The sequence below is a fragment of the Esox lucius genome, chromosome 24, assembly GCF_011004845.1.
Source record: "Esox lucius isolate fEsoLuc1 chromosome 24, fEsoLuc1.pri, whole genome shotgun sequence".
In the NCBI taxonomy this organism is placed as follows: Eukaryota; Metazoa; Chordata; class Actinopteri; order Esociformes; family Esocidae; genus Esox; species Esox lucius.
Window position 1 is genome coordinate 21,967,711 of NC_047592.1, and position 115,325 is coordinate 22,083,035.

Here is a 115,325-nt window from a genome sequence, read left to right on the forward strand (position 1 = left end):
AGAACCCTGGCATAGACTTTCCCGGGGAGGCTGAGAAGTGTGATCCCCCTATAGTTGGAACACACCCTCCGGTCCCCCTTCTTAAAAAGAGGGACCACCACCCCGGTCTGCCATCCCAGAGGCACTGTCCCCCACCGCCACGCGATGTTGCACAGGCGTGTCAACCAAGACAGCCCCACAACATCCAGAGACTTGAGGTACTCAGGGCGGATCTCATCCACCCCCGGTGCCTTGCCACCGAGGAGTTTCTTGACCACCTCAGTGACTTCAGCCCGGGTGATGGACGAGTCCACCTCTGATACCTCATCCTCTGCTTCCTCAATGGAAGAAGTGACAGCGGGATTGAGGAGATCCTCGAAGTACTCCTTCCACCGCCCGACGACATCCTCAGTTGAGGTCAACAGCTGCCCACCTCTACTGTAAACAGCGTTGGTAGGGCACTGTTTCCCTCTCCTGAGGCGCCGGATGGTTTGCCAGAATCTCTTCGAGGCCAGCCGATAGTCCTTCTCCATGGCCTCACCGAACTCCTCCCAGGCCCGAGTTTTTGCCTCCACAACCACCCGGGCTGCAGCCCGCTTGGCCTGTCGGTACCCGTCAGCTGCGTCAGGAGTCCCACAAGCCAACCAGGCCTGATAGGATTCCTTCTTCAGCTTGACGGCATCCCTTACTTCCGGTGTCCACCACCGGGTTCGGGGATTGCCGCCTCGACCGGCACCGGAGACCTTACGGCCACAGCTCCGAGCGGCCGCTTCGACAATGGCGGTGGAGAACATGGTCCACTCGGACTCAATATCTCCTGCCTCCCTCGGGATCCAGTCGAAGCTCTGCCGGAGGTGGGAGTTGAAGATCTCTCTGACAGGAGACTCGGCCAGACGTTCCCAGCAGACCCTTACAGTACGCTTGGGCCTGCCGAGTCTGTCCAGCTTCTTCCCCCGCCATCGGATCCAACTCACCACCAGGTGGTGATCAGTTGACAGCTCCGCCCCTCTCTTCACCCGAGTGTCCAAGACATACGACCGCAGGTCAGATGAGACGACAACAAAGTCGATCATCGACCTGCGGCCTAGGGTGTCCTGGTGCCACGTGCACTGATGGACACCCTTATGCTTGAACATGGTGTTCGTTATGGACAAACTGTGACTAGCACAGAAGTCCAATAACTGAACACCGCTCGGGTTCAGATCAGGGGGGCCGTTCCTCCCAATCACGCCCCTCCAGGTGTCACTGTCGTTGCCCACGTGGGCGTTGAAGTCCCCCAGTAGAACAACAGAGTCCCCAGTCGGAGCACTTTCCAGCATCCCTCCCAGAGACTCCAAGAAGGTCGGGTACTCTGCACTGCCGTTCGGCCCGTAGGCACAAACAACAGTGAGAGACCTATCCCCGACCCGTAGGCGCAGAGAAACGACCCTCTCATTCACCGGGGTAAACTCCAACACATGGCGGCAGAGCTGGGGAGCTATAAGCAAACCCACACCAGCCCGCCGCCTCTCACCATGGGCAACTCCAGAGTGGTGAAGAGTCCATCCTCTCTCAAGGAGTGTGGTTCCAGAGCCCAAGCCGTGCGTAGAGGTGATCCCGACTACCTCTAATCGGAACCTCTCAACCTCACGCACTAACTCAGGCTCCTTCCCCGCCAGCGAGGTGACATTCCACGTCCCTAGAGCTAGTTTCCGTGTCCAGAGATCGGGTTGTCTAGGCCCCTGCCTTCGACTGCCGCCCGATCCTCTTCGCACCGGCCCCTTATGGTCCCTCCTGTGGGTGGTGAGCCCACGGGAGGGCGGCCCCACGTCGCCCGTTCGGGCTGAGCCCGGCAGGGCCCCATGGGGGAAGGCCCGGCCAACAGGCGCTCGCATACTATATTATATATTATGAATAAATGTATTCAGGTGCCTAAAAATGGATACATTAAAGCACGCAAATGTGCATAGAAAGTGACCAGAACATGGTGTTCATGTGATCAATAGACCACTGTTGCTGGTTGAGGTTCTTTATGATCTCGGGGTGAAAACTGTTTACCAGACAGTAGTAGTGTAAACAGACCATAGCCTGGGAGGTTGTAGTATTTTATGATGTTCTGTGCTTTCCAAAGGCATCATGTATGCTAGATGCCTTGCACGGAAGGGAGATTGGCAGCCAATGATGCAGTCCGCTGTCTTCACCACCCCTTTGCCGCTTCCTGAAGTCCACGGTCATCTCCTTAGTTTTGCATGACATCTAGTATGTAGTGTAGCTATTTGTTAACTTTTGTAGTGCCTTGCACAGGGAAATACCAGTCTTTAAAAGACAAATGTAATATACTTAATGCTCTGTTTTTCCCAGATTTTACCCCTAATATGTGATGCCAGAAAACCTTTTTAGTCATCCACAGTAAGATCATCATTGTTGGACAACATACATCTGAAGGTATAGTAGCCAGGTTTTGTCACTTAAATCACTGTTCTCACTAATCCCCTCAGACTCAAACTCTTCTCAGATCTTTGTCTATTTGTTTGCATCTACTGCGTTATATCAAACCTGAATAACAAGTTAAGCCATCATACAGTTTATACTCTGTACATGCTAGCCAGGCTGTGACTTTGGTTAGTCTTAATATCTGATAAGGGTGACTGGAAGATGATTCTCTTGCAGATACAGAGAATTTGGATGGCATGAGAATGTTTATGCTTTTGGTTAGTGTATCAGGTTGATGGACATGTTCTGTATGTTCCAGTTATCAGACGCCAATCAATGAATGTAGCCATCTCAACTGGGTTACTGAGGCCTTCACTGTCTGGATGACGCACATAGGAAGACTTCAATATACGGTAGCTCTGGGTACAGGAATGACTGGAACTGGAGCTGTGATCCAGGATGAGCCCCTAATTGTAAATGGCCTCAGGCCTAAAGGTTACATACAAGGTGTAGTTATCCTTTACATGTAACTGCAAATGTATCACAAATCCCTGAATAATTGAAACAACGACTGTGTCCATCTTATGTTCACTGAATATCCATTTCCATCTTGTTTGATCGCTTGACATTCTGTAAGACCCGCATACCTACAAATATTTACAACAATAATTTGCTCTCCGCAGGCATAGCGTCATAATTTACTCCTGCATGAAATCATGTAAGCAAGTAAAGCGTCTCTGGAATGGTGGCGCCCATGAACTAGATTCACTCCAAGACAGTAGTTCATTTCAACTTGTAAAGTATAGTTTCTTAAGATATATTACTAATGCATTTCGGATACAATCTGTTACAGAACCTGTGCATGTTAACAGAATAGAAAAAAATATCTTTCCTCCACACTCGATGAACTACATTTCAACTTCATCATTTACACATTTGGTCAAACATGATTCATACCATATAATCTGTAAAACACAGTGGAGGCAGTGTGATGGCATGGGCATGTATGGCTTCCATTGGCACTGGGTCACTAGTGTTTACTGATGATGTGACAGAAGACAGAAGCAGCCAGATGAATCCTGAAGTGTATAGGGATATACACTGATCGGCCATAACATTATAACCACCTGCCTAATACTGTGTAGGTCTCCCTTTTGCTGCCAAAACAGCCCTTACCTGCCGACTCATGGACTCCAATAGAACTCTGAAGGTGTGCTGTGGTATCTGGCACCAAGACGTTAGCAGCAGATCGTTTAAGTCCTGTAAGTTCAGAAGTGGGGCCTCCATGGATCTGACTTGTTTGTCCAGCACATCCCACAGATGCTCGATTGGATTGAGATCTGGGGAATTGAGGCCACGTCAACACCTTGAACTCGTTGTTGTGTTCCTCAAACCATTCCTGAACCAATTTTGTTTTGTGGCAAGGCTCATTATCTTGCTGAAAGAAGCCAGTGCCATCAGGGAATATCGTTGCCATGAAAGGGTGCACGTGGTCTGCAACAATGCTCAGGTAGGTGGTACATATCAAGGTAACATCCACGTTAGTGGCAGGACCCAAGGTGTCCCAGTAGAATATTTCCCAAAGCATCACACTGCCTCCACCGGCTTACCTCCATCCCAAAGTGCATCCTGGTGCCATATGTTATGCAGGTAAGTGATGCACTAACACCCGGACATCCACGTCCAGGAAACGTAATTCCTCAGACCAGGCCACCTTCTTCCATTGCTCCGTGGTCCAGTGCTGATGCTCATGTGGCCATTGTAGATGCTTTTGGCAGTGGATAAGGCAACGCAGCCCCATACGCAACAAACTGCGATGAACTGTGTGTTCTGACACCTTTCTATCAGTACCAGTATTACCTTTTTCAGCAAGCTACAGTAGCTCAACTGTTGGATCTGAACACATGGGCAAGCCTTCGCTCCCATGTGCATCAATGAGCCTTGGGCCGCTTTTGCTAGGTACTGACCACTGCAGACCGGGAAGACCCCACAAGGGCTGCAGTTTTGGAGATAATCTGACCCAGTTGTCTAGCCATCACAATTTGGCCCAGGTCAAATTCGCTCAGGTCCTTATGCTTGCCCATTTTTCCTCTTTCTAACACATACAGTTTGAGGACTGTCGTGTCTTTCCTTCATTAACAAGCAGTAATGACCACTGACGACTTGCTTGCAAAAAAAAAAAACAGTTTACTGAAGTTTAAGAACAGGATTACACTTAGATACAGTGCACACACATGGAATCACTCTAATATAATTTCTCTCCTCTTTTTTATCTGAGCGCTCTCGCCCAGTAAGCATTATGGGTAGACTTTTCTCAAAGGTGTACAACCCCTTAAAATGTCAAACTGTTTCTGTTATTATTAAAGATAATTAAACATTTCTTATTCTAAATAATTCACAACATCCTCCCCCCATGAACAACTGTTCATCAACTCAAATCTCTAATGCATAAAGCAATTGAATGGGTCTCTTTAACACAGTCCCTGAGGATGTACGAACAGTACAGGATCTAAACTTGCCATCTCAGCCTGGAAACAACTCTTCAATTTTTCCTAATTTCCAAGTTAGTCTCGGCATGTTAGCATCTCCTATGAGAACAATATCACCCATCTTCAACTCAGTAGGTTTCTGTGTGTTGCAGGAATGTGCAGATTTAAGGTCCAGTAGATAGTCCTTCCTCCAGTGATTCCACGGGTTGGTCATGAGTCGGTTTCTGTATTTCCACCTTTTTGTCATATTATCTTTACTCACTGTGGGATGATCATTGTCTGGTGGAAATGGTTTTGGAGGCAGTGAAGTGAGTCGTTCACCCACCAAGAAGTGTGCTGGTGTTAGTGGCTGCGGCTCGTCGAGCTCATTGTGGACAAAGGCGATGGGTCTGGAATTCAGTGTGGCCTCTGCTTCTGCAAGGAGTGTACACATTTCTTCAAAGGTGAGTGATGCCTTTCCTAGCACCTTCCTTAGGCTCGCTTTCACAGACCTTACAAGCCTCTCCCAAAATCCGCCCCACCAGGCTGCTCGTTCTACAATGAAACGCCAAGTGATTCCCTTCCCTGAGAAGTATTACAGAATTTGTGGATCTTTGATGGCTTTCCACAGCTCACTAAGGTCTTGGTTTGCTCTCTTAAAAGTTTTGGCATTGTCAGAATAAATGACCTTGCACAGCAATCTTCTGAAAACAAATCGCTTGAGTGCTAACAAGAAACTTTCAGTTGACTGACTTGAAACTAGCTCTAAATGCACTGCTCTGGTGACAGCACATGTGAACAGAGCAACATAAGCCTTGCATAGTGCACGATCATTCCTCACATACAGTGGACCTGCAAAGTCTATGCCAGTCACTTCAAATGGGGGGGGTCTCTGATATTCTGTCGCGTGGTAATGGAGCGGTGTCCTGCTGTGCGGGCTTTGCTTTAAATCTTTTGCACACAATACATTTTGACAGAATAGTTTTCACAGTTTGCCTGGCTCGTAAAATCCAGTATCTGCTTCTAATTTGTACCAGTGTGTCTCTCAGACCAGAATGCATGATGAATTCATGATTGTGCTGAACCAGCAGCTCACAATATCTGTCTTTGTTGGCCAGAATCCATGGATGTTTCTCTCTGTAACTAAAGTCTGACTGCTGCAGTCTGCCTCCAACACAGAGCAATTCATCTCCGTCAAGGAAAGGTGTTAGGTCTCTGATTTTTGAATCTGCGTTCAGGGTCTTACCAATTTTGAGCAAATTGATTTCATGACGAAAGATGCTATCTTGTGTCACCTTTATCCAGTACTTCTCAGCCTCAAACATTTCATCAGCAGTCAACTCGCCTCTCATCTTGGAGCTTGTACTTGCATTGTGCACAAAACGCTTGATCCAAGCGGTGACTCGCAGCACTCGCTTCAGCTTACTGTACTTCAGTAAATCCAGCACAGGTTCCATTGCCCTTTCATCACTGTCGCTACAGAGCTGCACTATGATTTGCTGACCTTGCTTTAGCTCACCGGTCATATCTTCATCACTTTGATCTTCATCGCTCTCTTGCACTAGATTCGGAGCAGTCAGAAATGAAGGTCCTTTCCACCACAGTTCACTGTCTTTTAGGTTAGCTGCAGTCTGACCTGGATTTCTGACACTCGATTTGACACAAAGTGTTTCCATTTGTGAGCTGGACTGTGAATCCACTGCAGCACAATCATCGAATCCGTCCACATATGAACTTGATGTAGCTCTATATTCAGAGGCTTTAACAGACTGTTTCCTAGTCTTGCTCCAATCACTGCTCCCATCAGCTCAAGATGGGGCAGTGAGATCTTCTTCAGGGGGGCTACCCTGGACTTTGAAGCAACAAGGCATGTGCTCTTTGCTCCATCATCAGCTACTCGCAGCAGGTAAGCGACAGTACTATATGCATTCTCGCTTGCATCACAAAACACATGGAGTTGATGTGCGTCGTGTGCACTGATTGTATTCCATTCCAACGAGGAAGGCGTATGTGGTTGATCTGTGAAAGTTCTGAACACCATCCTCTCCATTCTTGTAAGATCTGAGGGCAGCTCCTCATCCCAGCCGAGGCCTCGTATCCACATCTCTTGGAAAAGGCATTTCACTCGCACAGTGAATGGGGTAAGAAAGCCTATTGGGTCGAATATGCGAGCAGAGAGCTTTAGAACACTTCTTTTAGTATTCTCTCTTTTAGCTACAGCATCCAGCAAAGCAGTCAGGTCAAAGACAAATTAATCTGTTTTAGTTCTCCATACCAAGCCTAGAACCTTCAGCACTGATCCAGGTGTTTCTGTCTCCTCTGCAGGTTCACTCATTGTTGTCTTCCATTTCTCCTTTAATGCAGCACAGTTGGTTGTCCACTAGCAAAGGTCCATGCCAGCTGCAGACATAATCTCCCTTGCACCAGTAGTTATGGAGAAGGCATTTTCGACATCACTTGCACTTGAGATAAAGTTGTCAATATAAAGTGATTCTTTTATTATCTTTACTACCTCAGGAAGTTGGTCTTTGTATTTCTCCAGATGGTTTCTCACTGTAGCTGCCAGGAGGAATGGGCTGGGGGACACTCCAAACCCCACTCTCGTCATCCGCAGCACACGCAGCTCCTCTCCAGTGTCTTCATGTGGTGGTACAGTGAGCAAGAGGAACCGCACTGCATCTCTGTCCTTTTCAGCAAGGGAAATCTGCAAGAAAGCCTTCTTGATGTCTGCGGTAAATGCAATCTCATTCAGTCTGAATTTTATTAGTATACTGCAGAGATGGGGACAAGTCACACATGGTCAAGTCCAAGCAAGTCTCAAGTCTTAACCATCAAGTCTCGAGTCAAGTCAAGTCAAGGGTTCACCCTAAGCAAGTCAAGTCGAGTCCTTATAAGTTTCAAGTCAAGTCACAGTACTAAAGAGATGAACACACACACACACACTGTCCTCTGTTTCTGACGTGCGCTTGGTGCGAAGCTCGATTTCAAAATCCAATAATTTTCTCCTCCGCGGTACAATTTTTTGGGGGTATCTTGAATCAGCCTGAAGGGGTTGTATTCGTTATAACAACCGCCTCGCTATACCTTATCCCGCTTATTACATGCCTACCTTCCAAATAAATCAATAATTTGACACAAAATATTGATTTCAAAAGGAATTTATTGATTTAAAAACGATTGTATTGCTTCCTCTAAAGAAAATAGTCTGTTCCGTCTCTGGTTAGAATCCTGCTGCGTCCATAGCAATGCGCTGTTTTTAATGGCAACGGTCTGATATCAAGAAATAACACGCATTCTGCACTGGAATTCAGCCAATACATTTAATAAGGTCTAATAATAACAACCTTATAAACTAATTATTGTGACTGAAAAACTGCCTAATATGTAATTACGCTGTTATTATTCTTGTCTGTATGAGTAAAAAAAAAAAAAACTCTTCGAAATGTTTAGGTGCTAGTAATCACATCGGCGCCTCCATGTTAGCCTTTCATGCAGTAAAGTTAACTGTTATGGTGTAAGCACAATGGTTTTTAGTTTCCACACGCAGTCCACAAACACTTGAAAATGCGCACATTAAATACAGACATTATGGCCTACGTGTAATATACATGCCTGCTCAATTTAAGATGCCCATCAACATTAAAATTCAGGCTATGCCACTGTTATAGTCAAATTCTCTTACATTTATTTACCAGATGTATTCTGTAATGATAATGGTCACATTTCTAACAAGAAAAAAAATTTAATATATGCAACCAAGGCCAAATTATGACAAACAAAAGATTAATTTATTACTTAATCGTTATAGATCTTAGTGAAACTGAGATTACTTTCTTACCTTTCCTTGTGGTTCTTAAAATGACGAATGAAATTTTACGTTGTTGCATATTTTGCATCTGGCAAATCTTTTTTTATTCACATGGTCCAGTTCAAAATCCTTGTATCCAAACGATACTATTTGTGGAGCTCGACTAACGTTACTGTCTGCCATGTTTGGCGCGGTTTGAATTGTGCAGCGTTAAAGGCACATACGCTGATTAGTGCTGCTGATGTCACAACATATAAAATAATTGTATTGCTGTTTGTTTATTATAAGTTCAAGTCATTGTCGAGTCTTCCCCTTCAAGTCAAGTCAAGTCTCAAGTAACTTGTTCTCAAGTCAAAGTCAAGTCAAGTCATGTTCATACTTTAATCAAGCAAGTCACAAGTCCTGAAAATTGTGACTCGAGTCAGACTCAAGTCAAGTCATGTGACTCGAGTCTCCCACCTCTGGTATACTGAGCAGATCTGGATTCAGGTTAGGACCAGTAAGTAGACAGTCATTTAGTGATGGAAAGCCAATGTCATGGGATGAAGCATCAAACACTACTCTGAGCTTTGTTGTTACCTTGCCTTCCCGAAGAACAGCATGATGAGGCATGTAATACCTTACAGCGTTTGGAGGTGATCCATCCTCCATCATGTCTTCAACGATGCCTTGCTCAAGGTAATCACCACCACTTCATTGTATCTGTGAAACAGCACTACAACTGACTGCAACTTTCTTTTCAGCCCTTCAAATCTGTGTTCTCACTGATGAAGCTTCTCTGACTGCCCCCATCTAGTAAGCAGCGATAGCTTTTACGTCCACCAGGTCCTTCTGCCCATGCTCTTACAGTCTGAAGAAGCACAGTGTTCTGTTTATTGGGCTGTATCTTAACAGAATGTGAAGCAAATGAAGAAACCACAACATCTTTGTAGTCACCGTCTGATGTGTTTGTTTCTTCTTTCTCACACACAGCACTATGATGTCTGCCTCCACACACATTACAGCACACCTTGGCCTTACAGAATCTTGCAATGTGCTTTGGCCCAAGACAGACAAAACATGGGTCTGGAATTCAGTGTGGCCTCTGCTTCTGCAAGGAGTGTACACATTTCTTCAAAGGTGAGTGATGCCTTTCCTAGCACCTTCCTTAGGCTCGCTTTCACAGACCTTACAAGCCTCTCCCAAAATCCGCCCCACCAGGCTGCTCGTTCTACAATGAAACGCCAAGTGATTCCCTTCCCTGAGAAGTATTACAGAATTTGTGGATCTTTGATGGCTTTCCACAGCTCACTAAGGTCTTGGTTTGCTCTCTTAAAAGTTTTGGCATTGTCAGAATAAATGACCTTGCACAGCAATCTTCTGAAAACAAATCGCTTGAGTGCTAACAAGAAACTTTCAGTTGACTGACTTGAAACTAGCTCTAAATGCACTGCTCTGGTGACAGCACATGTGAACAGAGCAACATAAGCCTTGCATAGTGCACGATCATTCCTCACATACAGTGGACCTGCAAAGTCTATGCCAGTCACTTCAAATGGGGGGGGTCTCTGATATTCTGTCGCGTGGTAATGGAGCGGTGTCCTGCTGTGCGGGCTTTGCTTTAAATCTTTTGCACACAATACATTTTGACAGAATAGTTTTCACAGTTTGCCTGGCTCGTAAAATCCAGTATCTGCTTCTAATTTGTACCAGTGTGTCTCTCAGACCAGAATGCATGATGAATTCATGATTGTGCTGAACCAGCAGCTCACAATATCTGTCTTTGTTGGCCAGAATCCATGGATGTTTCTCTCTGTAACTAAAGTCTGACTGCTGCAGTCTGCCTCCAACACAGAGCAATTCATCTCCGTCAAGGAAAGGTGTTAGGTCTCTGATTTTTGAATCTGCGTTCAGGGTCTTACCAATTTTGAGCAAATTGATTTCATGACGAAAGATGCTATCTTGTGTCACCTTTATCCAGTACTTCTCAGCCTCAAACATTTCATCAGCAGTCAACTCGCCTCTCATCTTGGAGCTTGTACTTGCATTGTGCACAAAACGCTTGATCCAAGCGGTGACTCGCAGCACTCGCTTCAGCTTACTGTACTTCAGTAAATCCAGCACAGGTTCCATTGCCCTTTCATCACTGTCGCTACAGAGCTGCACTATGATTTGCTGACCTTGCTTTAGCTCACCGGTCATATCTTCATCACTTTGATCTTCATCGCTCTCTTGCACTAGATTCGGAGCAGTCAGAAATGAAGGTCCTTTCCACCACAGTTCACTGTCTTTTAGGTTAGCTGCAGTCTGACCTGGATTTCTGACACTCGATTTGACACAAAGTGTTTCCATTTGTGAGCTGGACTGTGAATCCACTGCAGCACAATCATCGAATCCGTCCACATATGAACTTGATGTAGCTCTATATTCAGAGGCTTTAACAGACTGTTTCCTAGTCTTGCTCCAATCACTGCTCCCATCAGCTCAAGATGGGGCAGTGAGATCTTCTTCAGGGGGGCTACCCTGGACTTTGAAGCAACAAGGCATGTGCTCTTTGCTCCATCATCAGCTACTCGCAGCAGGTAAGCGACAGTACTATATGCATTCTCGCTTGCATCACAAAACACATGGAGTTGATGTGCGTCGTGTGCACTGATTGTATTCCATTCCAACGAGGAAGGCGTATGTGGTTGATCTGTGAAAGTTCTGAACACCATCCTCTCCATTCTTGTAAGATCTGAGGGCAGCTCCTCATCCCAGCCGAGGCCTCGTATCCACATCTCTTGGAAAAGGCATTTCACTCGCACAGTGAATGGGGTAAGAAAGCCTATTGGGTCGAATATGCGAGCAGAGAGCTTTAGAACACTTCTTTTAGTATTCTCTCTTTTAGCTACAGCATCCAGCAAAGCAGTCAGGTCAAAGACAAATTAATCTGTTTTAGTTCTCCATACCAAGCCTAGAACCTTCAGCACTGATCCAGGTGTTTCTGTCTCCTCTGCAGGTTCACTCATTGTTGTCTTCCATTTCTCCTTTAATGCAGCACAGTTGGTTGTCCACTAGCAAAGGTCCATGCCAGCTGCAGACATAATCTCCCTTGCACCAGTAGTTATGGAGAAGGCATTTTCGACATCACTTGCACTTGAGATAAAGTTGTCAATATAAAGTGATTCTTTTATTATCTTTACTACCTCAGGAAGTTGGTCTTTGTATTTCTCCAGATGGTTTCTCACTGTAGCTGCCAGGAGGAATGGGCTGGGGGACACTCCAAACCCCACTCTCGTCATCCGCAGCACACGCAGCTCCTCTCCAGTGTCTTCATGTGGTGGTACAGTGAGCAAGAGGAACCGCACTGCATCTCTGTCCTTTTCAGCAAGGGAAATCTGCAAGAAAGCCTTCTTGATGTCTGCGGTAAATGCAATCTCATTCAGTCTGAATTTTATTAGTATACTGCAGAGATGGGGACAAGTCACACATGGTCAAGTCCAAGCAAGTCTCAAGTCTTAACCATCAAGTCTCGAGTCAAGTCAAGTCAAGGGTTCACCCTAAGCAAGTCAAGTCGAGTCCTTATAAGTTTCAAGTCAAGTCACAGTACTAAAGAGATGAACACACACACACACACTGTCCTCTGTTTCTGACGTGCGCTTGGTGCGAAGCTCGATTTCAAAATCCAATAATTTTCTCCTCCGCGGTACAATTTTTTGGGGGTATCTTGAATCAGCCTGAAGGGGTTGTATTCGTTATAACAACCGCCTCGCTATACCTTATCCCGCTTATTACATGCCTACCTTCCAAATAAATCAATAATTTGACACAAAATATTGATTTCAAAAGGAATTTATTGATTTAAAAACGATTGTATTGCTTCCTCTAAAGAAAATAGTCTGTTCCGTCTCTGGTTAGAATCCTGCTGCGTCCATAGCAATGCGCTGTTTTTAATGGCAACGGTCTGATATCAAGAAATAACACGCATTCTGCACTGGAATTCAGCCAATACATTTAATAAGGTCTAATAATAACAACCTTATAAACTAATTATTGTGACTGAAAAACTGCCTAATATGTAATTACGCTGTTATTATTCTTGTCTGTATGAGTAAAAAAAAAAAAAACTCTTCGAAATGTTTAGGTGCTAGTAATCACATCGGCGCCTCCATGTTAGCCTTTCATGCAGTAAAGTTAACTGTTATGGTGTAAGCACAATGGTTTTTAGTTTCCACACGCAGTCCACAAACACTTGAAAATGCGCACATTAAATACAGACATTATGGCCTACGTGTAATATACATGCCTGCTCAATTTAAGATGCCCATCAACATTAAAATTCAGGCTATGCCACTGTTATAGTCAAATTCTCTTACATTTATTTACCAGATGTATTCTGTAATGATAATGGTCACATTTCTAACAAGAAAAAAAATTTAATATATGCAACCAAGGCCAAATTATGACAAACAAAAGATTAATTTATTACTTAATCGTTATAGATCTTAGTGAAACTGAGATTACTTTCTTACCTTTCCTTGTGGTTCTTAAAATGACGAATGAAATTTTACGTTGTTGCATATTTTGCATCTGGCAAATCTTTTTTTATTCACATGGTCCAGTTCAAAATCCTTGTATCCAAACGATACTATTTGTGGAGCTCGACTAACGTTACTGTCTGCCATGTTTGGCGCGGTTTGAATTGTGCAGCGTTAAAGGCACATACGCTGATTAGTGCTGCTGATGTCACAACATATAAAATAATTGTATTGCTGTTTGTTTATTATAAGTTCAAGTCATTGTCGAGTCTTCCCCTTCAAGTCAAGTCAAGTCTCAAGTAACTTGTTCTCAAGTCAAAGTCAAGTCAAGTCATGTTCATACTTTAATCAAGCAAGTCACAAGTCCTGAAAATTGTGACTCGAGTCAGACTCAAGTCAAGTCATGTGACTCGAGTCTCCCACCTCTGGTATACTGAGCAGATCTGGATTCAGGTTAGGACCAGTAAGTAGACAGTCATTTAGTGATGGAAAGCCAATGTCATGGGATGAAGCATCAAACACTACTCTGAGCTTTGTTGTTACCTTGCCTTCCCGAAGAACAGCATGATGAGGCATGTAATACCTTACAGCGTTTGGAGGTGATCCATCCTCCATCATGTCTTCAACGATGCCTTGCTCAAGGTAATCACCACCACTTCATTGTATCTGTGAAACAGCACTACAACTGACTGCAACTTTCTTTTCAGCCCTTCAAATCTGTGTTCTCACTGATGAAGCTTCTCTGACTGCCCCCATCTAGTAAGCAGCGATAGCTTTTACGTCCACCAGGTCCTTCTGCCCATGCTCTTACAGTCTGAAGAAGCACAGTGTTCTGTTTATTGGGCTGTATCTTAACAGAATGTGAAGCAAATGAAGAAACCACAACATCTTTGTAGTCACCGTCTGATGTGTTTGTTTCTTCTTTCTCACACACAGCACTATGATGTCTGCCTCCACACACATTACAGCACACCTTGGCCTTACAGAATCTTGCAATGTGCTTTGGCCCAAGACAGACAAAACATCGTCCTAGTTTCATCAATTTTACTTTTCGTGCAGCAATATCAGTTGTACTGGACACAGTTCTGTTTTGTGTGCTGCACTGTCACAGAAAAGACAGTTCTGTATTCTTTGACTGGTGGTTTGCAGTACTGCAGCTGACGGCATGTAATGCTTTTTCTGCTTCATTTCAATTGATGCGTTTGGCCTTTTAAATGGTTTGTTATAGACCTGGCTGTCTTTGGAATTACCTGGCTTAATCAGCTGAATGGCTCTTTCTATGCTCAGGATCTCTTTCTGTAGAAATTCCATAACTTCCAAGACCTTCCATTCATCACTGGTTCCTCTTTAGCGACTATACTGAAGAGCAATGTCATCTGGAATCATCTGTAGCAGAACAGGGCATAGCAGGCTGCCATATGCCTCTGATGCAACACCCAGCGATTCTAAGCTACGGATCTGTACTTCACATTCATCTTAAAGTTGTCTCAGAGCACTGACATCATGTGATTTCTTTACTGGACAGAGATTTAGCAGCTTAGTCATATGCGCATTAATGAGCAGATCCTTTCTTCCGAACCGTTTCTGAAGCAGATCGATCATGTGATTGTAATTGCCGTCTGTCAACATCAGTCCCGCTATTGCCTTCGAAGCAGCGCAGGTTACATATGTCTTCAAGTAATTAAACTTCTCTGTTTTGCTCAGCGTGTCATTTTTGTGAATAGCGGTTTCAAACTGATTCCAAAAGTCATGCCACAAGCTAATTTCACAGCTGAACTTGCTGATAATTAACTTGGGTAACTTAACTGTTTGTCCGTGCTGTAATGGAACTGCGTCACGCGGCCTGTTGTTGGGGCCTTCCCGGATTCTCTGCATCACACGCTGCACGCGAGCCTTCGCGGTGACGACTCGCCCTGCATGCTCCTCTGCATCAACAACTTCATTTCCCAAATCATCAATGTCTGTACACTTCTCTATTTCGTGATCCAACTCCAGCAGCGTTTCCTCTTTTGCAGATAACAGGGCTAACAGTTCACATAATCTGTCAACGATCGGATCATCTTTGCCAACCTCTGTTTCTACCTCGTGCAAAAGTCTCGTTGTGGAACCGCATACAGCTCTCCGTTTTTTGAGTAGTCTTTCAAGTTGCTCCGCCATTTCGGATGATGTCTGCAAGTTATCCCGGGTTTCGGCACCAAAATGATTGTTGTGTCTTTTCTTCATTAACAAGCAGTAATGACCACTGACGACTTGCTTGCAAAAAAAAAGGAACTGTTTACTGAAGTTTAAGAACAGGATTACACTTAGATACAGCGCACCCACATGGAATCACTCTAATATAATTTCTCTCCTCTTTTTTATCTGAGCGCTCTTGCCCAGTAAGCATTATGGGTAGACTTTTCTTAAAGCTGAACAACCCCTTAAAATGTCAAACTATTTCTGTTATTATTAAAGATAATTAAACATTTCTTATTCTAAATAATTCACAACAAGGACAGAATGTTCACTTGCTGACTAATATATCCCACCAACTGGCAGGTGCCAAGATAACAAGATTAATAGTGTTATTCACTTCACCTGTCAGTGGTCATTATGTTATGGCTGATTGATGTATTGTCTGCTCAGATTCAATAATATTCAGCGAAGTTGATTGGACGGCGCTTTACATTTAGAGATAGACTGAAGACAATTGCAGTAAAGGCTTGGCAAAGCATCACAAAGGAGGAAACCCTGCATTTGGTGATGTCCATGGATTCCAGACTTTAAGCAGTCATTGCTTTCGTTTTCCCTCTTGAAGATTTCAGTTTGTTTTTCAATTGAATTGTTCTTATTATAGTTCACATTAGGAGTGGAAAAATGTCTGACATGACTTATCTTTGTCTCATTCTTTTACATCACAAACACTTGGTATTTTAACAGGGGTCTGTAGACTTTCTATATCCACAAAGTTTTGTTGCATTAACAGATCACTATTCTATTCATCTGGATTGTGGATTAATTCCTACCATATTATATGGTCCCAAGCCCACATTTGAAAAACCTCTGTATACCATGTACTGCTCCTAAGGAAAATAGTGGTCAGCTCTCTCAGTTGTTGGAAACGTTATCCTGCGCACTGGAAGTGATGCATTTGACATCAAACAAAGAGTAGAGGCTAGACAAAATAAGGACATGGCTACTCTTAGTTCAGAATGTAACGGTACATAAGAAAATATGGTTTGGATCAAAAGAAAGCAAATCTGATAAAAGAGAGGCAGATAGACGCCATTCGGAGTAACATTGTTGCAGCTGCCTATCCATGATGGATGGAACTCATGGAGCAAAATGCATTAAACTTAGACGCTGATGTGGCAATTCTTCTGTTAAATAAGTGAGTTAGCTAAAACGCTAGCTACCTAGCTAACCTCACACTGTTGTAAGTAATTACCCTATTGGTGTTAATTGGTATTAATACTAACTATACAGACAGAGCAGACATGGGTATAGTTACTGACGGTTCATCTATCCAGTAGACATTGTTCACAGGTTTTGCTACCAGCTTCTATAAATGTCAGCATGCCAGCATGGACAATAGCTGCCAAGAATAACCTCATACTTTTGTTAGTAATTGGCTATAACTAATTACCAGGCAAAACGATTGGCCAGTTTGGCTAACTATAAAAATTACTTTGGATAAAAGAGGCAAGCTCCCCTCTTTACATGCTGTTTGCTTTGTTCACTAGCCCAGCTAGTAGTACTGAAATCGGAAAACATTACCAGGGCGAGTTTAGACAACTAGCTGGCTTTTCTCACTATTCCTGTATGCTACATCAGATACATTTAGTTTAATACATTTTTGTATATAATTAAAATTATCGTATGTCAACTCACCTGGTCGATTCAGATTTTTTTTAGATGAACTGATTAAAGTGCACAGATAACGTCTTTAAGAGTGATGTCACACACGTCACACCAGCGACAGCCGAGATTTCTGGAAAAATGAGTCGGAAATCTTTCCTGTTATGAAAGTTACGTCCTTAAGCTTTAAGAACAGACCTTAGCTGTTGTTAGTCACAATCTCAACCCAGAAAAGGAACGAGGCAAGCCTAGTTCAGCAGCTCTCACGTGTGAGGCTGTGTGTTTAACCACTACGCCACAGAGCTACAAGTGTGAATGTGTCTGTATAGCATCTCAATATTAGATCATTTTGTCATTAACATTACGCCAAATTTGAATATTTGGCAAGACGCCATTAGGCATTGTGTTAAACTGACTAATGTTTTTAAGTTTACCTCAACCACAAATAGCATCTATGAACTGTATGGCTTTTGCCACTGGACGTTTTAACAGCTTATTAGCCAGTAATAGGCTTACTAGTATCTACTAACTTACAAATTGGAATGGTCATAAGAATTTAGCAACTCCTAGCGAGACTGAAGATGAACTTTACATTGCCAAAGTAATTTCATTTCATTGCACATCACTGTTTGTTTTTCTTTCATTTGTGAATTACATTGACACAATAATTATCAATATAGGTGACGATAGCTGACTTCTTCATCAAGTGAAAGATGAAACCCCTTCTGCCCAAGGGGGTGATCTAGCCTATAATAACCCAAAAACCATGCACGGATGTGTACTTTAAAAATCCACCAGAAGAATTTGCAATATAACCGTGAACAGTTTTATTTTAAGCTTACTATAACATATCTCCTGAAGGTTGTTGCCAGCAAAGTTTTTGTCTATCCTGACCCAAAAAACATTCGAAAATGCACCAGAATTAGTCGCAATATAGCCGCAAACAGTTTTATTTTAGGCTAACTTTAAAGTCAGTCAGTAATGTAATGTCACTCAGTAATAGATTTTCACTGTTCTTGGCCAGCTCTGCTTACGTGGTCCTGCAAAATCATACAAAACATGCAAATCTTGTAATGATGTAATACATCTGCCAACATTGTTTGTAATAATACAATATACAGATACAATTGAATATACAAACAGTAAAAACACAATGCTCAGCAGTAGAGCTGTCTGGGGATAAAACGTAGATCTCTACAACCTGATTATTGCATGAATTTGAGATCTGAAAAGTCAATGAGAGAATGATTCATTAAATCTCTATGTCTTGTTTCTTCATATTTTAAAATCACTTGTCCCAGTAAGAGTTGTCAATCTTCGGAATTAATTAAATGAGCACCGAGTTCAGCTTCTCCTGGAACTCGATGATGATGTTCTTGATGGCTTTTCGGTCTGTAGACTGATTGACCATGTTGGTTATGTTGGATATTCTGGCTGTGGCTCCACCAGCGACAGCCACCCCAACACCGACCCCAGTGACGATCAGGGAGGCGCCCAGAGTGAAGGGAGCTAGGATGAGTCCCACTATGGAGGTGATTCCTCCATAGAGAAATGGAAATTCAAGTCCAACTCAATGCTGGATTTCATGTGACAGGTTTTATTTGCAGAGACAATCATACTTTTTCTCAGTGCAGCTCTATATCCATTAGTTCTTGGTCAGAGAAGGTTTACTACATTTAAAACATCCAGATGTGGGACAACTGGATAATTCTGTCAGTTGCTTCTGGAAACATTTATGTTAGCCATCAGCTGTGTAATTTGTGGCCATTTCACAGCTTCAGTTGCCGGTGTCATATGCTATGTTCAACAAGATTAAAACTGCAATGTATCATGGGTAAATAATATTAATGTTAGAAATAACAGTGATTAATTATTTAGGATGCAAGGACTGTGTGGATCAGTTTGTCAGATCATGTGGTAGCGTTATACAACGGTCAGTCGACTTTTGTGGTGAAAGATTAGAAAACAAGAATTACTTGCTCCGCACACAAAAAAGTATATTTGTTTATTTATGTTGTACACATTAGCGCTGGTTGTTGTGATGTTAAAGGATACTTCACGGTTTACTGAGGTAATGTTATGCCTCTGGCTAGCTAGCCTTTACGTTACTTAACAGTCAATATCGTAGTCTGTTTGTTGTTGTCATGTGAACGCTCCCAACTAAAACTTCTGAAATGAAACTGATTACAGAATCTATAAAAATAGTAGATGTAATTTCAAGGATTAAAACATGACAATTTTACTTTTTATGTGGAAGAAAACATCAGTTATAATAAGTAATTATTCAAAATATGATGTAAAAAAGTTTATAAAGTATGTTTTTATAGGATGCATGTTTTTTCTTATCAGCAATTCAAGCAGTTCATTTGTTAGCTCCAAATCCTCTTATTTCACCCAATGGCCTTTGTACCCTGGCATGTGACCTTTGTGCCCTAAACATTTTTGTAAAACCGAAAGCCAAATGGCCTTGCCCCTAAAATGACAAAATTCCAAGCCTCGTTGGAGGACAAGGAGGACATAATTCCATGAAAGGGAGTGTCTAAATGCACATTTCACAAGAAAGCTGGAGTACTGGCAGGCAGCCAGTGAGTTCTGCCTATAACTCTTCAGATACTTGGCTATTTCAAGCAGACGTGAACAGGTGACTTTTACTGCCGTTTACAGAGTAAGGGAAATACTAAACATCTGTTTGCATGAATGTGATTTACCTTGCCTTTGTTTCAATATTGATCCACAATTGCTCAGGTGAGAAAAACAAGTGTATAATCTAACGAGGGTTGTCCATGTGTGAAAATAAGGCTCATACAAGTAGAGATCCAGTTTCCTGGGAGTTAGACAAAATAAAGGTAAGCTAATTGCTGCATTTCACAAACAATGTTTAAACTGCAGTATTAAGTTGTCTGCATTTAAAAACATTGCATTTTCAAAGAGGCAAAATATTTCTAGTTGGATTGTTATTTAAATTGTTATTCATGTGTTGGCATGAAAAATAAACACCTCTTTTTGATCATTGGAAGTAATATAGCCAACTTTATGTGCAAATATTTGACAGTTGAAATATGACATGAGTTTAAATGTTAACATATTCCAGTGAAAAACAACAATGGGAAAAACCCAGAGTGTCCTTGAGAAGAAAGGATACACTATCCAGAAGGAGATAGAGAATGGTGTCATTGCTACTAACAAAGATGGTGACCCGTTTGTTATTAAAGAAATCAAACTTGAGGTGAGTGGGCACGTATATTATTACATCATTTTACATACTTTATTTGAAGTGTATTGTGATTACTTTAAATTAAGTAACATTTAATTTGGTGTTACAAATCAATTGATTTGGGGGTTTGATTTGATTCAAATAATTAATTGTGATTAATCTTCTGTAGCTAAATAACGATTAGCTAAAATTAATCGTAATTGTATAACGTGCTCAACTTTTGCCCCTAATACACACTAATTCACCCCCAATGCCTTATTTTAAAGATATACTGTGTTTTCTTGCAAACTACGGACAGTGCTTGACTTTAGTTTAATATAGGCTACATAAAATGTCAGTCCATGACTTACCACAATAATTCCTCCCATCTAAATGTAGCCCATGTAAAACTAAATAGAAGGTTGCTGGTCTGTGATCACATACAGTTGTGCTCATAAGTTTGCATACCCTGGCAGAAATAGTGAAATTTTGGCATAGTGATCATATGATGCCATTTATTATCACATACAGTGAGGGAAAAAAATATTTGATCCCCTACTGATTTTGTACGTTTGCCCACTGACAAAGAAATTATCAGTCTATAATTTGAATGGTTATTTGAACAGTGAGAGACAGAATAACAAAAAATCCAGAAAAACTTTTATAAATTGATTTGCATTTTAATAAGTGAAATAAGTATTTCATCCCCTCTCAATCAGCAAGATTTCTGGCTCCCAGGTGTCCTTTATACAGGTAACGATCTGAGATTAGGAGCACACTCTTAAAGGGAGTGTTTGTTACCTGTATGAAAGACACCTGTCCACAGAAGCAATCAATCCATCAGATTCCAAACTCTCCCCCATGGTCAAGACCAAAGAGCTGTCCAAGGATGTCAGGGACTAGATTGTATACCTTCACAAGGCTGGAATGGGCTACAAGACCATCGCCAAGCAGCTTGGTGAGAAGGTGACAACAGTTGGTGCGATTATTCGCAAATGGAAGAAACACAAAGCAACTTTGTGTTGGGGAATTTTGGGGATCTCTTGATACCAAGCCAAGGTCAGGTAGACCAAGAAAGATTTCAGCCAAAACTGCCAGAAAAATTGCTTGGGATACAGTGGGGCAAAAAAGTATTTAGTAAGCCACCAATTGTGCAAGTTCTTCCACTTAAAAAGATGAGAGAGGCCTGTAATTTTCATCATAGGTACACTTCAACTATGAGAGCCAAAATCCAGAAAATCTAAATGTAGGATTTTTAATGAATGTATTGGTAAATTATGTAAAAATAAGAATTTGGTCAATAACAAAAGTTCATCTCAATACCTTGTTATATACCCTTTGTTGGCAATGACAGAGGTCAAATGTTTTCTGTAAGTCTTCACAAGGTTTTCACACACTGTTGCTGGTATTTTGGCCCATTTCTCCATGCAGATCTCCTCTAGAGCAGTAAAGTTTTGGGGCTATCGCTGGGCAACATGGAGTTTCCACTCCCTCCAAAGATTTTCTATGGGGTTGAGATCTGTTCACTGGCTAGGCCACTCCAGAACATTGAAATGCTTCTTACGAACCCACTCCTTCGTTGCCAGGGCGGTGTGTTTCGGGTCATTGTCATGCTGGAAGACCCAGCCACAACCCATCTTCAATGCTCTTACTGCGGGAAGGAGGTTGCAGTCGTCCTGTCCCCTTTGCAGAAAAGCAGCCCCAAAGAATGATGTTTCCACCTCCATGGTTCACGGTTGGGATGGTGTTCTTGGGGTTGTACACTTCCTTCTTCTTCCTCCAAACACGGCGAGTGGAGTTTAGACCAAAAAGCTCTATTTTTGTCTCATCAGACCGCATGACCTTCTCCCATTCCTCCACTGGATCATACTTCAGACGTGCCTGGACATGCGCTGGCTTGAGCAGGGGGACCTTGCGTGCGCTGCAGGATTTTAATCCATGACGGTGTAGTGTGTTTCTAATGGTTTTCTTTGAGATTGTGGTCCCAGCTCTCTTCAGGTCATTGACAAGGACCTGCTGTGTAGTTCTGGACTGATCCCTCACCATCCTCATGATCATTGATGCCCCACGAGGTGAGATCTTGCAAGGAGCCCCAGACCGAGGGAGATTGACATCTTGAACTTCTTCCATTTTCTAATAATTGCGCCAACAGTTGTTGCTTTCTCACCAAGCTGCTTGCCTATTGTCCTGTAGCCCATCCCAGCCTTGTGCAGAGGTTGGAGTCTGATTGAGTGTGTGGACAGGTGTCTTTTATACAGGTAACGAGTTCAAACAGGTGCAGGTAATACATGTAATAAGTGGAGAACAGGAGGGCTTCTTAAAGAAAAACTAACAGGTCTGTGATAGACGGAATTCTTACTGGTTGATCAAATACTTACACTCACCTAAAGGATTATTACGAACACCTGTTCAATTTCTCATTAATGCAATTATCTAATCAACCAATCGCATGGCAATTGCTTCAATGCATTTAGGAGTGTGGTCCTGGTCAAGACAATCCCCTGAACTCCAAACTGAATGTAAGAATGGGAAAGAAAGGTGATTTAAGCAATTTTGAGCGTGGCATGGTTGTTGGTGCCAGACGGGCCGGTCTGAGTATTTCACAATCTGCTCAGTTACTGGGATTTTCATGCACAACCATTTCCAGGGTTTACAAAGAATAGTGTGAATAAAGGTCCTATCTCCGACTCATTTTTCCTGTTGCAGTCCTGTGGGGGCGAAAATGCCTTGTTGATGCTAGAGGTCAGAGGAGAATGGGCCGACTGATTCAAGCTGATAGAAGAGAAACTTTGACTGAAATAACCACTTGTTACAACTGAGGTATGCAGCAAAGCATTTGTGAAGCCACAACACGCATAATCTTGAGGCGGATGGGCGACAACAGCAGAAGACCCCACCGAGTACCACTCATCTCACCAAAATTGGACAGTTGATGACTGGAAGAATGTTGCCTGGTCTGATGAGTCTCGATTTCTGTTGAGACATTCAGATGGTAGAGTCAGAATTTGGCATAAACAGAATGAGAACATGGATCCATCATGCCTTGTTACCACTGTGCAGGCTGGTAGTGGTGGTGCAATGGTGTGGGGGATGTTTTCTTGACACACCTTAGGCCCCTTAGTGCCAATTGGGCATCGTTTAAATGCCACGGCATACCTGAGCATTGTTTCTGACCATGTCCATCCCTTTATGACCACCATGTACCCATCCTCTGATGGCTACTTCCAGCAGGATAATGCACCATGTCACAAAGCTCGAATCATTTCTATTTGGTTTCTTGAACATGACAATGAGTTCACTGTACTGAAATGGCCCCCACAGCCACCAGATCTCAACCCAATAGAGCATCTTTAGGATGTGGTGGAACGGGAGCTTCGTGCCCTGGATGTGCATCCCACAAATCTCCATCAACTGCAAGATGCTATCCTATCAATATGGGCCAACATTTCTAAAGAATGCTTTCAGCACCTTGTTGAGTCAATGCCAAATAGAATTAAGGCAGTTCTGAAGGCAAAAGGGGGTCAAACACAGTATTATAATGGTGTTCCTAATAATCCTTTAGGTGAATGTATGTCATGCAATAAAATGCTAATTAATTATTTAAAAATCATACAGTGTGATTTTCTACATGCTTTGTATGTAGGAAAACCTGCAAAATCGGCACTGTATCAATTTCTTGTTCTCCCCACTGAATTAAAACAATGTACAGTTTTGAATTAAAATAGCAATTTATATTTTGCCAAAAAACATTAATTTAGTGTTTTGATTGATCGAGCTAGCTGTGAACAGTCAACCATTGCTGTGTTAGATCAGATTAATTGAATTATCAGAGTAAAAAATGCATTAACATGACCAGATAAAAGAGAGGGGTCATGTTAAGTGGCATAGTTTGGGTTTAAATCATGCTTTCAGGTTCATTAAATGCTTCATCTTAATTTTTTACTCTACTTCTACCTGATTAGGAACTTTCTAAAGTGTGACCTCTAGGACTTGGTGTGCCTGCTCCATGTAAATAACATGTTCCTCTGCCATACTTTAGGTTATACTTATATATAAACTATATAGTGATTTAAAATGAAGTGACCTTTTGATTTGACACCTTTTGATTTGTAAGCTTATCATCAATTACATACTTAAGGTGTGCATTCAAAAGGTAATTGGTATCAAATATAACACCCCCTTGATTTAAAGGGAGAAAGAAATATGTAAAATATAATATCTGTAAAGTCTAGTATTTATGTATGTAATATTGTGTTGTTTTTTTTTTGCTTCAACAGACCACTGATGCTGAAAAGATATTCTCTGAGATAGGACCTTTATTGGAAATAAATCACCCTCATATTGCAAGTTATAAGAACTCTTTTCAAGGTAACTAATATAGATAATTTTTCAGTTTTGAGAATTATGTTGGATTGTTTTCCATAGATAAAAAATATATATAGTCTGCATTTAAAAACATAATTTTCATAAAAGATATGTATTTTTACAGATGGTAATAGTTACTATGTAGTTATGGACCATTGTGAGGGTGGAGATCTGTCACAGAAGATAAGAGACAGGATGGAGACTGGGACCCCTTTCTCAGAAGAACAGGTGTTTCAAATTAATAGCATATTAGTTGTGTTCCTGGCTGACTGTTTTACTGATGTAATTTGCATAACAGGTTGCATGTCAAGTCATCAACTGTGCAGTCTGGTATTACATTGGTATATCACTGCTGATATGTTCATCTGACCTGGCGTTTTTTAAATTTAACAAGTTCTTCTGCAGCTAGTCAGCCTGGAACCCAGCCATTTTCATTTATAACACTGCATCCAAATTGTTACTCCATGTTAAACCAAAGTTATCAACTGTATTTCATCCCAGATCATGGACTGGCTTGTTGAGATCTGTATGGCCATTAAGTGTGTCCATGACAAGGGCCTTCTTCACAGAGACCTGAGACCACAGGTAAACTCTGCCCTCTCAAAAATAAAAAATATATATTTCAGTATGTCTTCATGATATATAAATTTGGGAACAATACGATTGGGAACAACCTAGGTTTTCCATGTATTTGATCTGCTCCAGAAATAGCACCTGATTCAAATGTTCAACCAATCATTGTGCTTTTGATTATATGAATCAGAGCCCTGTGCTACCATAGAGGTTTGAGAAGTTAGCAGATTAACTTCATCCATTCAACTGAAGATAATTTGATATGTCAAAAGTGGCTTACAAAGTTTGGGAAAAATTACAAAATCCAATTACAAAAAACTCTAAAACCTTAATTAAAATGTTGAGTCATAAGTATTTCTATATGTATATATATATATATATATATATATATATATATATATATATATGCAAAGTATTTTATTTTGAGTAAAAATATAATTATCTTGAGATATCTGAACACAATAATGGCAAGTAGACTACCTCAGCAACATTCTCAGAAACAGAAAGTATAAAAGATTTGATATGTACTTGTCATGTCTGTGACCAGAGGCGGTTTTGATTGTACATGCGGAAAATGTTGATGTACATGCTAGCAGCCTACACGTCTACATTGTCATAATGCACAATCTGAATAATAGATGAATAGATCACTGGCGATTTCTTTATTCTTATAATTTTTGGTCAATTTGAGATCCAATGCTGTTTATAAAACATCAGGGGCTATAGCCCCGGATGCCCAGGCCTAACGACGCCACTGTCTGTGACCTATGATTGCTTTGGTTTATTGTATTGACTTTTTATTGGACACTAAATGACTGAAAGCGCAAATGTAGATGGTGTGGCTGGCTAGCGTGAGATTCAGTGCATGTTTGTTCATAAAAACGTTTCTTATTCCTATGATGTACAGGGCATTCTCTACCATTCTGGATTTACAGGCAAAAATCAGCTGTCTATTTTTTCTTCTTTTAATCCACTTATAGAAGGCAATCATGTAATGCATATAATGCACCATTTTGCTGCAATCTGTTCCTGTACCTGTCTCAGTCTAAAAATGTTGAGCTACCAAAGTTTTCCCAACAAATGTTACATATATATTCGCTCTGCGGCATCAGTGACTGTTTAGTCTTTGCTATTAATGCCCTTGTTTTTGAAAGAAAAGCTAATTTTGTGTTCGTTAAAATAATATAAAATTTACCCGAAATACAGTGTAGACATTTAAATGTTTTAAATGACTATTGTAGCTGGAAATGGCTTTCAAAGGATTATCTACATTGGATCGGAACACAGGAGTGATGGTTGCTGATAATGGGCCTCTGTACGCCTGTGTAGATATTCCATTGAAAACCAGCTACAATAATCATTGAAAACATTAACAATGTCTACACTGTGTATCTGAACAATTTGATGTTATTTTAATTGACAATAAAAACAAATTCTAAGTGACCCCAACCTTTTGAACATTAGTGTATACAGTGGATATAAAAAGTCTACACACCCCTGTTGAAATGCCAGGTTCTTAGGATGTAAAAGACTGAGACAAAGATATAACATGTCAAAACCTTTTCCCACCTTTATTGTGACCTATAACATGAACAATTCAATTGAAAAACAAGGGGGGGGATAAAAAACTCAATAACCTGGTTGCATAAGTGTGCACACCCGTAAACTAATACTTTGTTGAAGCACCTTTTGATTTTATTACAGCACTCAGTCTTTTTGGGTAGGAGTCTATTAGCATGGCACATCTTGATGTGGCAATATTTGTCCACTCTTCTTTGCAAAAGTGCTCCAGATCTGTCAGATTGCGAGGACATCTCCTGTGCACAGCCCTTTTCAGATCACCCCACAGATGTTCAATTGGATTCTGGTCTTGGCTCTGGCTGAGCCATTCCAAAACATTCTTCTTCTGGTGAAGCCATGCTTTTGTGGATTTGGTGTGTGCTTTGGGTTGGTGAACTTCCTCTTCATCTTCATCTTTCTAACAGCCTGAAGGTTTTGTTCCTGGTATTTGGAACTGTTCATAAGTCCCTCCACCCTGACTAAGGCCCCGGTTCCAGCCGAAGAAAAATAGCCCCAAAGCATGATGCTGCCACCACCATGCTTCACTGTGGGTATGGTGTTCTTTGGGTGATGTGCAGTGTTGTTTTTGCGCCAAACAAACCTTTTGGAATTATTTTGCGCCAAAATGTTCAACCTCTGTTTCATCAGACCATAACACATGTTCCTATGTGCTTTTGGGGGATTTGGTGTTTGTTTTTGCAAACTTCATCCAGGCTTGGATGTTTTTTTTGTAAGAAAAGGCATCTGTCTTGCCACCCTATCCCATAGCCCATTCATATGAAGAATACAGGAGATTGTTGTCACATGTAGCAGTTTTTTTCTTTTCATACATTTTGGAGGGACGTCCAGTTCTTGGTAATGTCTCTGTTGTGCCATATTTTATCCACTTGATGATCAGTCTTCACTGTGTTCCATGGTATATCTAATGCCTTGGAAATTATTTTGTACCCTTCTCCTGACTGATATCTTTCAACAGTGAGATCCCTCCGATGCTTTGGAAGCTCTCTGCGGACCATAGCTTTTGCTCTATGATGCAACTAAGATAATGTCAGGAAAATCCTACTATAACAGAGTCACTTTAAATGATGGCAGGTGTGTCGTGACTTCTATTTAACATGAGTTTGAATGTGATTAGTTAATTCTGAACACAGCCACAACCCCAGTTATAAGAGGGTGTGCACTTATGGAACCAGGTTATTGTAGGGTTTTTCATTTACATTTTTCCACCTTGAAAATTTCATTTTGTTTTTCAATTGAATTGTTCACATTATAGGTCACATAATAAGTGGAAAAGTTCTGACATGATTTATCTTAGTCTCATTCTTTAACATCACAAAAAAGGGTGAGTTGACTTCATATCCACTTTATATGTTTCTATTGCATTTTTGGGGATAATTATGTAGGTCTTAATCTACACATAAAATCACTAAATTATCCATCGTCTGCCCATCTTTGTAATGAACACAGAGACCGGAGTGGTGTGGGTCCAATTGCAGAAGTGCAACTGTAGATTTATTTTTGTACAAGGGAGTAGGCAAGAGCAAGAAGGGTAAAGACGGGTAGGTAGTTTCGATAACCAGGAGATCAGTCCTCGAAGGCAAAGGTACAGGCAGGATTGACAGAGAGGAGAAAACCAGAAGCAGGCAGGCAGGTCAGGAAGCCGGTTGATCAGTCCGCGAAGGCAACAGTACAGGCAGGGATAGACGGTAAGAGAATCCAGGGGCAGGCAGGTAGGTCGGAATTCCGGGTGATCAGTCCGCGAGGGCAACAACACAGGCAGGGTTAAGCGGGAGGAGAATCCATGGGGCAGGTAGACAGGTCAGGATGCAGGTTTCTGGAATAATGAGATAGGACGGGAACAGGATGGAAGAGAACAACAGGCTGGGAGTCAAAAAGGCAAATACCGCGAGCTGTACAAAGGCTTGGCAGGTCCACTACGAACAATACCTCACACTGGAGTGGAGGCAGAGCACAGGCTAAATAGAGGGATAAACAGTGCACAGGTGTTCAGTATTCCGTTGATTGGGATCTAGATTGCTGGGTGCGTTCATGCGTGTCGGGAAGTGAAAGTGTAACGGTGGCAGGTGAGGAGCGTGGCGGGGAGGAGCTAGATCCGGAACGACGTGAGAACCTCACAATCTTAAGACAATTCCATATGTTAACTCAGCACAAGTCCATCTCAGATTATTTTATTGGACCTTGAGCTTGATTCAGAACCGTGGATTACCATCCAGACACAGAATGGATGCATTGTCATCTCAATAGGAGACTCACTGTGACTGTGGTTTTCCAGCTCTTTGTATGCTATGCCAGAGCAGCTCAGGGCAGGTCACTGTTTTAGGAGCACCTATCTCACTGGGTTATGGAGGTCTATCAACAGAGAGCAAGTGTTGCCTGTGTAATCCTGCTCACTCAACTGGGGACAACAATTAAATGATTCACAAGTTGCTGCTCTGGAAACCTGGAAGGGAAAACAGCCAAGAGTTCCCTAAAGCTTCAAAAAGCCAAGCAAACCCTTTCAGTTTTTCAATTATATGAGAAACTTTGAATTCTCCATATTCACTGCAATCCTATTTTCCTTTTTTAGTCAGATTTGTTATTTCTTGTTTTAAATTGGTAGATTTGCCACAACATGTTTTGTGCATTTGGGTTCTTGATCCTAATGTGATTCTGGAGAGATTTTCCATTGTAATATGGTGTTAAATTATTAGATTAGAATCAACTTTATTGTGACTGAACAAGTACAAGTACAGTACAACAAAATGCAGTGCAAATACAATAAGGCAGAACATTTTCATTTATTAAGTATATGTATATTACAAATGGAATATATCGATGTGCAATGAAGGCAAATGCAGTACAAATGAGAATAATAAATGTGCAATAGAGGAGGGCAGAAAATTTACAAGAATTATTATAGTGTATGTTTCAAGTGGGATAAACAGTTGTGCAGGTTCAAATGGCAATTCTAAATGGCATTCTAAATCTGCGGATGAGGCGAAGTCAAGGGGTAAGGTAGCTTGTGCCACTGCAATTTCTGTCTCTCACACACCTGTTAGTTTTTCTTTAAGAAGCCCTCTTGTTCTCCACTCATTATTTGTATTAACTGCCCCTGTTTGAACTCGTTACCTGTATAAAAGACACCTGTCCACACACTCAATCAAACAGACTCCAACCTCTCCACAATGGCCAAGACCAGAGAGCTGTGTAATGACATCAGGGACTGTTGTCATTAAAACTGCGCAATTATTAGAAAATGGAAGAAGTTCAAGATAACTGTCAATCTACCTTGGTCTGGGGCTCCATGCAAGATCTCACCTCGGGGGGCATCAATGATCATGAGGAAGGTGAGGGATCAGCCCAGAACTACACGGCAGGACCTGGTCAATGACCTGAAGAGAGCTGGGACCACAGTCTCAAAGAAAACCATTAGTAACACACTACGCCGTCATGGATTAAAATCCTGCAACACAAGCAAGGACACCCTCCTCAAGCCAGCGCATTTCCAGGCCCGTCTGAAGTTTGCCAATTACCATCTGGATGATCCAGAGGAAAATTGGGAGAAGGTCATGTGGTCTGATGAGACAAAAATGTAGCTTTTTGGTCTAAACTCCACTCGCCGTGTTTGGAAGAAGAAAAAGGATGAGTACAACCCCAAGAACACCATCCCAACCGTGAAGCATGGAGGTGGAAACATCATTCTTTGGGGCTGCTTTTCTGCAAAGGGGACAGGACGACTGCACCGTATTGAGGGGAGGATGGATGGGGCCATGTATCGCAAGATCTTGGCCAACAACCTCCTTCCCTCAGTAAGAGCATTGAAGATGGGTCGTGGCTGGGTCTTCCAGCATGACAACGACCTAAAACACACAGCCAGGGCAACTAAGGAGTGGCTCCGTAAGAAGCATCTTAAGGTCCTGGAGTGGCCTAGCCAGACCTGAACCCAATAGAAAATCTTTGGAGGGAGCTGAAAGTCCGTATTACCCAGCGACAGCCACGAAACCTGAAGGATCTGGAGAAAATGTATTTCATTTATTTGTACAACTGGTCAAAATAACCCAAAAAATATGCATTGTTTTCAGACCTTGAATAATGCAAAGAAAACAAATTCATATATTTTTTCAACAATAAAATACTAATGTTTTAACTTAGGGAGAGTTCAGAAATATTTGGTGGAATAACACAGATTTTTTATCACAGCTTTCATGCGTCTTGGCATGCTCTCCACCAGTCTGTCACATTGCTGTTGAGTGACTTTATGCCATTCCTGGCACAAAAATTAAATTAGCTCGGCTTTGATGGCTTGTGACCATCCATCTTCCTCTTGATCAAATTCCAGAGTTTTTCAATGAGGTTCAGAACTGGAGATTGGGCTGGCCATGACAGGGTCTTGATCTGGTGGACCTCCATCCACACTTTGATTGACCTGGCTTTGTGGCATTGCGCATTGTCCTGCTGGAAAAAACAATTCTCAGAGTTGGGGAACATTGTCAGAGCAGAAGGAAGCAGGTGTCCTTCCAGGATAGCCTTGTACTTGGCTTGATTCATGCGTCTTTCACAAAGATAAATCTGCCCAATTCAAGCCTTGCTGAAGAGTCCCAAGATCATCACCAATCCTCCACCAAATTTCACAGTGTGTGGAGACACCGTGGCTTGTAGGCCTCTCCAGGTCTCCATCTAACCATTAAACGACCAGGTGTTGGGCAAAGCTGAAAAATTTACTCGTCAGAGATGACCGTACTCCATTCCTCTACGGTCCAATGCTTATGGTCATTTGCAAACTTCAGCCTGGCTCTTCTTTGCTTCTCATTGATTAAGGGCTTTTTCTAGCTTTTCTTGCACGACTTCAGCCCTGCCCCTAGGAGCCTGTTTTGAACCGTCCTCGACATGCACTTTACCTCAGCTGCTGTTTGCCATTCTTTTTGTAGGTCACTTGATGTCGTCCTACGGTTTTTGAGTGACATTCGAATGAGTTGATGGTCATCTCTGTCAGTGGACAATCGTTTTCGCCCTCTGCCAGTCTGTAGCTTTTTTGTCCCAAATGTCTGTATACTTGACCTTGTTCTTCTAAATTTTTAGGATGGAAGCAATCTGACGCTCACTGTATCCCTCTGCCAGTAAAACCAGAATTGAACCCTTCTTTTCCTCACTCAAAGCTTTTCTTAACTCTTTTGTCATGCTGAATAGTTGTTTTTTTCTATTAAAATTACCTTTGAGGTACTACTTGCACTGTTTTTGCCATCCAGCTGGTCCTATTGTAAGAGGATAGTGACGACCACAGCAGAGTTTTTTATACTTTTCCTCCCATACATTTAAGAAAACTTTGGAGTGGAATGGTCTCTTAATTTTGTCCAGAGCTGTATATACAGGGTTTTGTAGATATTCAGTAATTATAATTAATCCAATAACCCTTGATCTTCCAGAATCTGGTTTTATATCTGAACAGAACCCAAAATCTACGGATGTGTTAGCCTATTCTGTTATTTGTTTTATATTCATGTTTTTTATTGCTTCAAAACATTGTTGGAAAAAAAACGTCAATTATTGGAAAAGGTAAATGATTGTATATATCAGTAGTTTTTCGCCCGTACACTAAATCTGCAGTAGTTTAGTTTAATGTTTTGCTACACAACCACCAACACTGTCAAAAAGTTGCAGAAACCCCAGGCACGCAAAAGCATGTTCGCAATCGTGGACACCCGAACACAAGTTTTAACTGCGCGAACGAAACAGGCAAAAACTAGGGCTGTAAGCAATGGATTATCAAATCGCTAATTATAGAAATAAACTGTGATTATACACCAGCACTCTTAGCTTGAAGTCAAAGTTGTCAGCAGCCAGAGACACCCGAGACACCATTTCTCTTCAAATATTGTGATTCCATATAATGTTTTATCTTGAGGGCAGTGCCATGTTACAGCTGTCTTAACAAATAGTTGGCTGATCTTCTGAACAATTCCTGTCTGAGAAAGATACAGCACCAGGTAGATCAAACGTCTGTCATTGTTCTGAGAATGATGCGTCAATACTAGGTAACTAAATCACATTTTATATGGGTCGGCTAATATTATCCTGTATATACAGTTTTTACCTGCCAACCAACCAAAATTGGAGATAGTTTAACTGGTGCTTCATTGGTCACTAATCTGGTTATGCGCACCTACCTTTGCACGCATGATGATCACACACACAACGCAACGTGTCATAATTATTTTGCGCAACTATTATTTTTCAGTTGAAGTAATCCAAGAAGTAATCATACATTTTATCTAAAGTATCGGTAATCTGATTACAATATTTTAATTGGTAACGTTACGGATTACAGTTACTGTTTTTTGTAATCCGTTACTCCATAACTCCTTTCCCGCATGTGTGTGTGTATATACATATACTGTATACATATACTGTACAACCTCATTGTCAGTCAATCCTTGTTGAGTACTATTTTGTAAGTAAATTTCTTTGTTCCCATAGTTCTCTGCTCACTGGCGGAAGTTCAGACCGTTACAAGCCTATTAAAGTTAATGTCAGGCAGACAAGCGATATCTACCATTGTATTGTAAACAAATTGGATAGATCAAGCTAAGGGGTGTGGATTACAGGATAGCGTGGAAGCTGCCACCACCTTTATTTTAGCCGGTCTGATCCGGTAGTCTGAGGTCCAAAACACATCATGTGATTTAGCAAACAGGACAATGAACTGTATTATTTCATGTGATATAGTGTCAAGTTCCATTTAGTTTTGAGTGAACAATCCACAATTATTTTCTCAACAGAATATCTTCCTCACTCAATTTGGGACAATTTGTTTGGGAAATTTTGGAAGACTCACTGAAATGTATGGTAACATTTTGATAATAATTTCTTGTAATATTTCCATTACAGCTGAGTTTTACCCTGTTTGATAATTAACTGCTGTGTTTCTGCCCTAGCAGTGGTAAAGGATCTTCAAAGAATGCAGCATATTTAGGTCCAGAAACTCTAAATAGTGAAATATATAACACCAAAAGGTAATTTCTAAATGTAAACCAACAAAACTTGATCAATTGCAAACTGGAACCCTGTGATAATAATCACTATTTGGCCAAAAGTATGTGGACACCCGACCATCACACCTATATGACGTTGTTGGACATCCCATTCAAAAACCATGATTATTAATATGCAGTTGTCTCCCCCATTTGCAACTATAACAGCCACCACTTTATTTTCGAGTCTCTCTGTGGGAATTTGTGCCCATTCAGCCAAAAGATCTTTTGTGAGGTCAGGCACTGATGTTGGACGATAAGGCCTGGCATGCAATCGCCATTCCAATTCATCCCATAGATGTTCAGTGGGGTTGAGTTCAAGGCTCTGGCAGGCCACTCAGGTTGCTCCATACCAACCTCATCAAACCTTGTCTTTATTGAGCCGCTTTAAGCACAGGGGCACCATCATGCTTGAACAGGAAAGGGCCTTCCCCAAACTGTTGCCACAAAGTTAGAAGCACCTAATTGCCTAAAATGTATTTCGTATCCTGTAGCACATTTCCACATCTCCCGTTGCGATTTGTTTTACACCACTCCAGACGATGCTTAGCATTGCACATGTTGATGTAAGGCATACAGCTGCTCGGCCGTGGAAACCCATTTTGTGAAGCTCCACATACTTTCGGCCATATAGTGTATAAATGGCTGTAAAGTAAAGAAAATGAATGCTTGGCCATGTTCAAGAGAATCACAATGCCAAGTGATTAATCTACATAGCCATTGTATCATAAATACCTGCTCATTGTTGTTTTATTAATGATATTAGTTATCCATGATACATTGTGGTTTTGTTTCAATCGAACACGGCACAAGACACTGGCAACTGAAGCAGTGAAATGGCTGCAAATTGCCCAGTGAGAGGAAGGCACAACTGTTATTTAACATAAATGGGTCTGGAAGTTAGTGACAAAAATCATCCAGCCGTCCTGCATTTGGATGTTTTAAATGTAGTTAAACTTCTCTGTGACCAAGAACTAATGGCCAAAAAGTATGATGGTTCCCTTGAATAAAATGTAATGTACAATGTCTGTATTATATTGTGTATTTTAGCGGTGACAGAACATTTGTTTTGTTCCACAAAATGTTTCATTCCACATATGTTTATTATAAGTAGAGAGAGAACTTGAACTTCCATCTTCTCACACCTTTGGTACAATGTTGGCATTCAAAGCAATTATAGAGAATTTAGTATAATCCATTGCTATTGAGGAAAAGGTCGAACACAATATTGAAATATTGAAATATTTGTGTATTTGATGCTCTTTGCAGTGATATATGGTCCCTGGGGTGTGTGCTGTATGAGCTGTGCATGCTTCAGTCTGCAGTAAGTTCTACTTCCATCTCAATGTTGGCCACTTGGTAATGCAAAATGCTGTGTAATAGTAACAGTTCTTTCCCAACAGTTCACTGCAGAGAACAGAAAGAAGAAAATATTAGGGGGTCCTTACCCATCTCTCCCAGAGAGTTTCTCACCTGAGCTCCGTGATCTGCTATGTGACATCTTCCAAAAGGACCCATCCATTAGGCCTTCAGCTGGAGAAATCCTGGCAAAACCCTTCATTATTAGTTTCCTCACAAAAAAGGTTTGCAATAGAAGACAATATTGCGTTATGTATCTGTTTCTTTGATTGTTCTTGTGTCCATTCATAATTCATAGAATTAAACTATCAGTCTGAATTCATTTGTTTGTAGAGTGAGAAAACTGTGAAGGGACTCCAGAAAAATTTGGACAAGCTGAGAGATTTGGCAGACGGCTTGGAGCGTGTGCACCAGGGCACCACCATAGGCAGTCTGACAGGAGGTGTTATTGGGGCCGCTGGAGGAATCACCTCCATAGTGGGACTCATCCTAGCTCCCTTCACTCTGGGCGCCTCCCTGATCGTCACTGGGGTCGGTGTTGGGGTGGCTGTCGCTGGTGGAGCCACAGCCGGAGTATCCAACATAACCAACATGGTCAATCAGTCTACAGACCGAAAAGCCATCAAGAACATCATCAAGGAGTTCCAGGAGAAGATGAACTCTGTGGTGGTTTCTCTAACAGACATCGCTGAGGGTTTAGAGATGCTAAGTGGGAGTGGCTCCTTTGACGCAGAAAGTGACAACTTCCTGCCAAGGGCTGGAGCACGAGTTGGGAGGGGCCTCGGCGCCATTCCAGAACTTGTCCGATTGGTCCAAGTGGCCAGCATCGGGAGGGTTGCAGCCCAAGCTGCCAGGGTAGTGCGTGTGGCAGAAGTCGCAACAGGAGTATTCAGTGCTTTTTTTGCCTTGGATGCCAAAGAGATCCACAACATCCGACAGGCAAAGGCAATCGAGCAGTCTGTTAATACCAGTCGTTTAGAAGTGATGGACACTGACTCGACCACAGGGCTGAACCCTGAAGGTGAAGAACCTGTTCCTGAACCCAAGCCTGAGGTCAAATCAGAGACCATGAAGTTCATCCAGACGATCAAACAGACAGCTGATCAGCTACAGGAGAGCCTGAACGAACTGAGTGACGTCATTTCATTTATTCCAAAGATAGACGACTAGAGACAATTGAGACTGTACTTGGTCAAAGTAATTTTAAAATATGTAGAAACAAGACAGATTTAATAACTCAGTTATGGGTGATGTGATTTTTCTTTAGCTCTCAAATTCATCCACAAATCCGCTATGATTATCAGGTTGTAGAGATCTATGTTTTTTTTCCTAGAATGCTCTACTACTGAACTACTAGTTTTTAATATTTGTATTTTCGAATGTAATTGTATATCTTTTTTTACATTCCAAACAATACATATACATGTCTACTATATTATGCATTTAGTTACATTCCAGTTTGCTCAGAGTTTCACACCTCTCCAGGTGAGCTCATGAGTGTGGGGCTGATGGCCACAGCTTGTGTTCAGGATCTTTAGAGAAGCAACTGTTCTGTAGGGCCCCTGATTAACATCACCAAGGGTCTCTTGGAGACTTGGATGGGCCTGACGCGCCTCTTCGTCGAATACACTTCCACTCTTCCTCAACAGACATTTCTCATTGCACTACATTGGCGAAAATGTGTTTAGTACTTTAAAGTACTTTAAATGTTTTTTCAAGTGCTATGACAAAACTGGTTCTCATGAGGACTGCCACAGGAAAGGAAGACACAGAACTACCTCTGCTGCCGTGGATAAATTAATTAGAGTTACCAGCCTAAAAAATCGGCAGTTAACTACAGACCAAATAAATGCTAAATAACAGACTCATCTCAATGTCAACTGTTCAGAGGTGACTGCATTAATCAGGCCATTATGATCAAATTGCTGCAAAGAAACTGCTACTGAACGACACCAAAAAGAACACACTTGCTTGGGCCAGGAAACTTGACAAATAAATATTAGACTGGTAGAAATCTGTCCTTTGGTCTAATAAGTCCAAATTTGTTTGTGTGAGACAAAGTAGGTGAAATGATCTCGGCATGTATAGTTCCCACAATGAAGCATGGAGGAGGAGCTGCGATGGTGTGTGTGTGTGCTTTGCTTGTGATACTGTCAGTGATTATTTAGATTTCAAGGTGCACTCAACCAGCATGACTACAACAGCATTCTGAATCAAAATCAATATGCGATATATCAATATGTTGGCGCCTAGTGAGGCTATCATTCAACAGGACAATGATGCAAAGCACATTTAAAAGCTGTATAAGGACTATTTTGCCGAAAAGGAGAGTGACGGAGTGCTGCTTCAGATGACCTTGTCTCCTCAACCCAATTAAGGTTCGGGATGAGTTGGACCACAGAGGTCATGGATGTTGAAATGACTTGTGTGAATAAAATCATTCATGATTTTATGCTAAAGTAACTCATGTAATAGTCCCCTTCTGGTCCTTAAGACACTGGAAGAATTATTTTGAAATATGTCTCAGTTTTTTTCTAGTTTATTGTCCCTTATGGAGAAACTATGGAAAATGTATTAAACTAATTAACATTTATTTCAGGACTATGATTAGTCCTTCAGAGTTATTTTGTTTACTTAATGCACTATGAATGACAATATCTAAGTCTTCCAGGGTCAGTGACATTCCCCTCTCTGTATCCAGGCACACTGTAATGAATGGAATGTCAGCTGAGAAGGGCCAGATTTTGTTCTGTATGTGTGGGAGACTAGGCCTTGGGCCTAGCTGAAACCACTAGGGGGAACATCATAATAGCAGCATGGGGCTCCTGTTCCTTGTCTTGTAAAGGTGAACAGGACTCTATTTCTTACTGGGAGAGCTGAATTAGTAGAACCACCAATAGTAACATGCCCCAGCTGTTGTGTGTGAGTTTTCACCAAGTTGTCTGAGTAGCCAACATTCTATGATTATCTATGTCTCCTGGATCTGTCTTTATGCAACCACACCTTCTATGATTATCTATATATCCTGGATCTATGTCTGTATGCAACCTCACATTCCCTAGGTTACACCATGGTGGTAACCATTCCTTGCATTCAGCAAAAACTAGTTGTGTCATCTGTACAGTTGGGAAGGTTTGAAGGAAGTTTGAAAGAATCTTCCTTGTTGTGATGGGAAGTACTTACTAGACTGAGTAGTAAGTGACACGTGTAAAGTCCTAATATAAGCCACTCTTTAGTGCAAAGTCCTTGTTATTTGGATAGCAGGTAGACGCATGTTTAGTAATAATTTAAATCTTGTATCCTGTGGAGGGTGCTTCGGGAATATGGGGTCCTGGGTCCTTTGCTAAGGGCGGTCAGGTCCCTGTACGACCGAAGCAGGAGCTTGGTCCGCATTGCCGGCAGTAAGTCAGACTTGTTCCCTGTGCATGTTGGACTCCGGCAGAATGGACAGAATCTCTAGGCGCAGCCAGGGGCTGGAGGGTGTCAGGTTTGGGGACCACACGATTTCGTCTCTGCTCTTTGCGGATGATGTTGTCGTGTTGGCCCCTTCAAGCCAGGACCTTCAGCATGCACTTGGACGGTTTGCAGCCGAGTGTGAAGCGGTGGGGATGAAAATCAGTACCTCCAAATCCGAGGCCATGGTCCTCAGTCGGAAAAGGGTGGCTTGCCCACTTCAGGTTGGTGGAGAGTGCCTGCCTCAAGTGGATGAGTTTAAGTATCTAGGGGTCCTGTTCACGAGTGAGGGAAGGATGGAACGGGAGATTGACAGACGGATCGGTGCAGCTTCTGCAGAAATGCGGTCGATGTATCGGTCTGTCGTGGTGAAGAAAGAGCTGAGCCGTAAGGTGAAGCTCTCGATTTACCGGTCAATCTACGTTCCTACTCTCACCTATGGTCATGAGCTTTGGGTCATGACCAAAAGGACAAGATCCCGGATACAGGCGGCCGAAATGAGCTTTCTCCGCAGGGTGGCTGGGCGATCCCTTAGAGATAGGGTGAGAAGCTCGGTCACCCGGGAGGAGCTCAGAGTAGAGCCGCTGCTCCTCCACATCGAGAGGGGTCAGCTGAGGTGGCTTGGGCATCTATTTCGGATGCCTCCGGAACGCCTTCCTGGGAACGCGTTCCCGTCCCACCGGGAGGAGACCCCGGGGAAGACCTAGGACACGCTGGAGGGACTATGTCTCCCGGCTGGCCTGGGAACGCCTCGGTGTCCCCCCTGAAGAGCTGGAGGAAGTGTCTGGGGAGAGGGAAGTCTGGGCATCTCTGCTTAGACTGCTGCCCCCGCGACCCGGCCCCGGATAAGCGGAAGATGATGGATGGATGGATGTAAGGGGAAAATGACGTCTTTAAGTTAAAAACAACATGGTAAATACAGGGACTGCAGCCCTCCCGTTGTAATTTAGAAAATGGCGGAACTATTGGCTGATGACAGTAAAAAGAGTTTGAATATAGATGACTGTCGCCAAGAGATAATTCAAAAATATGCCATTGTTCCAGAATATGGGAAGATATTCAAAAATGTAATGATAAATTCCTCAAAGATGGTCTTGAAAGACCTTTTGAAGGAGAAAGAATGTGTTCGGGCGTCGTTATTTTTCAACTTGAAAAATAACGTTTTCCAGCTAAACAAGATGGATTCAGAGGAAGTTGTATATGGACAGATGGAGAGTGTGGTACAAACCAAGAGAAGGGACAAAGGAAAGTTAAGATGGCAGAGAGAGGACAGCAGTCGCATGAAGAAGAAGAACCGAAGGAAAAAGACATTCTGTATGGAATCCAGGAATCAAAGACGAAGGATTTCCTGGCGATACCTTGAACAGACGTGAGCTTATATTTTGATTAAGAGTTCTCAAATGTTTAGTTCCTAAAATATATCATACATAAACATTGAGTGGGGCTGGTACTTATCAGGGAAACCTGATAACTTCCCTTTATAATGACCATGCATTTTTTATTGAATATTACATGTAATTTGAAAGCATGGTGGTAAATTGCATGTTTTAATAGTCATTCAAGAAACAGCAGGTTTTGTTTTGTCATGTGTGATATCAATAGGGCCCATAGGCCTTTAGAAAGGGTTTCCACCAAGTAGGAATGTGTGTGTGTTCTCTCAATATCTCTGCCTCATCACAGGACGACAGGTGAGAGGGAAACAATACACAGAGGGTAATAATTTTTTTAACTTGAGTAAAACACATGGCTTTCCATGTGCACTGAATTTGATTCTAATATATGTTATAATTTGGTTTTAGACAAAAGATTGAAATTACAGTCTCATGTGAAATTATGACAAAAAGGGTGAAAACAAAAGCGAGTTTATCCCCTACAATGAAATGTAATATTTACCTTTGAATGCTGAATTGGCTTTGGTTAATTAGGAACATTTTCAGTTTCTCTTACAACTAATTTGACATTTGTGTTTTATAGAACAAGTTAGATACTAAGAAGGTGACTGTTTAAAATAGTCTCACCCTTGGTTCAGAGAGCAGTATAGGGGGGAAGATTTCTAGAGCCAACCCCCTCCCCCCCCCCCCACACACACACATTGCCCTGGGGTAGCAAGAGTAAAATAGGCTTACTTGGGTGGTCATGTCTGTTTTTAGTTTAGTCATAATTTTCACCAATGTTTTGGAATGTCCACCAGAATGTTAAGTTATTGTGTAGATATAACAAGCATATTTTTACAAACTGCACACAATACTGGAAATGGGTAAGACAATTAATCTGAATATCTTAAAGGATATTGGCTAAGTTGAAAGAATAACATATGTTGCTACTGACAGTCTGAGGACCATGTACAGATTTTTAATATGTGGAAACCTAAATTTCATATACATTTTAAATAATCCATTTGGTCTTTATTTATGGCTAGCCATGAGTGGGTGGAGCCAAGGGCTCCAGGAAGGGGGGCAGACCCCTAGGATGACCCCAAACAACCTCTTCCATTAACTCAGTGTAGCGTATTACTAGGGGTTAAAATTGAGTGTTCAGACTGGTCTCAACTGTAGTAATTTCCTCAACATAAGCATATTCAGTTTTGGGATGATCAAACATTAAGTGAGGGCTAAATATATTTTCCACTCAATAGCTTTAATATAGGAATTTATGAACTACAATTTATGAACAAAAGTCATCCTCCATTGTTGATGATAGAGTCAATTTGATGTCAATAGAACCACAGACGTGGTCAAAATATACGTTGTGATTTAGTGTTTGGCTGACCGCCACAATTTGGAATAAAATTAATCAAAGTTGGAGAATTTTACTTAAATGTAGAAGGTTAATTATGACATTGTTTGTCACAAGGTAGTTTGGTCGTTGCCTTTAAAAATGCTAAATTTGGGTGCTGTAGATATGCTAATACAATTGCCCTGGTGGTTGCAGTAGGTACACCACTGGAACTTGGGCTCCCCTAGTGGGCAAATCAATTTAGTTAGGCATGTGCCAAGAAACTTCAGGATATTATAAATGTATGATAGCCAATTAAAGAATTTGAGAGCTGTTTAGCTCTGTAAGACAAATGTGTCAGTGGGTTATATGGTTTATAATTCCTTTGCACAAGACTGTGTTGCACATTGATGTCTTTGATTGTGTTAAGTGAACGTTTGTGTTTTTAACATTTCCACTTTGTTGTTTTTGATGAATATACAGTATGCAACTCTATATCGAATGGATTATAGATCCATCCCTACTACCAATTCTCTATTTTTCATGTCCGTCCTGAAATGATGGTCAGTGCGGGTTCAGGATGGCGACCTCCTGTGGCCTTATTCACCGTGATTCTGCTTTCACTCATGGTGTCACTTTCCATTGACTTAATGTAGTGAAGGCAGGGGGGATGTAGGATATGATAACTGATTATGATTGGAAAGAGTTGAGATTAGGGCTCAAAGCAAATCAAATAGGTATTTATTAGGAGTTACAAAATTGTGTGTTATAACTGTTTGCATAGTTATAACAGAGCATTGGCATCTGTTATGTTTTCATCTTCCATTCTTAGGATTTGTTTTAATTTGTTTATTTGTAAGGTCTAACATTTTAATGGTGGAATATATTAGATCTTATTTTTGATTTGTTTAAGCAAAGTCAAGTCTGTTCAGACAACGGAATCTCATTCCACTGCCAGGTGCTATCCAGCATAAATCTAGCACATTGAATGAAACATCAACTAAGCTAGTTCTGGATGGAAAAGGAAATTTGACAGACTTTTATGGAATCTTGTCTGAATTGGGTGTAAGCTTCACTCTGATGGAACTTCTGAGATCCACAAGTTTTCAGAACTGATCTATTGTCTTCATTGTTGGGAGTCGATGGAACAATACCCAGTGGATGAAAGTCAGATGGACTGTTGAACCAAACTAATCGTTGTTTTGCAGTTATACTTTCAACAGATCAGGACATCACAACCCCTTTTTCTGATGAAACATCACGTCACTGACTGGACACAGACAACTGAGTGTGTGAGTACCAGCAACATGTTCAAGAAGGATTTCTACAACTACACTGGTTGAATCTGTTCCAAATTTTCCTGACCACTAACATGGCAGAACGATGCCAGGGTCAGATCACTTGGCTTCACATTCCATTTCCAGATGAATCATCGACAGCAAGATGAGGAGAATCCACCTGATTCCTGAATGACTCCTCATACTACAGGTCAGAGTACCACGGGCCAGTTGACTGGAAAGGTCACATGGTCCCAACACAGTGGAAGACACTGTTGTGGTGTTAATGTTGAATTAGTGAAGTTTGGGAAACTCACTACTCTACTCCACTACACACCTACACTGACTTGTTAGAACAACCAGGCAATTTGGCGGGTCCACATCACACTGACTGCAATAGCTGCAATTGGAACTTTACATCACTGATGCAAGACAGAGAAGACTGAAGACTAGAAATACAGGACATTTGATGGGAATCTAGCTTCATTCTTAACAATAAATAGTTTTCCTAAATTGACAGATATTTTGATATCTTATGTATGTATGTTCATTCCTCACAAAGCAGGTGGAGGACTACATATGATCACTATTCAAACATGTTGTGTTACGTTCAGGATATGTTGGGTTGTTGGTATGATGTTGATGCATGACTCATGATATGGACAAGGGGGGACTTTGATTGTTTAAAGGGCTTATAGGGAATTAAATATGCATTTCATTAATGTCATGTTAGGTCAGTTTCTGTTGGTTAGACTGATAGTAGCCTGGGACTTGATGTGTTTGGTAAAGATCGATCACCATGGTCACTACGATTGCAATGCCATACAGTGCTATGTGTCAGGGCAAGCTGTGTCCATTGCATCTTATTTTTATTTATTTTAAGGAATAATAAAGCCTCATATGCCAGATAATACTTTTTATTATTTTTCTTTATTGTTTTTTTTAACAGAAGTGTTTGGACCTTTTCAGTTCATTAGGAATTGGACTGCACTTTTATTTTTGCTATTTTTATCAACATGTAATGAATATATGTTACATGTGTGAAGGGTGGACTGATAAATATTGGTCATGAAAAGTAGCTGAATTACACAATGTATGAGAGTATTAATGATCTCTGTACGAAGGACACTAGGTAGGAAATGTGATGCCCCATTTCTGATGGTTTCCACACATCCTGTCCATACCTCCTGATAGGAGTTTTCCATCTGACTGTCATAGACTCTATGAATAGACCCATGGACCGTAGGTTGGCACATACCATTGTGAGGAAACCTGTCTTTACCTGATGATATGCATGTATTTTTGTTCTATTCTTTTGTTAGAAGAAGTGGTTCATTATCTTGATATGAGGTACCGTATCACAAGCAGTTGGTATCTACTACTGAGGGGCCTCACACAACCTGATAAGCTGTGGAGCCAAGAAACCTAAGAGGGGACACTATTAGGCCATGTAAGGTTAGGATGTAGAATACACGTATGTGATTGGAAGACAGCCAGATAATTGGAGGGGATGTGCTGGGGCATAAAATACTGTGTTCACTTTGTAATCATTGGAGAGAGATAGAAATGAGAAATGGAAGGTCAACATCATAGACTCATGCTGAATAAAGATGGCTCTCCCCTGACTTCCAGTTGCATTTATTTTGTTTATGGATCAAACTTGGACAGAATCTAACACTAGATTATAAAGGGGTCTATTCTGCAGGACTAGTCTTGGTATCTTCATGTTAGTAAACCAACCCCCACCTTTGTTTGGGGATATAAACCAGAGCAGGGTTTGGGGAAGCTCTCTTGCATTTCCTGAACTCTGCATGCTTCTCTGCTCCTGCAAACACCTCATATCTCCTTTAATTGATACTAGTGCTGTAATTGTAATAATCTCTTTATATATTAAATGTATTTATTACATTCATTCATTGACTATTTGGAATTAATCTAAAACGGGTCAAAATCCAGTTTCTTCAGTAGTCATAGTAAAGAAACAGAAAGAAGAATGTTTTAATAATCACGTCACTGAGTATTGCCTAAGTTGTCAATGTTCTCTGTGTTAGGAATAAATGTGAGGGCATTACATATTTCTTCCAGGCTGTTCTGTAGTTGATCAGCTGTCTGTCTGATCACCTGGATGAACGTCATGGTCTCTGACTTGAGCTCAGTCTTTGGTTGTGTATTACCAGGTTGTTCGTTTGCCTTTGCCTGGTGGATGTTGTGGATCTCTTTGGCATCCATGGCGATGAAGAACACATCAACTGCTACAAGAAAACCTGAGAATATTCCTGTTGCCACTTCTGCCACATGCACGGCCCTGGCAGTTTGGGCTGCGAACTTGCCAATGTTGGCCACTTTGGCCAATCTGACAAGCTCTGGAATTCCCACTAGGCCGTCCCCAACTCTTGCTGCAGACAGTTTCTCAATATTGAAATGGTCACTTCCTGTGTCAACGGAGCATCTAAGGGTCTCCAAACAATCACTGATGTCTTTTAAAGATGTCCCCACGCAGTTCAGCTTCTCCTGGAACTCCTTGGTGATGCTCTTGATGGCTTTTTGGTCTGTAGGCCGATCGACCATGTTGGTTATGTTGGATACTCCGGCTGTGGCTGCACCAGCGATAGCCACCCCAACACCGACCCCAGTGACGATCAGGGAGGCGCCCGGAGTGAAGGGAGCTAGGATGAGTCCCACTATGGAGGTGATTCCTCCAGCGGCCCCAATAACACCTCCTGTCAGACTGCCTATGGTGGTGCCCTGGTGCACACGCTCCAAGCCGTCTGCCAACGCTCTCAGCTTGACCAAATTTGTCTGGAGTTCCTTCACAGTTTTCTCAATCTGTAAAGAAATGAAAAGAAATGCATTCAGACTGATGCATTCAACTGAATGGAAGAATTAAGAAGTGAGTTAATGAACAGAAAAGAAAAACAAACAAATGGATGATACAACTTTATCATAAAATATTGTATTCCAAACCTTTTTTGTTTGTAAAATAATAATCAAGGGTTTGGCCAGGATTGCACCCACAGATGGCCTATTGTTTTGGTCTTGCTGGAGGAGTTCACACAAGCGATCCCGAAGCTCAAGAGGGAATGTGTCTGGGAGAGTTGGGTATGGACCCCCTAATATTTTGGGGAGGCGATTGATCGTCTTCTCTGCAGTGAACTGGAAAATAATGTTACTCTTACACGGCATTTTGCATTACTAAGTGGCAAATATTGGAAGTGGAAATATATGGATGTAAAACGTACGGCAGACTGAAGCATGCACAACTCATACAGCACACATCCCAAGGACCACATATCACTGGAAAGAGGATGAAATACATCACTAGCTTTTGCTAGCCTATAAATACAATCAAAGCAAAAAATCAAAGAAAAATTGGCACCATTCATAAAATTAAGTAAGGTAAATGCAAAAACAAAACAATATTGTGGCCTCAAATATAGTGTTATACTTTCATCACAATAATTACTCTAACACCAAATACTTCAGTGTGATTTCTTTCTGTAAAACATTGGTTTAAAAAGTATCCACACCCCAAAATAATATTACAAAATTAAAGGGGCATCTCTGTTATGAAATTCAATGCTCTAGGAATGTTATTGAAGCCTTTCACCTGTTCCTGTTCCCATGGGGTATATAAATTAGGTTGCACACAAATAAAATAAATCTGTCATCCGTCACCAGGCTTAAAACCAAAGTGATGCAACAGATGGTTCTTGACCTCCACATATCAGGTAAAGGATGTATACAACTCATAAACCAGAGGTGTCAAACCGGTTCCACGGAGGGCCGAGTGTCTGCAGGTTTTTGCTCTCTCCTTGTACTTGATTGGTTAATTAGGTCACTGATTGGTTAGTTTCTACCCTCACCTGGTTGTGTAGGTATGAACTAGGAACCAATTTATAGGAAAAACCAAAGACCTGCAGACACTCGGCCCTTTGTGGAACCGGTTTGACACCTGTGTCATAAACAGTTGGAAATTCCACATTGCACATTCAGGGCTATAATTGAAAAGCTTCTGGAAAGTCTGGAACACCCATGCACTGTGAGGAAGATAGAGGTAAAGAAAAATCCAGGTACAACAGTTTCAGAACTGCACAGTTTGGTGGAATGTGTCATGTGAATTCAACGCACTCTCCCCTCACTTCATCACAGCCGTGCCAGTGAATCCAACGCCCTCTCCCCCTCACTTCATCACAGCCGTGCCAGTGAATCCAACGCCCTCTCCCCTTCACTTCATCACAGCCGTGCCAGTGAATCCAACGCCCTCTCCCCCTCACTTCATCACAGCCGTGCCAGTGAATCCAACGCCCTCTCCCCCTCACTTCATCACAGCCGTGCCAGTGAATCCAACGCCCTCTCCCCTTCACTTCATCACAGGCACCTGTTTTTGTTGATTATTGCCTGCACTGGCTTCCCTGATCACAGACACTATTTTAGTTCCTGCTCTCCCTATTGTGTTGTTGGTCTTTGTTGTGGTTTTCACCATATGTAACTTTGTTTTTTTGGTTCCTGTTCTGTTTCTTAATTTTAGTTTCATCATGTTTTAGTTTCGCTATTAAATGTCCTCCGTTCTCCCTGTTTTTGTGTCCTGTCTCCATCCTGCCTCGTCACAGAGTGTCCATTTCAATAAGGGTTGCGTGAAAGAAGTCCTTACTGAGCCCCAAACACAAATTGCAGTGCCTGAAGTATTATTGAAACAAAAATTTGATTTCTGTTTTGAGGTCAGGAAGGAAAGGCACCTGATACATACAGGGTATCATTATTTGAACAAGAATAAAAAAATTAAATAAAATAAAAGTGAAATATATAGAAAAATCCTCAGAACTTGATATGGCATAGTGTTTCTTAGAGATTGGCGACACCACACATTAAACCCCAGCTGAACTAATGATAATTGAAAGTTTGTACTTAAATTGCTAAATTAGGTGTTTCTTAGAGATCAGTGTCTGAAAGTATCGACACAGGCGCTGAGGCATCGGAGAACTGTGGAAACCTGCACTATATAACTAGCACATTCAAACAGGTATTTACTAAACAGGGTCAATATTCTCTTTTGTCACATAGCTAACTCTTACAATCCCTCAGTTATCTCAGAAATGCATCTCTTGCAACAAACTGACACAATTCAATCAAAGTTGTTACTAGCGCCACTTTGTTTTTAAGACCTGAGATATACAACGCTCAACCGACACAGGTTTTGTTCAATATCATGTGACATTATTTCAAAACCTGGCGTCCAGTGACCAGAAGTGTTTCAGAACATTGTCCCGATGCAGTGAGTGTCGAAAAGATCGGAACAGCCCATTACAACTTTCCAATATTTTTATTTATTTTTTACAATGCATCCATTATTTTGTTTTGGATTATAAAGGCAGAGTTATATGATGCTCTAAATGAAAGGAATCATTTAAAAACAATAAATAGTGGCATTTTAGTTGGAAAAAGTTTCAGAATGTTCAGTAAATTCTGCATCACTATCTGCTAAACCACCACTGAAAAACACATGACAACATCTGTACTGAAAGTTCAAATAAGGTGTCCAGCAGAGGTCACAACAAGTACTAAAAGATTTACTACCAACTAAGCTATGTTGCTAAGTGAAACCACTTATTCAAAGTTGTTGGTAATTGGGCTGTCGCGATTACTACATAACTGCCGGATCATAATTCTTTGAGCAATATCACAATAATTTTTTCTTCTTGCACAATATTTTGATTCCAAAATCATATGTTTCCAATCTGAATAAGCCTACCACGTGAATTATGACTGTTTCCATAGGATGTCTAGACCACACGTGCAGTAGCGTGTTTGACATGCTCTGCAGAAAGTTATCAAGTTACTGAAACTGGTTTGCTTCTTAATTTCAATATGTTTAAACCTAGTCTAGAATGGTTTTGCAATGCACCGTAATGTAGCCTAATTTCGCAACATTATTAAGAGACAAACACATTTCATTCGCTAATTCGTCGTATCAACTCTGATCGACAAAAGAAAAACAATCCAGCCAGTGTAAAATATTTTGGCTAATATTGTAAGTCGAATTTTGTCATTTGAAACCATATTTCCTAATGCCCATTGAAATGTATGGGAATAATTATGTTGTCCCATTGCATAAACACTGAAATACACAATGGTGTGAACATGTTTTATGCCACCTATATGCATTTGTAAGGCTATGATTCGCTTCACGATTTTCAACTGTGGTTTGGTCGCTAACTTGACTGTACAAATGTGTGCAAACACATCCACACCATTTTTTTAAGTCCCCCTTGGTCAAATGTCCTTCTTCCGGAGTGTCATTGGCAATGGATTTATGCGCACGATGTGCCATTTACCGATCTTATCTACTGATCTTTGTGTCAGCAACACCCTCCCATTCAAAACATGCATGGGTCAAAATGACCACTGAAGGCACTTCTAGTAGATGTCAATGTCTCAGCGCTTCTAGTGTTAATCACCCTATCTGGACCCAGATTTTTACAATATGGTGCCAGGAAGCATAGATTGGAATGTGTCGCTAGTTGATAAGATGGCTTATTCTGTAGGCATAGTCTTGTTATCTTTAGGTTAGCTATCCAACCCAAACAAATAATGTTTTGGGATATAAACCAGACTGAGGTTTGTCTCTCTTGCTTTTTCTTCACATCTGCTTGCATCTCTGCTCTTGCAAACATCTTAAATCTCCGGAGAACCTCTATCTTGGATACTTGTACTGTAATTGTAATACCCTCTATACATATTACTTTGTTACTTTAATTTGTTGACTATTTGGAATTAACCTAAAATGAGACGCACAGTGAAAACTGCATATACATTAACAAAAACTTTAACTAAGACAGGTGTAATTACTATCACTTATTATCTGAAAACAACAATAGCTTCATTGTATGTTTGTACAAAGTGTTTAAAGCAAAAAAGTTGAAAGGCAAAAAGAAGTGGCTTTGTGTATTGTCATGTGCCAGAGTCCAAAATTTACCCCCACAAAGCATTTTCCTGCTCCAATAAAAATTGCTCCATGCTCACATAAAAAAAAGTCTGTCCACACTTGCCTGCATTTAAAAATAATATTTTAACATTCGTAATTCAACAAAACCCTATCTTTTCTGTGATTAGGCTGCCATTTCTTTTTGAGGTAAGTTATCTTATAAAAAAACATTTCAACATCATGTCATATGATACGGCAAATTCTTTTAGAATAAAAAGGAATCAAAATACTGATCTGAGCAAGCCCAGAGCTCATGGCTATGTGGTATCATAGAGAAACTGGAGCAGGACAGATGGCTACCAATACAAAAATACAAAATGTTTTAAATACGTTCTGCCATGCTGTGCCTGCTTTAGACATTAAATGCTCTGCTATAATACACTTTTACCAATTTATTATTATCAAAAGGAGTACCATACTTTTCATTGACTCTTCTGAAATATCCCAAACAAAGTGTTTCAAATTTGCTGAAGAACATATTCTAGGGCAAAAAGAAAGATATTGTATGTAGAATTAATTCTGCACGTGGAACCTAACGTAAATTGCAACAACAATACTTTATATTCAACTTTCCCCAATCCACTGAGGAATTGGTCTTATAATGGACATTAGGTCAATATTTGGTTTCTCTATGTTCAAATTTGATTAAGTAAAGTACATTTTACTTGTAAGTTTCACTTTCCTAATTTCAATTTTCCTAAAATTATATATTTTTATATATTTTAAAAGATATTTCATGATGGTTCCATACTCTAACTATTTAGTGTTAGTTATCTCACCTGAACAGGAAAGTGAAATAGGTAGAATTTTGCAATCACATTACTTGAGCCTTGTTCTTTCTTTGAGGTGAGCATACTCCCTCTTTTTGGATCCTGTTTATTTGATGACCTGTCACTTGCAAGTGACATTGATGCAAAATGTCGCTGGCTAGCTGTGATAGAGAATATAATATAAAATTGGTAGAAAATCCCTGAGAAGAGGGTTTAAAGCCTTTGTGTACCAGTGGTCTTATCATGTCGTTATCATGGACATGCTTCAGGGCCATACAGATCTGAATAAGCCAGTCTATGATCTGGGAAGAAAAATAGTTCATGAAAGGTTTAGCACAGAACAAAATAGTTTGGATAAAATGTCATTAACCAAAAAAGTCTGACTGCATTGCAGAAACCCTGCCAAATTTCACAGTGCCTGGATAGATGAACATATTAGCTAAGATACTGTATGATACAATCCATCGACAGACTGCACAATTTATTTTAGAAATTAATCGCTGTGATTAATCATAATCAATTTTAATAAAGCCCCAAGCTTGGTATCATGAAAATGTGAATGCATATTCACCAAATTAAATCAATCAATTACGTACATTATATTACATCTTGTAAACTGTAAACTGTCTCACCTGCATGGGAGTAGTAATTCCCATCAAATATATGCAGCAACATTATAAACAACAAAGTGTTTAAGTTCAAGTTGAATATTAAAACCATCAAGGTTATCAGAAACATCAGCTTAGAACTTAAGGCAATATGCCAAAATAAAGGCAATTTTTAATGCACCAACAATATCAAAAACAAAATGTCAAATTCCTTTACATTAAGCCAGCAACTGAGGCAGACCAGTGTGTTTACATTATCAGGAGATAAAGTAGCTCTCATTTTCTGGACAATGTGGCCTGAGAGTGAGAACAACTCTCACTAGGCACTGTGTTTGCAGGTGTAGACAGGTACTTGCGTACAATGCGTGCCATCAGGACATGCTCCATCACTTGATGACCTCCACTGCAGTGGACACTGGTCCATGTCGACTTTGGGCTCTGATTTGTAGTGGTCCAGACATTTGTCTATGGACTCTTCATCATCTGAATCAGATTAACCAGACAAGAAAGATTAAATTCTGTTCTTTACTGGCTCTTTTCCTGTTGTGTCTGTAGACGGTGTTGTGCCAGCTTTTCCTCCTTTACCAGGTTGCTTATTGAGGTACACACCACATTCCTTTCATCCTTGTGAAGACACTTTACAGTGGGTCCTTAAACCTGGGATCCAGTGCAGTAGCGATCTTCAGCCATGTGAGGTTTGTGCTTTCCTTCCGTTTTGCTAGGTCTGTGGTAAACACTTTCTTGAACTGTAACACTTGTCGTGGTGTAGTGTTGGAGGAACCAGGCGCAGGCAGAGATCACGTTCGTTGGTTTATTAAAACAACAAACAACAAACCGAACACGAACGGAAAACAATAACTACTCTACTGAATGAAAATAAAAGTGCGCAACAATGCGACTTAACAACTAACATACAAACAGTAGCACAAACAACACTCACCAGCATACAGACAGCAACAATGACAGCGACAGCAACAATGATCCACAATGTGGGGAGCAGAGGGGAAACATATATACACATACAAATGATACAAATTGGGACCTGGTGTGGAGGATTGAAAACATGTGACAGTCCGGGATGTGTTCGTGAGATATGGGAACTTGTGATAATATGGCACGGTGGCGCTGCTGCTCACCGCACCATGACATGAACCTCACCACATAGATCATACACACACACACACACACACACACACACATACACACACAAAGAGAGATCACAAACACTAGAGTGAGAAAAATTTACTAACCTGCAAGGTTCAAGTAGTTCCACAAGCCTTTGCAGTTTATCAAGGTCCCGTGCCGTCAAGATGACAATTATGCTGGATCCACTTGACAATCTCTAGGGTAGAATTCCATCTGGTCAAGATGTCAAGTACAAGTGGTCCTTTCTTCTGTCCAAGTGCAACTTGCTGTTCTCCTAATTCTTGAGCATTTGATGGACTGCAATTAATAAAGTGCCCAAACATTTTGTAACATTTGGCCAGAATACTGTCAAAGCCAGAGTCGTGAAGAGAATCTGTGACTGTCCTTTGCCCACTTCCGTTCCAAGTGTTGTTAACTTATGCTCTACATTCTAGTCTTTAGCAGTGTCCAAAAAATGTCAGTGCATGCCTTCACAAAGTGGTGCTCTGTGGTTTGACTCGCAGTAAATGCAAATGGACACAATCTCCACTCTTCATTTATGGAGTGTGCTCTGACGTCCAACTACTTATCATTGTTCACAGATGTCCAGTGATCTCCTGAGAGCGACATCCTTTGCATTGTCCAGCATGTCCATCCTCTGTGCCCTCTCGCTGTCATTCAAACTGTGTATTCTCGACACAGTCGTTTTTCTAGAGGGTAGATTGTAAGACATGTCTACCGATGCAATCTGAATGATTTCTCTAAGTCTCTTGTCTTCTACCGTGTCAGTTTCTAGCTATTCATTTGGCTAAAACATTTTTTAACATTTTATATACAGGTTTGATCAATGACCCGCCACGATAAGGCCTACTGTACTGCAGTAATGTGGAGTGGCAAGACCCTCTTGTGGCCTCGCTAGTTTCGTCAATTATACCTGATTGTTTGGCTGTTATATGGTATACTAAAGAAAATTTGCTTCTATTGTATTTTAATTCGGCTTTGTACATTTTACACACCATTTTGTTTTGTCCAAAGCACCTTCAGGAAACTTTTGTAAACTTTCCTCCTAAAACTCATGCGTTGACCTTCTCCATCATGCCTGGATGACTCTGCTCCACACACTCACAATAGCCACCGCAACAGGAAGTGGTTAAAACAGAGGCTATAGTGTTAGCTATATTGACGCACAGAAGATGTGTCAATTGCATGTTTTTTTATTGGTGAAACATTCTAATTAATCACAAAGATTCATGCGTTAACTCCCCCAGCCCTAGTAAGAGATCTGTGCTGTGTTGCAGACCGGTCTAGCCTTTGGTTGTTCCCAGCAAAAAGTGCATCAATGCTTTATATTCAGCTTCTTGATATGCTGCCAGGCAACAAATGGTGAACATTCTGAAAGGGGTTGGTGACTTTCTATATCCAAGTGTAAGTGTAAGCGTTTCAACAATGTTTTATTTATTGATTCTACACCAATCGGCCATAACATTATGACCACCTGCCTTATATTGTGTTGGTCCTCCTTTTGCCACCAAAACAGCCCTGACCCATCGAGGCATGGACTCCACTAAAACTCTGAAGGTGTGCTGTGGTATCTCGCACCAAGACGTTAGCAGCAGATCTTTTAAGTCCTGTAAGTTGCGAGGTGGGACCTCCATGGATTGGACCTGTTTGTCCTGCACATCCCGCAGATGCTCGATTGGATTGAGATCTGGGGAATTTGGAGGCCAAGTAAACATCTTGAACTCATTGTCGTGTTCCTCAAACCATTCCTAAACCATTTTTGCTTTGTGGCAGGGCACATTATACTGCTGAAAGAGTGCCAATGCCATTAGGGAATACCATTGCCATGAAAAGGTGTACATGGTCTGTAAAAATGCTAGTGCCATGTGTTCTCCAGGTAAGCGATTTAAGCTACAGTAGTTCGTCTGTTGGATCGAACTACACAGGCCAGCCTTCACTCCCCATGTGGATCAATGAGCCTTGGCCACCCATGACCCTGTCACCGGTTCACAGCTTTTCCTTCCTTGGACCACTTACACCCCACAAGGGCTGCAGTTTTGGAGATACTCTGACAGTCGTCTAGCCATTACAATTTGGTCCTTGTCAAGGTTGCTCAGATCCTTACACTCACCCATTTTTCCTGCTTCTAACATTTCAACTTTGAGGACAGAATGTTCACTTGCCGCCTAATATATCCCACCCACTGACTGTTGCCATGATAACGAGATTATCAGTGGTCATAATGTTATGGCTGATCGGTGTAAATCAGTTACATTTAAAAAAATCAAAACTAGAACACCACTTGTCACTCACCTTACGTATCTCTTTAATAAAATAATTGTCACAGTCTTTGTCGGTACCAAGGACACCATTTTCCATCTCCTTCACAATGGTGTATCCATTCTTCGCAAGAACACTTTGAGACTTTCCCATCTTTGGATTTCACTGGAAGATGGAGAAATCCTTCTAATTAACCCGTCATTACATCCAAGCAAAAAATAAAATGTAAAAAGTGTTCTAAATTAAATATAAATACAAAATAGAACTAATTGATTGCATACATATTCAGTCATGAGTGTATACATGAGTGGATGTCCCAAGATCCAGGCTTAAAATTTGTGGGGATCGAGCCTTTGTGGTGGGTGCTCCAATCCTCTGGAATAGCTTAACTCTGCTCATTAGAGCTGCGCAGACTATTAATTTTTAAATCGTTGTGAAAGACACACCTTTTCACTCTGGCTTTTAATCCTAGCTGACTTTGGCATTAGATGTCTCTTATTGTGCTGCTGTTCTGTTTCTTTTAGTTTCTTTTTATTTGTTAGTAACTTTCTCCTTGCTAATTTATGTATTTGATATTATCTTATTCAGCAGTTTGGTCAGCCATGGATGTTATAAATGTGCTATATAAATAAAGTTTACATTGCCATTGACATTTGGATAAGTCTCTACCAGCGTTGTACACTTGGACACAGAATTTTTGCCCATTCTTCTTTAAGTAATTGCTAAATCTCAATTAAGTTGAATAGGGACCTTTTGGTGAAGAGGAATTTTTTCTATTTATTTTTAACCACTCCAGTGGCTCTATGTTTGGAATAATTTTGCTGGTTTCTTGAGGACTTCAGCATGTTTTCTTCCAGGATTTCTTTGCAATTTGCTGCATCCATTTTGCCCTTTATCTTTAGCTGCCAACACCATGCATCACAGTAAGGGATGGTGTTCTCAGGATGATGTGCAATGTTAGGCCAAACATGCCACTTAGCATTGATGACAGAAAGCTTTATTTTGGTCTCATCAGACATAGTCTTCTTCCATTTGGTCTCAGAGTCTCCCTAGCTGAGATTTGATATGATTTTTACGTCTTTTAAGTCTGTCACTGTGGGTACAACAAACCTTTTCTCATAACTTTACCCAGGTTGGCATAACAATGTATTCATTTTAAATAACCATTGATTGTTCACTTTAGTTATTTTTTTAATCATGAATTAAAAAAAATCATTCATTAGAACATTTTCAGTTTATAGTTAAATTACAGCTGGTCTGATCAGCAAGTGTCAGTGTGTCAATAGGTGCTGGGGAAAATAAACAGAGCTTCTACACCATTGCTGTATACAGTTGAATTTCAAAGTTTACATACAGATTAGTTGATGTCATTAAAACTCATTTTTCAACCACTCCACAGATTTCATGTTAACCAATTATAGTTTTGGCAAGTCAGTTAGGACATCTACTTTGTGCATGACACAAGTAATTTTTCCAGCAACTGTTTACAGACAGATAATTTCACTTATAACTAACTATATCATAATTCCAGTGGGTCAGAAGTTTACATACACTAAGTTGACTGTGCCTTTAAACACCTTGGAAAATTACAGAAAATGATGTAATGGCTGAACAGTCCCAGAGCAAGATGCTGGAGGAAACAGATACACAAGTATCGACATAACCTGAAAGGCTGCTCAGCAGGGAAGAAGCCACTGCTTTAATACCACCACAAAAAGCCAGACTATTGTTTGCAACTACACATGGGGACAATTTTTTTTGAGAAATGTCCTCTGGTCTGATAAAACAAAGATTTAGCTGTTTGGCCATAATGATCATTGTTATGTTTGGAGGAAAAAGGGGGAGGCTTGCAAGCCAAAGAACACCATCCCAACTGTGAAGCACGGGGGTGTCAGCATCATGTTGTGGGGGTGCTTTTCTGCAGGAGGGACTGATGCACTTCACAAAATAGAGGGCATCACAAGGAAGGAAAATGATTTGGATATATGGACGCAACATCTCAAGACATCAGTCAAGAAGTTAAAGCTTGGTCGCAAATGAATCTTCCAAAAAGACAATGACCCAAAATGCATACTTCTAAAGTTTTGACAAAATGGCCTAAGGAAAACAAAGTCAATGTATTAGAGTGGCCATCACAAAACCCTGTGGGCAGAACTGAAAGTGTGTGCTGGCAAGGAGGCCTACAAACCTGACTGCGTTACACCAGTCCTGTCAGGAAGAATAGGCCAAAATTCACCCACCTTATTGTGGGACGCTTGTGGAAGGCTACTCGAAACGTTTGACCCAAGTTAAACAATTTAAAAGCATTGCTACCAAATACAAATTAAATGTATGAAAACTTCTGACCCACTGGGAATGTGATGTAAGAAATAAAAGCTGAAATAAATTATTCTTTCTACAATTATTCTGACATTTTACATTCTTAAAATAAAGTGGTATTTCTGAAGCACACCGCACTTATTTCGCCTGCATAAATAAAATGCAGCAAACCCGTAGCCCAACTCACCGAAAATAGAAATCAAAAAGCGATTTCAGTATCTAATCAGGGGCTGCGGTGGAAACTGCATATCAGATTGCTTCTGTTTTACACGTAGTCTATCTGCTACATTCCTATTTACATTTTCTGGGGGGTGTCGGGAGTAATGTGTTATTATGAAAGTTGAAATCTGATTATTAAAGGGGGAAGTGAAAGACACAGCTTCAAATGTGTGTTATTTGTCCAGCATGTGTGACCTAGCCCAACTCTCAGTTTTTCTAACACTTGTATGTATCAACTTTGATGGCAATTAAAAAGCATAGCGGTGGCGAATTTTGTCTTTTTTCAGACCTTTTCAAACGGCTCTAAGACATAACTTGTCAGGGTTTGTGCTTACTATTGAGCAATGGAATGGTGCTGACAGCCATGCACAACCAAGACACACACACTTTGGGCCTCCACCTGAGGCAGGCATCTGTAGTTAATCTTTCAAGTTAATGTTCTAAATAATATTTTCCTATAAAATGTTTCCAAGTGCCTGAGATGTTCTCCATTTTAACTTTCTCGCGAGTCCGTCTATCAATTTGCATTGATTTGTTATCTCTTTATGCTCACTTTCAACACCTATAGTACTGTCTTTCCCACACCAAACCACCCTGGACAAGTTAATGGGAAGACAAGGAGGAGGAAATGATTGTATAGAGGAATAATTCTACACAGTTCCCCTAGTACCAGCAGATTACCACAGGTGATATGTTGATATTGAATGTTATCACATTTTACTGAATAGCTATATATTAAAAAGATGCACGTTTGAGTATTTAGTGTAGTGAAATGTTTTTTCGTGAGAAGATAAATCATGGCTTACCAGGGTTGACTTCACTTCAGCCAGACGAGCATTCGTTTTAAAGATGTGACCCATCAAGTGAAAAGGAATGGCTGTCCCACATTAGTCAAATCCTCTCCTTTTAAAGAACTAAACCTTGGTGTGACGTCCAAAAGAAACTCTCACTACATACTTACACTCGTTTGACTAGTTTTGAGAACATTATGGCAAGGTTCCATAGCTGACAATCAATGTTAAACAGTTACAACAAAGTGTTGTTTGTCTGACACTTTGGGGGGGGGGGTATCTATCTAAATCTAGGATCAATCCTTTTTGTACTGTTTTTTTTTTTACATTTGTTTGATGTGTCTTGAAGAATATTGTGGAATTTGAGAATAACAATTACAATGTGAATGTATGTTTCATTGTAAGTGAATGTGCCTAGATAATGAGAACAACAGAAACCTCTCTGTTTAGATTATCTCTCTGTAGGTTGCGCTCTACTAACCCCAGGAATGTTTACGATGGCCATTTGGCATAGGGGTTACTGTCTTGGAAACCTGATCTTCGCTAGACACACCCTTCAATGTATATATCAGGTTGTAACCAACATTACAGTGAGAAGAGTTTGAGTGAGATGAGATTGAGGTTGTGTAAGGAAGACCAGGTCCATAACCTCTTGAACAATACTTTCTAATGCTGCAAAAAATAATATAATTTCTCTCTCCCTTGACAAACGGGTATGCGATAATTATTACAACCACTATACGAAACGGCCCATTTCTAATAATATCCAAGTATTGGAACAGTGACATACAGTGGATATAAAAAGTCTGCACAGGATAAATCATGTCAGACCTTTTTCCACTTTTAATGTGACCTATAATGTGCAGCATTTGACACTGTAGATCATAGAACACTTATAGATAGGCTGGGAAATTGGGTAGGACTCACCGGAACAGTCCTTGATTGGTTCAGATTGTATCTCGATGGCCGGAGTGACTTTGTCACCATTGGTAATCATGAATCTGACATGCGGAGTTCAATCTCTATTTGCATCCTCTGGGCCAAATTCTACAGAAGAACAACTTTAACTACCACAGCTATGCCGATGATACTCAAATATACCGTATGACTACAGCTCAATTGACTATGTGTCACTATATAGAGCACATAAATACCTGGATGAACCAAAATTGTCTTCAGTTAAACCAAGATATAACTGAGATTATTGTGTTTGGCAACAAAAACAAGAGAACAAGTATTAGTATTCTCTGGCCCTTAAAACCAGGGATCAAGTGCGTAATCTTGGTGTTCTGATGGACTCAGACCTCACATTTAACAGTCATATCAAAGCGGTCAGCAAAATAGCATTCTATCATCTAAACAATATAGCCAGAATCAAAGGCTTGGTGTCCCAAAAAGACCAAGAGAAGCTCACCCATGCTTTTATCTCTAGTAGGGTTGACTACTGTAATGGTCTCTTAACTGGACTCCCCAAAAAGTCTGTAAAACAGCTGCAGCTCATTCAGAATGCTGCTGCTAGAATGTTAACCAGGACCAAGAGGACAGAGCACATCACTCCAGTTCTTAAATCTTTGCATTGGCTTCCAGTCAGTTACAAAATAGATTTCAAAGTGCTGCTTTTAGTTCATAAATCTCTGAATAGTTTAGGACCCGAATACATTTCTGATATGTTTGAAGAATATAAACAGAGCAGGGCTCTTAGATCCTTGAACACATGTCAGCTAGTAGAGCCCAGAGTCCAAACTAAACATGGTGAAGCTGCGTTTAGCACTTATGCTGTACACAACTGGAATAAACTACCAGTAGATCTTAGGCGTGCCCCAAATGTATACATTTTTAAATCCAGGTTAATAACACTTCTCTTTTTCACGTGCCTATGACTGAGCTCTTAAACTTAACCACACTGTTTAGCCTTATAGCTTCCTATGTTTTTATCCTGTTTTTATCTTTATATGTTTTCCTATTGTATTTTTTCTTATTATGGTGTTATTATTTGTTTTGATGTTTTCATTTGAGTATTTTTTTTTGTGTTATTGTATTTTTTACCTTGTTACACAGGTCTTTTGACAGTTCTTTTCTGCTCCCGATGGCTCAGTGTCTGGCCTGCTCAGTGCATCCACGTGAGAGCTAACAATCTCATTGACTATTTATACACAAACACTAATTGCAATTTCACATTCACCTTTAATTGCCATTTTCACCTGTGTTTGTCATCTTGTGTGTCTGTAACAAAGCCAAACATTCAAGGTAAACTTTTGATCAGGGCCATTTGGGCGATTCTGTTATCATTATGATTTAAAAAGGAGCCAAACAACTATGTGATAATAAATGGCTTCATATGATCACTATCCTTAAATTAAAGACAGGTTTTTTTGCATGATCAGTCATATTTTCAAAATCAATGCCAGAATTTCACAATTTCTGCCAGGGTATGCAAATGTATGAGCACAACTGTATCAGGGCTATCAGCATTCAAGATTCAAACTACCCTGTTTATAAATATATTTTCTAAATTTGTACACTTATACATGTAGTCACACAAACACTATCCCTGGACAACCCTGACCGTAAAACCCCAGGATCCACAGCCCCGAAAATAGAACAGGATGTAAATCAGTGGTTTACAAAACCCAAGCTTGTGTAGAAGCCTGCAGAAATAAGTTTTCTCTCATCATCTAGATCTTCTGTTGGCCATGCACAAACCCGCAGAGCAGAGTTCTTCGTTATTAGTTATTTTCAGTTCATTGTCTTCCCAGTGCACACTGTACCAGTCTGTGTATGTACGCATGTACATACAGCTCTGCTAAAAGAGTCTGCAAACCCTACTGGGATAGTCATTATTTTTATATAAAATATCTAAATAAACTGAGTAAATCTTTATATAAACCCCAATTTATAAGACATGTTATTGTTAAAGCATGCACAGTGAACTGGGATGCAGCAAGGGAGATGTTGTGTTTTGAGTAAAACAGTATTTCCAATTGACTGACTATGGCTTCTCAAGTCCCCTGATAGTACAGATTTCAGATACATCTGAAAATGAATACTATGCCATAGCAGTTATTCCTTGAATGTAACCGCATTAGGACAATCCTACAAGAGAATAGAATACAACTTTATTGTCCATCCCGGATGGAACTTTTGTCTTTGGCACCAACACACATTGACACCACAAGTACATACCATACATTCCCACACATTAAAACTATCAGTCCCTCAGAAAACCAAAACAGAGAGTTTTAGAACACCCCCATTTTCCCACTTTTTATAGAAATTGAAGTCTAAGTGTAGGGAATAAACTGAACTGGTATTTCTATGCTTTAATTTCAGAGTACATTAAGACATTAAACTGTGTGAATTTCAATAAAAACTGGAAAATATGAGGTGTATATACATACCATATACTGTGTTTAGTTAAAGCCAGAAAAAGACAGATTGAATATTCATTTCAGGCTGTAAGACAACAATAGGTGAATATTTTGAAAGGGGGTGGTGACTTTATATACCCACTGTATTTGTTGAACTTTGCAAAGTTTTTCACTTGAACAATCCAGTTCGGCAACAAGTCATTCAACACATTTTGAAATTATTATCCATTTGATAATCAGAACCAAGTAGCAATGTAAACAAAGTAAGCGTGATCAGCATGGAAATCTTCACCCATCTACCCATTGACTGAATGGACAGGCTGTTGTTTTGGATTCATAAAGAATGGGTTTGTCACGTCCTGGCACGGCAGTAAGATCCAATACCCTCTAACCCCTATAATGTCTACCCTGGCAGTCTTGATGCGCATAAAGATTGGAATAAATCAATCAAAGACAGAGCCAAAACATTACAGTGGACGTGCCAAAATCAACTGTTTGGCACATTAAAAAGACAGAACCTGTTGGCACAGCAACGGCAAATTACCTGGTACATAGTATTATAAATACCGTAATGCTTTTACATAATATGATGCTATTACATCATATGACTGACAAGTAGCCTAGTGAATCATAGGTTGCTTGATTGAATTCCTAAAGAGTTTTGCTTTAAGAAGATTTAATTATGGTTAATCAGCTTCATCTTATACATTTTTTTTTATTCACAAATGTTTGGTACTCCCAAAGAATCTCATGAATAAAATCTTTAAGTTGTCCTCCAAGACACACTGTTTCACTGGGGAATAAATTTGAGGCAACACATAGGCTATCCTCCCTCAGTCATCTATCAACATGGGAAATAAAACAGAGAAAACACAAATAAAATAAGACAACAGGTTGTCTACCTTTACCACATACCTGGGAATGGCTATAAAAAGATAGCTACAACCTTGAAAATACTGATCTCCACAATGAGGACAATCATTAGGAAATGGAAAACAGTTGGAGCTGTGACGAACCTGCCTGAAAGAGGACAAGTAGCAAAAAAGATCTCTAAATATGGGGATTTGTTATATCTAGGGGTCACCAAGTTTCCAAAACTCCAGTTAGACATCACCTTCATGCCAACATGTTATTTGGAAGGGTTGCTGGAAGAAAGTCTATCCTGTTTCAAACCACAAACCTAGGTTTTGTGTATTGTCATGTAAATAACAACATACTGTAAACCTGCACTGAATTATGGTGGTGGCTCTGTGATATTGTGGGGATGAACCATGTTAAAGAACCATGTTAGGATACATGGCAACATCAAGTGCCAGAATATATTAGGTGAAAACCTCTCCCCTCTGAAGGCTAAAACTGGGTTGTCAGTGGATCTTCCAGCAAAACAACAATTCACAACACACCTCTAAATCTACAAGAAAATGGTTTAGTGATCAGAGTCATTATTTTGCAATGACCCTCACAGTTCCCTAAACTAAATCCTGTTTAAAACCTATTGGGTGAGCTGATGAGGAGAGTACCTAAGCAACAAACAAGGACTGAAGGATCTAGAGGTTCTGTATCACTTGCTGTGTTTTCCCATTATAGGTGACTACTCAGAGCTGTTATCTTGGCAAATGGAGGAACTATATGACTGTGTTTTCAAAAGGAGGCAGAAGTATCTCCAGTAGTTTGAATGAAGAATTGATCTTCTTGGGAAAATATTGTCTGAGATGGCAGCTGTGACAAAAAACCTTAAGAATTTACAAATGGTTATTTATACACAAGAGGGTTCTAGTAAAAGCCATCTGGTAAAAGACATCTATCATATAGTGTGGGCATGGTAAAAAATGTGTTTTGTGCACATCTCTGCTGCGGTCTTAGGTGAAACACAATAGCAACATTCTTTCCACCTATCTTTCATCTAGTCAAAGTGCTTTATTTGTCAAGTGCACCGAATAACAGGCGTCATTCTGAACAATGAAATTCTTGTGACACGCAACATCTATGTACTAATTAAGAAAAATATAAAGCAAAAAGAACAACAGATTGAAAATACAAAATATACATAACAATAGTAACTAGAAGCAATTTCAAATAATGTAGAAATGGGAAAATGGGCAGAATTAATAGAAATCTTAAATATTGTAAATAAAAGTCTTGAGGTGCCTATAAATGGATACATTAATTTACATAGAAAGTGACCAGAACATATGGTGTTCATGTGATCAATAGATCACTGTTGCTGGTTGAGGAGCCTTATGATCTTGGGGTAAAAACTGTTTGTGAGTTTGGAAGTGCGTGTCCTGATGCTCCAGGAATTTCTGCCAGACGGTAGTAGTGTGAATAGACAAGAGCCTGGGTGGCTATAGTCTTTTAAGATGTTCCGTGCTTTCCAAAGGCGTTGTGTATGCTAGATGCCTTGCATGGAAGGAAGCTGGCAGCCAATGATGTGCTCCGCTGACTTCACCACCCACTGGAGGGACTTGGGGTCAGCAGCGGAGCAGCTGCCGTACCAGGCAGTAATGCAGCCTGAGTGGATACATTCAATGGTGCACCTGTAGAAGTTGGTGTGAGGGCTAGCAGACATGCCAAACTTCTTGAGTCTCCTCAAGAAGTATAGGTGCTTTTGGGCTGTTTCTGCATGGACTGCTTGCCTGGACCAGGTGAGGTCATCTTTGATGAACACATCGAGGTACTTGAAGACTCTCTCTATTTCAGCTCCATCGTTGTGTATGGGGGCATGATCCCGCCTCTGCTGTTTCCTGAAGTCCACGATGATCTCCTTAGTTTTGCATGACATCTAGTAGGTAGTGTAGCTATTTGTTAACTTTTGCAATGCCTTACACAGGGAAATTCCCATCTTTAAAAGCCATATGTAAATATCCTTAACTCGTGCAACCAACAAAGTCATAGTTTATTTCATTTGTAAAGACATGCGCCCGCTCATTGTGGTTGAAAACAAAGATGCCATCTCAGGGAACATTATCCACAATGTCAGAAAAGATTACGGCAACTTTTACCTTCAGTAAATGTCCGGAAAAATTACCTCAGGTAATACTAATCCCCTCCAAGTAATCTCTCTTTGCACTGAGCACATCTCACACCTCTTTTGGGGGGACTGTCCTTAAGTTTTCTGAAGTAATCATCCGGCATATTTTACCTCGGCTGCTTTCTGCACTTCCCAGAGTTCATCTTTAGATTTAGGCCTTATTTTATTTTTTTCTGTCTAGGTGACCCCATACTGCCTCTATAAATTCATGGAAAGCGAGAGTTTCTGGGGCTCAAACTGTTTGAGGTTGTATATGGTATGTTTACTCGCTGTTTAACATATTAATGTGTAAACAAAGGTTATTTTGTATGCAAATAATTGTCCATACCTGGATAGAGAATACCTTTAATTATGACAATATGGACCAGATATATTGCCAATTCAGTGATAAGTAACTGTTAATTAGTGGTGTAGCAATCACACAACTCATGGTTTATAATAAATAATAAAGTTAAGTCATTATTAAATAAAGTGAGGTACTACAAATAAAATGAGTAAAAATACATTAGTTACAAGCATAGGTAAATACAATACATGTAACAAAGGTTACAAATTTAAATTAACTGTAGTTTTCAGGTACAGGTACAGAACCAGTCCCTTGTTTGTTTGTTTAATAAACCTTTTGCAGCAAAGATTTTGTGTTTGACAGAATATTATATCCGATACCATTATTGTATTACCTGAAAAATTACATGGTGGAGATTTCTGCTTTGTTGCAAGGGCTCAAATGAGGAATTTAATCTCACTCTAATGCTCTTTATCTATTTTACAGGAAGCTTGAAAAAAAAAAAGCCCTTACAAACCAGATTACTAGAAGAGATGCTGAAAAGGCAGTGTCAAAGTGGCTAATTGGTGCCAGGGACAGGGGAGGAAACCGTACAGCGAGGGCACGTGGTGGAGAGCATGATGGGTAAAAGTCATTATCATTAAAACTGCAAAGTGTTTAGCCTACTTATATTTGTGTAAAACACAACATTGTGCTTTTGTCAAACTATAAACTCTTGTCAAACTGTAGGCTAACCTATAACTGTCACCCAACCAAAATCACACACACACACAGTTCAGTGGTTCTGGAGATTTATCTGAATGAGGAAAATTATTCTGAAATTAATGTTTCATGTAAAAACACACACACAGTTCAGTGGTTCTGGAGATTTATCTGAATGACTCATAAACAAAGTGTGAAAATAAAACAAAGTGGTTCTGAATTTTATTTTTTAGGAAAAAAAATCTAAGCAGACCTCTTCTCACTTGCACCTCCAGACCCAAAGTATAGAATAGCTCTAGGTGTTCTTATAAGATATTTACTGTCAGATGTGTGTCTGCTATATGTTCTGACTGCATAAATGCATCATAGTTATTTATTTATATTAACATAAAATGTGGACAGTCTGATTCAGCCATGGCAAACTAAGTATTGTGGTCACTACCAAAACATTACTGTCACTACCAAAAATGTGCAGTCACTACCGTAACATGGGATGTTTTGTCAAAAATAAAGTATATTGAATTATCATCTAAGATGTTATGATAGTGTTTGGTTCAATGCATATTCAAACTAATGAATCATTAACTTTGAAATTAGTATAATAAACGTTATGCCTTCTACAAATAAAGATTGAGTTCAAAATACAACAATTCTCAAAAATTACACTCAAAATATTATAAAAATGATAATCTTTATTGATTTAACCTTTCTAAAATATGAATTTATAAGGTAGATGTAAACAAAATTGTAATAGGTCATTATAAGCCTTCTTAATAAATTATTTAATATTGTGTTTCTGTAGTGACTAATTTGGGGAAAAAATATTCCAGCATTTTCTGAAAATACAATATGAGAATCAACTGCACAATTACTAGAAAAGCATACCTTGGATATTATACAATTTGCGTACATGAAAAATTTGTGGGGAAAAACAAAAATATGTCAAGATTTTTCCAACTCTGACTTTGCACCAATTCTGTAGAATGGCCCATATGGACTCAGCAGTCTTACCTCGATCCATTGACCGTTTGCAGCTTCCCCCCACCACCTATTCTCCACACTTCTAGTCCTAACCACTTACATGCAGGGGGAGTACTCTGGATTTGGGCTGAATTCAGAGCTCCCTCTGAAAAGCATGCCAAATATGCATTAAACCTTAACCCCTCTAATTGTATGTAAGTGTGAACTCGTGAAAAGTGGTAAAAGTTGGTCAAAATGTATATTTTATGCCTCCAATTTGTGTTCTGGGACCGGTTTGAAAACCCCTTATCTACAGAAACTTGATTTGGTGCACCAAAAGACTAACCTGACACATCTGTTTGAACTGTGAAAAGGAATTGCAAAAGTTTTCTCTTTTCAAAGGGCCGTTGGGAGAGCGACAACAGAGGACTGAGATTCTGCACTTTTGTTTTTGTATGTGAAATATAGTTTTCTGACAGAGGACTGAAAAACTGCACTTTTGTTTTGTTTGTGAAATAGAAAGTTTGTCAAAAGCTTTCACTTTTGATACTTGTCTGTTAATACACATATTAATAAATATTCTGTTAATAAAGTAAAGCTTGAAGTAATGGTTTCTGTTCATTGTTTACATATGTTTGTATTTAGGGGTTTACTGTAAAATAAGGTAAAAAAGACAAATATGGTAGCCCATATATACACCTGTTGTGGCCCATAAGAGCCCTAGATAAGACATATCTGGGTCCCATCATCAACCCATGTGGGCAGACTCCTGTAGTCCCTAAATGGGGACTACTTAGGCTACCCATATGGGCCCGATATGGAGCCCATCAAGAGCCCATCATCAAACCAACTGGGCTAACACATGTGGGGCCTCCATGGAAACTGCGGACAAAATTAGCTGGGTCCCAGTTGGGTTGCCCAGGTGGGCCCCGGATATCAGCCCATTTGCAGCCCGTTTGGGCCCCACATTTGTGTGTTGGCTGGGATGTGGCTTCTACCTCTAACACCTTGACATTGAAGTTTTGTAGGAGACAGTCATGAGATTTTTGTTTTAAATAATACATTACATAGCACTTTTCAAAGACCAAAAGACAGTTTACAATACATACAACTACAGAGAGCAATGAGACAAATTGTAACACAAAAAGTGGGGTTGGGTCAAACAACATACGGCTGGGGAAAGCTTGTTTGGACAGAGGAGACTTGAGGTGGTGGATGAAGAGGACAACAGATTGGGAGTCCTGGATGAATTGTGGAAGCGCATTCCACAATCTTGGAGCAGCCTGTGAAAAAGCCCCGTCTCCAAAGCTCCGCAGCTTGGATCGAGGAATGAGGCCCGCATTGGCAGAGCGGAATGACTTGGAGGAATGGTATTGGGGAATAACTTCAGAGAGATAGGGTGACAAATAAAAGACTGGACAGTGCCGGAGAAGCCATGGGTCCATTCAGAACTGGATGAAACTGCTTTCAAAAATTTTGCCCCACACATGGAAAGCCATTCAAAGTGATGTTAAGTTAAATGTCAAGAAATTTGAAATCTTAAACTGGGCCACATTCTAGACCCTGAAACTAACCATCAAGGACACTTAAGTTAAATAACTTATGACAGTAGAGTTCAGCTATTTTATTGACAACCATAACAATCAATAGGTAAACATGACAGCAACAATTGATTTCAATCACTTTGTGAGCAGACAGAAGCAAAGTGCTTTTCACAGACTTCATTGTTCCAGCGATGTTTATCTTCAAAGAAAATAGTAGACATTACCCCGAATCACAGACAAGTATTCAATGAACTCCCAAGTGAGATTTGACAAATGGATCAGTGAATGACTGTACCTCCAAAATTCATCTGAATACACAACTCTCCACCAATAGAGTTGTTAGGCATTCCTTCTGCCCACTGTTGGTAATTAAATCCAGAGCCATCAGTCCAGGACCAGCTCTTGTACTGTAGAGAAGCAGTGAGGTCTCAGCAGCAATGCAAAGACATGACATTTGTATTCAGAAAGTACACAGGTTACTACAAAATGCAGATGCATTAGTAAGGCTAAAGACTGTTGGTCTTCAGATACAAAAGTTATCAATAATCATCATTATGTATCATTTGCAGACAAACTACATTAGTATAATTTTATTGTAATATTGACCTGGGGACTGAGATAATTATAATAATGTCAAAGAGATTTGACATCACAAGCATCCTGACTCATTTCCAGATATACCAAAACAGCTTACTAAACTGGGAGCAAGACTGTCCCTGTGGAGTGTTTCTAACTGTAGTCAATGATAAAACGTGTTTTGTTACACCAGTATGACAAGGTACCTGACTCATCTCTGGCTGGCCACCATCAGTTCCTCCAATCCAGGTCAAAGGTAAATCAAAAGTCAACGCTTTCAGAAATATAGACTCCAGCCAGCTGTGTACTGAGGCCAGGTGTCCACCAAGAGACTGACAGTGGAACTGAAGAGGCAAAGACGGACAATGTCATTTAATAACCAGTGATGTGCGGTCGTGTTTATCCACCCCAGTCTAGAGTTAGGGGGCTACCTCCGCATCCGCCCAAGATCTTGGAGTCTCATCGAAAATGACAATGGGAACCAAACTGGCACCATTCCCCAGGGCACCCGTGTGGCCCTGTAAGACAACCATAAGAAAAACATCTAAATTAGGGGTTGTAAAATAACTGGGTACATTCAAATACAAGTTTACAAGAGCCATGACTAACCAACAAATTGCATTAATCTGCTGAATGTTTCCCCAAACCAGTTAAATCACACACTATGCAGAAATATGAGGGCCACTCTTACGCCAATGTGGATCTCCCAGAGAAAAGGCAGCACTGACCAGCAAGAAAATAATCAACCCTGCCATGGTGAGGGAGTCCTGAAAGAACAAGACAAATACCAGTTCTTGTCAGAATTAAGTCAATATTACACTAACACCAGCTACCATCTTATCCGAAGAAGATCACTGTAATCATCACTTTAACCAGGACACTAAATCCACCAAACAGGGACTAGTGTCATGTGGCATAAAGACCGTGTAATCAGACCTGTTGACCTCTCACCTTCTGAAATGGTCAGTTATCTCACTTAAGCCCTCTACAAACTTCTTCACTGAGTCTCCCTGTGATGTGAGTTCTGTGTCACTGCTCTCCTTTTTAAGGACCTTTCACAGGTGAGATGAATGTTTTTGATTGCTAGGCAGGCTTTTCACCATGTGTTCCTATTGTAACCTGATTGTGCAAATTGGGCTGAACGCCGCTAGCAATACTCAGCCCTCATTCAGGGGGGTTGCGGTTGGTGGGTGTCCCTTTGGTTGGTGCCTGGCAATGTGGTTGGATTGATTTCCTGCCTGTTGGGCCCTGTCCGGGGCCTCCCCCGGGTAGGCCCACAGTGTCACCGGACCCCCCCGTCTCAGTTCCAAGGTGTTACGCTGCTATATTATTGTGCTGGGGGATATGAGGGATGTACTACTAACTTTTCTCAGTTTCCTCCAGTTTTAAATTTTAGAAGGAGATGAGGTCCTGGTCCACACCAGCAGATTACCTGGTTTGGGGGGGCCCGTTGCTGTCCCTGTCCTTGTCCACCTGGTCATACTTCTGACCTTGTCTAAAATCAAATAGACTCTGGATTTTGCCCAGAGAAATGTATTTACTATTCCAATTGGACTCTTAATATCTTACCCGGCACTGCCAGAAGAGGACCGGTCACCCCTCTGAGCCTGGGTCCTCTCTAGGTTTCTTCCTAAAATTCAACCTTCTTAGGGAGTTTTTCGTAGCCACTGAAATTCAACACTACTGTTGTTTGCTCCTTGGGGTTTAAGGCCAGGTGTCTCTGTAAAGCACTTTGTGACAACTGCTGTTGTAAAAAGCGCTTTATTAATAAATTTGATTGATTGATTGATTGATTGATTATTGGAAAGGTGAAGGATTAATTTTCCTCATTCAACATTCTCAATTTAATGCTCATGTCCTCTCTTCTGGATTTATTAAAACCCTTTGGAGAAGGTCCTCATCCAACAGTGTTTTAGGACAGAGGACAATGAGCATGAAACTGACAGCTCCCCTGGTCTTTTTGGCAAGGTAGAACATTTTAATTTCTTTGACCAATCAGATCTGCACTGAAAAATTTGACTTCTATATAATAAGAGAGACCAAATTGCAATTCCTGAACACAGCCTCATCTAACAGATCATACATTGCCTAGATTGGTATTGGGAACATTTCATATTCAGAGTCCAAGTAGGGTTTTTGTTGATGCTCTGACTCCGTAACTTGATTATATAACTTCAATCCTTATCTCAAAACCTTACCCCAACAACCAGTTGCTTAACAGCAGTGTTACATGTGCCATGTTTTCCCTCCTGCCATCCTTGTGTGAATGATGTTCCCAGTGTGTGAGTTGTCTGGTATTCCCAGGTGCGCGGAGTTGCTGCTGACGAAGAAGGGCGTGGTTTGCCTGGGGTCCTGGCAGCTGGAGATGATTGAGGGCCTGATTGACCATAGTATATATGTAGTGTTTGCCTTGTGAGCTCGAGGAGGGGCTTTTCCTTGTCTGACCATTTGTGGGTTGATTGTATTGTGATTTCTTAATGTCTGTTCTATTTTGTGTTCCAGCCCGTTTTCTTATTTACAACCCTGCCTGGTTCCTGGAGAAGGGAAAGATAGTGCTGCCCATGGGTCTACTCCTGCACGTAGATAACCCTTTGTTATACACCCTAGGTTAGCTGGGCGGGAGTCACCCATGTGTTTTGTTACGAGCTAGGAAAGCTGGTTAGGGACTAGACCGGGTGAGGAAGGATTAGAGGTGTAGAAGCATAGGGACCTTTTTATTGTTTTCATTGATTGGACCCCGTTCCCTAAGTCCCTTCTCCTACCTTCCCTATTGTGTCTATTGTATTTTGGTGGGGATGGTTGTTCCTGTAAATGGGTATGTTATGGGTTTGTTTACTTAACTAACCTGCCCTAGGGTGGGGATACCCCTAACTTCTGACTGTCGTGTCTTATTTAATTGGTTGCACCTCCACACCTTGTCATCTTGCGCGCTAGCACGGGTAACTACGTCTCCACCTCAGACGAGAACCACCCGAGGGGAGTACGTAACAGCAGACATTAAGTGTATCAACCAAAGGACTATAGAGCAACTAGAGGGATATTACAACTCAAAATGAAGCACATAAGTTAGTAGCACATTTATAAAACCCTTTTTACAACAGTAGTTGTCTATAAGCAGGTTTGTGGAATGAATAGACTAATTGAAACTGCCACATGCTAGACTCTACAACTAACAATCCTCAAAGACATGACCTGTAAAATTAACCCAAATGACACAAGAAATGTGTTCAGCTGTTTTATTGATAACCACATCAACAGGACGATGTCACAGTAACAAGTTAATTTAATGGCTTCTGGAGCAGACTGATGTAAAGCGCTTCTCACAGACTTCGTCGTTCCAGCGATGTTCATCTTCAAAGGAAACAGTAGAAATTACAAACACAGAGACAGGATTCAATGAACTGTCAACTTAGATGTGACTGATGGACAAGTGAATGACTATACCTCCAAAGTTCATCTGAATACATGGCTCTCTGACACCATTATAGTTGTTGGGTTCCCCTTGTGCCCATTCATGGTAATTAAATCCAGACCCATCCGTCCAGGACCAGCTCCTGTCCTGTGGAGAAGTGTAGGTTTCAGCATCACACCCATGACATTTAGGCATTCATTAACTACACGAACAACTACCACAGAACACAAATCCATTTTGAAAGCTATAGAAACACTAAGACTGTGAACCTGTTTAGCACAATCAACAAACATCTATATTATGGTGTCCCAAAACAGACTGGCTCACATTGACATCATTAAACTACAGTACTGGTCAACTGAACAGGCTATTGAAGACATCACACAATAGTTCAAACAGATTTGACATCACAAGCAACCTGTAGATGCATTTCCAAGGATACCTAATGACCTTACAGATCTGGGAGCAAGACTGTCCCTGTGGAATTTTCTAACTGTGGTCATTCCGATGAAGCTCATTTCGTTACACCAGTCAGACGAAGTACCTTTCTTAACTCTGGCCGACCACCATCATTTCCTCCAATCCAGGTCAAAGGTGAACCTACAGTCAACGTCTTCAGGAACCTAGACTCCTTCCAGCTGTGTATGGAGACCAGGTGTCCACCAAGAGACTGACAATGACGCTAAAGAGGCAAAGATGGACAAGGTCATTAAACCAGGAATATGCAGTCAAATCTTTCCACACCCAAATATCTAGGGTGAGACTGCTACCTCTGCCTCATTCCATGACCTCAGAGTCTCTTCAAAACGGAAGCAGCGGGATCCAAACTGGTGCCATCCCCGATTACATCTGGATGGCCCTGTAAGACCAAAGTAAGTAAAACACTAGGCTACATGTGACCAAGACAACAGGGTACATTTAAGAAACATTTCCAAGAATCAAAACTGATTCACAAGTGGCATTAAACCAGTCAGTCACATTGTTGAGAAAAGGGGAACCCTCTTACTCGCATCTCCCAGAGAAAATGCAGCAATGAGAAGCAGGAAAACCATTATAACGCCCATGATGTAATCCTAAGAAAAAACAAGACAAAGACCAGTTGTCATCAAAAGGCTTGCTGAAATTAGCAAGAGGAAACTGATCCTGACTAAAAGACTATTAACCTCCTACTTGGAGGGTTTTCACCACAGAAGAAGCTCAAAATTTACTATTGAACATCAACATTTTAGGTATCCAGACATATCACAGAATTTATTAACAGATCTCATTTGTTAGGAATGTACTGGAAAAAAGTCAATACTCTCTTTTCCACTAGAGTGGATCACTAGTCATCACTTTAACCTGGACATTAAATTCACCTCACAGGGAACAGCGTCATTTGATATTAAGGCAAACAGTGTAATAAGAATGACACCTGTTGACCTCCCACCTTCTAAAATCTCCAACTTCACTTGTTAAGACCACTTCAGCTCTCTCCACTGAGTCTCCCTGTGATGTGAGTTCTGTATCTCCTCTCCTTTTTAAGGACCTGAAACAGGTGAGATGATTCTCCTGGATTACTGGGCTGGATTTGTCCCAGGTGCTCCTAATTAAGTCATTAGAAATTGATTATTTGCAATGTCAAATACTTTTGTTTCCATCCACTTATTGAACTTGGTTTATGGGCAAAATCTAAAGTTTGCATAAAATGCTGATGCACATTTACAACTAAACTTATTTGTAGCAAACTAAATATGTAAAAACATTTTTTTGTTTTTTTAAAATAACTTCTACTTCTTTCTGACTGTAGTGGCAAAAAATGAAACAAAAGCTCTATTACCGTTCGTGGTGGCGGACGGTAATGCATTGCGCATCACTCAGCTTGTTTGCCAACTGCCAATTAAAACTAACGAAGAAGAATATAAATCTTCTTCTGTGCGTTGCGCCGTCTTCATACATGGTTAAGGAACACCATGGGTCAAGACAGGCTCAACGACTTGGCCATCATGTCAATGGAAAAGGACAATTTGAATGACATCAACCCTGACAGCGTTATTGACAGATTTGCTCAATTAAAGCCACGTCGATACAGCCTTATGTCGCCGCAACAGAAATAGAATACGATTAAAAAAATGCTTCATCAAGACAACAATAGGAGAGCACAGATTTAGAGAGTTTGCAAGAGAAAGAATGGAGGCACAGCAGTTGGAAAGGAATGCAGAGAAGAAATAGAAGAAAGTGTGTAAGAGGAAAATAATGGAGAGTGAGAAAGGAGCAAAAGAATGGAGATGCTTAATATGCTAGTTACAAAATCGGTTAGATTTACAGAAGTTCTGTATGGTTAATAGCTTTTACATTTATTACATTCAGAGTAAGGAGATAAGTCTGAAAATGAGCAAGGAGGAAACATAAGTGAGTGAAGAGACAAGGACACGAATATACCTGTGGAGCAGGAGAGGCTGGAGGACAAGAGGAGGAGAGATGATAAGGGGAGTGAGAATGAAGTGAAAAGCAGAAGTTAAGAGAAGGAGAGAGGAGAAAAATGTGTGATGAGGAGTGGAGAAATAGTAGAGAAGAGGACAAGTGGGAGTCTTTGAGGAGTGGAGAAGAAAGGGATGAGTGAGGGGGAAAAAGCAAAGAAAATAGAGATGAAAATAAATGAAATATGAAAGCAGGTGAATTGGAAGAGGGACAAGAGATGAAAATGCGTTTAGCAGTGAGTGAAGAGCAGATTAGTACATTTTGCATCTTACGTTTGTGAACAGAAGCACTGATACTTTCTTTGGTTTATACTTTCTTCTTTCAGTGGAAGAAAATTCCAGAGATGAGTGGAGCATGAGTAACAGAAGATACGACAAAAAGAGGTAGGAGAAAAGTGACAAGTATACTGTAAATGATTTCTGTTGTTTTCACAGCATTATGCTGTTTTTCTCAACAGTTTCTTACTGTATAACCTATGTACAGTATGTTACTGTAGATTTAGTTTTACATTCAGATTAGATTTAGACACAGTATTATTTTGTATTTTCAACAGTTATGTACTGTGCACACAGTTGACAGTATGTTATGGTATATTTTCTATGCATTCTGGGAAATTATCTGATCAGCGTTCATATTCGCCTCTCACGGCGTGAGCTCACGCGGGTCTTTTTCATCATTAAAATGAGTCATCATCAAGTCGACAGACATATCTATCAGGATCTGGGTTGCGTTTCCCAAAAACATCCTAAGCCTAAATAGATCGTAGAGACCATTGTGGTAATTGTTCTATAATCAATCAATACAGGCCGTTGCCTTCTCAATATTTATTAATTTAGTCTCTGATACAGGACCTGTTCATTCTCTTTATAGGCGGGTAATGGTATTTGTTCGTTACCACAGAAAACCGCTTGCGTGTCAATGTTTAATGTGTTTCTTGTATGTAAAAACATTTCCAAGTGGCCCATTTTCTACAAGGAAAGATCACAAGAAAAGCTTGACGTGTGCTTGACTAAACTAAACATTATTTAAGACTTTTTCTATTTGTTAAGATATTGATATGAACTTCGGTAGTCAAGTATAAGCTTCATTCATAATGCATCATCACATTATTAAACATTTAGATTGATTTTTGAAATTTGTGAATCGGTTCGAATCCACAGAAGATGGAATCGTAATTCATATGTGAATGTATTTATTATTATTTTTTTCACCCCTCATATAGTCCACATGCATTTCCATTTATGCCACACAACATGCAATCAGTATATCCACCTTATTTTTTAACTTGGAAGCTAAGTAAGCTATTTTCTGAATGTGTGAGACTTCCGGTTCATACATAGGGAAATAACGAGATAAATAACAAAGTGCTATTAATGATACAAATTTGTGCTACAAAACTAGTGTTTGCAATTATGACAAATTCAATACATCAAAATAATAGGGTAGGGTAGAAAAATACCAGTTTCCAATATCAAGAAGCATAACAAGTGTTGAAGTCTAACACTTCCCCGAGTTGGTTTGTTGGAAAGGAGAATAACACACCAGGAGTCAGGTCAATTATCATACCGCATATTCCGTTTATTACAAAAGCTTTTGGAGACAAGTGTCGCCGCACAATTTCTAAACATGAACTGTCATAACAGCATTATTTACGCTTCAAACACGCCTAAAAAGTGGGGGTGTTAAGGTAGCCAAGCAGTGTGCCATTGGTCCAATTTATGTTCTATACCTTATATGTGTACATGCAGCACAAGCGTCATATTTGGGCTTTATGTCTTCAGCTTGAAGTTCCTCAGTATGTGTGTGTGTTGTCAATCTGTGTCCTGTTTGCCTAAGACACCCAAGCTAAATCTACTTCCTCATCCTAGCAACCGTCTAAATAAGATTTCCTGGTTTTTTCTACTTGCATTTTTCAGTTTCAGCATTTTGCTACAGACATTCAACATTTGGCCTTAATGCTTACAACAGTTTAACAGCTTATACATTCAGTATATCCACAATTCCCCCTTTTGATCTCTCCCCAGAGAGATCACCCCTATTCGCCCAGCTCCAGTTCTCCCGGGTCATGCTGCTCCCATAGAGGCATCAGCATCCCTGGTGGCGGTCCTGGAGCCTTCTCAATGGCTGTAGAGATCACTCTCATAGCGAGCCCTCTTATTCATGGGATACAACAACACCCACAGGTAACCATTATAGCACAAAATGTAGCAAGCGATAAAAGAACAGACATTATCAAACCTTTCCACTGGCCAAACATCGAGGTCATCCATTCCTCCAGCGGATTATCTATCCCAGAATGCTCGTATGCAACCCCTTGACATAGTCCAATTCAATGTCCCCAAATTTCCTCAAGCAGATGTCCTCAGGTGGGGTCGCAAACCTCTTCGCTGGGGGAATGAAGACCCGATGCCAACCTGGGAAACCTGTAACAACATACAACACACATCATAATTCCACCAATGTCCATGTACCACTTTATTCTATTATCATCTCCCCAGACCTTTCTCTGTAACCCTGTCATCTTGGTATGAGTGGTAGGAGCCACTCCGTGTCCTAAACCTCCTTTTGTTACAGTATTCTTCAGTTCTTTCCCCTAAGAGTCTATTCCCCTGGCGCCGTCCTTTGTCTCCTTCTCTCGCTCGTAGTCCCGCAGTATCCACTCACAGTACTCTCCACCACCTGAGGAGGACCCGTCCACCTTGGCTCCGACCACTTTCGCTTGATGACCTTCAACACCCACTCCGCCTGGGGCAGGTTCTGGTCCAGCGGGTGCAGGTCCCTCCGTTCTCCGACTCTGTTGGTGAATTCTGAAACGAGAGCTCGCAATTCATCAAAATACACTCTGTGATCTTTGGGCCACTTTTCCCCTTCCGGGACCGCAGGCCCCGCGGCTGGTCCTGGAAACTGTCTCCCCGTCAGCAGCTCGTATGGGGTGAACCCAGTGGTCTGATTTAACGAGCATCGAATCGTCATGAGTGCCAGTGCATCCACCCAGTTCAATTTAGTCTGTGCACATATCTTAGCCAAATTGTTTTTGAAATTTTGGTTTATCCTTTCTACATTTCCCTGGGACTGTGGGTGGTACACAATGCCAAAAGCATGTTTTAGGCCCAATAAGCTCTCTACCTTCTGTAAATCACTGTTCTTAAAGTGAGTCCCATTGTCTGACCAGATTTTCTCTGGGAAGCCGTGTCTGGGAATGTACTGGTTCACTAAACACTTGATCACTGTCTGACTGTCCTCCCTTCTTGCCGGCCAGGCTTCTGGCCACCCTGTGAACATGTGCACACACACTAACATGTAACGGCACCCCTGTACTGTTTCCCCCATGTCCGTGTAGTCTATCACTATGCAGATGGTGCATGTCCTAGTGTAGTTGCGTACCATGTCTACCATAAACGGGTGCCACCAATGGCACAAGTTTCTTAACATTTGAGACGGCCCAACATGGCCCAGCCCATGGGATTCTGCAAATGTATCTCCTTGCATGGCTGGTGGGAGTATTACTCTACCGTCTGGCCCTCTCCAGAGCCCTCTCGTCTCTGTTGCTCCTCTCTGTCGCCAAATAGTTTTCTTTTGTGGGGATGCCCCCTTTTGATGTCTCGCCACCCCCGCTGCATGCTGTGTGCAGGTGGGGTGCCTTTTTTCGGTTTTGTCAAATCCTACGCTTATGTACATAAGGATGTTCCTATCTCTCCCTTTTTTCTGAAACAGGACCCCGTTCATGACTTGCCCTGTTTCAGAAACATCTAGAAAAAAGGGTTTTGTGTAGTCGGGAATTGCCAAATCAGCTGCGGTGGCTAGTTGTTGTTTCAGCATAATGAAGGCCTGGTCAGCCGGGCAAGTCCAATTGAGTGTGGCTTTAAGTTTACGCATTCCCTGCTCTTTAACTAGCGCTCAAAGTGGCCCTGTGAGCCCTGAGTAATTTGGGATGTAATTGTGGCTGTACCCCGTGAGCCCCAGGAATGATAGCATTTCCTGAACAGTAGTGGGTTTAGGATGGTGGAGGATGGTTGTGCAGTGTGCTGGGGAAAGCCCCGCTCCCTTCTGCGAGATTACTCTGCCCAGAAAGGAGGCCTGTGTTATTACCAGCTGTAGCTTTTCTTTCAACACCTTGAACCCTTTCTTAGCCAGTCTGGTGAGGACCGTCATTGTAGCTTGAATGCAGGCAACCCTGCAGCGCTTCTCTCAGTACCTGGTTGAATATGCCAGGGGAAAGCGCAAACCCCTGTGGTGTATCGCCATTGTCGACCCCTATGTGTGAAAGAAAAGATGTCATGAAGTTCCTCTGCTAGTAGGAGACAGAAAAAAGCATTAGCCAGGTCAATGCAGGTGAAGCATTTTTGATCAGGGGTCAAATTAGTGAGTGTTACATACGGGTTAGGTACCGTTATGGTGGGTGTGAGTAAAATGTCGTTAATAGCCCTGAGATCATGGGCCATACGGTATTTCCCTGTCCCTTTCTTTTCTACGGGGAGGATAGGCGTGTTCCACGTGGAACATGACTCCTCCAACACCCCTGTGGGCCACAAACCATTCAATGTCACATCTAACCCTTCCTCTGCCTCTGGTTTGTGTGGATATTGGGGCAGCCATATGGGCTCTCCCGGTCTGATTTTAAAGGTGACCGGTGGGCAATCGGTGAGCCCCACGTCCGTGGGGCCCTTGGACCACAGTGAGTCCGGTAACTCATTAAGTCTGGCTGTGGCTACAGGGTGATCCATCTTTTCCCTCCCATGATCCCGAGTTATCTCCCTTCGCTCTAAATATACCCAATCCGTCCCTGGTGCCTCTAACCGATACGTCTTACAGCTGGGTGAGTACCATACGTTTGGCGCCTGAGTGAGTGTCCAATTGGTGCATTCGACCGCCCATTTAACCATGGGCCCCAGGTCTTTTGCTTGATATTTAGGATGCAGGGCCAGCGACACATGCGGGACGGACTCCTCCACCATCATGTACCACTGATCCTGCTCCTCTGTCAACTGTACATCTGCCGCTACCTCTTCAGGGCCTACATATATGAATTTAGACCCGACCTGCCACGTGTCCCCACACACTACATCCCCAAAACCCTCTCTATACACCTCGTTGCCCTGTCGATCATAAAATAGGGTTACATGTGGGGAGTCTGGCGGAGGAAAGTACGGCTCAAGGAGGGAGATCCATGGCCTCCACTTGAAGTACTGGGACAAAATACCCTGTTTGTCCGGCTTTTCCGGTGTCAATAGTCCCCAGTATATCTCTGCTATTTCACCCTTCACCGGTTGTACCAGGTACTGCCCTTTGCGTGTGGTTTCAGGTCCACACACCGCCGATGTCCCGTCTGGTAACGTGACAGTTAGTCCATCTGGAGAACATAAGATATTAGCCCCCAGTTTTATCAACAGGTCTGTCCCCAATAAGTTCACTGCTGTGTTTGCCGACACCACATACGGATGGCTGAGGGCCTGTTTACCCAGTATCGTTTTAAGAGGAAATGTCACTGGCAAAGTCTGTCCCACTCCTTCAAACCCCACAACTTCCACTGTCTTGGAGGATAGTAGTCCTGTGACGGGAGGGGCGGTGATGGTGGAAAAAGTGGCACCTGTGTCAACCAGAAAGGGGAAGTCCTTCCCGTCGACATTCAGGGACAGCATAGGGTCTGCCCTTCCCCCGCTGTCCCCTCCCCTCCCTGTAGACCGTCATGCCTGGTCCCACCCTCCCTCATAAGAGTGGGCACTGGCCAGGTGCACTAGGTGGTGGGACGACGTGTGGGTTGGGAACTGGCGCTGCCCCTTGGTTTGGGTATCCTCTGCCTCTTCCGGCATTCTGTGGGCACTCCTTGGACCAGGGGTTCGGGTCCCCACATGTAAAACAGGCTCCGTATGGGATTTGGGCTCCTTGGCTTCACCCAGCTGTAAGCGCAGCAGTTTCTCTTTCAGTTCATGTATCTGTTTGTCTTTCTCTGTCTCCTCGTCTTTAGCCCTCTGTAAATGATGCACTATGTGTCTTTCCCATACGTGTGATTCACTACCCGGCAAGTCAGGATTTGCCATGATTGCCTCTTTTATTTTCTCTGGAAGTCCCTCTAAGACCGCCCTCCTAAACCACTCCTGCTGCAGACCTCCCTTCCCCGGGTGGTGCCCTGTGTGTTTGGCCCATGTGTCCTTACATGCTTCTAGATACTGTCTAGGGTGTTGGTCACTTGGGCATCGGGGCCCCAGCGGACAAGGGAAATCGTTCCCTCAGGGCCGTGGCTATGCGCCCGACCACCTGACTGAAAGGGGTGTCGTCAGGGCTCCGCCTAGTGGCGGCCCCTTTTTCTATCTCAGTCATAGCCTGGGCGGACACGGCTCGGGCGGCTACTGCCCTCCAGTCCCCCAGTGCCAACATTTGACCGGCTGTGAGTTTATCAAATTGTGACAACCATAGTCCACCTCCCTCTCCCATCGGGGGTAATTTATCTACCAGTGCCTGTACGTCTCCCAGCCCCAATGCTTTATATCGCGGTTCGCCGCCTCCCACTCTAAAGAGAGGCAGCTGAAACCCAGCACAACCAGCTTCCCCTGCTTGTGACCGCGTATACATTTTACTTTGAGTCCTTTGAATCGATTCTACTTCATGGTGTAGTTTTTGTTCTGGTGGGGGCGTACGCGGCAGAGGGTATACGTCTGCGTCTCCCTTACTCCCATCTCCACTACTGTCTGCGTCGGGGGCTTCGTCTGAGTCAGTCCATCTCCTTACTGCTTTGCCCGTGAGTACCACCCGTCCTCTATATGAATCCTTCTCACTGTCCTCACCTAACCTGCCTTTAGTACAGCCTGATCTTTTCTTTCTGGCCCCTGTAATCTCATCCTGTTTATTCTCTCCTAGTTGTCCCCCGTCTCGCTCCTCTCATCGTACCTCCCGTACTCTCTCTTTGCCCTTTTCTTGAATGATTTCACCTCCCCCTCAGTGTCTGTCTCGCTCTCTGACTCCGCCTTCGTACTCAACTTTCTCTTATCTTGCTTTCCTGTGACTTGAGTTACGGGCTTGCTGTTCTGTGGGTCTAAAGACGCGGTGTACCATGCACCACCAGGTCATCTTCATAAGCTGGGGGTTCTATCTCTCCTCCCTTTTTCTCCTCCTTAATTTTCCGTTCCTTTTTCTTTGCTCAAATGTTCTACACCCTGACACCACACTGCTAATTTACACCATTCTTATCTGTGCTTTTCCCATTCCTTCTCCTTTTCTCTATATCTCCCTCTCTTGACCAGATTTGCTGTTTCCTTCTTGTCTCTAACTCTCGATCTCGATTTTTGGAACAATCCTTCTCCTTATTATTCCACAAAATAACATGTAATGGTCTCTTTTCCTCCATCCTTAATCCTGCCTCACTCACCACTTGTCGCAATTTCTCTTCTATCCCTTCTTTTTCTTTCTGAATTAGGTCCATCCTGCCTACAACCGTCATTACATTTGCCACCTGTATCCCCAATTGTTTCCACTTTCCTGTACCTGGACCCCACCCATCGTCATCTACTTCCTTCCAAACTCCCTGTCCATTTCTCCCTGCCTTATGTTACTGTGAGTCCCAGAATGATTAACGGGTCCCTGACCCAACACTTTTGGGACTTGAACCCAGTTCTCTTATAAAAAATATAGGGAGTTCTAAACTCCCAGGGCCTCTAACCGAGCTGAACGTGAACCTTTACACACAATAAATATTTCGAGGTGCCCTCGGGCCTTTAACCCGACTGATTGTCAAGTTTCTTACTTACAATCTCCACCGTCCACGTTGGGAAGTGGTGTGGGGTAGTCAACCCGAGAACCAATACCAATTGAACCAGTATGTGAGATTCTATCTCACCCGTTATGTTCGAGGTGTCCCTATCTCCTCGGGCCGTTCACCCGACTGATTGTCAAGTCTCCTGCTTACAATCTCCACCGTCCCCGTCGGGAAGTGGTCTGGGGTAGTCAACCCGAGAACCAATACCAATTGCCTCGCCCTCCTGAATTTAAACCAGCACCACTACGTTTTCCACAGGTTCACAATTTAGTTCATAGCCAATACGCAAATTTAGATATAACAGGCTCTGCTTACCTTTTTTATGATGCACTGGTGCTGGAACCTGTGAGTCCCGTGTAGTTCAACTGGACCGAGTCGAATTCCTTCTCCTTTTTCCAATCCTGGACCGAGCCCCCAAAAATGTTGAAGTCTAAATCTTCCCCGAGTTGGTTTGTTGGAAAGGAGAATAAAACACCAGGAGTCAGGTCAATTACTGTAACGCATATTCCGTTTATTACAAAAGCTTTTGGAGACAAGGTGTCGCCGCACAATGTCTAAGGATCAACAGTCAAAACATAATTTTATACTTCAACTACGCCCAAAAGATAGAGGCGTTAAGTTAACAAAGCAAGTGTGCCATTGGCCCAATCCCAGTTCTATTCCTTATAAGGATAACTGCAACCATCTTCTTGCCCCCCTTCTGGTTTCTGTCTTGTCTGTCAGACTGTGTGTGTGTGTCTCTAACCTGTGTCCTGTTTCTCAAAAGACAGACATACTAAATCTTTCTCTCCGCGGCAACCGCTTGAACAGGGTTTCCTATTCTCCTATTTCACCTTCAGTTTCAACACATATTACAAACAATGAATATTTTGTTTCATTTCTTACAACAGCTTACAACAGTTCACTAACTTATACAATCAATATATCTACACTAAGTCGATTTTCCCTATAACCAAAAGTGCCAATAGTCACAATCTGGGAGAAAACAATCTCACGATTGACCAAAAAGGGAAGTGTTCCTTTAACCCTCTGAGTACTACGCTTAAAATTTTTGGGTGTCTCTACTTTTATATTTGGGCTTATAAACAATATGTAATGTGAATCGATCATTGTGTATTTGGCATCACATTTTTCCAAATTACCTCAGCTAATATAAGCTTGCATGTTAATGTTCTTATAAGGTAGTGTTTTAGGGAAAAATGCACAATTAAGTAAATAATTTCTTAAGCAAAATCAGATTTATTCTATATATCATTGAATTCTGACCATAACACACCCATATGGAGTGATACTCCCAATACAAATGTTCTGTGCAAACACAATGCACATTTGTGTAAGAAAAGGCTTCATAATGAATGTGAACAGAAAAATGAAATAATTTGCCTTTTGTCCAACATGTTTTTGACACAATTTTTCATTGAAATCAACCACCCCGGTACCTCAACCCAAAAATATTCCAAAAACACTTTTCAAACCCTTTTTCTTACACAAATATGCATTGTATCACAATAAAAGTGAACAGAACAATTAAATAATAATTCACCTTTTTTTTATTCACAATATTATTATAACACCCATAATTATTTTCTATATGATTGAATTCAGACCACACACAGCCATGTGGAACAGATCTCCCATTCCAAATACGCAAAGCAGACAATATCTATAATGATCACATTTGTATTACATTATTTCATGATAAATAGGTTATTAGATGTTACTTACCAGACTGTACTTGCGTTAGCATTAGCCTGTTGTTAGCATTCGTCCTTTGTTGTCTGGTAACTCAGCTATCCAACGTTTGATAACCATAACAGACTATGGCTACATTTATTAAAAGTGTTTTTACGTTTTGCCATTTTATACTAATAATAATACTTATAAAACTGTTGAAAACACAAATCCTTTCTTTGTCTTTTCAACAAGTTAGCGTTACGCAAGGACACAATGCTAAAACGTTCGCTAATGCTAAGTTAGCATGCTAGCTAAGCTGACATACTGCTACAACCTCTTCTACAGTCAGAATGAGCAAATGAAGAAAACAAAACTTACGTCCCACCAGTCAGCCTTATGATTGGATCAAATACGCAACAGATACCTTCCCCAGATTGGGTAAAATAAACTATTCTGCATGGCAACAGCCTTCCATTGGATGCTGTCACTCAACAGCCCATCCATTGGTCAGGTGCACAAGGTTTTGGTTTCATTTGGACAGGATGACAACAACAAGGAAATATGCCAAGTAAACACAAAGCGCATCTGCGTTTTCATCGGACTCTCGTTGAAACAGCCAAGTAAACAGAATCTCTCTATTACAAACCGTTTTGAAAATATGTAATACTATGTAATTGTTATGCAAATACGCCCCGGGCGTGGGCGCTACCGCCTAATCCGTCCTCATGCTATTTAATGATTATTGTTATTAGTTATGATATTACTAACTAAAATGTCAAGATTTGTTGTGCGACAGGCTCTGAAGAAGCTGTCGTGTGATGTCTGCCGTGCCAGCCTGGTGACATGCTGCATCTGCCATCAAGGACCAGAGCTACCACCTGCTGAATTTAAAAAACAATGGAGGTCTGGTGATTCCATCAGAGGGAACCGTGAGTGTCGTCAGGGCAGCAGAGTGGGTCATTCGGCAATCATCAGGCAGTACCAGACGATCACAGCCCATCAAACTGCTTGAGATTGTTTACATTGTCTGAAAAAGGATCAGTTCAGAGGATGTTTGTGTTGGGATAGACAGTATGGGATAGACATCCACCACCATAGGCTGTTAAAAATAATTCTGTCCCTGTTTTTAAGTTAAGGCTGCACCACATCGCCAGAATTACAATCCTCAGCTTACAGAGCAACAACATGCAACAGAAACTAAAATAAAACTGTCCTTTTCAAAGGGCATTAGCCCAAGGTATGTGTTTTCAAGGTACTGTCCTCTTTTACTTCAACAGTAGTGTAGTGCTCTCTACAGCATTTATATATTTGTGTATATATAAATTAATGATTGATTTATATTTGTAAAGGGGAATCATGTACCTATTTTTTGTGTGCAAATAAATGTCACTTTTATAATAGTTTAAAAATAGAGACTTGTATAATTATTCCATATTTGTTGTAGTCATTCTATATCAGAACCCCTGACATACAATCCAAATAGTCTACAAGTAACATCAGTGTTACCTTTCATTTGATTTGATTTCATTATGCTTCTACACGAAGAGGTTTCCCCACAGTAAGCATTTTATTGTCAGCATTTTGTCTGACAAAGCCCTATGGGGAGTTTTCATAGGGCATTTAACAATACGCATGACCATTCCTTGGCAAATAATGGTCTAAAGTACTCAATTTCATTCTATATTGATCTGCTTTTGCACACAGCTTCACAAGACCTGGTGCTAGGGCTCAGTTGTTTCTAAAGTCATATCAAGTGACCTAGAGGGCTGAAATGTGGTCAGTTCAGAGATGCTTGTTATCCGGCATAAAGAAAAAACATGTAGTAATTAAAATTATTTTATAATAGTAATTTTATTATAATAGTACAAAAGTGTGTATGTCTTGTTGCCATTCTGTAGCCTATTTATTGATTTAACATACATACCTTGTTTGTATATTCATTACACCTATCTGGTTCTGTTCAAGGATATTTTCATATGGAAGTCCATGGTTTTAAGGGTTCATATGTATGCAGTGTCATAACTTTATCTCTGACGTTTATAACAAACCAAACCGTTTGAAAATCGGTAGAAAAATGTGAAAGTTATGGTTATTTAAAAGTACGTGAACCATAAAACACAATGTTAGTGAGCGAGCGGCCAGTGGCAAGATGGCCGCCATGTGCGGACGTCGACCTCCATTAGCCAACAGCGCGGACAAGGTATCTAGCCTTTATATATGATGTCTGTGGTTCAACCTACTCAGATTTAACTCGGGGTTATCAAGAGTTTGTCAACCTTGACTTTCCAAAGCGGTGTTAAACCGTACTACGACGGTGATTAAGATATTTGTTAATTGACTCGCTGTTCACTTCCTGGAGTTTGTGCGCGTTCGCTTAAAAGGCGCGCGTTCGACAACGCAAGCTGAGTTTTTGCACAACGGCTCATGCTCCGTCTTCTTTCCTGGAAGTATGCACGTTTATATAGAAAGGTTATGAGGAGTTTAAAGAGAGATTAACGCCGAAATGATTGTCCTATGTTCTCTGTTTTGGCTTACAGACTCTTCTTTTATTTGTAGTATGAGATGTAAGGACAAGCAAAATAGTCTAAACATGTGAAAACAAGATAATTCCGATATGGCCTACATTTCTGAAATTGACCCATTACTCACTCTTAATTATTTAAGATCTACTCCATATAACGCCTAGGCTGCAGGGCTACCTGTATGAATTTAATGATCACATACCTGAACATTAATGCTGTCAAATGAATTCCTATTCACATAACCATCCTCATGTTCTCCCAGGGGCGCTCTGATGGGGATATGTGTACAGTCAATCGCATGGAAAATCCCCTTCTGTCATACGTAAAAATGGATTTTTGAAATTCAATTAAGGGCCACATTTTGGAATGTGTTAATCATAAATGATTTGCCGGTCAGAAAAGGGCAATAATTAAAACTGCTATACAGTCTGTGTATTATGTCTAAATAATTTAAAATCAGATTGAAGTACAAGAATAGTCTGGTTACTGTTTACTTCTCTTGACAACTATTTTATTACCTAACATGGGCCGGACATAATTACCTTAACCCCAACAAGCAGTTGCTTACCAGCAAATAGTAATACCATAAACCAAATACCTATTATCTCGATGGAAATTGGGACTCAAAGTATGACCTAGTTATTTTTCACATCAGCTAATCTCATCAGGTGTTTGTTTGATGCAACAGATGACATGCAATAATTGGTTGATGCATGATGTGTCTTAGGAGGGGAACCGACTCTTGGGTTCTTGGGAGTGACAAAACGTGTTACCAAACATTTGGCAGAATGACCAGAACCCAGGAATTGTTGTAGCCCCCCCCCCCCCCCCCCCCCAATCTGTAGCTGTATAGTAGGAAAGAGTCCCACTATGGAAATATGCTTGAGGCTGTAACTCTCTCATCCACCAATATAATCCTAGACTCCTTCCAGCTGTGTACAGAGGTCAGGTGTCCACCAAGAGACTGACAGCGAGGCTAAAGAGGCAAAGATGGACAATGTCATTAAACCAGGAATATGCAGTAGTGTTTCCACACCCAAACATCTAGGGTGAGACGGCTACCTCTGCCTCAGTCCATGACCTCAAGATTCTCTTCAAAACGGAAGCAGCAGGATCCAAACTGGTGCCATCCCGGGTTACATTCCGGTGTTCCTGTAAAACAGTAAGATATTGACCAGTCTAAATGGCTGATTAAGACAACAGGGTACATTGTGGTTTTCAGTTTACAATAAACGAGTTTGAGCTCCAAACTGCATTAAACTACTAAATGACACCATGTTGAAATATAAGGGGAGTCCTTACTAAAACATGCATCTCCCAAAGAAAAAGCAGCACTGAGAAGCAGGAACATCGTTAACACCCCCATGGCAATGTTGTCCTGAAAACCGATGAAGAACAGTTCCTGTCAGAAGCCTTACTAACTGGCAAAAAGAAAATGACCATGACTAAAATAATTTGTTTGTACCAAAAACATGTTGCTATAGAACACCAACATCTGTCCAGTTCCTCCAAAAGTTTGATTACCAGGACTCAATTAAGATTTTAATGAAAACTGAAATACTACTGATTCTCCAGCAACGGTCTCCTCCACAATATTCAGGTGAACTCCTCCACAGTGGAGGAGACTGTTGCTGGAGTTCCAGTAGTATTTCAAATTCCATTAAAATCTTAATGGAGTCCTGGTAATTTTAACCAGGAGCAACCACAAGGAATATATTGTCATTCAGAACTTAGACAAACTTTAATTAGAATGACACCTGTTGAACACTCACCTTCTGAGCACCTCAGTTTATCACACCACTTGTTAAGGCCTCTTCTAACACCTCCACTGAGTCATCCTGTGATGTGAGTTCTGTAGCTCTTCTCCTTCTTAAGGACCTGAGATGAAGGTCCTTCATTACTGGGCAGGCTTTATCACAGGAGTCCCTAATTAAGGCTTTGTAAACTGATTGTTTGAAATGTGAACGACTTTTTCCTTTTTTTGAAGGCTTAAATATAAAACTGACCACAGTAGAAGTCCTATCCCAGGTCAGTGTACATACATACACAAAAGGAAATCGATACAGTGGAGAGGATACTGCCTGAAATCAGTTTCCCAAAATTATTTTCAGTACTCCACATCTGGAAGACAGCAGGGGTGGAAGAGTCACTGAGGGTTGGAAAAAGGCTCAATCATGTTCTGTATTTTGCCAAACAATGTCACACCTGTGTCACAGAGGAAGGAATATATAACCACATTTTTTTCACTAGATTTAAATATATTTTATAATTGTAGATTTTGGTAGGAATCTTTAAGGGATGCAAGGCTGTTATAAAATATCTTCAGAAAATATGTATAGACCGTTTAATGTCAGCAACACCCCTTAAGAACAAACATTTACTGCAGATAATTCAGCGTTCAACTTCAGCATAGTGTGTTCATTGAAGATGCATTGTTGGTTCCAGTTGATTTATCTTTTTAATAAGCACACAGAAGAAAATGTTCTCACAAATATCATTCCAGCGATGTAAATTTGACACTCAATTCTGCAGTAATATATTGTGAAATAATTGATTTGTTAGTTGATCAGTGAATGGTGATTGGCTTACTTCCATATTTCATCTGAATACATGGTTCAATGGTGCAGTTCAAGTTTGGTTCTCCTTTTCACCTCTACCCATACAATCACTGTTGCTCTGGATAAGAGGGTCTGATAGATGACTACAACGTTTGAAATGTAGAACACCAAATAGCAAAATGTGCCAGAACAGTTTAAGGTCACGATGCTGGTCCAAGACAAAAAATTTAATTACTTGGGTACTAGTCCACTATAGGACCATGTCAGTTCAGGTGAAGCATGTTTCAAGTCACTGTTCCATTAACTCATTAACAGAAAACAGGGTACCTTTACAAAGTGTGCCTGGACAGTATCAGAGCCCCCAATCCAGGCAAGGGAACCATCTGTCAACTGCAATAGAAAGCGGGACTCCTCTGGGCTGTGAACTGACACCAGGTTGGCCCCAAGGGTGAGACAGTGGCTCTATAGGTAGAGCAGACCTCATTAAACATTGGTTGGCTAGTCTTTTTACATGTTATTTCAATTTGGCCACAACCACTAATGCCCTTTGAAACGGTGTAATACTGTTGGTCTTAACCACTGGCTTATTCATAAAATCAACAGGATAGGATTATCTTGTCGACAAATGCTTTTTAACTATGAAATCCAAATGAGTGCCTGGAATAGATTTGTTTTTACACTACTGAGTGTACATTGTTTTTTGCTTTTTCACCTTGTCTAGTATTTTAAATACACAAAGAAAATGTCAAACTGGATGAGCAGGTTGATTTCAACAGAATCTCTTCATTCAGAGGGGAAGTTCGGAGTGAAGTTGTACCTCTGCCTCCATCCATGTTCTGGGAGTCCTAATAAACTGGAAGCAGCGGGATTGAAATTTCACCCATCCTTGTCGGCATGTTTTTTTCTGTGAACCGGTAAGGACAGGATACAGGACGTGTTTGTAGCTCCAGCAGGATTTTTAAGTAGTCCAGACTTACCTACAAATGAACTTAAGTTACAATGTTCATATAATAGTCAGATCACGCCCTTTAATGTTAGAAACACAAAAGCAATGAATGAATTACCCTCCTTTGAGCCAGCCAGCGTGAAGGTGGCACTGAGAAGCACGATCACGGTCAAGAAGGTGAGTGTCCTGAGAACGCAGGTTGACAAAGACTGGTTTATTCTACAGCCACACGTCTGAACTTTTAGAACGCAAGCCTGCTGCTGACCAACAGTTGCTGTCCCAGCTGACATCTGCCACCACACCCAGTGTATTTCAAGACTACCATGTCAGAGGCAACTAACCATGGCTAAGGCATCATATAGTCAACCACCTACAGTGGATCACTTTCAACAAGACCTTCAGGGCACTAAGGAATGAACAGGGCATCACTTGGGAAGCAGACAGAAACAGAACACTCACCGATTAAGCACCACAGGTTACTTCACGTTGGTTCTCTGCAAGGGTCTTGACCGCCTCTCACTGCCTACTGCTTCTTTTAAAGGTCCTGTCACAGGTGGGATGAATGCTCTGGTTTGTTTTGCCAGGTGCTCCTAATTGAAATGTGGCAAGGGCTCAATCACAGCTTTTGCCTCAAAATCTTGGGCGGAAAGACTGCACTTAAAGGTCAGTTCTTTCGTTGTCTGAATGTTGTCCAGAAAAGCTTTGTTCATGAAAGCAGAGTTATGCCTTCCCATTTCCACTCAAGCCTACTGTCAAATTACTGGTGAGGCATCAGCCAGCAGACATGCTAACTGGAGCAGACCAATTACCTAGTTGTAGGGCCTGTTAGCCATGGTAAGTGAAGACAAAACTGGAAGAGGATGTCATGTCACACTGGGACCTAGCTGGTTTCATTAACACTAAGCCGTTTACAGACCCTGGGTATTGTGCAGAATGTTCCCTATGCCATTTTAAACTGATTTTAATTGCAACCCCTCAGGTCATAAGCACATGGTCCTCCCACTCCAGTTCACAAAGAACCACCTCAGATTGTAGGTTTGCATTGTATAGAAGGAATACATTTTAATGCAGAGCAGTATCATGGAGGCAATAAGTCTGGCAAGAGGAATGTGTGCACATGTTTTATTAGTCAAATCAGGAGCACTCACAAGAACATTCATGCTTTTGATTATCCTTAGTCTGTTCAGAGACACTGAAGTCTGATCCTGCCAGATCTACTCTGTCCTTAGAGAACACTGGGAGGGAAACTTCATTCCACATGTAGATGACCACTAGCAGTGTTTTATTATGAGTATTTTGTTTCATACTTTTATTTCATGGGACTTTTATTTTTACATTATGCTATCTGCATGGGGGACTAATCTCGCACACACACACAAAAATAAAATAAAATTAAAAATATTACACAAAAAAAATATAACCAAATATACACCAATAGCTTCATGGGAAGGCACGTTACAAGACGATGCACGTTCCTACGACCAAGTTAAGTTAATGGCGGCAGCCTTCCCTGGATCACCACTCTTTAGCACCCTTTGATATGCGGAGCGAGGTATGTGTTTCATTGTAGTGTACTATTTCATATAAATTCATTTCATACGTTCATTTCACATGATAGCTGTTACCTGCTATGCTGTTATCAATGTGATGCTAGCTAGCTAAAGTGCATTTGTCAAAGGATTATTTTGTATCTGGCTAAATTGCCTTTGTTATTTTTCCCTTGAGTTTTCACGGTGTTGGTGCTATGCACACTCATCTGGATTAAAGAACACCCGTATGGAAACACTCCCAAGACTGTTTATTTCAAGTTGAAGGGCTGCTACACCACATGTTGCATCATTCCAGTGTTTCTCTGAAGAATAAGAAATGTATCAGATGCAGCATGCAAACAAAAAGTCAGATGACTAAACCTATAGTGGATCTACAGTACCTCCATAGTTCATCTGGATACATGGCCTTCTGGCAGGATCAAAGTTCTCCGGCTTTCCTTTGGCCCAGTTCTTGTAATTGAATTTGGAGCCATCACTCCAGGACCATCGTCCATCATGTGTGTGGAGGGGGGGGCGATCAATGAAGATCAGGTGGTTTTGGAAGTTGCCTTTAGCAAGCACATCCTGAATCTTCCCACTACCATCTACACATAAATTAAAAGCTACTCCCAAAATGTGCAGAGTGACCAAAAATGCTAATGGAGAGTCCCTGTAAGCTGACCGTCAAGCATGATTCAGGTGTAGACGTGGTTCATAAGGTCCTCTAAACCTACATTTGAATTGAGATGTTACCCTAGACTTCATGTTCCTAGTGAGTCAGTCCAAATATACTCTACCTGGGCTGAACCTCCAATCCAGAGCGGGAGGCTCACAGTCTGTGTTAGTGCCAGCAGGAACTGGAATTCCTCAGGGTTGTGCACCGATGCAAAGTGTCTAGAGTAGCTGTCGGAATCATGCTCAGACTCTAGATTCTGGCCCAGAGACACAGTTGTGCTAGAATAAGAGGTAGACCAGGACAAAGAACAAGTTCATTGTACAGTCCAGTTTTACTGTCAATCCTCAAACCTTGTGCTGTGAGTTTCAATAGACCAGGCTGCGAGGTGAAAAGCCTTAAGCTTATGGAAAGGTCCAGTTGAACAAAGCCCTGGTTTATTGGTTTATTATTTAACTGGAGCCCTGCCCATTTCAGGAACTTGACTTTGGTTAATTCACAGAACAGTGTTACCTCTGCTTCACGCCAGGTCGTCGCAGTCTAGTCAATCAGGAAGCATTGTGACTAAAACTCAAACCATCTTTTTGGACACTTGCGCTTACCTGAGAACAAATCCCAGTCAAATGAATGTTCATTCATCACATCACATCTACTACAATGAAACAGGAACTGTGCTGTGAAGACTGAGGGGAACTATAGGGAGAGTACAGGAAATGGAACTAGTGGCCGCACAACATATCCCATACAGTCTATTGGATGAAATTAAGTCCCTCCCCCAGACCTTGTCCAATAGGTTTGAAGAATGACAGGTACAAATTTGAGAATATACTAAAGGGTTTGTTTCATCACCATTTCTTCCTAGAAACCAAGAAATATAACTGACAACAGCCTGAACCTGGTCAACACAATGATGTCAGATCTCTTTCAAGGGCATAGCTTAAAAATGCACAGACTAATGTTCACCCCATCATCATGGAAGTGGACCCAATTACCCCATTGCCTGCATCACCCAGAGCAACGACAGCACTGAGAAGCAGAACGGTCAACATGGTCACGGTGAGAGAACTCTGAAAGACAGACGAGGAAGAGACAAACAGTTTCAGAAGTCACATTAATGCAGGCAAGTGAAGCAGTTCCCTAATATCTTCCAGCCTGCGGTACAATTAATCTAATTTATTTAATAATAAAAAAATCAAACATCACAACTGCATCACTCAGTACTCTGAGTCATTCTCCACTCCTTTTTAAGGACCAGAAACCGATGAGATGAATGTCCTGGATTACTGGGCAGGCTTTATCACAGGTGCTCCTAATTAAGTCTTGGTAAACTGACTCCTTTTCCTGTTTTGTCATTGTCAGTCCTAAAATCCATTGGAGGAGGTAACAAGGGAAGGGTATTCTCATCCAATGGGGTTTTAGGAGAGGACACAATGATCATTATATTGAAAGCAGCCCCCTTCTTTTTTTTCAGCAAAGTGGAACATTTGTCTTTAATTGATTTGATCAACTATGAAAAATACAGACCAACAAGATCTTTGATCGGTCTGCTAATAAGACAAAACAAATGATGCTGCCTGTCTGAATGCAGCCTCATCTGACAGATCTTGCATTGTGATATCAACACATATCTTGGCAGAGTCCAAAAAGAGTTGGTTGATTTTCTTACAGATTATGTACTGATCTTCAGCAAAAATGTAACTCTAAGCATACTTTGGTTGACCCTAAAATTCCTACTCTTAAGTGTTTAGGAGACATGTGGTTTCTACCTCTAACACCTTGACATTGAAGTTTTGTAGGAGACAGTCATGAGATTTGTTTTAATACATTACATAGCACTTCTCAAAGACCAAAAGACAGTTTACAATACATACAACTACAGAGAGCAATGAGACAAATTGTAACACAAAAAGCGGGGTTGGGTCAAACATAGGGCTGGGGAAAGCTTGTTTGAACAGAAGAGACTTGAGGTGGTGGATGAAGAGGACAACAGATTGGGAGTCCTGGATGAATTGTGGAAGTGCATTCCACAATCTTGGAGCAGCCCTTAAAAAAAAGCCCCGTCTCCAAAGCTCCACAGCTTGGAGCGAGGAATGAGGCCCGCAGTGGCAGAGCGGAATGACTTGGAGGAATGGTATTGAGGAATAACTTCAGAGAGATAGGGTGACAAATAAAAGACTGGACAGTGCCGGAAAAGCCATGGGTCCATTCAGAACTGGATGAAACTGCTTTCAAGAATGTTGCCCCACACATGGAAAGCCATTCAGAGCGATGTTAAGTTAAATGTCAAGAAATTTGAAATCTTAAACTGGGCCACATTCTAGACCCTGAAACTAACCATCAAGGACACTTAAGTTAAATAAAGCATGACAGTAGAGTTCAGCTGTTTTATTGACAACCACAACAATCAATAGGTAAACATGACAGAAACAATTGATTTCAATCACTTTGTGAGCAGACAGAAGCAAAGTGCTTTTCACATCCTTCATTGTTCCAGCGATGTTTATCTTCAAAGAAAACAGTAGACATTACTCCCAAATCAAGTATTCAATGAACTCCCAAGTGAGATTTGACAAAAGGATCAGTGAATGACTGTACCTCCAAAATTCATCTGAATACACGACTCTCCACTAATAGAGTTGTTAGGCATTCCTTCTGCCCACTGTTGGTAATTAAATCCAGAGCCATCAGTCCAGGACCAGCTCTTGTACTGTAGAGAAGCAGTGAGGTCTCAGCAGCAATGCAAAGACATGACATTTGTATTCAGAAAGTTCACAGGTTACTACAAAATGCAGATGCATTAGTAAGGCTAAAGACTGTTGGTCTTCAGATACAAAAGTTATCAATAAACATTGTATTATTTGCAGACAAACTACATTAGTATAATTTTATTGTAATATTGACCTGGGGACTGAGATTATTATAATAATGTCAAAGAGATTTGACATCACAAGCATCCTGACTCATTTCCAGATATACCCAAACAGCTTACTAAACTGGGAGCAAGACTGTCCCTGTGGACATGTAGTCAATGATAAAACGTGTTTTGTTACACCAGTATGACAAGGTACCTGACTCATCTCTGGCTGGCCACCATCAGTTCCTCCAATCCAGGTCAAAGGTAAATCAAAAGTCAACGCTTTCAGAAATATAGACTCCAGCCAGCTGTGTACTGAGGCCAGGTGTCCACCAAGAGACTGACAGTGGAACTGAAGAGGCAAAGACGGACAATGTCATTTAATAACCAGTGATGTGCGGTCGTGTTTATCCACCCCAGTCTAGAGTTAGGGGGCTACCTCCGCATCCGCCCAAGATCTTGGAGTCTCATCGAAAATGACACAATGGGAACCAAACTGGCGCCATTCCCCAGGGCACCCGCGTGGCCCTGTAAGACAACCATAAGGAAAAACATCTAAATTAGGGGTTGTAAAATAACTGGGTACATTCAAATACAAGTTTACAAGAGCCATGACTAACCAACAAATTGCATTAATCTGCTGAATGTTTCCCCAAACCAGTTAAATCACACACTATGCAGAAATATGAGGGCCACTCTTACGCCAATGTGGATCTCCCAGAGAAAAGGCAGCACTGAGCAGCAAGAAAATAATCAACCCTGCCATGGTGAGGGAGTCCTGAAAGAACAAGACAAATACCAGTTCTTGCCAAAATTAAGTCAATATTACACTAACACTAGCTACCATCTTATCCAAAGAAGATCACTGTAATCAGCACTTTAACCAAGACACTAAATTCACCAAACAGGGACTAGTGTCATGTGGCATAAAGACAGTGTAATCAGACCTGTTGACCTCTCACCTTCTGAAATGGTCAGTTATATCACTTAAGCCCTCTACAAACTTCTTCACTAAGTCTCCCTGTGATGTGAGTTCTGTGTCACGGCTCTCCTTTTTAAGGACCTGACACAGGTGAGATGAATGTTCTTGATTGCTAGGCAGGCTTTACACCATGTGTTCCTATTGTAAACTGATTATTGGATAGGTGAAGGATTAATTTTCCTCATTCAACATTCTCAATTTAATGCTCATGTCCTCTCTCCTGGTTTTATTAAAACCCTTTGGAGAAGGTTCTCATCCAACAGGGTTTGAGGACAGAGTACAATGAGCATGAAACTGACAGCTCCCCTGGTCTTTTTAAGGTAGAAAAGTTGATTTCTTTGACCAATCAGATCTGCACTGAAACATGTGACTTCTATATAATAAGAGAGACCAAATTGCAATTCCTGAACACAGCCTCATCTAACAGATAATACATTTCCTAGATTGGTATTGGGAACATTTCATATTCAGAGTCCAAGTAGGGTTTTTGTTGCTCTGACTCCGTAACTTGGGGATAATCTAGAGGGATAATACAGCATCTAGAGGGATAATACAACTCAAAATGAAGCACGTAAGATAGTATCACATTTATTTATGAAACCCTTTTTACAACAGCAGTTGTCTTGAAGCAGGTTTGTGGAATGAATAGACTAATTGAAACTGCCACATGCTAGACTCAGGAACTAACAATCCTCAAAGACATGACCTGTAAAATTAAGCCAAATGACACGAGAAATGTGTTCAGCTGTTTTATTGAAAACCACATCAACAGGAAGACGTCACAGCAACAGTTGATTTAACGGCTTCTGGAGCAGACTTTGTCGTGGCCGGAAAAGGGCAATAATTAACAGGTAAACAGTCGGTCCATTATGTCTAAATAAAAAAAAATCTGATTCAGATGTATAGGAATGGGCTGGTGTTTTAATTACTTCCATTGGCAACCATTACCTACCGCGGGCCACACAAGTGTCTTAAGGTTTGGGTTAGTAAAATGGCTGGGACAATCTAAGGCCTGCGGGCCATTCTAAGCATTAACCCAACAAGCAATTGCTCACCAGCAAAAAGTAATGCTAAAAACCAAATACCTACAAAACATCTAGATAGTGAAATTACACAAGCAATGCTGCAGTAGTGTACAGAATAGTTTCAGGGTCTGACTTTTGACTGAATTAAAACGACCATAACCTGCAACATGCTAGAATCTGGAACTAACAACCCTCAAGGTCATGACATGTAAAATTAAGCCAAATGACACAAGAAATGTGTTCAGCTGTTTTATTGACAACCACAACATTCAACAGGAAGATGTCACAGCAACAAGTTCATTTAATGGCTTCTGGAGCAGACTGATGTAAAGCGCTTCTCACAGACTTCGTCGTTCCAGCGATGTTCATCTTCAAAGGAAACAGTAGAAATTACAAACACAGAGACAGGATTCAATGAACTGTCACCTTAGATGTGATTGATGGACAAGTGAATGACTATACCTCCAAAGTTCATCTGAATACACGGCTCTCTGACACCATTATAGTTGTTGGGTTCCCCTTGTGCCCATTCATGGTAATTAAATCCAGATCCATCAGTCCAGGACCAGCTCCTGTCCTGTGGAGAAGTGTAGGTTTCAGCATCACACCCATGACATTTAGGCATTCATTAACTACACAAACTACCACAGAACACAAATCCATTTGGAAAGCTATAGAAACACTAAGACTGTTAACCTTTTCAGCCCAATCAACAAACATCTATATTATGGTGTCCCCAAACACAGACTGGCTCACATTGACATCATTAAACTACAGTACTGGTCAACTGAACAGGCTATTGAAGACATCACACAATAGTTCAAACAGATTTGACATCACCTTCTACTTGGAGGGTTTTCCAAGGATACCTAATGACCTTACAGATCTGGGAGCAAGACTGTCCCTGTGGAATTTTCTAACTGTGGTCATTCCGATGAAACTCATTTCGTTACACCAGTCAGACGAAGTACCTTTCTCAACTCTGGCCGACCACCATCATTTCCTCCAATCCAGGTCAAAGGTGAACCTACAGTCAACGTCTTCAGGAACCTAGACTCCTTCCAGCTGTGTAGGGAGACCAGGTGTCCACCAAGAGACTGACAATGACGCTAAAGAGGCAAAGATGGACAAGGTCATTAAACCAGGAATATGCAGTCAATGCTTTCCACACCCAAATATCTAGGGTGAGACTGCTACCTCTGCCTCATTCCATGACCTCAGAGTCTCTTCAAAACGGAAGCAGCGGGATCCAAACTGGTGCCATCCCCGATTACATCTGGATGGCCCTGTAAGACCAAAGTAAGTAAAACACTAGGCTACATGTAACCAAGACAACAGGGTACATTTAAGAAACATTTCCAAGAATCAAAACTAATTCACAAGTGGCATTAAACCAGTCAGTCACATTGTTGAGAAAAGGGGAACCCTCTTACTCGCATCTCCCAGAGAAAATGCAGCAATGAGAAGCAGGAAAACCATTATAACTCCCATGATGTAATCCTAAGAGAAAACAAGACAAAGACCAGTTGTCATCAAAAGGCTTGCTGAAATTAGCAAGAGGAAACTGATCCCGACTAAAAGACTATTAACCTCCTACTTGGAGGGTTTTCACCACAGAAGAAGCTCAAAATTTACTATTGAACATCAACATTTTAGGTTCTATCCAGACTTACCACAGAATTTATTAACAGATCTCATTTGTTAGGAATGTACTGAAAAAAAGTCAATACTCTCTTTTCCACTAGAGTGGATCACTAGTCATCACTTTAACCAGGACATTAAATTCACCTCACAGGGAACCGCGTCTTTTGATATCAAGGCAAACAGTGTAATAAGAATGACACCTGTTGACCTCTCACCTTCTGAAATCTCCAACTTCACTTGTTAAGACCACTTCGGATCTCTCCACTGAGTCTCCCTGTGATGTGAGTTCTGTATCTCCTCTCCTTTTTAAGACCTGAAACAGGTGAGATGATTATCCTGGATTACTGGGCAGGCTTTGTCCCAGGTGCTCCTAATTAAGTCTTTAGAAATTGATTACTTGCAATGTCAAATACCTTTGTTTCCATCCACTTATTGAACTTGGTTTATGGGCAAAATCTAAAGTTTGCATATAATGTTGATGCACGTTTCCCAAGCCAATGTGCATTTACACCTAAACTGATGTGTAGCAAAAAAATCAGTTTCCTGCTAAAACACTTTGTCGCATGCATTCTAAATTGTCAAATAAAATAACGGAAACGTTGAGTATTTCCATCGTTAGTTTTCTACTAGATGTTGATTCGTGCTTAAAAATGTTGTCAACACACTTTGCCCACTGGCTTTGCCCTGATAGCTGTCTAGCTAGTCCAACCCCCACAAAATGGAGTGACTTCATGAAGAATGTATTAATATTGGATACGTTTTCATAATTTTTTCATTAGTCAGTTGAACGCCACCGTTAATGTCATCTTCTGGTCACCTGCCATCCAATATGTTTGGTACATTGTTGTATTTAGTCAAGAAACACCATAACCTCACCTGCCCGCCAGTACCAACTGCTGGCCGCTTAATATTTTCCTTTCTTTACCCTTCCCTGACACCTGACTAAATTATAACACATGACTGCAAACCTATTAGACAAGTAATTAGTGATATGTATATCTCTATCCATCCATCAACTAGGTCGACATATAGACAATCCACCCCTGTTGTACGTAAAGACGTTTGGTCAATGTTTCCAAAATCGAATTGGTGCTGTTTCCATCAAGCCTATCTTAACGTTTTTTCATTCAACTACTACATTCAGCTTCTAAAACCCAGCGTACAGATTGGCAACATGACATATACACACACCTTTGTACTATAATAAAATAATTTAAATTATTACATGTTTTTTCTTTCTGCCGGATAACAAGCATCTCCGAACTGACCACATTTCAGCCTTTAGAAACACAACTGAGCCCTAGCACCAGGTCTTGTGAAGCTGTTTGCAAAAGCAGATCAATATAGAATGAAATTGAGTACTTTAGACCATATTTCGCCAAGGTATGGTCATGCGTATTGTAAAATGCCCTATAGAAACTCCCCATAGGAATTTTGGTTAGACAAATTGCTGACAATAAAAGGCCTACTGTGTGGCAACCTCTTTGTGTAGAAGCATTATGAAATGATATCAAAAGGTAACACTCTGATTACTTGTAGACTATTTGGATTGTATGTCAGGGGTTCTGATTCACAGTCCCTGACAAAAGTCTTGTCGCTTGTGTCCAAATTGACCTGAAGTGCCGCTGAAATATATTTCTAATCAAGATGTCTTTACAAGAAATGGCTCATTTTAATCCCAACAGCTTTTGTAATAATGTTTCAGTGCAAAATGAAACTGTCAAAAAGTATTCTGATATTCACAGCTTGGTAAAGCCCATTGAGTCAATTTTTGCAAAGACATAAGTGTTGTCGCCTTATCATAAGAGCTTCACCTGTGACTAATAATGGATCAATTAGGTCTCAGGTGTGTACAAAAACAACCCCAGTACACTAGACCTTCACATCAACTGCAACTAGACCTCTGCAAACATGCCTAAGATTCACCCTGAGACCACAGGTTTGATTATCAAGAGGCTGAAGATCAGATCCACTGCTGTTGTGGCAGACACCTTCAATGTATCTCAGCGTCAAGTACAGTTGATAAAAAAAACATTTGAAGACACCGGAGACGTTTTTGACAAGCCCAGGTCAGGCAGACCCCGCAAGACAATTGCTCGAGATGACCGTTTGTTGGCTCAAAAATCCAAGGCCAGCCCCTTTTCCACTACAGCAGAGCTCCACGAGACCTGGTCACCTCAAGTCCCTGTGTCAACCAGAACAGTTTGTGGGATTCTGTCTCGAAATGGCATCCATGGTCGAATCAGTGCCCAGAAGCCAGCACTAAACAAAAGACAATTGAAAAACGTGTGGCGTTTGCCAAGGCCCAAAGCCTGCTTAAAGGATGGATGCTGGAAAAGTGGAAGAAGGTGGATTTTTCAGATGAATCTTCTGTTGAATTACACCACAGTCGCCGCAAATATTGCAGGAGACCTACTGGAGCCCGCATGGATCTGAGATTCACCCAGAAAACAGTGAAGTTCGGTGGCTGAAAAATCATGGTCTGGGGTTTCATCCAGTATGGGGGTGTGCGAGAGATCTGCAGGGTGGAAGGCAACATCAATTGTCTAAAATACCAAGAAATCTTGGCTACTTCTTATATTCCCAACCATAAGAGGCCAAATTCTGCAGCAGGATGGTGCTCCATCGCATACTTCCAAATCCACAAAGTTCCTCAAGGCGAGGAAGATCAAGATGCTCCAGGATTGGCCAGCCCAGTCACCAGACATGAACATCTTTGAGCATATGTGGAGTAGGATGAAAGAGGAAACATGGAAGATGAAACCAAAGAATATTGATGAACTCTGGGAGGCATGCAAGACTGCTTTCTTTGCTATTCCTGATGACTTCATCAATAAATTGTATGAATCCTTGCCAAACCACATGGATGCAGTCCTTCAAGCTCATGGAAGTCATACAAGATATGAAATTTGAAATTTGACTACAAAAATCTTGACTACAAAAAATATGGAATAAGTACACAAAAGTCTCTATTTTTAAACTATTATAAAAATGACATTTGCACACAAAAATAGGTTCATTTGCACACAAAAATAAATGCTGTAGAGTGAACGACACTACTGTTGAAGTAAAAGACAGTACCTTGAAAACACATACCTTGGGCTAATGCCCTTTGAAAAGGACAGTTTTATTAAGTTTCTGTCACATGTTGTTGCTCTGTAAGCTGAGGTTTGTAATTCTGGCAATGTGGTGCAGCCTTAACTTAAAAAACAGGGACACAATTATAACAGCATATGGTGGTAGCTGTCTATCCCATACTGCGTCTCGCCGATGTGCTCCCATAACACAAACATCCTCTGAACTGATCCTTTTTCAGACAATGTAAACAACCTCAAACAGTTTGATGGACTGTGATCGTCTGGTACTGCCTGATGACCCACTGCTGCCCTGACGACCCTCACGGTTCCCTCTGATGGAATCACCAGACCTCCATTATTTTTTTTAAGTCAGCAGGTGGTAGCTCTGGTCCTTGATGGCAGATGCAGCATCTGTCACCAGGCTGGCACGGCAGACATAACACGACAGCTTCTTCAGAGCCCGTCGTACAACAAATCCTGAAATTTGAGTTAATATAGTAATATCATAACAACAATCATTAATAAGCATGGGGAAATTAATGGGACACCTTTTTAGGCTATCATGAGATAGTTTTTCCCCAGATTTTGACTATTGGCACTTTTGGTTGAAGGGAAAACAGACTTTCAGTTAGCCTTCACCTGAAATGTACACGAGAGCGTTGTCCACAAGACCATCGAAGCGGACGGGAAAGTAGCTGTGGTCATGTACTAGGGCAGGAATGTCAGCTGGTAGGGACTCTGTCATCCTGTGCCGTCACATTGCCTCTGCATGGTTTAACAACCCCACACCGGACCATCAGCTTCCTAAAGATGTACTTGAACTGGCTGGCATTAGGGTTGTTATTCCAGCCACCGTAAAAGAAAAAACAAGATATACGAGTATAGTACAGCTGTTCAATACATGCTTTAAAATGTTTTATGCTTATAAAAAAAAATAGCCACCACTGAATGATCTTTCCACATAAAGTTGAATGACATTATCATACAATTCAGACTGTATCAGTGATGATAAATTCTGCAAACAAAGTCAAACCCAGACATTTTTCTAAATACTCAAAATGGTTTGTGACACTTCCAGGTATTTTGTATGCCTTAGGGTTTATGTCTTCAGAAAACACATTTAAATATTTTTTTTAAATTACATATGGACCGACAAATTGAAAACAATACAAGCATTTGCTGACACTGTGTCACTGTGTCGGCTGGTAAATATAAATGATGAATCCTACCAGATGCTCTGATGGAGTTGAAGAGAAGCTCCAAGTGGTCCTGGCTGAACCTGTAGGTCAGGACATATCGCTGTCCTTCAAGCAGCACAGGAATCATCGACATCAACATGTCAATGTTTATGATGAAGCCCAGGACAGAGAGGAACCGTCAAAAGCAAATACTGTATTACTATGATGATCCTGCCAAAACAGGACACAAGAAAGCAGGAATGCAAATGAATGGTATAGGGTGACTAGTAAAGCTGACTAGTTTGCATCCCTGACCTTAAAAGTATAATCAGTGTGAGGTGTAGGACCCTTAAAAATACTTTTAGGACACTAAACCTTCTTGAATCAATTGACAACATAACATGCTGAGCATCCAATACATACCATTTTGACACCGGCATGTGGTGAGGAAAAAACTGAATACAAGAGAATTGGAACCGAAACATTTGCAGACAGCAAACAAATTGGAGCAAGATAGTATCATAATAATAATAATAATAATAAGTACCACACCATGAACTTGACGTAGACAGAAAAGAGCATCTAATGAACTCAATGCAGACAGAATCATGTGCAACTTTGCTGGTTAGCAGCTAAACTGTAACGTTAGCTGCTACCCAGAGAGCAATGAGTCGGCAGACCGGAGGCGGTAGAATAACAGTTAAGCACTGTGATGGAATGAAAAATGCTGATGTTAAAAACAGAGTAAGTAGAATATTTGGTACCAGGTAATGTGCAATATCAAGTATCAGAGGTTGTAAATAGTATTCCCAAGCTATTATTAATAGAATAACAGTTAAGCACACTGATGAAATTAAAGTCGAATTTTGGTACTAGTTAATGTGCAATATCAAGTGACAGGTATGAAATAGGATTTACAAACTATAATAGAATCGTTAAGACGGAATGAAATAAGCCAATACTAAAGTTAAAATACAAAAAGTGGATTTGGTGAGTGTAGTCTGGCACTTCTGGCTTCTTGATGTTACTGACTGCAGGATAAAGAAAGTGTTCCAGGTCAGTGATGCTGGGGTGTCAGTAGTCAGCCTAGGTCGGCTGTGGGTCCTCTTGAAGTGAGCCGCTGTCAACCCGAAGCAACAAAGGCATATGGTAATTCTGAACCTACATTACACACAAAAAAGTTACATTTAAGAAAGAGTGCACATTCTCACCTGCTTGCGCATTGCATTCCCTCAGGGCTTGGTTCTCCTCCCTCAGAGCTTGGATTTCATTCTGGAGTCACTGGAAATCTACATAAAATAAAAAAACAACTACTAAAAGCAATATTTTCAATACTTGTAAAACACTGGACAATAAGACATAGGCCTAGAATATACCTTCATAGCTGAAAACTTTGTGCTGTACACGAGATGCCAGGGGCATCCAAGGGCCAATAACAAAGCGATGACTTTCTCCTATTGATAATCATTGACGTAAAAATATGTTTGAAGTAATTGCATACATTTAATGAATTGGACTTAAATGTAAAACTTAGTTTAGCGCAACGTATTACATACCTCCAGCGTTTTCACCCATATGCTGCCAGGACGCACCTATAGCCGACAGCTTAGGGCCGGCGGCAAACAGAAGCCCTGCGGATATTTTTAGCTATCTGGGTATAGGTCTCACTCAAAGCTTATTGTTATTAGCCAGCAAATAACTACAACCACATCCACAAATATTGTAATTTAGACAAAAGATTAGTTGTCAGAAAATTGTTATTGGTGTAACAGCTCGATTGTGATATCTGCCTTGATAACTTGCCGTGATTCACAACTATGCTGCACAATTAAGTCGTTTTTAGAAAAGAAAAGCGGCAATTTCAACCTTTTCAAGCATTCAGAATGATAGCCACGTTAATAACGTTTGTAAGAAACCAAACCGTTTGTAAATCCTTTTAGGTTTCAGCGAGATAAGAGTATTTGTGTTCGCGCTGATCACTCACCTTACATCAGGTACAACGGAGTCCGCCAGAAAGCCTGCCTGTGACAAGATGGCCGCCGGTGATGCCGGAAGTGACTGCGCCATAAGACATCTAGCCTTTATATATGATGTCTATGGTTCAACCTGACTTTCCGAAGTGGTGTTAAACCGTACTACGGTGGTGATTAAGATATTTGTTAGTTGACTCGGTGTTCACTTCCTGGAGTTTTTGCACAACGGCTCATTCTTCCTATTCACATAACCACCTTCATGTTCTCCCAGGTGCGCTCTGATGGGGATATGTGTACAGTCAATTGCATGGAAAATCCCCCTCTCTCATACGTAAAAACATTTGGTTAATGTTTACATCAAGCCTTTCGTAACATTTTCAGTGTAACAGGTCTTTTATGAAAATCCATGCCTGATGGAAAACTGAAATTAAAAGCTGCCACCCTCTCTTTTTCTTTTGCGTGGCGGAAAAGTAGATTTTTTTTCTCAGTAATTGATTTCCGACCAATCAGATCAGCTCTGACAAATACAGACCAACGATCTCCTGTGATTGGTCTAAATGTCATTAACAATAAAATTATGAATGCAGCCACACCTGACAGATCTTACATTGCCAAGATGTGTTGGTAACGTTTTATTTAAAAAGTTTTTTTGTAGATGTTATAAAGAGTAACTACTGACTATCAGCAACTTTTTACCTAACCCAGAGGAGGGCACACTCAGGCTCGGGGCCAAATCAGGATATGAAAGTCAATGGAGGGCCACATGTTTTGGCCGGCCAGAAAAGGGCAATAATGTCTAAATTTAAAATCAGATTCAGAAGTATAGAAATGGGCTGGTGAGTTATTTACTTCCCTTGACAACTATTACCTACCGCGGGCCTCAGGGTTAGTAGCCCTGTACTAACTCTAACCTTAAGCCATTTTAACCCCATTCTAAGCTTAACCCCAACAAGCAATTGCTTAACAGCAAAAAGTAATACTATAAACCAAATACCTATAGAACATCTAGCTATTGTGAAATTACACAAGCAATGCTGCAGTAGTGTACAGACATTAGTTGAAGTTTGATTGAATGAACTGAATTAAAATGCCCATAAACTGCCACATGCTAGACTCTGGAACTAAAAACCCTCAAGGACATGACCTGTGAAATTATGCCAAATGACATGAGAAATGTGTTCAGTGGTTTTATTGACAACCACAACATTCAACAGGAAGATGTCACAGCAACAACACTTGATTTAATGGCCTCAGCAGCAGACTGATGCAAAGCGCTTCTCAGACATCGTCGTTCCAGCGACGTTCATCTTCAAAGGAAACAGTAGAAATTACTCCCACATAGACAGGATTCAATGAACTGTCAAGTTAGATGTGACTGATGGACAAGTGAAAGACTGTACCTCCAAAGTTCATCTGAATACACGGCTCTCTGACACCATTATAGTTGTTGGGGTCCCCTTGTGCCCATTCCGGGTAATTAAATCCAGACCCATCAGTCCAGGACCAGCTCCTGTCCTATGGAGAAGTGTAGGTTTCAGCATCACACCCCCATGACATTTAGGCATTCATGAACAAGTAACTAGCACAGAATTCCAATCCATTTGGAAAGCTATAGAAACACTAAGACAGGTAACCTGTTCAGCCCAATCAACAGGCATTAAGGTGTCCCAAAACACAGACATCATTATACTACAGTCCTGGCCAACTGAACACGGGAGAATGAAGACATTACACAACATTCCAAACAGAACTGACATCACAAGCATCCTGTAGACCTATTTCCAACTACACCTAATGACCTTAAAGATCTTGGAGCAAGACTGTCCCTGTGGAGTGTTTCTAACTGTGGTCATTCTGATGAAGCGTGTATGAAGAGGTATCTTTGTCAACTCTGGCTGACCACCATCATTTCCTCCAATCCAGGTCAAAGGTGAACCTACAGTCAACGTCTCCAGGAACCTAGACTCCTCCCAGCTGTGTACAGAGGTCAGGTGTCCACCAAGAGACTGACAGCGAGGCTAAAGAGGCTAAGATGGACAAAGTCATTAAACCAGGAATATGCAGTAGTGTTTCCACACCCAAACATCTAGGATGAGACGGCTTCCTCTGCCTCAGTCCATGACCTGAGTCTCTTCAAAACGGAAGCAGCAGGATCCAAACTGGTGCCATCCCTGATTACATTCGGGTGTCACTGTAAAACAGTAAGATATTGACCAGTCTAAATGGCTGATTGAAAAACACAATGTACCCTGTTGACTTAGTTTACAATAAACGAGTTTGAGCTCCAAACTGCATTAAACTACTAAATGACACCATATTGAAATATGAGGGGAGTCCTTACTGAAACACACATCTCCCAAAGAAAAAGCACCACTGAGAAGCAGGAACATCTTTAACATGGTGATGTTGTCCTGAAAACAGATGAAGACCAGTTCCTGTCAGATGCCTTACTAACCGGCAAAAAGAAAATAACCATGACTAAAATATTTGTTTGTACCAAAAACATTTTGCTATAGAACACCAACATCTGTCCAGTTCCACCAAAAGCGTGATCACCAGGACTCTATTAAGACTGTAATGAAAACTGAAATATTACTGGAACTTCAGCAACCGTCTCCTTCACAATATTCAGGTGAACTACTCCATAGAGGAGGAGACGGTTGCCAGAGTTCCAGTAGTATTTCAATTTTCATTACAATCTTAATTGAGTCCTGGTAAATTCAACCAGCAGCCACAACACGTGGAATATATTGTCATTCAGAATTAAGACATACTTTAATTAGAATGACACCTGTTGAACACTCACCTTCTGAGCACCTCAGTTTATCACACCACTTGTTAAAGCCTCTTCTAAAACCTCCACGGAGTCATCCTGTGATGTGAGTTCTGTAGCTCCTCTCCTTCTTAAGGACCTGACACATGAATGTCCTTGATTACTGGGCAGGCTTTATCACAGGTGTCCCTAATTAAGTCTTTGTAAACTGATATGTGAACAACTCCTTTTCTTGACCATCTCAATTTAATACATAAGGATTCAATTGAAAACTGACCACAGTAAAAGGCCTATCGCAGGTCAGTGTACTCCATTGCCAAAATGCATTGTGAAAATGGGTTCTGGGGTGAAAGAGATTGCCTAAGATATTATGTATGGATTTTACAGGAATGTTGTCTCTTATTCAAGAAGACAAAACACATACAATAAAGGAAATCAATATAGTGGAGAGGATACTGCCTGAAATCGGTTTCCCAAAAATATGTCCAGTACTCTACCTCTGGAAAACAGCAGGGGTTGGAAAAAGGTGCTGTATTCTGCCAAACAATGTCACTTAGGAAGACAACCAATTTTATGAAATCTACAAAAACAACATCTCTAGATTAATATACATTTAATTATTGTAGATTTTTGTAGGAGTCTTTAAGGGATGCAAGGCTGTTATGAAAAATCTAAAAATGTGTGTCGACCATTTAATGTCAGCAACATCCCTTCAGAACAAACATTTACAGCAGATAATTCAGTGTTCAACTTCAGCATAGTGTGTTCATTGAAGATGCATTGTTGGTTCCAGTTGATTCAACATGTTTTTAATAAGCACACAGAAGAAAATGTTCGGTAACAAATATTATCATTCCAGCGATGTTCCTCTTTAAATGGAAACAATAGAACCTTGAATTAGACACTCAATTCTGCAGTAAAATATTGTGAAATAATTGATGTGATAATAGATCAGTGAATGGTGGTGGGCTTACTTCCATAGTTCATCTGAATACATGGTTCTCTGGTGCGATTAAAGTTGTTTGGTTCTCCTTCCGCCCAGTTCTGGTAACCAAATGTGGAGCCGTCACTCCAGAACCATTGTCTGTTCTGTTGGAAAGTGGTGAATGGGCTCAGTATCAAAACATGGTGCGCTTTCTTAGTGTACGAACTCAAACGACACATTGGTCTTCTAGCACAAAGTGCAAGATTTCTCACCGCGTCAGCAGTAACATGTAGACCGGCCCTGTTGAAATCCAATTAGCAGAAAGTGATGGATTTTAAAGGCCCTTGATTTGATGGTAGATTCTTGCCCCAAGTCTACAACAATTTAATCTAAAAATGGTTTCCATGTATTGGTGGCAGGGGACAAGGTAGCATTGAGAAAGCCTGCATTCACCACTACCCATACAAGCACTGTTGCTCTGGATTAGAGGGTCTGATAGAGGACTACAACATTTGAAATGTAGAACACCAAATTGCAAAATGGGCCAGAACGGTTTAACGACACGATGCTGGTCCACTATAGGACAATGTCAGTTCAGGTGAAGCACCTTTCAAGGCAATGTTCCATTAACTCATTAACAGAAAACAGGGTACCTTTACAAAGTGTGCCTGGACAGCATCAGAGCCCCCAATCCAGGCAGGGGAACCATCTGTCAACTGCAATAGAAAGCGGGACTCCTCTGGGCTGTGAACTGACACCAGGTTGGCCCCAAGGGTGAGACAGTGGCTCTATAGGTAGAGAAGACCTCATTAAACATTGGTTGGCTAGTCTTTTTACATGTTATTTCAAATTTGGCCACAACCACTAATGCTCTTTGAAACGGTGTAATACTGTTGGTCTTAACCACTGGCTTATTTATAAAATCAACAGGATACAATAGTGCAAGTTCACAGATAAAAAAGTAAAATAACCTGGTCTAGTTAGAAACAACGTTGTAACAGTATCATGTCAGGTATTCAAAAATTATACACCTCCACAGGTGCACTTGGAGTGGAGATGATAGATAAACCGGTGAGAATGTACACCGATTAGTGTAAAAACGCCATGGTGTCAAACACTGCATAGTGTATAGTATTATCTAGCCAACATCGACATTTTATCTTTGAAATCCACATGAGTGCCTTGTGGTTTGCTTTTTCACCTTTTTAGATGCACATAAAGGAAATGTCAAACTGGATGAGCAGGTTGATTTCAACAGAATCTCTACATTCACAGGAGAAGTTCGGAGTGATGTTGTACCTCTGCCTCCATCCATGTTCTGGGAGTCCTAATAAACTGAAAGCAGCGGGATTGAAATTTCACCCATCCTTGTCGGCATGGTTTGTTCTGTGAACCTGTAAGGAGAGGAAACAGGATGTGTTTGTAGCTCCAGCAGGATTTAAAGTAGAGTCCAGACTTAACTACAAATGACCTTAAGTTACAATGTTCATGTACTTGTCAGATAACACCCTGTTATGTTAGAAACACAAAAGCAATAAATGAATTACCCTCCTTTGTGCCAGCCAGCGTGAAGGGGGCACTGAGAAGCACGATCACAGTCAGGGTCAGCATGGCGAGTGTCCTGAGAACACAGGTTGACAAATTCTGATTTATTCTCCAGCCACACATCTGAACGTTTAGAATGCAAGCCTGCTGCTGACCAACAGTTGCTGTCCCAGCTGACATCTGCCACCACACCCAGGGTATTTCAAGACTACCATGTCAGAGGCAACTAACCATGACTAAGGCGTCATATCGTCAACCACCTACAGTGGATCACTTTCAACAAGACCTTCAGGGCACTAAGGAATGAACAGGGCATCACTTGGGAAGCAGACAGAAACAGAACACTCACCGATTAAGCACCACAGGTTACTTCACTTTGGTTCTCTGCAAGGGTCTTGACCGCCTCTCACTGCCTACTGCTTCTTTTAAAGGTCCTGTCACAGGTGGGATGAATGCCCTGGTTTGCTTTGCCAGGTGCTCCTAATTGAAATTTGGCTCCTGTGTTCCAGGCAAGGCCTCAATCACAGCTTTTGCCTCAAAACCTTCGGCAGAAAGACTGGTCTTTAAGAGGTGAGATGACTAACAAGTGCCAGCTGGCACCTTCCTGAATGTTCTAGAAAGAAATTGCACTTAAGTCAGTTTTCTTTCATTGCCTAAATGTTGTCCATTTTGGTTGTCTAGAAAAGCTTTGTTCATGAATGTAGAGTTGTGGAAATTGTTCACTATAGCCTTCCCATTTCCACTCATGCCTGTCAAATTATTGGTGAGGCATCAGCCAGCAGACATGCTAACTGGAGCAGTCCAATTAACAAGTTATAGTGCCAGATAGCCACAGTAATTGAAGACAAAACTGGAGGAGGATGTAAAGTCAAACTGGGACCTAGCTGGTTTCATTAACATTAAGCAATTTACAGACCCAGGGTAGTGTGCAGAATGTTCATTGCCCGATGAGGGGTTACAATTAAACCGATTTTAATTGTAACCCCTCAGGTCATAAGCACATGGTCCTCCCACTCCAGTTCACAGAGAACCACCTCAGATTGTAGGTTTGCATTGTATAGAAGGTATAAAGATTAATGCAGGGCAGTATCATGGAGGCAATAATTCTGGCAAGAGGAATGTGTGCACTTGTTTTATTAGTCAAATCAGGAGCATTCACAAGAACATTCATGCTTTTGATTATCCTTAGTCTGTTCAGAGACACTGAAGTCTGATTCTGCCAGATCTACTCTGTCCTTAGAGAACACAGGGAGGGAAACTTCATTCCACATGTTGCATCATTCCAGGGTTTCTCTGAAGAATAAAAAAAATCAGATGCAGCTTGCAAACATAAGTCAGATGACTAAACCTATAGTGGATCAACAGTACCTCCACAGTTCATTTGAATTGAGATGTGACCCTAGACTTCGTGTTCCTAGTGAGTCAGTCCAAATATACTCCACCTGGGCTGAACCTCCAATCCAGAGCAGGAGGCTCACAGTCTGTGTTAGTGCCTGCAGGAACTGGAATTCCTCAGGGTTGTGCACCGATGCCAAGTGTCTAGAGTAGCTGTCGGAATCATGCTCAGACTCTAGGTTCCGGCCCAGAGACACAGTTGTGCTAGAATAAGAGGTAGACCAGGACAAAGAACAAGTTCATTGTACAGTCCAGTTTTACTGTCAATCATCAAACCTTGTGCTGTGAGTTTCAATAGACCAGGCTGCGAGGTGAAAAGCCTTACGCTTATGGAAAGGTCCAGTTGAACAAAGCCAGGCTTGGTAGCAGGAGGCTGGAGTCCCTAAACGCGCAAGTGTGTGTTTGTTCAGGTCCACCAGCACTCAAGACACTACAAGCACACAGCTGGCTAAGCTGAGTGGGACGAGGGGCACACACACACACACACACACACACAATTTGAATTTCACTTTATCTTCAGACCCTGACAATTAGAGCCACACTCTATCTGTCTGAGTTGCGGGGGCCAGGAGCCATTTCAACATAAAAAAAAAAAGAGCATTTGCTCAACAGCTGACTTGTCTCTCAGATACAATGTTACAGTTGGGTCACCTAGCAGTCAAATTCTTTGAATTTGGGAAAGTCCTCTACCAGTAAGAAATGGAATCACCACTGTCACCATTTGAACCAATCATCGTATAATACACACCTACAATTTCGGGTGTTATAACAATCTAAGAAAGGCTGATCTGTTACACGGCGTGCGTGTTCTCAATTGGTGGCGAATTTAAAGGCAAGGCAAGCAATGCTAAATATAAATATGGTCCTGACCCGACAGTGTTTATTGGTTTATTATTTAACTGGAGCCCTGCCCATTTCAGGAACTTGACTTTGGTTAATTCACAGAACAGTGTTACCTCTGCTTCACGCCAGGTCCTCGCAGTCTAGTCAATCAGGAAGCATTGTGACTGAAACTCAAACCATCTTTTTGGACACTTGCGCTTACCTGAGAACAAATCCCAGTCAAATGAATGTTCATTCATCACATCACATCCACTACAATGAAACAGGAACTGTGCTGTGAAGACTGAGGGGAACTATAGGGAGAGTACAGGAAATGGAACTAGTGGCCCCTTCAACATATCCCATACAGTCTATTGGATGAAATTAAGTCCCTCCCCCAGACCTTGTCCAATGGGTTTGAAGAATGACAGGTACAAATTTGAGAATATACTAAAGGCAAGTGCAGGCAAGTGAAGTAGTTCCCTAATGTCTTCCAGCATGCGGTACAATTAATCTAATTTATTTAATAATAATAAAAATCAAACATCACAACTGCATCTCTCAGTATTCTGAGTCACTCTCCTCTCCTTATTAAGGACCAGACACAGATGAGATGAATGTCCTGGACTGCTGGGCAGGCTTTATCACAGGTGCTCCTAATTAAGTCTTGGTAAACTGACTCCTTTTCCTGTTTTGTCATTGTCAGTCCTAAAATCCATTGGAGGAGGTAACAAGGGAAGGGTTTTCTCATCCAATGGGGTTTTAGGAGAGGAAACAATGATCATTAAATTGAAAGCTCCCCTCTTCTTTTTTTTCAGCAAAGTGGAACATTTGTCTTTAATTGATTTGATCAACTATGAAAAATACAGACCAACAAGATCTTTGATCTGTCTGCTAATAAGACAAAACAAATGATGCATGTCTGAATGCAGCCTCATCTGACAGATCTTGCATTGTGATATCAACACCTATCTTGGCAGAGTCCAAAAAGTGTTGGTTGATTTTCTTACAGATTATGTACTGATCTTCAGCAAAAATTAAACTCTAACCATACTTCGGTTTACCCTAAAATTCCTACTCTTAAGTGTTTAGGAGACATCCCAGCCAACACGTTTATGTGGGGCCCATATGGGTTACAAATGGGCGACAGGGGTACAGAGTGGGCATGGGCTCAAAATGGGCTTCTTATCTGGGGCCCACTTGGGTCAACTGAGTAAGTCCAACATGGGCAAACCCAGTTGGGCTCCCTTTGTGGGGCCTAGGTCGTTCACTAATGGGAAATGAGTGCATGGGTTGAAAATGGGCTACACTTGGGGACTAATTCAGTTTACAGGAAGGAGGAAGTGCAAACAGATATCACATATGCACCTTTGAAATTACTTTTATCTATACAAATGCCAACACAATTGCCATTTTAACAAATTTTCGGCCAATTAAAAGGATCAAGACCCTGCAGATACTGTCACAGTGGTGCAGTCAAAAGTATGCACACTTTTACTCACAATATAATTTAAACAGTTACAAAAAGACACCTAAAGGTACAGACACTGTACAACGGTGACACAAATAATAATAATTTAAAAAAGCAGGATATATGTCGCGAGATTTCATTCAGCACTTCCCATCCCCCTCGCATTTTTCGCGCCCGCGACACCATTCATTCTCTCAGTCTTACTCACTCTCTGCTGTAATTTTCGGGAGGAGATTTGGAAGATTCTCGCTGTCTTCGTAGTCAAGGTAAGTCAAGGTAAGTAAGTTACATTTCACAATATAAATGTTAATTAAAATACATTGTTTTCAAAACACGATGTTAACCAAAGGTTTCTTGTCGCTTTAGAATTTCGAATTCCCCCAGATCGCGCCATATTTTCCCTTATTTCTGGCGCCATGACCAAAGCTATCTGTACGCTATTATATTAACATTCTTATTTTTTTTATGTTATTGTTAATACACCAACTGTGTATTTTGACAAACTGATTGGAGTTGAGACTCCAGCTTTACAAATTTACCACTATTTTACGATAAATCCCACAATGACAGCAATTTTTTAATTTGTATAAGATGTGCACATCAAACAGCCAAAATGAAAGCATTTCCTTATTAATTTTTCGAATGCAATTACAAGACAAGCCTGTTTAATCATGTCTGCCCCCGTTTATTTTGTGATCACAGAACAACGCCATACAGCGACCATTTCAGCAGCTCAAGTTCAAACGCACAAATTACCAACGACATTAATGCTCTGTTTTATTTCCCATTTGATGGTTAGAATCCAGAAGCCTGTGGTTGTGCACTACTCAGCTTCAACAAAGAGACCACTGGCCTACTTTTACCCCTAATATGTGCTTTCAGAGAACCTTTTTAGTCATCCACAGTAAGATCATCATTGTTGGACAACATATCTCTGAAAGTACCAGGTTTTGTCACTTTAATCACCGTTCTAATGCCCTCAGACTCAAACTCTTCTCAAACCTTCGTCTATTTGTTCACATATACAGCTGTATTTCTACGTACAGTTACATACAGTTAATTCGGAAATAATTGGACACTGACACACATTTTGTTATTTTGGCTGTTTACAAAAATATATTCAAGTTAAATAATGAATATGCAGTCAAAGGAGCTCTTAATGCAAGTGAAACCGACCATCCTTAGGCTGTAAAAAAATAAATCCATCAGAGAGATATCAGGAACATTAGGAGTGGCCAAATCAACAGTTTGGTACATTCTGAGAAACGAATTGGTGAGCTCTGCAAAACAAAAATGCATGGACGTCCATGAAAGACAATAGTGGTCATATATAGGATCCTTTCAATGGTAAAGAAAAACTCCTTCACAACATCCAGCGAAGTGAAGAACACTCTCCAGGAGGCAAGCATATAATTATCCATGTCGAACATGAAGAAAAGACTCAAATACAGAGGGTTCACCACAAGGTGCAAACATCAACTCATAAGCCTCAAGAATAGAAAGGCCAGATTAGACTGCCAAAAAACATCTAAAAAAGCCAGCCTAGTTCTGGAATAGCATTCTTTGGATAGATAAAACTAAGATCAACCCTGTACCAGAATGATGGGAAGAACAAAGCATGGAGAAAGCTTTGAATGGCTCATGAGCCAAAACATACCATAATATCTGTAAAACACGGTAGAGGCAGTGTGATGGCATGTGCATGCATGGCTTCCATTGGCACTGGGTCACTAGTGTTTACTGATGATGTGACAGAAGACAGGGATATACACCGATCAGCCATAACATTATGACCACCAGCCTAAAATTGTCTAGGTCCCTGTTTTGCTGCCAAAACAGCCCTGACCCATCGAGGCATGGACTCCACTAGATCTCTGAAGGTGTGCTGTGGTATCTGGCACCAAGACCTTAGCAGCAGATCCAATAAGTCCTGTAAGCCGGCTTGCCTCCATCCCATAGTGCATCCTGGTGCAATGTGTTCTCAAGCTAAGCGATGCATCCGTTGCTTTGGGGTTATTTTTAAACATTTTGAGCTGCTTGGGAACCAAAT

At 41.1% G+C, this 115,325-nt stretch overlaps 7 protein-coding genes and 2 long non-coding RNA genes across 12 annotated transcripts; 1 reads left to right on the forward strand and 8 right to left on the reverse strand.

Annotated features, from left to right (window-relative positions):
* Positions 1 to 19,712: 19,712 nt before the first annotated feature.
* LOC105009259 (serine/threonine-protein kinase Nek4-like) lies at positions 19,713 to 36,251 on the forward strand. Its single transcript, XM_013131586.4, has 10 exons — positions 19,713 to 19,849; positions 20,095 to 20,229; positions 24,474 to 24,564; positions 24,686 to 24,789; positions 25,063 to 25,146; positions 33,471 to 33,532; positions 33,627 to 33,704; positions 34,992 to 35,046; positions 35,126 to 35,305; positions 35,415 to 36,251. The coding sequence occupies exons 2-10, from the start codon at positions 20,107 to 20,109 to the stop codon at positions 36,249 to 36,251; spliced, it is 1,614 nt and encodes a 537-aa protein (XP_012987040.2). The 5' UTR covers positions 19,713 to 19,849; positions 20,095 to 20,106.
* Positions 36,252 to 44,467: 8,216 nt separating this feature from the next.
* Positions 44,468 to 57,703, reverse strand: LOC105009260 (apolipoprotein L3-like). 3 transcript variants are annotated; one of them, XM_034290697.1, is made up of 4 exons: positions 57,636 to 57,703; positions 54,325 to 54,456; positions 50,509 to 50,580; positions 44,468 to 45,352 (listed from the first exon to the last, which is right to left on the reverse strand). In XM_034290697.1, the coding sequence occupies exons 2-4, from the start codon at positions 54,442 to 54,444 to the stop codon at positions 44,537 to 44,539; spliced, it is 1,008 nt and encodes a 335-aa protein (XP_034146588.1). In that variant the 5' UTR covers positions 54,445 to 54,456; positions 57,636 to 57,703; the 3' UTR covers positions 44,468 to 44,536. The 3 variants fall into 3 exon arrangements, with proteins under 3 accessions (XP_034146588.1, XP_034146589.1, XP_019898778.2); XM_034290698.1 differs by lacking the exon at positions 50,509 to 50,580; XM_020043219.3 differs by lacking the exons at positions 50,509 to 50,580; positions 54,325 to 54,456; positions 57,636 to 57,703 and adding exons at positions 45,491 to 45,679; positions 45,766 to 45,851.
* Positions 57,704 to 67,595: 9,892 nt separating this feature from the next.
* Positions 67,596 to 73,010, reverse strand: LOC105007138 (ladderlectin-like). 2 transcript variants are annotated; one of them, XM_034290700.1, is made up of 6 exons: positions 72,929 to 73,010; positions 72,506 to 72,572; positions 72,270 to 72,358; positions 72,044 to 72,181; positions 71,532 to 71,646; positions 67,596 to 67,710 (listed from the first exon to the last, which is right to left on the reverse strand). In XM_034290700.1, the coding sequence occupies exons 2-6, from the start codon at positions 72,561 to 72,563 to the stop codon at positions 67,643 to 67,645; spliced, it is 468 nt and encodes a 155-aa protein (XP_034146591.1). In that variant the 5' UTR covers positions 72,564 to 72,572; positions 72,929 to 73,010; the 3' UTR covers positions 67,596 to 67,642. The 2 variants fall into 2 exon arrangements, with proteins under 2 accessions (XP_034146591.1, XP_028973838.2); XM_029118005.2 differs by lacking the exon at positions 67,596 to 67,710 and adding an exon at positions 71,310 to 71,438.
* Positions 73,011 to 90,527: 17,517 nt separating this feature from the next.
* On the reverse strand, positions 90,528 to 92,083 carry LOC105007139 (lectin-like). The gene is made up of 5 exons (XM_034290437.1): positions 92,080 to 92,083; positions 91,736 to 91,795; positions 91,340 to 91,543; positions 91,240 to 91,261; positions 90,528 to 90,669 (listed from the first exon to the last, which is right to left on the reverse strand). The coding sequence occupies exons 1-5, from the start codon at positions 92,081 to 92,083 to the stop codon at positions 90,624 to 90,626; spliced, it is 336 nt and encodes a 111-aa protein (XP_034146328.1). The 3' UTR covers positions 90,528 to 90,623.
* Positions 92,084 to 93,981: 1,898 nt separating this feature from the next.
* LOC105007137 (ladderlectin-like) lies at positions 93,982 to 95,510 on the reverse strand. The gene is made up of 6 exons (XM_010865952.3): positions 95,428 to 95,510; positions 95,168 to 95,243; positions 94,905 to 94,993; positions 94,680 to 94,817; positions 94,207 to 94,318; positions 93,982 to 94,115 (listed from the first exon to the last, which is right to left on the reverse strand). The coding sequence occupies exons 2-6, from the start codon at positions 95,229 to 95,231 to the stop codon at positions 94,048 to 94,050; spliced, it is 471 nt and encodes a 156-aa protein (XP_010864254.2). The 5' UTR covers positions 95,232 to 95,243; positions 95,428 to 95,510; the 3' UTR covers positions 93,982 to 94,047.
* A 1,198-nt stretch (positions 95,511 to 96,708) lies between these two features.
* On the reverse strand, positions 96,709 to 98,417 carry LOC105007136 (ladderlectin-like). Its single transcript, XM_010865950.4, has 6 exons — positions 98,332 to 98,417; positions 97,906 to 97,972; positions 97,670 to 97,758; positions 97,444 to 97,581; positions 96,935 to 97,049; positions 96,709 to 96,841 (listed from the first exon to the last, which is right to left on the reverse strand). Exons 2-6 carry the CDS (start codon positions 97,961 to 97,963, stop codon positions 96,774 to 96,776), a joined length of 468 nt encoding a protein of 155 aa, XP_010864252.2. The 5' UTR covers positions 97,964 to 97,972; positions 98,332 to 98,417; the 3' UTR covers positions 96,709 to 96,773.
* A 7,101-nt stretch (positions 98,418 to 105,518) lies between these two features.
* On the reverse strand, positions 105,519 to 106,276 carry LOC109615002. The gene is made up of 3 exons (XR_002196030.3): positions 106,144 to 106,276; positions 105,745 to 105,859; positions 105,519 to 105,651 (listed from the first exon to the last, which is right to left on the reverse strand). It is a non-coding gene; the product is annotated as an uncharacterized LOC109615002 (long non-coding RNA).
* Positions 106,277 to 107,795: 1,519 nt separating this feature from the next.
* Positions 107,796 to 110,107, reverse strand: LOC105007134 (ladderlectin-like). Its single transcript, XM_010865949.5, has 6 exons — positions 109,937 to 110,107; positions 109,590 to 109,663; positions 109,342 to 109,436; positions 108,696 to 108,830; positions 108,092 to 108,206; positions 107,796 to 107,986 (listed from the first exon to the last, which is right to left on the reverse strand). The coding sequence occupies exons 2-6, from the start codon at positions 109,651 to 109,653 to the stop codon at positions 107,916 to 107,918; spliced, it is 480 nt and encodes a 159-aa protein (XP_010864251.1). The 5' UTR covers positions 109,654 to 109,663; positions 109,937 to 110,107; the 3' UTR covers positions 107,796 to 107,915.
* A 598-nt stretch (positions 110,108 to 110,705) lies between these two features.
* On the reverse strand, positions 110,706 to 112,369 carry LOC117593936. Its single transcript, XR_004575397.1, has 3 exons — positions 112,028 to 112,369; positions 111,030 to 111,186; positions 110,706 to 110,880 (listed from the first exon to the last, which is right to left on the reverse strand). It is a non-coding gene; the product is annotated as an uncharacterized LOC117593936 (long non-coding RNA).
* Positions 112,370 to 115,325: the final 2,956 nt, after the last annotated feature.

Bases quoted from the DNA above. Each gene is read 5' to 3' on its own strand.
- LOC105009259 (XM_013131586.4), top strand. From the start codon at position 20,107: ATGGGAAAAACCCAGAGTGTCCTTGAGAAGAAAGGATACACTATCCAG. The intron at 24,565-24,685 runs GTAACTAATATA...GTATTTTTACAG, and splicing joins TTATAAGAACTCTTTTCAAG to ATGGTAATAGTTACTATGTA. The intron at 35,047-35,125 runs GTAAGTTCTACT...CTTTCCCAACAG, and splicing joins TGTGCATGCTTCAGTCTGCA to TTCACTGCAGAGAACAGAAA.
- LOC105009260 (XM_020043219.3), bottom strand. From the start codon at position 45,816: ATGTGGTCCTTGGGATGTGTGCTGTATGAGTTGTGCATGCTTCAGTCT. The intron at 45,680-45,765 runs GTACGTTTTACA...ATTATTTTCCAG, and splicing joins TGTGCATGCTTCAGTCTGCC to TTCACTGCAGAGAAGACGAT. The intron at 45,353-45,490 runs GTTTGGAATACA...ATTTCTTTACAG, and splicing joins TTATTTTACAAACAAAAAAG to ATTGAGAAAACTGTGAAGGA.
- LOC105007138 (XM_034290700.1), bottom strand. From the start codon at position 72,563: ATGGGCGTTATAATGGTTTTCCTGCTTCTCATTGCTGCATTTTCTCTG. The intron at 72,359-72,505 runs GTAAGAGGGTTC...TTGGTCTTACAG, and splicing joins ATTTTCTCTGGGAGATGCGA to GGCCATCCAGATGTAATCGG. The intron at 67,711-71,531 runs GTATAGTCATTC...TTTTCTTTGAAG, and splicing joins TATTCAGATGAACTTTGGAG to ATAAACATCGCTGGAACAAT.
- LOC105007139 (XM_034290437.1), bottom strand. The intron at 91,544-91,735 runs GTAGAGTATATT...ATTTATGTGTAG, and splicing joins GGATTGGAGGTTCAGCCCAG to ATGGTAGTGGGAAGATTCAG. The intron at 90,670-91,239 runs ATGTGGTGTAGC...GTGGTCATCTAC, and splicing joins AAACACTGGAATGATGCAAC to ATGTGGAATGAAGTTTCCCT.
- LOC105007137 (XM_010865952.3), bottom strand. From the start codon at position 95,231: ATGGCAGGGTTGATTATTTTCTTGCTGCTCAGTGCTGCCTTTTCTCTG. The intron at 94,818-94,904 runs GTAGCCCCCTAA...TTGCCTCTTCAG, and splicing joins GATCTTGGGCGGATGCGGAG to TTCCACTGTCAGTCTCTTGG. The intron at 94,319-94,679 runs GTACCTTGTCAT...GCTTCTCTACAG, and splicing joins GCCAGCCAGAGATGAGTCAG to TACAAGAGCTGGTCCTGGAC.
- LOC105007136 (XM_010865950.4), bottom strand. From the start codon at position 97,963: ATGGGAGTTATAATGGTTTTCCTGCTTCTCATTGCTGCATTTTCTCTG. The intron at 97,759-97,905 runs GTAAGAGGGTTC...TTGGTCTTACAG, and splicing joins ATTTTCTCTGGGAGATGCGA to GGCCATCCAGATGTAATCGG. The intron at 97,582-97,669 runs GTAGCAGTCTCA...TTGCCTCTTTAG, and splicing joins GGTCATGGAATGAGGCAGAG to CGTCATTGTCAGTCTCTTGG.
- LOC105007134 (XM_010865949.5), bottom strand. From the start codon at position 109,653: ATGCTGACCCTGACTGTGATCGTGCTTCTCAGTGCCCCCTTCACGCTG. The intron at 109,437-109,589 runs GTAATTCATTTA...CTCTCCTTACAG, and splicing joins GCTGGCTGGCACAAAGGAGG to GTTCACAGAACAAACCATGC. The intron at 107,987-108,091 runs GTAAGCCCACCA...TTCCATTTAAAG, and splicing joins TATTCAGATGAACTATGGAA to AGGAACATCGCTGGAATGAT.